The following is a 144,179-nucleotide window of genomic DNA, read 5'->3' as shown; positions in this document are numbered from 1 at the left end:
GTGGGTACCCCTCTGGTACTATGAGGTAAGTGTGGGTACCTCTCTGGTACTGTGTGGTAAGTGTGGGTACCCCTTTGGTACTGTGTGGTTTGTGTCGGTACTCTCTGGAACTGTGTTGCAAGTGTGGTTACCCCTTTGGTACTATGTGGTAAGTGTAAGTATGCTCTGGTTCTCTGTGGTAAGTGTGGGTACCCCTCTGGTACTATGTTGTAAGTGTTCTGTGTTGTAAGTGGCGCTCTGACGGAGCAGGGAACTGAGTAATATGTGTACTGGGAAATGACGCATGTGGAGGATATGTCCTCCCGAATCTCGCGAAGGGCGAGGAGTGCATAGAGCACTATGAGGAGACAGGCGGAGTGTTAGACGCCTGTGGGGACGAGAAAGGAATCGCCACGGCGGCGTTCCCGGTTGGTGCTGTGATGCCGAGGCAGTGCGAAGGGGACGGAGGGTGTGGATCTGATAGTGCTGACAAGGAGACGTCCGATAGCCTGGGAATCGATCAATTCTTCATGGGACCCGGAGAACGAGTGGAGGGCGAAGGCAGCCCGAATGGTGAGTTACAGGTGACCCTCACCAGTTCTCTAGGGGTAGGCCGCACTAGTCTTGGAGAGTTGCAGCAGATAGAGTTCCCCGAATTGATTCATGAGGCCGATGGAGGACGTGTTGGTCCCGAGAGGGTCACTCATTGTTACGTACAGGACGGCATGCTGATGAGAGTGTTCTGCACAGAGCAGGGAACTGAGTGGGATGAAGCAGTATGTCCTGCGTTGTTTGCCATGCGTAACGCAGTGGTAGGATCGTTAGGTTTCTCACCTTTCCAGCTGGTGTATGGACAAGAGGTGCAAATTCCTCTGTCCATGCTGAAGGAACAATGGACACCAGGAGTGACCGTGGGAACGGTCGACGGATACGTAAGGAGCGTTTCGCATTGGCGGCAGGAATACTGGTTGGAAATTAAACTCATCCGATGGGAAGACAACGTAGTAGCAGATGCCCTGTCCTGTATGCACTAACCAGACATGACTCTTATTTTAGGGGAGGGGTATGTGACAGTGTTCCCCCCCCTGATATTTCTCCCACGCCTGCAGTAAGAGTCATGTCCACTTTACCCGAGCGTTCTCTACGTCGCAGGCATCAGTTTGATATGTGTAGGAGAATGTAGTGTTCTCGAAGTGCCGAGAAATTGATAAAAGAAGAGTATTTTGGCCTGTGGTTTAGGCCCTTTAGGAAGCCAATATGGCGCTGGCTCTTCTGTTTTCCCGCCAAAACTGTGTGACGTCAGTGACACCAGATTGGTCACCGACAGCGACGTGGCACAGGGAGCCAATGAAAACCTCCCATGGCGAATATGACGTCACGAAGGAAGGGACGTCCGGTCAGCGCGCCGCGCTGGCGCCATCAGTCTAAGACAGCACGTCAAGGAGGTCGGACGTGCGCTGGGGGGTCCTGTCAGTTGGACAGTTTACCCCTTCTCCGGAGGACTTACGCATCACCCGTGGTCTGCCATCACCTGTGGGGTCTCCTTCGTTCATGTGTTGGACCAGAGAAGGAATTGACAGAATATTGAGCAACAAGTGCTCCAGGAACAGGTGTTGTGCAGGTGAAGTCTAGGCAGCGACGTATGCGACGGCTGATAGCTTCACAGTGATGACGTAGTTGCTGGGCCAATCCTCCGTGAGGGAATCAGTCTGACACGACACATCCAGGTGGTTGGACGTGCGAAGATTGGTCCTGTCAGTTTGACAGTTGTTTCCCGTTCCCGTGGATTTTACGCGTCACCCGAAGTCTGCCAGTACTCTGTGAGGTCTTCCTTCGTTCATGTGTTGGACCAAAGAGGGAATCGACGGGATATTGAGCAACAAGTGCTCCGGGACAGGTACTGTTCAAGAAGAAGTGAAGTCTGTGCAGTGACGTATACGACGTCTGAGGCAGTTCACCCGTTTGTGACGGCGTAGTGGCTGGACCGAGCCACCGGGAAGCAGTGGAAGAAGAAACTATTCGGGAATCCAAACGATTGCAGCCGAGACGTAGGCAAGCAGCCGTAGCTGGGAGGAGAAGTCGACGGCCGGGAGACCGAATCCAACCCTACAAGAAGTCGAGGAGGAGCACGGACCTGCAGTGAAAAGGCACGGAGACGACGCACTTATGGTGGGACGTTAATTGAGTTCCTGGAGGACACGACAGTGTGTGTGTGGGGGCGTTCCCTACACGAGGCAGGAGCCAGGACCAGGAGCTACAACTCAACTCTCACCGGAGGATAGGTGGAAGTAGGTGATTCTAGTTTCCCTCCCAATTCCCCTTTAGTCAGCTATATTATTTAGCCAGAGTAATTTGTATGTCGTGAGCAAGGCTCACCTATGTCACGGTAAGGCACCAGTGTGCAGAGTGGTACTACATTGAGTACCCACGGGATTTATTACTATTATTGGTGAGTGCAGGCACCCGGAGTAATTGATGAATTTACTGTGTTGATAATGTCTTTAATGAGACTTTAATACGATCATTTAGTGAGAGAATATATATATATGAATATGCCAGTATTTGGAGTTAGGCTATATGCCCAGTAACTATGTTATCACCATTATTGATGTCTATGACTCATCCACATATATATATATGTCTATGCTCGTGTATTGAATAATTATTCATGTGTGCAGTGATTAATTGTGTTATCGCCCACGGAAGGAATTACTGAGAACTCCAGTAACTCCGTATACTTGCATACGTTATCATTAAATGAAGGGCAGTATGTTATACCATGACAGTGAATTATTGTCACCTTTAATATAGAAATGTTTGATTGAGCACAAGATCAGTGTAGCTTAGTGTTTACGTGCTGTTGTCGCAAATATTGTGTGATCGAACTTCTAGTGCTCATCTTGTGAGCACTAGAAGTTCACACTGATCTTGTGCTCAATCAAACATTTCTATATTAAAGGTGACAATAATTCACTGTCATGGTATTACACACTGCCCTTCATTTAATGATAACGTATGCAAGTATATATCACTGGAGTTCTCAATAATTCCTTCCGTGGGCGATAACACAATTAATCACTGCACACATGAATGATTATTCAATACACGAGCATAGACATATATATATATATATATATATATATATATATATATATATATATATATATATATATATATATATATATATATATATATGGATGAGTCAGACATCAATAATGGTAATGACAGAGTTATTGGGCACATAGCCTAACTCCAAACACTGGCACACTTATATATATATTCTCTCACTAAATGATCTTATTAAAGTCTCATTAAAGACGTTTTCAACACAGTAAATTCATCAATTACTCCGGGTGCCTGTACACACCAATAATAATCATAAATATCGTGAGTACTCTTTATAGTCCCACTCTTCACTGGTGCCTTACTGTGACATAGGTGAGCCTTGCTCACGACATACAAAATACTCTGGCTAAATAATATAGCTGACTAAAGGGGAATTGGGAGGGAAACTAGAATCACCTACTTCCACCTATCCTCCGATGAGAGTTGAGTTGTAGCTCCTGGTCCTGGCTCCTGCCTCGTGTAGGGAACGCCCCCACACACACACTGTCGTGTCCTCCAGGAACTCAATCAACGTCCCACCGTAAGCGCGTCGTCTCCGTGCCTTTTCACTGCAGGTCCGTGCTCCTCCTCGACTTCTTGTAGGGTTGGAGTCGGTCTCCCGGCCGTCGACTTCTCCTCTCAGCTACGGCTGCCTGCCTACGTCTCGGCTGCAGTCGTTCGGATTCCCGAATAGTTTTCTTCTTCCACTGCTTCCCAGTGGCTCGGTTCAGCCACTACGCCGTCACAAACGGGTGAACCGCCTCAGACGTCGTACGTCACTGCACAGACTTTACGGCTGCCTGCCTACGTCTCGGCTGCAGTCGTTCGGATTCCCGAATAGTTTTCTTCTTCCACTGCTTCCCAGTGGCTCGGTTCAGCCACTACGCCGTCACAAACGGGTGAACCGCCTCAGACTCATACGTCACTGCACAGACTTTACTTCTTCTTGCACAGTACCTGTCCTGGAGCACTTGTTGCTCAAATCCCGTCGATTCCCTCTCTGGTCCAACACATGAACGAAGGAAGACCTCACAGAGTACTGGCAGACTTCGGGTGACGTGTAAAATCCACGGGAACGGGAAACAACTGTCAAACTGACAGGACCAATCTTCGCACGTCCAACCACCTTGACGTGTCGTGTCAGACTGCTTCCCTCACGGAGGATTGGCTCATCCACTACGTCATCACTGTGGAGCTATCAGCCGTCGCATACGTCGCTGCCTAGACTCCACTCTTGCACAACATCTGTTCCTGGAGCACTTGTTGCTCAATATCCCGTCAATTCCTTCTTCGGTTCAACACATGAACGAAGGAAGACCACACAGGTGTTGGCAGACCACGGGTGATGCGTAAGTCCTCCGGAGACGGGGTAAACTGTCCAACTGACAGGACCCCCCCCAGCGCACGTCCGACCTCCTTGACGTGCTGTCTTAGACTGATGGCGCCAGCGCGGCGCGCTGACCGGACGTCCCTTCCTTCGTGACGTCATATTCGCCACGGGAGGTTTTCATTGGCTCTCTGTGCCACGTCGCTGTCGGCGACCAATCTGGTGTCACTGACGTCACACAGTTTTGGCGGGAAAACAGAAGAGCCAGCGCCATATTGGCTTCCTAAAGGGCCTAAACCACAGGCAAATACTCTTCTTTGATAAATTTCTCGGCACTCCAAGAACACTACATCCTCCCACATATATCAAATTGATGCCTGCGACGTAGAGAACGCTCGGATAAAGTGGAAATTCGCGCGGGGGTAGTCGCCCAGCTGATGTGTACTGGGAAATGTCAGAGCTACATTACGAATCTCACTAGGATTCTGCCATTACTCTTGATTCTCATATTACTTTATTGTCTTGTTCTTTAATATAGCATCCAGTTGTATGATATAAGATTTTGTATGTTATGTATATATTATAGCATGCTGTAGTGTGCCTGAGTTACATTATATTGTGTGAGGCTTTTGGTGTTAATTTCTCATGTAGTTTCTCCGTTTGGGCGGTTGACCATATTTGGATATGGCCAGTGTGGGAACATTGTTGTCAATCGAGTGTTTATAGTTTTACCTTGATTTATTCCCATATTTGGTTTCCGTATTATTGTATGGAATGTTGTACCAGTGTTTACTACTCTTTAGTTTGACAATGTTTTGAATATTAGTGCTGCATTTTATTATTAGAATTTCCACAATGTTTGTGGGGACGTTTAGTTGATTTTTTGGTAGACGCTTGGCCTGCGGACCAAGGCGTGGGCAGAAGCGTGGCAGCTGTATTCGAGAGGAGTCATGTTTTAAGTTAAGTCATTGGTCACTTATTTTAGCCCATATAAATGTTAATTATCTGGTTAGATGATATGAGTATTACTATTGATTAATCCATGTTCTGGTGATATTGCTCATGTCTCAATAATTAATTTCATTCTATGATATTGCATGCTGAAGAATATTTCTGGCTATTATACATTTAAGTGTTATTAAGTTTGTCCCCCTTAGCATAAATATATTGTTCTCCATTTTATGCAGTGATGTATATTTACCCCTAGACAGTTGTTGGCAAGGCCGATTTATTATCCTTTTTATTTCACTGCGGGGAGAAGAACCTTATTTAGTCTCAAGGGTGATAACAAATGGGGGCCTGTGTCCGGGAGAATAAGCCTTAATTCCCTGTAATGTTTGTACAATTAACAGTGCTAATTATTAATAGCAATTGCCTTCCTAGGTACTCTGTGATTATCTAGTGATACCTAATCAAGCCTGTGAAATTATCTGTTCAATCTGAGCTGCTGTGGAAACTTCTCAACGCTTCACGATTTGAGGTAAGTGTTTAGCTTGTGCCAGGGGCCAAGCATAATTTTCAGTGTTGTTTCAAGTGTAAGTTGTGATTATTGAGCCAACCATTGAGGATCAGGTTGCTGCGCTGGTAGATCAGCCAAATTTTGGTAAAATTAAAGACTTAAAGAAGTCTGGTTTGTTATTGCTGGCTGATAAATTGAACCTAGCTATTTCCAGTAAAATGTTGAATGCTCAAGTGTTAAGAGTGATTGTCACACACTTGGTGGAGGAGGAGAGACTTGAAGAAGAGTGTTTGGGAGAGTTAGAAGAAGAGTCCAGTGACAAGGTGGCAATCTTAAAGTTGGAGTTGGAGACTCAATTAGAAATGGCTAGGCTGGCAGCAGACAAGCAGAGGTTAGAGTTGCAGAACCAGACAAAACACCTTGAGTTGGAGGCTCAGTTAAGAATAGCAGAGCAGCAGACTAGACAATTAGAAATTCAGCAGAGTATGGCTGAAAATAATAACAGGTTAGAACAGCAGAGAATTGCAGCAGGGCTAGGTAACACTAGTAATAATCCAGAGAGTACAAATAGTTCTTCCAAGTACAGTAAACATGTAGAATTACCTAAGTTTAATGAAGAAGATCCAGAAATATTTTTTTTGCATTTTAAGAAACTAGCAGTCAGCATGAACTGGCCTGTCGATCAATGGGTTAGCATATTACAAGGACAATTTAAGGGTAAAGCTCAAGAGGTATTTGCATCTTTGCCGGCTGAGAATTCTTTCGATTTTAAATTTGTTCAGCAAAGTATTTTGAATGCTTACCAGCAGATCCCAGAGGCACATAGAATAAAATTCAGAAGTTTAAAAAGAGCACATGACCAGACTATTTCTGACTTTGTAAGAGTAAAATTAAATCACTTTGACAGATGGATTAAAGCACTTAATATTACAGAGTTTGAGACTTTAAGAGACCTCATAGTAACTGAGGAAGTAGTGGGATGTCTACCAGAGAAATTAGCTTTATTTTTGGCTGAAAATAAACAAACCACTGATCTTATCAAATTAGCCAAGCTAGCTGATGAGCATGAACTACTTACTAAAGTACCTTTCAGAGCACCAATTAACCATTTTAATGCTAAAACTAATCATTATGCTCATAAAAATCATGTTTTCCAGACTCGACCAGCTACTTCACCTTCTCCCCTTAACCCTTCTCCTGTAAAGCCTAAATCTGAGAAACAGACAGGGTTGTCACCCTCAAGTAATGTAGTGATTAAGCTTGCAGTGGGTTCGGCTGTTCCGACCACTAGCAGGTATTGCACGCATTGCAGGAGAAGAGGTCATGTGGTAAATTCATGTTATGCTTTACACCCTGAGTTGAGACCAACTGGTCTAATTTTGAGTAGGGGTTTGCAAACCATTAATGCCAATGTTGCTCCAGTCATGCCCAAGTGGATGACTAATTTTGATCCATACCTACATTCGGGAACCCTACTATGTACTAATGGAACCTGGAAACCAGTCCAGTTGTTAAGGGACACTGGTGCTTCCCAGTCTTTAATTTCTCGCCGTGTTCTTACTGATGTTAGCACAGAAGACACTGGAGAGGTAGTGTTATTGCAGGGACTTTTAGGGCATATCCAGCGTGTACCATTAATTAAGGTTAACCTGAATTCTTCTATTACACCAGGTTGGTGCACTGTAGCAGTCAATGAGCAGTTGCCCATTCCTGGGATTGATATCATTGTAGGTAATGATTTTGACAAGTGTCAATTTAGTGGGACCGATTGTCCTGTTATGTATACTAAACCTAATGCAGTACTGGCTCAATCAGAGGCGGATGATGGTGTCATTTATCCAGCCTGTGTTGTGACCAGATCCATGGGTAAGCAGAATGTGGTAAGTCCTGCTACTACCAAGGTGGATGTTCTCGAGGCCAGGACCCCTTCAGACAGGGAGGTGGAGGTGGACCTTGAAGATACATTTTTAGCTCACATGGATGTCGAGAGTGAGGCCGGGGCCAAAGCCCTAATTTATTCTGACCCAGATGGTCTGGAAGATGTGGCCCAGGTACCAATTCCTTGCCCGCTCGCTCCAGTTGTAGAGTTCCAGACCTTGCGTAAGTTACAGAGTACTGATCCCAGTCTTGCTGAGTGTTATGCAGAAGCAGCCGACTCCATTGATACTTTGGAGGAGAGTACGGGTTGTTATTTCAAGGATCAATGTCTGATGAGAAGATGGAGACCATCAGGAACTCCCTCCTCAGATGATTGTGAGTCTAAAACCCAGCTCGTTGTGCCAACAGAGTATAGGGAGCAGGTATTGCAAGCTGCTCATGATGACCTGATGGGAGGCCATCAAGGCATTACCAGTATGTATCATAAGATCTGTAAACTTTTTTATTGGCCAAAACTTAAAAAAGATGTTGTCAGATATTGCCACAATTGTGTTGTGTGTCAAACTGTTGGTAAGCCTAATCAGACTGTGCCACGAGCACCATTATACCCTATTGTAGTGCCAGAGGAGCCTTTTACTCATGTGGTACTGGATTGTGTCGGACCTTTACCCCGTACCAAATCCGGAAATATGTATATGTTTACAATTTTATGTATGACCACCAGGTTCCCTGAAGCGTATGCTTTACGTAACATTAGAGCATCTACCATTATAAGGCAGTTGGAACGATTTTTCTCACTATTTGGTATGCCCCGTATAATTCAAACTGACAATGGGAGTAATTTTTGTTCCACCACCTTTCAACAATTTTGTAATACTTATTTTATAAAGCACAATTGTTCTAGTCCTTACCATCCTCAGAGTCAGGGGGGAATCGAGCGGTTCCACCAAACTCTCAAGCAGATGTTGAAGGCAACTGGGGAAGATTCACCCAGGCATTGGGATGATAATCTGCCATTTGTTCTATTTGCCGCAAGAGATGGATTGCACAGTGCACTAGGCTGTTCTCCATTCGAGCTGATTTTCGGACATAAGGTGAGAGGACCTTTAAAGTAAAGATGTTATATGAAAAATTGTTAGGAGATGTTACAGCCAGACAGAGTGAGCGTTATCTGACGGATGTCCAGAGCAAGCTGTCCAGAACGAGGGAGTTGGCCTTACGACATCTAAGTGAACAACAACAGGTAATGAAGCAGAAACATGACCAGAGGTTCAAGGCCAAACTCAGAGTTTTTGACCCAGGAGATTTGGTATTGGTCTTGAAGCCTCGTATGGGTACGTCTATGTCTAATAAATTTGCAGGACCGTATCAAGTATTGAAACGTCTTGGGGAAGTTACTTACAAGGTTTGCCATCCCAAGCAGAAACGACAGACCATGAGTGTACATGTAAACCGGTTGAAGGCTTATTGTGGGCCTAGTGTTGTGGCTTGTTGTGTTGCTGAGGAGGGAATTCCTGAAGAGTCAAGTGTTGCTGAGGAAGATAGTAATATTTGTTTGTCTAATTCCAGTAGTTCCGGGGAAGAATTGTTGAGTCATTTGCAGGATGAGGAGAGAGCAGAGTTCCAGGACCTTTTGGAGGTGTCTTCTAGCTTCTTTGGGGAGGTCCCCACTCAGACTTCTCTCATTACTCACGATATCACCCTGACAAATGTAACTCCAATTCGGCTGCACCCTTATCGACTGACACCCGAGAAACGTCGTATCATCCAGGAGGAGGTTGATTATCTTCTTCGACATGGGTTCATTAGACCCAGTCAGAGTTCCTGGAGTTCGCCATGTCTATTAGTACCAAAACCAGAAGATAAGTGGAGATTAGTAGTGGATTATAGAAAACTCAACCAGGTAACTGTAGTTGATGTTTATCCTTTACCATTATTGGAAGAATGTGTTGATACTATAGGTCATGCTAAATTTGTATCTAAATTGGACTTATCTAAGGGATATCATCAGATACCTCTTACAGATTTTGCAAGGGAAGTGACCGCATTTATCACTCCTGATGGAGCTTACGAGTTTAATGTCATGCCTTTTGGATTAAGGAATGCTCCAGCCACTTTTCAGAAATTAATGAATTCTTTGTTGAAGGATGTGCCAGACTGTAGGGCATAATTGGATGACATTGTGATTTTCAGTAAGAATTGGGTAGATCATATGTGCAGTTTAAAGAAATTGTTTAATGTGTTACAACATGCTAATTTGACTGTCAATATGAAGAAATGTAGTTGGGCTAAAGGAACTATAGTGTATTTAGGACATGAGGTCGGACAAGGAAGGATAGTCCCATTGCACGACAAGATTCAGGCAATTGTGGATTACCCAGTCGTAACAAATAAGAAGTCTGTGCAAAGATTTATTGGAATGTGTGCGTATTATAGGAGGTATTGTAAAAACTTTTCCATTGTTGCTGCACCCATAACAAATCTTTTAAGGAAACAGGTAAAATTTAAGTGGACGCAGGAGTGTCAGAACTCTTTTCAGAAGTTGAAAGGAATTCTCTCTACTTCACCTGTGCTAGCTAGTCCACAGTATGATAAACCTTTTATTCTTCACATAGACGCTTCAGATTTAGGAGCAGGTGCTGTTTTGTTCCAAGTAGGACCAGATGAGTTAGAATATCCTGTTTATTATTTCTCACGTAAGTTTGACAAGACACAAATTAATTACTCTGTAGTTGAGAAAGAAGCACTTTGTTTAATACTGGCAGTGAAGAAATTTGAGACATATTTGTCAGGAAATAAAGTGGTAGTATATACAGACCATAATCCATTGACATTTATCAACTCTATGAAGTGTAAAAACCAGAGAATACTTAGATGGTCATTGATTCTGCAAGAATTCAATATTGTAATTCGTCATATTCCTGGGAGGCAAAATGTTATTGCTGATGCCTTATCCAGGGGATTTCCTGTTGCAGTGCCATAATATGTAGTATTTTTATTCATAAGATGTATGAAATTTTTGTATTTTTTTTACTGTGTGAGATTTCATTGCTTTGCACTTTGATTTTAGTTGAAGCATTTTCATGTTTTATTTTCATGTTATATTACATGTTATATATCATGCAGTCAAAAAAAAAAATGAAATCAACCTTCAGTTAATTTCATTTTTTTCTTAGGGGACAGGAGGGATGTTACGAATCTCACTAGGTATCTGCCATTACTCTTGATTCTCATATTACTTTATTGTCTTGTTCTTTAATATAGCATCCAGTTGTATGATATAAGATTTTGTATGTTATATATATATTATAGCATGCTGTAGTGTGCCTGAGTTACATTATATTGTGTGAGGCTTTTGGTGTTAATTTCTCATGTAGTTTCTCCGTTTGGGCGGTTGACCATATTTGGATATGGCCAGTGTGGGAACATTGTTGTCAATCGAGTGTTTATAGTTTTACCTTGATTTATTCCCATATTTGGTTTCCGTATTATTGTATGGAATGTTGTACCAGTGTTTACTACTCTTTAGCTTGACAATGTTTTGAATATTAGTGCTGCATTTTATTATTAGAATTTCCACAATGTTTGTGGGGACGTTTAGTTGATTTTTTGGTAGACGCTTGGCCTGCGGACCAAGGCGTGGGCAGAAGCGTGGCAGCTGTATTCGAGAGGAGTCATGTTTTAAGTTAAGTCATTGGTCACTGTTATTTTAGCCCATATAAATGTTAATTATCTGGTTAGATGATATGAGTATTACTATTGATTAATCCATGTTCTGGTGATATTGCTCATGTCTCAATAATTAATTTCATTCTATGATATTGCATGCTGAAGAATATTTCTGGCTATTATACATTTAAGTGTTATTAAGTTTGTCCCCCTTAGCATAAATATATTGTTCTCCATTTTATGCAGTGATGTATATTTACCCCTAGACAGTTGTTGGCAAGGCCGATTTATTATCCTTTTTATTTCACTGCGGGGAGAAGAACCTTATTTAGTCTCAAGGGTGGTAACAGGGTACCCCTCTCTTTTACTGTGGTAAATGAAGGTACCCCTCTAGTACTGTGTTGTAAGTGTGAGTATCCTCTGGTTCTGGGTTGTAAGTAGAGGTACCCCTCTGGTACTGTGTGGTAAGTATGGGTACCCCTCTCTTTGACTGTGGTAAGTGTGGGTACCCCTCTGATACTGTGTGGTAAGTGTGGGTACCCCTCTGGTACTGTGTTGTAAGTGTGGGTACCCCTCTCTTTGACTGTGGTAAGTGTGGGTACCCCTCTGGAACTGTGTGGCAAGTGTTGGTGCCCCTCTGGTACTGTGTGGGTAAGTGGGGGTACCCCTTTGGTATTGTGTGGTAAGTGTGGGGTACCCCTATGGTCCTGTTCGGTAAGTGTTGGTACCCTCTGGTAATGTGTAGTAAGTGTGGTACCCATCTGGTACAGTGTGGATAGTGAGAGTACCACTTTGGAACTGTGTGGTAGTTGTGGGAATTCGTCTGGTAATCCTGTGGTAAGTGTGGGTACCCCTCTGGTACTCTGTTGTAAGTGTGGGTACCCCTCTGGTCCTGAGTGGTAAGTGTGGGTACCCCTCTGTTACTGTGTGGTATGTGTGGGTGACCCTTTGGTACTATAGTTTTAGTGTGGGTACCCCTCTGGTACTCTGTGATGTATGTGGGTACCCCTCTGGTACTCTGTGGTAAGTGTGGGTACCCCTCTGGTCCTGTGTGGGGTACCCGTCTGATGCTGTGTGGTAAGTGTGGGGTACCCCTCTGGTACTGTGTGGTAAGTGTGGGTACCCCTCTGATACTGTGTGGTAAGTGTGGGGTACCCCTCTGGTACTGTGTGGTAAGTGTGGGTACCCCTCTGATACTGTGTGGTAAGTGTGGGTGCCCCTCTAGTACTGTGTGGTAAGTATGGGTGCCCCTCTGGTACTCTGTGGTAAGTGTGGGTACCCCTCTGGTCCTGTGTGGTAAGTGTGGATTTCTTTCTGGTTCTGAGTTGTAAGTGTGGATTTCTTTCTGGTTCTGAGTTGTAAGTGTGGGTACCCCTCTGGTACTGTGGTAAGTGTGGGTACCCTTTGTGGAACTGTGCGGTAAGTGTGGGTACCCCTCTGGTTCTGTATGGTAAGTGTGGGTGCTCCTCTGGTACTGTGTGGCAAGTTTGGGTACCCCTCTGCTTCTGTGTGGTAAGTGTGGGTACCCCTTTGGTTCTGTATGGTAAGTGTGAGTGCTCCGGTGGTACTGTGTGGCAAGTGTGGGTGCTCCTCTGGTACTGTGTGGCAAGTGTGGGTACCCCTGTGGTTCTGGGTGGTAAGTGTTGGTACCCCTCTGGTACTGTGTGATAAGTGTGGGGTACCCCTCTGGTACTGTGTAGTAAGTGTAGGTTCCCCTCTATTACTGTGTGGTAAGTGTGGGTACCCCTCTGGTACTGTGTGGTAAGTGTGGGTACCCCTCTGGTTCTGTGTGGTAAGTGTGGGTACCCCTCTGGTTCTGTGTGGCAAGTGTGGTTACCCCTCTGGTTTTGTGTGGTAAGTGTGGGTACCCCTCTAGTACTGCGTGGTAAGTGGGGGTACCCCTCTGGTTCTGTGTGGTATGTATGGGAACCCCTCTGGTACTGTGTTGTTAGTGTGGGTACCCCTCTCTTTTACTGTGATAAGTGTGGGTAACTCTCTCTTTTACTGTGTTAAGTGTGGATACCCCTCTCTTTTAATATGGTAAGTGTGGGTACCCCCCTGTGTACTGTGGTAAGTGTGGGGTACCCCCTAATGGAACTGTGTGGTAAGTGTGGGTACCCCTCTGTTCCTATGCGGTAAGTCAACCCGCTCTCGCACAAGACAGCACATATATGACCTAATACTTGTAGTCAATATGTTACTTATCAATTAGTACATATGTGGTATATTCCCACTGATATTTTTTTCAAGGCACTAACTCTTCCTCACGTAACAATTTACATCTGATAGTTGTCAGGTCACTCATGGATTGTGAAATTGACCTACTATTGTCCATGCTCTTATAATATTACATATTCAGCTACATCTTATTGATGGCTCGTAGTCTTGTTTTTAGAAATTTTAGTTGTTCTTAGTAAATTATAATAAGCACTATATATTGATACATAGAATAGGACACGCGCCTGGCGTTCCGCGAGCGCTATGTCATGGGTTCGTATCCTGGCCGGGGAGGATTTACTGGGCGCAATTCCTTAACTGTAGCCTCTGTTTAACGCAACAGTAAAATGTGTACTTGGATGAAAAAACTATTCTTCGCGGCGGGGATCGTATTCCAGGGATCTGCCCGAAACGCTACGCGTACTAGTGGCTGTACAAGAATGTAACAACTCTTGTATATATCTAAAAAAAAAAAAAAAAAAATAGGAGTGTTTCAGCAATCAACATCATATACACTAGTTTGTGCTTTGAAAGTCTATAAAGAATGTATTGTAGGAACGACAACAGAAAACGATGTTACTTTTGAATGTCTATGGGATAAACTACTGCAAACAGGATATTATGGTGACTACAACCAACTGTAGGATGGGTATGCTGTTGTTCTTGATTTAGGGGCGACGATGATGTAGGATGGGTATACGGTCCAATACCACCTGTTAAGTGGGTAAGGGGTCCATACCATTTGTAGGATGGGTTTGGGCCCACAACTGCCCATAGGATGGGTATGGGGACCTCTATCATCCAAAGGATGGGTATGGGGTCCACTACTGCCTACTGGATGGGTATATGGTCCATTACCACCCACAGGATGAGTATGGCGTCCACTACCGCCTGCAGGATGGGTATGAGGTCCACTACTACCACACAGGAGGGGTTTGGGGTCCACAATCATCGACAGGATGAGTATAGGGTCCATTACTGCCCACTGGATGGGCATATGTTCCACTTTCTCCCACAGGATGTGTGTGGCGTCCACTATACCACCTACAGAATAGGTATGGGGTCCACAATCACCCACAGGATGAGAATTGTGTCAACTACCGCCCGCAGGATGGGTATGCCTCCATTGCCGCCCACAGGATGAGTATAGGGTCCAGTACCGCCACTGGATGGGTATATGGTTAACTACCGCCTACAAGATGGGTATATCGTCTTCTACCGCCCACAGGATGGGTATGGGGTTAACTACCACCCATAGGACGCGTATAGGGTCCACTACCGCCCACAGGATGGGTATGGCGTTCACTTCCGCCCACATATTAAGTATGATGTCCACTACCGCCCCACAGGATGGGTACGTTATGCTATCCTAAGCATTTTTATACAAATTTGACAGTTAATTTCAGTAACACGATCAACAACGTTCATTACTTTGTCATTAAAGTATTTATTTTGGAAACAGGTGTATTTTAGTTACCCTAATATAGAGCACAAATGTCATAGACTCATCCTGTGAGTGGAAGTTTATTGTGCACCCCATACTCATCCTCTGAGTCTTTGTTTACATGCACCCCTAACTCATCCTCTGTGTGGTAATGTACTGTGCAACTCATACTCATCATCTTACCAGTAGTTTGTGCAATCCATACTCATCCTGTGAGTCATAGTACATTGGAACCAAAGAGCGGGTTCCAAAAAAAAAACCAGGCGGGACCAAAGAGCTAGAGGTCAACCCCCGCAAACACCTAGGTGAATATATTGTGGAACCCTTTCCCATCGTGTCAATCTTTGTTTACTGTGCGAAACGAGTTGCTGTTACGAAACGCTGTAAATACTAGTGGCTTTACAAGAATGTAAACACATCATGCTATGAACTTTCATAAACCCAATGTAACTTCTTGTATATAAATAAATAAATAAACAGTTTCTTATACAACCCATACTCATCCTGTGAGTGGTAATTCATTGTGTTCCCTATACTCATCCTGTGAGTGGTAATTCATTGTGTTCCCTATACTCATCCTGTGAGTGGTAGTTCATTGTATTTCCTAAACTCATCTTGTGAATGGTAGTTCATTTAACACCCCATACTCATCAAGAAGTATATTTTACCGGCATTGTAATATACATTAAGAATAAAAGCTTAATTAATTATGGACCCCTAATCAAAATAAGAGCCATCACTAATTATCAGGAGAAATAGCCTAGGAGAAATAGCCACTAACCACGTGGGCTGGTCTGCACAACGACTACCTCGCTTCTTGCAGGTCGGAGATCGATCCTCAACAGTCGAAGGGGATTGGGCACCTTTCCTTCCGTCGTTCCTCACAATCCCAGCGTCTATCCCATATCCTTTCCTTGTGCTACATAATCATACTGGCTTAGCGCTTTCTCCTCATAATTATGTTATGAGGAGAAAGTGGCTGAGTGGACAATGGACGGGATTCGTAGTTTTAAGGTTCCGAGTTCTATCCCCGGTGGAGGTGGAAACAAATGGGCCAAGTTTCTTTCACCCTGATGCCCCTGTTACCTAGCAGTAAATAGGTACTTGGGAGTTAGACAGCTGGTACAGGCTGCTTCCTGGGTGGGTGTAACAAAATTGAGGCCTGGTCGAAGACTGGGCCGGGGACGCTAAACCCCGAAATCATCTCAAGAAAAAGAAGAAAAAGATCTCAAGATAGGCTCCACTTCCGCCTTCGACAAGCTGCCGCCGGAGGTGCATGGGAAGTTTATTGTGCACCCCCAGCCCTGTGAAGGGAGCATTGGAATTTGGACATGATAACCAATTCCCCCCCCCCCTCTCCTGTTAATAACAATAATAGTAAGTAATTATCAAAAGAAGGCACCAAACCGGGAAGGCTATGTAGCATCATCAAATGTGCGAAATAATCAGAGGGCGTCAAATATCACCAAGGATGCCAATACGAGAACAAAAACGCATAAGGCGAATCATATCAAAAGTATCACAGTCACCAAGAATTCTATTGAGGGACAGGTGACCGCGAGGGGGGGGGGTCAGAAAGCAAGACACACGCTCATCCTGGAAGTCAGGACATTCAAGAAGGACATGCACGACCATAAGAGGAACAATACAATTAGGACAATAAGGAGCATGGCGGCGCTCCATCAAGTGACCATGGGTTAAGTGAGTATGACCAATACGCAACCTCGCCAGAGCTGTTTCCCATCGCCGGTTATGGTGGTAGGAGGACGGCCACGAGGAAACACATCATTTAAGAGTATGTAGTTTGTTACCAGTAACAGATGACCAAGAAGCCTGCCAACGGGTAAGGATGGAGGAATGGATAACTGGGTAGGAGTCGGAATATGTAATACCTTTACGAGAGATGGGACAAGAGTGGACAGCTTCCTTGGCGGCAGCATCCACACGCTCATTTAAAGACACACCAATATGGCTGGGAACCCAACAAAACTCAACCGACTTAAATTTACTGTTAACAAGAAACAGCCAATGTTGGATCTCGACAACTACTGGATGAACCAGATTAAAGGACCCGAGAGCCATGAGGGCACTACGAGACTTAACAACAACTACAAAGGAAGACTGGCAACGAGAAAGCAGGAGACGAAGAGCATAGAGAATAGCATAAAGCTCCGCTGTGAAGATGATAGTCTCCGAAGATAAGCGACACATATAAGTGCGATCAGTAAAAACAACAAAGTAGCCAACACCGTCCACAGACTTAGACCCATTGGTGAAGACAGAAACAGAGCAGGAGTGAGAAGAAAAGTGCTCAAGGAAAAGGCGTTTTAGAACCGTAGGAGGGGTAAAAGCTTTAGTGTTGCGGGTCAAGAATGTACAAAACAGCAGAAGGGGGACTTTCCATGGGGGCAAAGAAGGAACAACACGAGGAGAAACATTAGAAATACGAACGGAAAAAGAATCCTGTAAGCGAGATAACCGGACAGAAAGAGGGAGGTGGTGAAGAGGAACAGGAACTGCAGGAAAGGTAAAAATTAAAGCACGACAGAGGCGAGAGGAAGGATGTTGTAAGGACCGCGCAAGATAGCAAAAACAGTAGCGATCACAGCGGTCCTGGAGAGACTGGAAGCCAGTGTCAGCATACAAGCTAAGGACGGGAGTCGAACGAAAGGCACCAGAACTGAGGCGCAACCCAGTATGGTGCAAAGCAACAAGACGGCGAAGAGTAGGAGATGTAGACGAGTAAGCAGGGCAACCATAATCGAGCTTAGACAGGACGAGAGAGAAATGTAAAGCAAGGAGAGTATGCCTATCCGCTCCCCAAGAAGTATGGGACAAAACCCGAAGGAGGGTAAAGGCCTTAGAGCACTCAACACGGAGGTAAGAGATATGGGGAGACCAAGACAAACGAGTGTCAAGGAATAACCCCAAAAGCTTCGCGGAATCTTTGTACTCAATGGGATGACCATAAAGTGACAAAGAGGGATGAAGAACGACCCGTTTCCGAGTAAACGTCATTGCACAAGTCTTAGAAGTAGAGAACTTGAAGCCATGATCGGTGGCCCAAGACGACACAGCATCAATCGCAAGTTGAAGCCGGCGCTGAAGGAGAGGCGAATTATCACCCTGACAGCAAAGGGTAAGATCATCGACATAGAGAGCGGAGAAGACACGTGAAGGAAGAGAGGAAAGAAGACCATTGAGGGCAACCAGAAAAAGAGTAGTGCTCAAAACACTACCCTGGGGCACACCTTCGTATTGCTGAAAAGAGGCAGAGAGAGTGGTACCAAGTCGCACCCGGAAGGAACGACGAGAGAGGAAGCTGCGGAGAAAGAGAGGGAGATGACCACGAAGTCCAAAAGAATGAAGCTGGGATAGAATATGATATCGCCAAGTGGTGCCGTAAGCCTTTTCCAAGTCAAAAACGACAGCAACAACGGAGGTCTTCACAGCAAAAGCAGTACGAATATAGACCTCCAAGTTCACCAGGACATCTGTCGTGCTGCGGCACTTGCGGAAACCAAATTGAGAAGGGGAGAGGTGGTGATTGTGTTCCAGGAACCACATCAGACGAACGTTAACCATACGTTCAAAGAGCTTGCAGACACAACTTGTGAGGGCAATAAGGCAAAAGTCCTTAGGGGATGTTCCCAGAGACCCTGGTTTGCGAACAGGGAGCACAACGGCATCGAGCCATTCCTCAGGGACTGACGACGACTCCCAGATCCGATTATACAGACTCAGTAAATACTGATACATGCACGGAGGGAGATGGCGAAGCATCTCATAACGAATACCATCGGAGCCCACCGCCCTAAAACCGCAGAGGGCCAGGGCAGAACGGAGATCAGAGAGAGAGAATAGATCGTTATAGGGAAGTCGAAGACGAGTGCATAAATCTAAAGGACGAGACTCAAGGACAGGTTTACGAAGAAGGAAAGATTGGGGAAGATGAAGACCAGAGCTAACAGAAGAAAAGTGGGAACCCAGTTCGGTAGTGACATGCAACGGGTCCGCTACAAAAGTACCATGGAGGTGAAGGACCGGTGAAACATCGGGAACGAACTTACCCGCTATCTTGCGGATACGCTTCCAGATCTGTGGCAGAGGAGTTTCGGACATAATGGTGGAGACATAAGATGTAACATTCACGTTTAGCCGTACGGATGGCCCTACGGGCCACCGCACTCGCTTTCCGAAAGAAAAGAAAAGAATCGGCCGTCTGCCGACGGCGGTGCCTCTTCCAGGCTGCACGCTTACAGCGGACAGCCCGAGCACAGTTTGCATTCCACCAGGGAACGCACTTCCGTGGACCCCGAGAGGAAGAGCGAGGATAGAGCGGAGGGCTACGTCGAAGACAGTGTCATGAAAAAGGAGAAGAGAACGAGGGAGAGGGAGAGGTCAGAGAGAGCAGCAGTGAGGGTAAATAGGTTCCAGTCCGCTTTAGCAAACTGCCACCTAGGGAAGGAGACGGAAGGGCGAAAAGAGAGAAAGGAAACAAGGATGGGGAAATGGACACTGCCATGGAGGTCATCAAGATCCTGCCACGTGAAATCTAAGTAAAGAGAAGAAGATCAAAGAGAAAGATCAAGACAGGAAAGGGTGCGAGTCCGAGAGTCCATATGAGTGGGCTTACCAGAATTCAGAAGAAACAGGGAAGAAGAGAGGATAAACGGCTCAAGAAGGCGACCTCGGGTATTCGTCAGAACATCACCCCAAAGAGAATGACGACAATTGAAATCACCCAGCAGGAGCACAGGCTCCGGCAAGGAGTCCAGTAGGTGTTTCAGATCAGGAAGAGAAAGCGGGACACTCGGGGGGAGATAAATGGAACAAACTGTGTACTATTTTCCCACAAAGATACAAGCAGCAGACTAATGGAGAGGTAAAGGAAAAAGTAAGGGGACAAGGGAACATCAGAGTGAATCAAGAGAGCAGATGAGGTAGGAGCCCCAGCAATGGCTGGGGGGGGGGGGAGAGAAAGGAATAGCCACGAAAGCGACCAGGACGAGCACCAAGCATCGGCTCCTGGAAACAGACACACAGGGGCGAAAACCGCGAAATCAGAAGTTGGAGTTCGAGGAAATTGGCGTAATAACCTCGAACGTTCCATTGAAGAATAGACAACAACAGAGAACAAGGAAGAAACAAAGTTCAAAGAGCAACATAGCACGTTAAAGAACATTAGGGTCGGGATCAGGGCCAGCAAAGTCAGGGTTAGGGGGCATGGGTAAACTGAGCAAAGACAGAGGGAAGGAAGTGGGAGAACAGACCAGAAGAAGGGCGGGCGTGGTCCGGAGGAGGAGGAAGAGGAGGAGACAACTGAGAGGAGCAGTCAAGGACAGCAGCAGGAAGAGGGGGAGTAGAAAGAGGGGAGCGCACCTCAGCAAGGGCAGCAACCGAGAGGGAAGCAGGGGCCAAAGAAACCTCCATAGCAGGAACAGGGGGTACAACCACTGAAATGGGAGGGGAAGGAGCAAGAGAGCGAGTAGTAGGGGCCGAGGAAGAAAGCAAAGCCTTCTTACCCACCGGGGAGGAAGAAGGAGAGGAGCCAGGTTTACGCTTCTGACTTAAAGAGACTGTTGTCCCAGCAACTACGTACCGGGCAACGGATTCCAGCATCTCAACAGGAGAAGCTGAACGAGAGCACACATGACGGCCGTTAGAAGAGCGATGGACATCCGCCCGCACCGACAGGCGGCGGGGAGTGTCAATAGATGGAGGAGAAGGATCGGAAGGAGACGAGGAAGAAGACACTGGAGACATGACAGGCCGGGTAGAAAGAAGGGGAACCCCAGACAGAGGACCAGAAGGGGGGCCCTTCGGGACAGAACTCAAAGGAACAGAGGAGGGGGCAGTGGGCGTATCAGGGTCCAAGGCCCGGAAACGGTTGTGAGTCTGAAGAAGGTGGGAAGGACGAGGAGAGGAAGAGCGCAAGACGCGAGCATAAGAGACGTTAGCATAAGGCGGGAGCTGGCGAACCTGGCGCCTCGCCTCAGGAAAAGATAAACGCTCCCGGTGCTTCAAGTTGAGGACGGCTGCCTCAAGCTTGTAATGGATACAAGCACGGAAGAAGATAGGATGGGCCTCACCGCAGTTGAGGCAGCGAGCCTGGGGAGAAGTGCACTCCAACTTAGAGTGTCCTTCGCCCCCACACAAAGGACAGAGAGAGACTGTCCCAGAGCAGCGGAGGGCACCATGCCCAAACCTCCAGCACTTGTTACAAAGCCGAGGAGAAGGAATATACTCCTGGACAGAGCACCTGGCACCAGCAAGAATGGAAGAGGATGGAAGGGTCCTACCATCAAAGGTGATCTTCACAACCCGAAGGGGTTGACAGCGACGACCACGAGGGGGACGAGTAAACGAGTCTACCTGGAGGACAGAATGGCCTTGGCCATCAAGGATATGCCGAATATCATCGTGGCAGTCCTGCAGATTCCGAACACTGGTCGCAACATGGGGCAGGAGGAGAATAGTGCCAACACTGGCATTCAACCGAGCGTTCTTTGAGACCCGAACAGGGATCTCGCCAAGGCAGGATAAGGCGGCCAAGTGGGAAGCTGCATCCTGAGAAGGAGCAGCAACGACACGTGTACTGAGACAAGTGGGGTTGAAGGTAACAGACGCATCCACGGAATTAACAAGATGCCGATGGAGGGAGAAATCGTCAGGAGGCGCAGAATCAAGAGGGAGGAGATCAAAGTATTTGGCCCATGAAGCGGACCAAACGAGGCCTGATTCGCATCAGTACGGGAAGGAATCGAGCGAGTGCGGCCGTGGTGCGCACGACATTGAGAACCCCCAGAGAGAGAGAGAGAGGGGTCAAAAGGCGCAGTAGTCACAACGAGAGACTTAGCCGCACCAGGGGACGAAGTGGCACCATTGGGGTCTTGAGGCTCGACCCAACCACAGAAGAGGAAGGGATCTGGGAGAAGAAGTCAGGAGAGTCAAAGAAGGAGCAAGGTCGGAGCCCAACGCAGCGGAGGCTATAGAGTCCGGTCTTCCAATACAGGCCGACTCGGGGGCTTGGTCGCCCACCCCACGAGCCCAAGAGGGTACAAGAGAAACATTCAACGACATACAGATGAAGAGTGATAAATTCATCCACGAATATGCCCCCATACCCACCATGGGGCCACAATTAGAGGCAGGACACCCAACAGGAAGCTATCGCTGATCATGCTGGGGCCCCCCTAGGGGTGCGTTGTGAGTATACACCCCACAAAACGCCACCTTAAGAACAGTCACTCCGTCGAGATCGGGTTCAGCGACGAAAGGGGGATTGACAATAAAAGGTTCCCCTCGCTCGAAACGTTGGATACAACAGTTCTATGGGTGCAAGAGCATGCCTCCTCAAGCACCCGGGCGTCAAAATAGAAGAAGTCCAAAGGAATAACCAAAACAAGCAAAGGGTCGGCAGGAAACGACAAGCAGATAGGAGAAGATGGGGGAGAAAAACGAAACAGAAGGAAAAGGAAAAGTCGTTCAGCATAATTAGAGAGGACGGCAGCAGGAGCACAAGGCCACAAAAGGACAGAGGACTCTCCCAAGGAGCATCACACTCCGGCAGCCACCCACTAAGTCCCCCGCATGGTGTCAACAGGCTGAACAGGGAGGGGGGGAATAATAATAATAGTAATCAAAATTATACTGTATAATGTAATAATAACTATTGTAATGCTGTAGTGCTTGAATGAAGGCGATGAAAAGACTCAATAAATGTGTGAGTGTATTATCAACAAAATTTTCAGATCTAACCTTCATTCTTTCTCAATGTGTTGTATACAATGATCTGATTACACATTGTTCTGTTGTGAACACTGTATACAGTGCCTCAGGATATATACATTCCAATAACAATTAACTAACTCCCGGGTACCTACTTAATGCTAGGTGAACAGCAGTTAACCTAGCAGTGAAATTATGATAATTAATTATGGTGCAGTATCACTATTAAGAACTTAATTATAAACCACAATATGTTCTATATCATCAGAAATTCGGAAACATACCATATATTTTTAAATATTTGTAATTAAAGTATTTATTTAGGAAACATATATATTAGTTACCCTAGTTAGCTCTGAAAATACAAATTCTTGCAGCAAGATTTTTTTCCCACCAATCTCAAGTGTTAATGAAACTAATCTCGACCCACTGCACAGGTCATGAACAACTAAAATTCAAATTCCATTTGTTTAGGTAAAAGTACATATACAGATGATGAGTTACAAACATAATGTGGGTTTATAGCTGGTACATACAATACATAAAGCCACAAATACGCATAGCGTTTCGGGCAAACTGTACTATAACACCATCTATGAACTATAACAACTGAACTATATCACCATCTATGCCAGAGAAAATTCAGAATGATGTGTATGCTTACTAGTAATGTGTTTCCAACAATTGTAATAAGGGAATGTGGATCTAGGAATTAGTAATAGAGGAAGTGAATAGAGTAGAACCAATAAACATACATGTACAATGTACAATGCCAGTACAATTTACACACTAGTGTGCTGTAGAATGCCAGTACAATTTACACACTTGCGTGCTGTAGAATGCCAGTACAATTTACACACTAGCGTGTTGTACAATGCCAGTACAATTCACACCCCTAGCGTGCTGTACAATGTCAGTACAATTTACACACTAGCGTGCTGTACAATGTCAGTACAATTTAAACCACTAGCGTGCTGTACAATGTCAGTACAAATTACACACTAGCGTGCTGTACAATGTCAGTACAATTTACACACTAGTATGCTGTACAATGTCAGTACAATTTACACACTAGCGTGCTGTACAATGTCAGTACAATTTACACACTAGCGTGCTGTACAATGTCAGTACAATTTACACCCCTAGCGTGCTGTACAATGTCAGTACAATTTACACCCCTAGCGTGCTGTACAATGTCAGTTCAATTTACACACTAGCGTGTTGTACAATGTCAGTACAATTTACACACTAGCGTGCTGTACAATGCCAGTACAATTTACACACTAGCCCATATTAACGTGCTGTACAATGCCAGTACAACTGATGCACTATAGTCCCTACTAGCGTGCTGTACAATGCCAGTACAATTTACAAGCAAGCGTGATGTACAATGCCAGTACAATTTACATGCAAGCGTGCTGTTCAATGCCAGTACGATTTACACACATGTCCCCACTAGCGTGGTGTACAATGACAGTACAATGAAATAATATCAATGTGTATTCATAGGTAGATTTAATAGTGGGAGGTAGGCAGGGAGGGAGGGAAATGTTGTTGGTGGACCTGTGGTCAGGGTAGCTTCAGAGGTAGGGTACGTGTCATATTTCAGTGTTTATGGCAGGGTAAGGGAATGGTCGTCGGAGATCTTGTGATTCAATATTTTCTGCTTGTCGCCATGTTACACTTTTTCAGGTCTATATACGGTACACCATCTGTCTCTGTTCTCCCAAGTTGCATAAGACCCTCACCTGTCTCTGTCCTCTTACATGCATGTATACACCCCCTGTCTCTGTCCTCCCACATGCATGTATACACCCCATGTCTCTGTTCTCCCACATGCATGTATACACCCCATGTCTCTGTCCTCCCACATCCATGTATACACAACATGTCTCGGTCCTCCCACATGCATGTATACACCCCATGTCTCTGTCCTCCCACATGCATGTATACACCCCATGTCTCTGTCCTCCCACATGCATGTATACACCCCATGTCTCTGTCCTCCCACATGCATGTATACACCCCATGTCTCTGTCCTCCCACATGCATGTATACACCCCCATGTCTCTGTCCTCCCACATGCATGAATACCCTCACCTGTCTCTGTCCTCCCACATGCATGTATACACCCCCTGTCTCTGTCCTTCCACATGCATGTATACACCCTATGTCTCTGTCCTCCCACATGAATGAATACTCTCACCTGTTTCTGTCCTCCCACATGCATGAATACCCTCACCTGTCTCTGTCCTCCCACATGCATGTATACACCCCCATGTCTCTGTCCTCCCGCATGCATGTATACACCCCCATGTCCCTGTCCTCCCACATGCATGTATACACCCCCTGTCTCTGTCTACTGACATGCATTTATACACCCCCTGTCTCTGTCTACTGACATGCATTTATACACCCACCTGTCTCTGTCTCTGTCCTCCCACCTGCATGTATAAACCCACTAATCTCTGTCCACCAACATGCATGTATACACCACAATTCTCTGTCCTCCCTCCTGCATGCATACAACCACCTGTCTCTGTCCTCCCACATGCATGTATACACCCCCTGTCTCTGTCCTTCCACATGCATGTATACACCCTATGTCTCTGTCCTCCCACATGCATGAATACTCTCACCTGTTTCTGTCCTCCCACATGCATGAATACCCTCACCTGTCTCTGTCCTCCCACATGCATATATACACCCCCTTGTCTCTGTCCTCCAACATGCATGTATACACCCCCTTGTCTCTGTCCTCGCACATGCATGTATACACCCCCTGTCTCTGCACTCCCAAGTGCATGCATACAATCACCTGTGTGTTCTATTTTATTGACTTTCTGTATTACTAATTCCTTGATCTACATTTCCCTATTACACTTGTTGGAAACACATTACTAGTAAGTACACACACATCATTTTGAATTTTCTCTGTCATAGTTGGTGCTATAGTTCATAGATGGTGTTATAGTTCAGTTTGCCCGAAACGCTATGCGTATTAGTGACTTTGGGTATTGTATGTACCAGCTCTATCTATAAATCCAACATTATGTTTGTAACTCGTCATCTGTGTATGTACTTTTACCTGAAAATTTTTTTTATTTGAATTTGAGTTGTTTATGACGTGTCCAGTGGGTCGAGACTGGTTTCATTAGCACCTGAGATGGGTGCAAAGAAATTCTTAGTATATAATTCTTGGTTGGTTTATAATTAAGTTCTTAATAGCGATCCTACATCATAATTAACCTACGTAAATTGGGCGGTATTGGACCCCATACCCATCCTGTGGGCAGTATTAGACCCCATACCCATCCTGAGGGTGGTATTGGACCCCAGTCCCATCCTGTGGGCGGTATTGGACCCCATACCCATCCTGTGGGCAGTATTGGACCCCATACCCATCCTGTGGGCGGTATTGGATCCCCATACCCATCCTGTGGGCGGTAGTGGACCCCATACCCATCCTGTGGGCGGTAGTGCACCCCATACCAATCCTGTGGGCAGTAGTGGTTCCCATGCCCATCTTGTGGGTGGTAGTGGACCCTGTACCCATCCTGCGGGCGGAGGTGGATCCCATACCAATGCTGTGGGTGGTAGTGACCCCATAGTCTTTGTGTAGGCAGTAGTGGACCCCATACCCATCCTGTGGGCGGTAGTGCACCCCATATCAATTCTGCGGGGTGTAGTGGACCCCCATGCCCATCTTGGAGGTGGTAGTGGACCCCGTACCCATCCTGTGGGCGGAAGTGGACCTCATACCAATCCTGTGGGTGGTAGTGACCCCATACTCATCCTGTGGGTGATAGTGACCCCATACCAGTCCTGTGGGCGGTAGTGGACCCCCATGCATATCCTGTGGGAAGTAGTGACCCCCCATACCCATCCTGTGAGTAGTTGTCGACCCAAAACCTATCCTGTAGGCGGTAGTGGACCTCATACAAATCCTGTAGGCGGTAGTGGACCCCATACTTATTTCGTGAGCGGTTGTAGCGCATATACCCATCCTGTGGATGGACATGACCCCCATACCCACCCTGTAGGCTGTAGTGGACCCACATACCCATCCTGTGGATGATAGTGGTCCCCAAAGCAATCCTGTCGGCGTTAGTTGACCTTCCTGTGGATGCCAGTGGTCTCCAAACCAATCCTGTGGGCGGTAGTGGACCCCCATACCTATCCTGTGGGCGGTACTTGGCCCCATAAGCATATTCTGATCGGTAATGGACCCATGCCCATCCCGTGGGCGGTACTGAACCCTATACTCATCCTGTATGCGGCAGTGGAGGCCATTCTTATCATTTGGGCAGTAATGGACACCAAACATATCATGTGGGCGGCAGTGGGTGTATTAATACTCACATTGTATGACGGTTAAAACATAACCAATCACAGGCGAGTAGGCCTCTGACGTCATGCCAAACAGAGCGGCACCAGCCGTGCTTCCAGCAGGCGTCAGTATTCTCACAGACCCAAAGCAGGTTGGACCTCGGCTGGTCAGTTATACACCTTGATGCCTCACTCAATAAAACTACTGAAGTGTCTACTGTGTATAACTACAACCAACATACATCCAAGAAGGCAACGAATTCTGGTAGCAGCGGTGTGATTCAGAATTAATTTTCTGAGCGACGAAATTTCAAGTGCACACATCACATGTGTCCAGCGCCTCCTGCCACCCGCCACCTACGCATCGATATCCAATGATATTGTACCAGTCCGGGGTCCTACCATCAACCACTACTCTAGGTTAACGTCTCAAAAGTAAGGCCAATATTTTCCTGTGAGAACGCTATTTCATCAGTGAGGAGAAAGGAAGATTCCCGCGCCAGCCATTTTGAATCTCGCGCCATCTGGGAACCTGCACCACCCACCACCACCACTGCCACCCAAGCCCACATCTACAAGCCTTGTGTGTTGCCTGTACCGTTCCAGCTATTGCAATCATCTTCTATAGCATCAACTGCTATGCAGCTGTGTTGTGCAATTTATTGAGAAACAATTGGTGGAAAAAAGACTACAACCGTCTGACTAGCATCGCCAGCTCCCAGTCACGATGCCGCAGTGCCACGTCGCCTCCTCTGTTACGGACCTGAGTTCAGCATCGTAGCACGGAGCAGTGACGACAATGCCATCTGTGAGTCAGCTCCTGAAACCCCCTCCAAATGGACGACGCCATCTAGTGAGGACGGGATATACCGGCCACAGGTGCTGGATTCTCGTCTTAATCAGCTCATAACACAGCCGCTGCTGACCTCTGGTGAGGTGGCGCTTAGACAGCAACGCCATCTATGGAGCAGAGAGGTGGACGTTTGTGTCTAAACCTGTAAGTGAGGTTCCCTAGTCCCAGTACTAATGACGTGTCTGATTACAGAGTCGACCTGGGACTGCTGTAATGGACGATGGATCAGTCTACCCAAGGCAGCCAAAGTCTCTCCACGAGTTAACTCTGAAGAAGCTGTGAGTCACCCCCAGACAAACACTGTTGAGAGTGTTAGCCTGCCTGTGACGTGGCAGTATCAGGAATCGTCTTATCCGGGGCTGGCTGGTGGAAGAGACTAGCCACTGTGGTGCGTAGTGAGGAGAGTGATCAGCAGGATCACACGAGGCTCCTGCCTAGGGCTCGCTACCCTAGTATCGGTCGTGGAGTGGCCTACACAGCGGAGCTGATCGGAACCTGCCAGCTACAGGCTGGATTGTGGTTGAAGGCCTCCACGACGGAGCACCCAGTGGGACTGTGATTTGGCTGGCCTGTGGCCAGGGTAGATTTGCCGAGAGAATCCAAGAGGATTCATCGTGGGCCGAAGAAGAGAACCAGGGCTACTCAAAGTGCACACCGTGGAGCATCCTGTGTCTTCAGAGGAAGACAACTCTGTACATTAAAGTGTGTTTATAACCCCGTGTGACTGTTTATATATTTTTTTATGGTGGTGGTTAAAATATATATATAAATCAGAGCATCTGTATCCCTCCCCTTTTAATTTAACTTGCGTTACGGAACACATCCCTTGAAAGCCTCTACTAGCTTGGGGCCAGATTCCCAAATTCTAATAACACCAGAAAAGAACCCGGTTACGCCCCAGTAGGATTGTAACACTATCACTATCGCTACAGCCTTCTGCTACACCATTCTACAGTGAACGTCTGTCTACACGCCTCCATAGCAACTAGCCTTCACTCGCCATTCGACGATATAATTATTGTCACGCCCTCAACATCACACACATTCCTAGTGTGGGGTCCCCTGAGCTTCGCGCCACTGTCTCCAGGAGCGCTGCCTGTCGCACCAGATGTAAACAAACCCTTGCATGTGCCTCTTCAGATCTTCACGACGTTCCTCCTATATTGGCTACTGGTGATTCTCATGAATTGCACCCCTGAGATAAGTAATTGATAGATGGGAACAATGTGCCAAGTTTTAAAAAGTGATATACATAATAATATCCATAATATCCTGTGAATTAACCATTCAGTGACTTGTTAAATATTGGAGCTGGTTCAGTACTCCATTTCCAGTTTCCCTGAGTCATTTCAATATTTCCTGGATTTCAGTGATTCCATTATTCATTAATTGTGTTACTAGTGTTATTAGTAAATTCAAAGGTGAGAGAAGTAAGAAATAATTGTTTCTAGCAGTTTATTTTGCACAATAGAAATTTGTTTTTGAGATTTCCACAGACAATAGAACATAGATTTTTTTTTATATTTCTCCAGACCTAACTTTGAAATTTATGCTTTCAGCATTTTATTTTAAACTTTACCACAGCATGTTACACATGTGCCTGTGTCCAGTTTGCTTTGCTAAACCCATTTTTCTTGCATTGCCACTTGTTGTGTTGAATCATTTTAATGAAATTTTGCAATTGCACTTTCCAGTTTTTCTTCTAAATTGCTGTGCTTAGTCTGGTTTAATTAATTTACATGCTTCTAATTCCAGTCATATTCATACCAGATTGCTAATTTAATCATTTTAATTCTGCCATTTCCTCACCTTAGCCAAGTTTGATATTTTTTTAGAGTGTCTTAATTTTTATTGTGTACTCTATTCCTTATGCCTAGTGTACTTAATTATAATTTGTGATCAACTGCCTCTTCCTCGGTAGTGACAATGCCTACCACTGTTGAAACCCGTTCAGACTCAATTGGAACAGTTGCTTGTCCCAATGTCCAGAGATTAGCTTAGGAAATGGTTATTCCACTCTTTGCTGGTGAATCCCGCTTAATTAATAGAGTCATGGTTTAGTAAGGTTGAAGCGAAAACAGTCGCTAGTGTTTCTGAGCCTACTGATGCAAAATCAGTAATTGGCAATTGCACGGTCAGCTGTTGACACAACCAAAGATGATGCACGTTTTGTTGTTGATGAGAAAGCCATTGTTAGCCTCCAGTCTTGGTCGTAATTTAAGGATTTCTTTCGCTGGCGCTTTGTTAACCATGGAGACCTTGACCCGTATAGGTTAGTCAAGAAAATTGCCAATGCCACCATGCAGCCTGGTGAATCGTTTAATGCGTTTACTAGGCGTCTTAATCAGTATCTGTATGCCTTAGTGTCTGCTATGATTAGTTTGTCTTGGGTTGATCAAGACAACAATCTGTCCCCTGAGGCTATGGCCAAAACTCTAGCATTTGGAACTTTAATGTATTTTGCCCCAGAGCATACTAAACCGATCATTGAGCAACAAAATTTTGGAGTTAAACATGAAATTGGTGAAGTGTTTGAGGCTATTAACAATGCCGCCGATAAACTTGCTCCGCGAAGTGCTCAACTGTTGCCACCCTCTGATACTGTGAAAGTAGTAACAACCTCTCAGCATCCTCCCACAAACTCTCAAAACTCTTGGTCGCAGAACCGTACCCATGCTCGTAGCCCCCAGTCAAATTCGCCTCCTCATAACTTGCCGAGTCGCCATAGTCCACAACCATCCACTCCCTCATGTTGGCATTGTGGTAAGAGTAACCACCTCGCAAGGGACTGTTGGTCCGCTCCTAGATCATCACCCCCTAGACAATTCTCTCGGTCCCCTCGTCAATCTAATCATTCTAGGCTCCCATATTGCAAGTTCCATAAACAAGTTGGTCACCACACTGCGGATTGTAGAGCTAGGCAAAGGACATCCCCACCTCATAACTCCCACAGTCAGTCTTGGCAAGGCGCACAGCGTCCAAGACATTATCAGAACTCGCGTAATTACAACTCCCAGCCCAGCTATAATGCAACTTCGAATTATAATACTCGGTCACAGAATGCTGGAGTTCAGAATGTTCACTTCATGTCGTCGGGAAACCCCCAAGGCCATCCGCTAACCAATTCAAGCTAGCAAGTCCTAGTGCCCTCCCTGTGTATTCAGTAGCTACCCAAAATAGATTTGGACATTTGATAGAGGAGGACACTGACTCTAGCCTAGTTGTAGATGTTGACGGAACCACAGTGAATTTGACCCATATGAGACGCAGATATCCCACACAACATAATTCACAAGTAGTAACTTGTCCAGTCTCAAGTGATGGTCCCCTTGTCTCAGCCATTGTACATGGTAGAGTTTTAAAAGTTTTTCTTGACTCAGGTGCAAAAATTAATATTGTCAAGCCTTCAGCTCTTAGAGACATTGCAAGTAAGCACCCTACTACAGTAAAACGGTCACTCATACCTTTCCTTAGTGGTGTTTCAGCAAATAAAGTAAAAGTTCAGGGTGAAATTGACCTCCCACTCAAGTTAGTTGATGTCACATTGTCTATAACATGTTTAGTTGTTGACAATATCCATTTTCCTGGAGACATTCTTCTAGGTCTGTACACCATGATTGATGAAAATATTGCATTGTTTCCCCATCTGTTGGCACATTAGTATCAAAGACCACGTCATACCCTTGTGTAGCATGTATCGACAGGGTCATGAGTTCAACCTTCAATCAGACTACGTTAATTTTGTCGACACCCGCCTTGCTAGTGTTGGTTTGTCAGATCCTTGTCGTGGTAGCAAACCCGAGAAAACAGGCACTCGATTGAAGCATTGTAGTTGTGCAGTTAAGGAGAGTGAGTATCGGGACTTTCTGGAAGGGGACGACATAACGGATTCTCGTTGTCTCGCTCGCCTGGCAGCTTCCATCTCTGAAGTCAGTGGTTCCACGGCCACTGACACTGTTGCACTCTCATTCTCTCACCAGATTAAGAGTTAAGGTTCAGGGAGTGCCTGAGTTGTCGGATGTGATTGCGGAAAGTTAAACACGTAAAGTGAATGGTCCGTTTGTTGAACCCTCCTGGCACACAGTGCAGGATGGTACCGTTACATTGTATATTGCAAACACTAGTAATGCCGACATCCATCTCCAGTCTGGCACCTATGTTGTAGATTTTGCCCATTACTCGTTACTGGTGCGAGTTGGGGATGATGTCTCCATGGATCATACTGTTTGTACTCTCACACCAGGAGAACAGGGATCTCAACCAGAGGTGCAAGTGCTACACCTCAGTCCTACTGATTTTCCTGACTCTGTGGCTCAGCTTTTGGAAATTTTGAACAGGAATAGAGCTGTTGTTGCTCTACCAGGAGAAAAGTTAGGTCTCACTCCTCTTATTACACATAAAATTCCCCTTGAACAAGGAACTACGTCTATTTATGTACCAGCTTACCGTCTTCCCCATTCTCAGAGAGCAGAAGCCGATATACTCATAGAGGAAATGTTACAGAGAGATGTAACTGAATCGGGTAATTTGCCATGGAACGCTCCATTGATTCTTGTACCAAAGAGAGATGGGACTTGGAGACCTGTAATCAATTATCGAAAGCTTAACAGAGTAACGGTACCTGATTGTTTCTCACTTCCAGTTCTAAATGATTTGTTGCAAAGTATTGGTCGAAACAAAGTATTCTCAACGTTAGATTTGTTGCAGGAATTCTGGCAAATCCTCCTTGATGAGGAAAGTAAACAATTGACATCCATTAGTACTCCCAATGGTCATTTTCATTTCAAAAGAATGCTGTTTGGTTTGTGGAGTAGTCCAAAAACCTTCTCACGGCTCATGACGAATCTATTTTGTAGGCTGATAGTAAGTACTCTTCTAGTTTACCTTGATGATCTCATAATCATGTTGCAAGATGTTCAGACTCATTTTCAGAACCTTGAGAAAGTACTTGTAAAGCTCACAGAAGCTAATTTAAAAAATAAAGCTTGCAAAATGTTAATTTTTAAAGGAGAAGATTAATTTCCTAGGTCATACAGTTACACCTTCAGGTATTACATTGAATGAATAAAAAATTATCGCTGCCCGTGATTTTCCAACGCCTCGCACCGCTGAAGCCATAAGACAGTTCACATGTCTTGTTGGATTTTATCGTTCATTTATTGCTGGATTCTCTATTATAGCCACTCCACTTTACAAGTTGCAAAGAAAAAATGAACCTTTGTATGGGGAAAGGCCCAGGATCAGTCATTCAAAATACTCAAGGCATCCATGATTTCGTCACCTGTCCTTAGGTACCCAGATTTTTCTAAACCTTTTACGTTGGTTACAGATGCTAGTGACATAGGTCTAGGTGCTGCATTACTTCAAAGAGAAGGTTACAGAGATCACGCAGTAGCTTATGCAAGCCGTACGTTATCTAAAGAAGATAAAAATTATAGTGTAGCAGAACGAGAAGCCTTGGCATTCGTCTGGGCACTTAAACATTTCAGGGATACAATTTATAATTACCCAGGTCATGTTCTTACAGATCACCAACCATTAATTCCCTTGTTCAAAAATAAGAATCCAGTTGGAAAGGTTGCTAGATATTTGCTCACAGTTCAAGAATTTAATCCCACATTTGGTTATATTCCAGGAAAGCAAAATGTTGTACCCGATGCGTTTTCTCGACACGTAGCTGCAATTCATTTAAATTACCCAGCATTAGATGCTACAGTAGTCGAGACGGAACAAAGACAAGACCCCATATGGGCACCCGTCATTAAATTTTTGACTAAGCAAGATATTCGCCCGATTCATAAACCTCCAGTACCATTGAAGGAGTTAGTGATGTTAGACAATTTACTGTGTAGAGTAGTAAAGTTAGGGACAGCCCCGAGAAAATGTTGTCAGTTAGTTGTTCCAGCTGTCTTGGTACCAACTGTGTTATAAATTATCCATGATGCTCCCGCAAGTGCACATCCAGGAAAGGATCGTACACTCCAACAAGCTCGATTGAAGTATTTTTGGCCAAAAATGGCTAAGGAGATTGCTCATTATGTTGAAAGATGTTTAACCTGCTTACAGCACAAGTGACATGTAGCAAGATCTAATCCAATTCAGGTGTACCCAGCAACTAAAGTTCCTTGGGAACGAGTATCGATGGATTTGTTGAAAAATTTTGCAGAAACAGAAAAAGGGAACAAACACTTGCTTGTAATGGTTGATAATTTTTAACATTATTGCAAACTAGTGCCTATCCCAAACAAAACAGCAGAAACTATAGCCAGTGCATTCCATGACCAAATAATTTGTAGATATAGTATGCCTAAAGTAATCCTTTCAGATAATGGTCCAGAATTCAGTAATAGTATTTTAACTAGCTTGTGTGATTTATATAACATTAAAAAATGTAGTATCATGCCTTACAGGCCAGCAAGTAATGGATTAGCAGAACGTACTAACAGAAAAGTGTTAGATGCCTAATTGAGAGTCACGTTGAATATTGATAGCAACAATTGGGATGAATTTATACCCTTAATTCAGTGTGCCATAAATTATTCAATTAATGTTTCTACAGGTGACACACCTCATGCTATTCTTTATGGTACAGATAAGATCCTCCCTAATGAATTGATTAACATACCTCCTACTCCCTTATATAATGTAGAGGATTTTGTTCAAGTGAAGTGTAGACAAATGCAACTAGTATTCAAGAAAATACGAGAACAACTGTCCAAGGCTACAGCCGAATTTACTATAGCAAGGAATGCACGAGCCAAACCCAGTAAAATAACAATCGGATCTGTAGTAATGGTACTTAACCCAAACATAGCAACAAGCAAGGTAGGGGTGCCTCTCGCTCTTTATCCATAACTGCAAGAGATCTGAATGAAACACTGGCAACTCTGCAATCCTCGCCGATGTTGTTAAACACAGCATCCGCTCCCCCTCATCTCTGCCAGTCCCCGCCTTCAACTCAACTCAAAACTCAAGCTTTAGAATTCATTCAATCTATGGCTCCCTGTTCAAACTTCAAACCATTGAGGAGTGACCCATGGCTGAAGAAACTCCACAACCTAGTGCTCCTGCAATCTGAAGCAATTTCGGCCCTCCAAGCCACAGTCACCCAACAACAACTATAGACCGCCTCCTTGAATCGTCGACGAACAACAACCAAGAAATTCTCAACTTACAAGCTGTTGCAGATGACGCAATGGATCAAATACATAAGATCCAGGCCGAGGAAACCCACTCAGCTCAAAGTGACTTCCTTCAAAAGCTGCAAAAACAAATAAATCTCCTTCAGGTTCACCAGGCGGTTTCCGAAAACAACCTAGAGCAGCAACAACTTCATGACTTCCTGATAATTAGCTCTACTGATCTACCTGATGAACAACAAGGTGAGAATTGTTGTAACGTAGCCCACACCCTAATAAATTCAAAGATCAAAGTCAATGTTGATATCAAATCAGCTGTCAGGATAGATAAAAACAGTTCCCGTAGCAGTAGGAGAATGCTCATCAAACTTGCAAATCCCGCTGTTAAGTTTGGCCTCATACTATCAGCTGCTAAACAAAAAACCAACCTCTACATAAATGAGTGCCATATAAAGCAGCATGGATCCCTCCTCTTCAGGCTGCTTAAAATTCGCAAACTAAACCCTGGTCTTATAGAGCAGTGCTACACTAGGAATGGAACGATCATTGTTAAGAAGGAAAATACAGGAAAAATATATGAAATAAAGTGTGACCAACAACTACTGGCCTTCTTTAGTGATTGTGGTATATCTGAAAACCTGAACCCGACCAATGCCAATACTGAAAATAACTCTTTGAGTGTCAGAACCTAACCTAACTTAATCTAACCTTGTCCACGGCGCTGTCTCTGCCTTACCGTTTAACTAATGTTCTCTCATCCAAATAAGTTCCTAAGTAATCAGTCAAGTCTCCATGCAGTTATGCAAGCATCTACCTCGGTATCATTGTAAAATTTTACTCTTAAATCTAATCTCACCCTATTCTTTTTAAATTGTAAATTTAATTGTACTGATTTAAGTCATTTATTGAAATTAATTATTGAAATGTGACGGTGCCCTCTCCAGTTTCTCACATATGCCAGCTGTAAGAGTCCCATCAGCTTACCTGCAGGTTCTCTGAGGTGCAGGGAATCTTTTGAGGTATGAGGCTTCCAGAATGGTTGCTTATTTGGGGAGAAATTTTCTTATGTAAAGTTGCAGGGAAGTGGAAAAGTCATGCCCTAGGTACAACAAAATGGCGCCCTCTAGCCTGCAAATCCACCATTTTGTGTGCGGCGCCCCGCCGGTCGGTGATTGGCGGGCTGAGGCCCCATAGCTTCATTGACCAATCAGAGCCCACCCCTGGGTCTGTGACGTCACCGAGAGACCTGGCCCGCCGCCTGCAGAGCGCCAGGCACTCAGAGATACTTGGCGCTTCGTTGAGAGCGGCTGTGCGCCGATTGAGCTCTCGAGTTCCGAGGTCTAGGAGCCTCCTTAAGTGGATACACACAGCCTGACGAGTATATAGTGGACAAGGACTTCAGTACTTCAGGGAAGTGCGAGGAAGCCTAATCCAGTGGTGTAAGGGTGCTGAGGACCGTGTGCTAAGAGTCTTGGAGAAGTCGAGCGTTACGACGGCTGGAGGAGTGAGTGACTCGCCGTTAGTGTAACTCCAAAGCATTCAGAGCTGTGGTGATTGGATCACGCCCACTAGGAACTCAGAAGGGAGAAGGTGCATCCTGATCCTTGAGTGTGATCTCAGTGAAGGAGTGCCTCAGGGTACGACGTATGCAGTGACGAATGGACGAGCCAACGCCCAGGAACTTCACTCAGGGAATGAGCACGGAAATGACGAAGATCTTCACGACGCCTATGGATTGATGATGCTTCTGGAACGCTGGGAACAACGCAAGGAACGGAGTACCCAGCGAACAGCGACTGGAGCCTAGGCGCCTGAGGACAGGATATGTTAAGGTAGATTATTTTCCCTCCCATATTTCCCTTGGTTGTTAGGCAAGATAGGCCTATTATTATGCTTTGGCATTTATTAGAGTGCATATAAGTCATAGTAGTATATTAGGCTGTGGGACAGCTCGTATATATCATTCTGCAGAGTGGTGAAGACAGCGTGTGGCCGGCCTGTGAAGGACTGAGGAGCGACGTGGATGAAGCCGCCCCAGTGAAGGGGGCAGTGATCCCTTTATTCATCAGCTGATGCAAGCTGCTGGCGGCCACCAGAGAAGCGCTGCCGTCACCATTATGATTATTATTTCCATAAATCCATACATGTATTTCGTGTGTTGTAATTTGCTTTGAGTAAACTTTTTATTATTTTATCACTGCTTTTGGTGTAACCTCCATCTCATTGAGCTTTGTGATTAATAACATGATTACACTGTACTGGTACTGGGATGGCATAGAGAGAAACCCTGTGCTGGCAACACATTAGAATTGAACACTGGTACTGGCATTCCCTAAAGAGTGACCCTGAGTTGGCAACACGACTGTACATTTGAGTTCTAGTACTGGCAGCGCATAGTACGATCCTAGGCTGCTGTAAATATATTATATTCGAATTAACAGCGTTGCTGGGACGCTGAGAGAATTACCCAGCTGGCGACCAGAAGGTAAGAGGTAGAAGTGAAGCTACGGCCGGAAGTCCGGCAAATTTTCTGCACGCATAGGTGGGCAGGCCCGGTGGGGGAGTAACATACTGCAGGATTGAGCTTAGTGGTGTGGGCTGGGCCTTCTTCTCTTCCCCTTGGGTCCAAGGTCAAGTGGTGACATGTCTTGAGGCATGACTAGGAGAGCTCTTTGGGGGTGATATTGGTGATCCCTAGTGGAGGGAGTGAAGTCCCACAGCGTGAGGTTATAGGATCAGTAGCACGATCCCCCGCTGTTTAACTGTAACCTCATGTTACACAAGGCCAAGGTGAGCAGCGCGTGACAGAGCTCAATTTGTTTTCTTGAGTTCATACTAATTATAGGTTTAAACTAAGCTAAATAAAATTAATTATCTTTAAGATTATTTTACTTTACAATCATCATTTGTCTCGTTATTTTTTTGTTATATATTAATTTAGACAGTCTCTACTGACTTTTTGTTTTCTCCACCAAACTTGTGTATCCTTTATGGCTATCTAGTGATCTTTATTCTACTTCTAATTGCTTCTATTTTTTGAGTACTTGCATTTATTGTTGTGTTTTGCTATAATAATTCTCTAATTACAGCAGATTTAGTATTTATGTAAGCATCTACCTCAGTGTCATAGTAAAATCCTACTCATAAATATAATCTTAGCCTGTTATTTTTTAAATTGTAAATTTATTTGTAATTTGATTTATACATCATTTATTGTAATTAATTATTGAGCTCATTTTGTTTTTCATACCAATTATAGGTTCACAACTAAGCTATATAAAATAATTTATCTTTAAGATTATTTTACTATACGATTATTATTTGTCTTATTATTTTTTTGCTATATTTAAATTTTTTCAGTCTACTGTATTTTTGTCTTCTCTCTTAACCTAACTTCTGTATCCTTCCTGGCTATCTATGGTGATCTTTACTCTACTTCTAATTGTTTCTATTTTTTTGTGTACTTACATTTATTGTTGTGTTTTGCTATAATTACTTTCTATTTACAGCAGATTTAGTATTTAACTGTTCCTGTAATTGCTTGTCTTATTGTATCGTGACATTTTTGCATCTATATGCATACGGATATTGATCCTGATGGAAATCTTCTGTCTCATATCTACAACAATAAGCATACTGAACATCATTATTGCAGGTATTACACAGCAAATCCTGCAAAAAAACAAACTCCTAAATAGCATCTGCTTATCAGTTTACAACCAAAATATTAGATCACTTGGTAAACATTTTGATGATATAAATGCACTACTCACAGCACTAGGTACTAAATTATCATTCATCATTTTAACAGAAACTTAGCTAAGTAAAGACTTTACCCAACTCTAGAACTTAGCTGGTTATAAAGCCATTCACAACTGCAGGCCTAATAAAAAAGGAAGTGGCACAGCAAAATATTACAAAGATACCTTCATCTGCAATAGTGTCATTAGTGATAGAGACAACTATTGTGAATATACCTTTGCCAAGTTCTCCAGTAAATCCCTTAAATCCTCCCTGACTATAGGTGCCATCTATAGATTTCCCAATACCAACATTGTTTCATTCTCAGACAACGTAAGGAATCTTATCATAAATAACAATCTCAACAAAAATCACATCATTCTAGGTGATTTCAATATTGACCTGGGTCTACAAAAAAACCTCAAGTTGACTATTTCCGTAACAGCATGAACTCCTGTATGCTAATCCCCACAATCACCAACCCACCCGAGTCAATCAAACATCAGCCACTATCCTGGATCACTTATGGACTAATATAACAGCTCCCCTTACATCTGGTGTAATCTATGACAGAACAACTGACCACTATCCTACCTTCCTCATAGCAAACATGGACATAACACCACCAGAAAGCAAGAAACTCTCATTCAAGCTACACAGTAAATGAGCTTTAGGCAATCTCTCAAATGCACTTTACAATATTAACTGGGAATCTGAATTCAATAATACTCACGATATAAATTCATTAGCTAACCTCTTTCTCTCCAGAACTCTAAGCCTCTACAACACTCACTGTCCCCTCCTTACCAAACAAGTAACTGACAAAAGAATAAACAATCCGTGGTTCACAAGTGGCATACTCAAATCAATCAACAAAAAACATGAATATGAAAAGACATTTAGGATTGGCCTAATTACAAAGGAAGTAATTAAAAGGTACTCATCAGTGCTTACCAGTATCATAAGAAAAGCTAAACTTTCATATTATGAGACTAGATTCAAAGAAGCTAAAGGCAACATGAAAAGCACATGGAATACCATCTCTAATATCCTAGGAACTAAACAACACTCCCACAACCAGATAACACTCTCTAAAGACAGCTTTACTCCGTCAACTGATTTAGAAATGGCAAATGAATTTAATAGCTTCTTTTCATCGGTTGGTGCTAATCTTGCCAGTAAAATCCCACAGACTCAGACACATATCTCTCAGGTAGCTATCGAAACTATCTTCTCCTTTCACCAGTCAGCCCGACAGATGTTGTGTCCATCATACACTCACTAAAAACCAAAGCTGGGAACATCAGTGAAATCCCATCCATTGTATACAAGAGCGCCTCCCATGCCCTTGCATCACCCATAGCTCTGCTGTTCAACAAATCCCTTGAGTGTCATACCTTCCCTGATATCCTTAAAAAAGCAAGAGTAACGCCAGTTCATAAAGGAGGTAATCCGGCAGATAAACAATTATAGATCAATATCAAACCTACCCATACTATCAAAAATATTTGAAACAATTATCTACAAACAGCTCTACCTCGTAAAATTTGACATGCTTAGCCTCTGTCAGTTTGGCTTCCGCTCCCAAAAGAGTACCAACGACGCAATTATTAGTCTCCATGATATAATTTACTCAGCCCTGACAAAAATGAGTTTTCGATTGGACTCTTCATTGACCTGAGAAAGGTCTTTGATACTGTTAATCACAACTGCCTCCTACATAAACTCCACCATTATGGAATCCGAGGCCATGCCCTGGACTATATCCAATCCTATCATAGTGATAGACACCAATGTGTAGCCATCAATGATATAACTTCTCCCACTCTACCATTAACCGTTGGAGTGCCACAGGGCAGCATCTTGGGACCTCTCCTATTTCTTATATACATTAATGATCTGCCTAATGTCTCTAACATTCTGAAACCTATATTGTTTGCTGATGATACTACCCTCATCTACTCTAACCCCAACCCACATACACTAAATAATGTTGTTAAGAATTAACTAAAAAAAGTCCACTTATGGATGTCAACCAACAAACTAACACTTAACATAGAAAATACCTACTACATCTTATTTGGAAGCAAATCAACTAATGCAATTCAGCTTCAGATAGACAATGTAAACATTAGTAATAAAAATGATGGAAAATTTCTTGGCCTATTCCTAGACAAGAGACTCAACTTCAGCACCCACATACAACACATAACTAAGAAAGTCTCAAAAGCAGTTTGTATACTCTCCAAAATCAGATATTGTGTACCTAACTCTGCTCTCATCTCACTATATTATGCACTAATCTATCCCTATCTTAATTATGGTATCTGTGCATGGGGTTCAACCTCTGCAAACCACCTCAAGTCCATCATCAATCAGCAAAAATCTTCTATCAGCATAATAACAAATTCTGCTTTCAGACAACACTCAGCACCTTTGTTTAACGTCCTAAACATGCTAAACATGATCTCACTCCACAAATTCTCTTGTGTCAACTACATTTACAAAACCCTGTTCTTAAATGCAAATCCTGCTCTGAAACTCTCCCTGGACAGATGTAATAGGACCCATTATCACCAAACCAGAAATAAATATCTCTTTGATATTCCCAGAGTCAAACTTAATCTTTGTAAACACTATGTAAATAAAGGGACACAGTCTATGGAACTCACTTCCTAATGAATTAGAAAGCTGTCTAACTTTTGCGTCATTCAAAAACAAAACTAAAAAGTTCCTAATTTCATCTTCATAGTTTTTACCTTGTTGCTTTAAAATTGCTCTGTATCTAGTGCTACCCAATTTCCCAATCTTAATAATACCCAATCCGAACAATTCTACCAATGTGATCATTGCTGTCTTCTTATATGTGCTATCAATTTGCTGTATAATGCCTATTAATCTTTATTTAAATTACCAACCGTGCTGTCAATGTAATCATTTTGAGCTTTAATATACCAATGTGCTTTAATATACTTACTAATCTCACCTCTTCTCATTTTTTTTTCTTGCAATGTATCTGTAATCATTTTATTAATTCTGCTGGAATTTGCCTACTTAAATTTATCTGTTAGATTAAGGGCCTGCCGGAAACGCTGTGCGTACTAGTGGCTTTACAAGATTGTAAATACCATGCTATGTATTCTCACAAACCCAATGTACCTTCTTGAGTATATATAAGTAAAAAAATAAATACCATCCTGTTTGCAGTAGTTTACCCCAAAGACATTCAAACGTAACATCGTTTTTTGTTGACGTTCCAACAATTCATTCTTTAAAGATTATTAAAACACTAACTAGTGTATATAATGTTGATTGGTGAAGCACTTGTATTCTATGTAATAAATTATAGTGCTTATTATAATTTACTAAGAACAACTAATATTTCTCAAAATAAAACTACGAGCCTTCAAAAGGATGTAGCTGATCTGTAATATTCTAAGACCATGGACAATAGTAGGTTAATTTCACAATCCATGAGGGACCTGACAATAACAATTTTCGTTAAAATTAAACCAATCACGACTATTGTGCAGGCTACGGCCATGGACGGGTACTGTCATACGTAAATTGGTACGTGAGGAGGAGTTAGTGACTTGAAAAAAATATCAATGGGAATATATCACGTATGTACTAATTGATAAGTAACATATTGACTACAAGTATTAAATCATATATGTACCCGCACTTACCACACAGTACGTTGCGCGTTGTTCAACGTGCGCGCGCGGTTGTGGAGCTTTGTTCAGCATGCACACACTGTTGTGGAGCGTTGTTCAGCGTGCACACACTGTTGTGGAGCGTTGTTCAGCGTGCACACACTGTTGTGGAGCGTTGTTCAGCGTGCTCACACTGTTGTGGAGCGTTGTTCAGCGTGCTCTCGCTGTTGGGGAACGTTGTTCAGCGTGCTCTCGCTGTTGTAGAGCGTTGTTCAGCGTGCACACGCTGATACCTGGTTGATGGGGTTCTGGGAGTTCTTCAACTCCCCAAGCCCGGCCCGAGGCCAGACTTGACTTGTGAGAGTTTGGTCCACCAGGCTGTTGCTTGGAGCGGCCCGCAGGCCCACATACCCACCACAGCCCGGTTGGTCCGGCACACCTTGAAGGAAACAATCTAGTTTCCTCTTGAAGATGTCCACGGTTGTTCCTGTAATATTTCTGATGCTCGCTGGTAGGACGTTGAACAACCGTGGACCTCTGATGTTCATACAGTGTTCTCTAATTGCGCCCATGGCACCTCTGCTCTTCACTAGTTCTATTCTGCATTTTCTTCCATGTCGTTCACTCCAATACGTTGCTATTTTACTGTGCAAATTTGGGACCTGTCCCTCCAGTATTTTCCATGTGTATATTATTTGGTATCTCTCTCGTCTCCTTTCTAGTGTGTACATTTGAAGAGCTTTGAGACGATCCCAATAATTTAGGTGCTTTATCTCGTCTATGCGTGCCGTATATGTTCTCTGTATTCCCTCAATTTCAGCAATCTCTCCTGCTCTGAAGGGGGAAGTGAGCACTGAGCAGTACTCAAGACGGGACAACACAAGTGATTTGAAGAGTACAACCATTGTGATGGGATCTCTGGAATTGAAGGTTCTCGTAATCCATCCTATCATTTTTCTGGCTGACGCAATACTTGCTTGGTTATGCTCCCTAAACGTTAGGTCGTCGGACATCATTATTCCCAAATCCTTGACATGCTGTTTTCCTACTATGGGCAGATTCGATTGTGTTTTGTACCCTGTATAATGTTTAAGATCCTCATTTTTGCCGTATCTGAGTACCTGGAATTTATCACCGTTAAACATCATGTTATTTTTGCTGCCCAATCGAAAACTTTGTTAATATCTGTTTTTAGTTTATCAATGTCTTCAGCAGAGGTAATTTTCATGCTGATTTTTGTATCATCTGCAAAGGATGACACGAGGCTGTGACTTGTGTTTTTGTCTATATCTGATATGAGAATAAGGAACAGCAGTGGTGCAAGGACTGTACCTTGAGGTACAGAGCTTTTAACTGCGCTCGGACTCGATTTTACTTGATTGACTGTTACTCTTTGTGTTCTGTTCGACAGGAAATTGAGTATCCAGCGTCCTACTTTACCAGTTATACCCAATGACCTCATTTTGTGTGCAATCACTCCATGGTCACATTTGTCGAAAGCCTTTGCATAATCTGTCTACACGACATCTGCATTATGTTTTTCCTCTAATGCCTCAGTGATTTTGTCATAGTGGTCAAGTAGCTGTGAGTGGCATGATCTTCCTGCTCTAAATCCATGTTGGCCTGGGTTGTGGAGGTCATTGGTTTCCATGAACCTAGTGACCTGACTCCTGATCACTCTTTCAAATACTTTTATTATGTGGGATGTTAGTGCAACTGGTCTATAATTCTTTGCCAATGCTTTGCTACCACCCTTGTGTAGAGGGGCAATGTCTGCTGCTTTAAGTGCATCTGGTATCTCTCTTGTGTCCAAGCTCTTCCTCCACACTATACTGAGTGCCTGTGCTACTGGCACTTTGCATTTCTTTATAAATATTGAATTCCATAAGTCTGAACCCGGGGCTGAGTGCATTTGCATATTGTCAATTTCTCTTTCAAAGTCTGCCACGCTCGTGTTGATATCAGTTATATTTACAGATGTTTGAGTATCATTCATAAAGAAATTGTTCGAATCTTTCACTTGCATGCCGAGTATCGGAGTGCTAAAAATTCCTCATACTGCTTTTTAAGGATTTCACTATTTTCTTTGTCATCCTCAGTGTATGACCCTTCACTAATACGAATAGGTCCAATACTGGCAGTGGTTTTTGCTTTTGATTTAGCATATGTGGAGAAATATTTTGGGTTTTTCTTTATTTCTTGAATTGCTTTCTGTTCTAGTTGCCTTTCTTCAGTCTGATAGGAATGCTTCAGTCTCTGTTCGATTCCTTCAATCTTCCTGTTTAAATTATTTCTTCTCTGTATGGAGAGTCGTGTCTGCTTAAGTATTTCCGTTAATTTCTCCCCCCTTTTGTAATGTCGTCTGCGTTCTCTTTCTACATTGGACCTCTTTCTGGCTTTCCTCAAAGGAACATGTTTCAGACAGACTTCATATGCTTCAGAAGTCAGTTTTTCTATTCCTTGTGTAGGATTTTTATTTCTTAGAACATTTCCCATTGAATGTTTGTAAGTTCCCTGTTTATTTTCTCCCAGTCTATCTTCTTATTATTATTATTTAATTTATTGAATAGCCCTTCTCGCTTGTTGTTTCTCTTGGGCTTACTACCGTTATTAATGTTAGTTTGCATTTCAATGAGCTTGTGGTCCGAGTACGTAGTGTCTGAGACAGTAATGTCTCTGATTAGCTCCTCATTGTTCGTGAATATCAGGTCCAGCGTGTTTTCGTTCCTAGTTGGTTCTGTAATCTGCTGACTGAGCGAGAATTTGTCACAGAATCTCAGTAGTTCTCTGACCTGTGGTTGGTTATTTCCAAGTTGACTTCCTGCTATGATGTTATTGTTTACTATTCTCCATTTTAAACTGGGTAGATTGAAGTCTCCAAGGAAGATGATATCTGGTACTGGGTTTGCTAGGTTATCAAGGATATTCTCTATTTTGTGGATCTGGTCAGTGAATTCCTCAACTGTTGCATCCGGCGGTTTGTATATTAAAATAATAAGTAGATTCATACTTTCTACCTTGATTCCAAGTACCTCTACCACCTCATTGGACCAGTTCAGGAGCTCTGTGCATGCCAGCTCCTCTTTAATATACAGACCTACTCCTCCACTTGACCTAATTACTCTGTCACATCTATATAGATTATAATTCGGAATCTAGTTTTCACTATCCATGTGGTCTTTCGTGTGGGTTTCTGTAAATGCACCAAATATTGAGTTCGATTCTATTAGGAGCCCATTCACGAACTTAACTTTATTTCTTAAATTTGGTTTCAAGCCTTGTGGTGCGTTGTTCAGTGTGCACACGCGGTTGTGGAGCGTTGTTCAGCGTGCACACACTGTTGTGGAGCGTTGTTCAGCGTGCACACGTTGTTGTGGAGCGATGTTCAGTGTGCACACGCTGTTGTGGAGCGTTGTTCAGTGTGCACACGCTGTTGTGGTGCGTTGTTCAGTGTGCACACGCTGTTGTGGAGCGTTGTTCAGCGTGCACACGCTGTTGTGGTGCGTTGTTCAGTGTGCACACGTTGTTGTGGAGCGTTGTTCAGCGTGCTCACACTGTTGTGGAGCGTTGTTCAGCGTGCACACACTGTTGTGGAGCGTTGTTCAGCGTGCACACACTGTTGTGGAGCGTTGTTCAGCGTGCTCACACTGTTGTGGAGCGTTGTTCAGCGTGCTCTCGCTGTTGGGGAACGTTGTTCAGCGTGCTCTCGTTGTTGTAGAGCGTTGTTCAGCGTGCACACGCTGATACCTGGTTGATGGGGTTCTGGGAGTTCTTCAACTCCCCAAGCCCGGCCCGAGGCCAGACTTGACTTGTGAGAGTTTGGTCCACCAGGCTGTTGCTTGGAGCGGCCCACAGGCCCACATACCCACCACAGCCCGGTTAGTTTGGCACTCCTTGAAGGAAACAATCTAGTTTCCTCTTGAAGATGTCCACGGTTGTTCCTGTAATATTTCTGATGCTCGCTGGTAGGACGTTGAACAACCGTGGACCTCTGATGTTCATACAGTGTTCTCTGATTGCGCCCATGGCACCTCTGCTCTTCACTAGTTCTATTCTGCATTTTCTTCCATGTCGTTCACTCCAATACGTTGTTATTTTACTGTGCAAATTTGGGACCTGTCCCTCCAGTATTTTCCATGTGTATATTATTTGGTATCTCTCTCGTCTCCTTTCTAGTGTGTACATTTGGAGAGCTTTGAGACGATCCCAATAATTTAGGTGCTTTATCTCGTCTATGCGTGCCGTATATGTTCTCTGTATTCCCTCAATTTCAGCAATCTCTCCTGCTCTGAAGGGGGAAGTGAGCACTGAGCAGTACTCAAGACGGGACAACACAAGTGATTTGAAGAGTACAACCATTGTGATGGGATCTCTGGAATTGAAGGTTCTCGTAATCCATCCTATCATTTTTCTGGCTGACGCAATACTTGCTTGGTTATGCTCCCTAAACGTTAGGTCGTCGGACATCATTATTCCCAAATCCTTGACATGCTGTTTTCCTACTATGGGCAGATTCGATTGTGTTTTGTACCCTGTATAATGTTTAAGATCCTCATTTTTGCCGTATCTGAGTACCTGGAATTTATCACCGTTAAACATCATGTTATTTTTGCTGCCCAATCGAAAACTTTGTTAATATCTGTTTTTAGTTTATCAATGTCTTCAGCAGAGGTAATTTTCATGCTGATTTTTGTATCATCTGCAAAGGATGACACGAAGCTGTGACTTGTGTTTTTGTCTATATCTGATATGAGAATAAGGAACAGCAGTGGTGCAAGTTCTGTACCTTGAGGTACAGAGCTTTTAACTGCGCTCGGACTCGATTTTACTTGATTGACTGTTACTCTTTGTGTTCTGTACGACAGGAAATTGAGTATCCAGCGTCCTACTTTACCAGTTATACCCAATGACCTCATTTTGTGTGCAATCACTCCATGGTCACATTTGTCGAATGCCTTTGCAAAATCTGTCTACACGACATCTGCATTATGTTTTTCCTCTAATGCCTCAGTGATTTTGTCATAGTGGTCAAGTAGCTGTGAGTGGCATGATCTTCCTGCTCTAAATCCATGTTGGCCTGGGTTGTGGAGGTCATTGGTTTCCATGAACCTAGTGACCTGACCCCTGATCACTCTTTCAAATACTTTTATTATGTGGGATGTTAGTGCAACTGGTCTATAATTCTTTGCCAATGCTTTGCTACCACCCTTGTGTAGAGGGGCAATGTCTGCTGCTTTAAGTGCATCTGGTATCTCTCTTGTGTCCAAGCTCTTCCTCCACACTATACTGAGTGCCTGTGCTACTGGCACTTTGCATTTCTTTATAAATATTGAATTCCATAAGTCTGAACCCGGGGCTGAGTGCATTTGCATATTGTCAATTTCTCTTTCAAAGTCTGCCACGCTCGTGTTGATATCAGTTATATTTACAGATGTTTGAGTATCATTCATAAAGAAATTGTTCGAATCTTTCACTTGCATGCCGAGTATCGGAGTGCTAAAAATTCCTCATACTGCTTTTTAAGGATTTCACTATTTTCTTTGTCATCCTCAGTGTATGACCCTTCACTAATACGAATAGGTCCAATACTGGCAGTGGTTTTTGCTTTTGATTTAGCATATGTGGAGAAATATTTTGGGTTTTTCTTTATTTCTTGAATTGCTTTCTGTTCTAGTTGCCTTTCTTCAGTCTGATAGGAATGCTTCAGTCTCTGTTCGATTTCTTCAATCTTCCTGTTTAAATTATTTCTTCTCTGTATGGAGAGTCGTGTCTGCTTAAGTATTTCCGTTAATTTCTTCCCCCTTTTGTAATGTCGTCTGCGTTCTCTTTCTACATTGGACCTCTTTCTGGCTTTCCTCAAAGGAACATGTTTCAGACAGACTTCATATGCTTCAGAAGTCAGTTTTTCTATTCCTTGTGTAGGATTTTTATTTCTTAGAACATTTCCCATTGAATGTTTGTAAGTTCCCTGTTTATTTTCTCCCAGTCTATCTTCTTATTATTATTATTTAATTTATTGAATAGCCCTTCTCGCCTGTTGTTTCTCTTGGGCTTACTACCGTTATTAATGTTAGTTTGCATTTCAATGAGCTTGTGGTCCGAGTACGTAGTGTCTGAGACAGTAATGTCTCTGATTAGCTCCTCATTGTTCGTGAATATCAGGTCCAGCGTGTTTTCGTTCCTAGTTGGTTCTGTAATCTGCTGACTGAGCGAGAATTTGTCACAGAATCTCAGTAGTTCTCTGACCTGTGGTTGGTTATTTCCAAGTTGACTTCCTGCTATGATGTTATTGTTTACTATTCTCCATTTTAAACTGGGTAGATTGAAGTCTCCAAGGAAGATGATATCTGGTACTGGGTTTGCTAGGTTATCAAGGATATTCTCTATTTTGTGGATCTGGTCAGTGAATTCCTCAACTGTTGCATCCGGCGGTTTGTATATTAAAATAATAAGTAGATTCATACTTTCTACCTTGATTCCAAGTACCTCTACCACCTCATTGGACCAGTTCAGGAGCTCTGTGCATGCCAGCTCCTCTTTAATATACAGACCTACTCCTCCACTTGACCTAATTACTCTGTCACATCTATATAGATTATAATTCGGAATCTAGTTTTCACTATCCATGTGGTCTTTCGTGTGGGTTTCTGTAAATGCACCAAATATTGAGTTCGATTCTATTAGGAGGCCATTCACGAACTTAACTTTATTTCTTGAATTTGGTTTCAAGCCTTGTGGTGCGTTGTTCAGTGTGCACACGCGGTTGTGGAGCGTTGTTCAGCGTGCACACACTGTTGTGGAGCGTTGTTCAGCGTGCACACGTTGTTGTGGAGCGATGTTCAGTGTGCACACGCTGTTGTGGAGCGTTGTTCAGTGTGCACACGCTGTTGTGGTGCGTTGTTCAGTGTGCACACGCTGTTGTGGAGCGTTGTTCAGCGTGCACACGCTGTTGTGGTGCGTTGTTCAGTGTGCACACGTTGTTGTGGAGCGTTGTTCAGCGTGCTCACACTGTTGTGGAGCGTTGTTCAGCGTGCACACACTGTTGTGGAGCGTTGTTCAGCGTGCACACACTGTTGTGGAGCGTTGTTCAGCGTGCTCACACTGTTGTGGAGCGTTGTTCAGCGTGCTCTCGCTGTTGGGGAACGTTGTTCAGCGTGCTCTCGCTGTTATTGAGCGTTGTTCAGCGTGCACACGCTGATACCTGGTTGATGGGGTTCTGGGAGTTCTTCAACTCCCCAAGCCCGGCCCGAGGCCAGACTTGACTTGTGAGAGTTTGGTCCACCAGGCTGTTGCTTGGAGCGGCCCACAGGCCCACATACCCACCACAGCCCGGTTAGTTTGGCACTCCTTGAAGGAAACAATCTAGTTTCCTCTTGAAGATGTCCACGGTTGTTCCTGTAATATTTCTGATGCTCGCTGGTAGGACGTTGAACAACCGTGGACCTCTGATGTTCATACAGTGTTCTCTGATTGCGCCCATGGCACCTCTGCTCTTCACTAGTTCTATTCTGCATTTTCTTCCATGTCGTTCACTCCAATACATTGTTATTTTACTGTGCAAATTTGGGACCTGTCCCTCCAGTATTTTCCATGTGTATATTATTTGGTATCTCTCTCGTCTCCTTTCTAGTGTGTACATTTGGAGAGCTTTGAGACGATCCCAATAATTTAGGTGCTTTATCTCGTCTATGCGTGCCGTATATGTTCTCTGTATTCCCTCAATTTCAGCAATCTCTCCTGCTCTGAAGGGGGAAGTGAGCACTGAGCAGTACTCAAGACGGGACAACACAAGTGATTTGAAGAGTACAACCATTGTGATGGGATCTCTGGAATTGAAGGTTCTCGTAATCCATCCTATCATTTTTCTGGCTGACGCAATACTTGCTTGGTTATGCTCCCTAAACGTTAGGTCGTCGGACATCATTATTCCCAAATCCTTGACATGCTGTTTTCCTACTATGGGCAGATTCGATTGTGTTTTGTACCCTGTATAATGTTTAAGATCCTCATTTTTGCCGTATCTGAGTACCTGGAATTTATCACCGTTAAACATCATGTTATTTTTGCTGCCCAATCGAAAACTTTGTTAATATCTGTTTTTAGTTTATCAATGTCTTCAGCAGAGGTAATTTTCATGCTGATTTTTGTATCATCTGCAAAGGATGACACGAGGCTGTGACTTGTGTTTTTGTCTATATCTGATATGAGAATAAGGAACAGCAGTGGTGCAAGTTCTGTACCTTGAGGTACAGAGCTTTTAACTGCGCTCGGACTCGATTTTACTTGATTGACTGTTACTCTTTGTGTTCTGTACGACAGGAAATTGAGTATCCAGCGTCCTACTTTACCAGTTATACCCAATGACCTCATTTTGTGTGCAATCACTCCATGGTCACATTTGTCGAATGCCTTTGCAAAATCTGTCTACACGACATCTGCATTATGTTTTTCCTCTAATGCCTCAGTGATTTTGTCATAGTGGTCAAGTAGCTGTGAGTGGCATGATCTTCCTGCTCTAAATCCATGTTGGCCTGGGTTGTGGAGGTCATTGGTTTCCATGAACCTAGTGACCTGACTCCTGATCACTCTTTCAAATACTTTTATTATGTGGGATGTTAGTGCAACTGGTCTATAATTCTTTGCCAATGCTTTGCTACCACCCTTGTGTAGAGGGGCAATGTCTGCTGCTTTAAGTGCATCTGGTATCTCTCTTGTGTCCAAGCTCTTCCTCCACACTATACTGAGTGCCTGTGCTACTGGCACTTTGCATTTCTTTATAAATATTGAATTCCATAAGTCTGAACCCGGGGCTGAGTGCATTTGCATATTGTCAATTTCTCTTTCAAAGTCTGCCACGCTCGTGTTGATATCAGTTATATTTACAGATGTTTGAGTATCATTCATAAAGAAATTGTTCGAATCTTTCACTTGCATGCCGAGTATCGGAGTGCTAAACATGTCCTCATACTGCTTTTTAAGGATTTCACTATTTTCTTTGTCATCCTCAGTGTATGACCCTTCACTAATACGAATAGGTCCAATACTGGCAGTGGTTTTTGCTTTTGATTTAGCATAGTATCAAGCCTGACGAGACCTATGCCCGCAGATAAACAATACCAGTAGAAATCTAAATTTGTCAGCTGATTATATTTCTCCAGTAGCATTATACTAAGGAGATTACAGCTGACTATACCAACAGAGGTTGATGTTAGTATCATCATTTAAAGCTGAAGAAGAGTTCATGAGGCCTCAGTGGCAAATCAGTGAACAGTAGCCTAAAACATCTACAAGTCACTGCGACCAATGTCACTGAACCCACTGCAGTCTCAGAACCATACTTTACTTTAATGATGAGCTATTCAATCTTCTGAAACAATTAACTAAATTAAACCCCAATAAATCTGATGACTGATTTGATACATTTATTATTTAATCAAGATGTATTCCTTGGGCCTCAGTGTTTATATATCAGTGACTAGTTACCTGAACAAACTTCAAGTTATATCTAATGTCACTGATCTCACTGCAGTCCCTGAATCATACTTGACTGTAGTACTTGATCACATTCAGTCTTCTGGGTTAAATAATATGTAATTAGGCTTGAATATTAGCCTTTCAAGAGTTAACAGGGAAATGAAATCGCATTAGACTTCTAACCCTTGCAACTCTAGTACGGGACATCCGTCCTGTACGAACAGACACGCAAATGTGTGATTACTAACTACTAACATCAAATTAATCTAATAATTCGAAGGAGGAGTATCGGTGTTCGTCTGTTCTAATTAGGACTTCGACCCGTGAGCAGCCCCTGGGGAATTATGTCGGAAAATCCGACACCATTTAATAATCATACAGATAATAGCTGTATTGTATAAACAAGTTACCCATAGAAAACGTAACTTGTAGTGGAATTACCGTCTAAAGAAAACGGGATATCATCACCACATACTATTATAATTCACCAGCTATTCTGCTGGGAATTATTCTTAAATACATTAGTCTTTGGACTTTACCATCATAAAAACATCTTATATAAATTAACTTAATTATCATATATTAAAGTAGAGTAAATGTGACCCTTCTATCACTTTCTGAAATCTGGACAATGTAGGCCAGGCATCAGTGAGGAAGGAGGGGCAGCCATTGTTTATACTAGACCAGAGGCACACAGGAGCAAATACGGCTCCTGTTAATTTTACTTGGACGTAGTGTTATGGAAACCAAAGGTGTACCATTTTCAACACGCTGTCAACAAATTCAAGTTAAGTGTTCTTTCCGAAACCCGTTTATTTTCATTTATGGCCATTAATGTCATTATATAGGGTGATCCAGTTAGAGCACGTGGTAGCCTCAAACTAAAGGTAATTAAGCTAGGTCTTCATGTTCCATGTACAGTTTTCTCTGAAATACTTGTCATATATAGAATCTGGCTTTACAGCTAGCGCCCTTTTGACAGGTCAAGACGAGGAAGCATATGCTTTGTGCACCAGTTACTGGGTGATGGAAGCTACCTCAAAGAGGATAATTTGGTGTCTACATCCTAGTTATACCTGGTGGACTAAAGCCTGCTGTACTATAAGATAAGGAACCTCTTCAATGTATGTAGTCTAATACTGTAGTTTGATTGGCTGCATATATATAAATAATATAAACCGCCCCTAATGTGTAGAGGATCGATTTGTGAGATTATGAGATTATTGCAGAAATACAGTCCACTTATCATTATACAAATTGCTATCGAAGTATATAAATTAACGTAAATATAAATTCATATAAATTAAATAAATATATATCTCACAGGTCGGTTCATACAATTCCCTCAATTTCAGCAATCTCTCCTGCTCTGAAGGGGGAAGTGAGCACTGAGCAGTACTCAAGACGGGACAACACAAGTGATTTGAAGAGTACAACCATTGTGATGGGATCTCTGGAATTGAAGGTTCTCGTAATCCATCCTATCATTTTTCTGGCTGACGCAATACTTGCTTGGTTATGCTCCCTAAACGTTAGGTCGTCGGACATCATTATTCCCAAATCCTTGACATGCTGTTTTCCTACTATGGGCAGATTCGATTGTGTTTTGTACCCTGTATAATGTTTAAGATCCTCATTTTTGCCGTATCTGAGTACCTGGAATTTATCACCGTTAAACATCATGTTATTTTTGCTGCCCAATCGAAAACTTTGTTAATATCTGTTTTTAGTTTATCAATGTCTTCAGCAGAGGTAATTTTCATGCTGATTTTTGTATCATCTGCAAAGGATGACACGAGGCTGTGACTTGTGTTTTTGTCTATATCTGATATGAGAATAAGGAACAGCAGTGGTGCAAGTTCTGTACCTTGAGGTACAGAGCTTTTAACTGCGCTCGGACTCGATTTTACTTGATTGACTGTTACTCTTTGTGTTCTGTACGACAGGAAATTGAGTATCCAGCGTCCTACTTTACCAGTTATACCCAATGACCTCATTTTGTGTGCAATCACTCCATGGTCACATTTGTCGAATGCCTTTGCAAAATCTGTCTACACGACATCTGCATTATGTTTTTCCTCTAATGCCTCAGTGATTTTGTCATAGTGGTCAAGTAGCTGTGAGTGGCATGATCTTCCTGCTCTAAATCCATGTTGGCCTGGGTTGTGGAGGTCATTGGTTTCCATGAACCTAGTGACCTGACTCCTGATCACTCTTTCAAATACTTTTATTATGTGGGATGTTAGTGCAACTGGTCTATAATTCTTTGCCAATGCTTTGCTACCACCCTTGTGTAGAGGGGCAATGTCTGCTGCTTTAAGTGCATCTGGTATCTCTCTTGTGTCCAAGCTCTTCCTCCACACTATACTGAGTGCCTGTGCTACTGGCACTTTGCATTTCTTTATAAATATTGAATTCCATAAGTCTGAACCCGGGGCTGAGTGCATTTGCATATTGTCAATTTCTCTTTCAAAGTCTGCCACGCTCGTGTTGATATCAGTTATATTTACAGATGTTTGAGTATCATTCATAAAGAAATTGTTCGAATCTTTCACTTGCATGCCGAGTATCGGAGTGCTAAACATGTCCTCATACTGCTTTTTAAGGATTTCACTATTTTCTTTGTCATCCTCAGTGTATGACCCTTCACTAATACGAATAGGTCCAATACTGGCAGTGGTTTTTGCTTTTGATTTAGCATATGTGGAGAAATATTTTGGGTTTTTCTTTATTTCTTGAATTGCTTTCTGTTCTAGTTGCCTTTCTTCAGTCTGATAGGAATGCTTCAGTCTCTGTTCGATTTCTTCAATCTTCCTGTTTAAATTATTTCTTCTCTGTATGGAGAGTCGTGTCTGCTTAAGTATTTCCGTTAATTTCTTCCCCCTTTTGTAATGTCGTCTGCGTTCTCTTTCTACATTGGACCTCTTTCTGGCTTTCCTCAAAGGAACATGTTTCAGACAGACTTCATATGCTTCAGAAGTCAGTTTTTCTATTCCTTGTGTAGGATTTTTATTTCTTAGAACATTTCCCATTGAATGTTTGTAAGTTCCCTGTTTATTTTCTCCCAGTCTATCTTCTTATTATTATTATTTAATTTATTGAATAGCCCTTCTCGCTTGTTGTTTCTCTTGGGCTTACTACCGTTATTAATTTTAGTTTGCATTTCAATGAGCTTGTGGTCCGAGTACGTAGTGTCTGAGACAGTAATGTCTCTGATTAGCTCCTCATTGTTCGTGAATATCAGGTCCAGCGTGTTTTCGTTCCTAGTTGGTTCTGTAATCTGCTGACTGAGCGAGAATTTGTCACAGAATCTCAGTAGTTCTCTGACCTGTGGTTGGTTATTTCCAAGTTGACTTCCTGCTATGATGTTATTGTTTACTATTCTCCATTTTAAACTGGGTAGATTGAAGTCTCCAAGGAAGATGATATCTGGTACTGGGTTTGCTAGGTTATCAAGGATATTCTCTATTTTGTGGATCTGGTCAGTGAATTCCTCAACTGTTGCATCCGGCGGTTTGTATATTAAAATAATAAGTAGATTCATACTTTCTACCTTGATTCCAAGTACCTCTACCACCTCATTGGACCAGTTCAGGAGCTCTGTGCATGCCAGCTCCTCTTTAATATACAGACCTACTCCTCTACTTGACCTAATTACTCTGTCACATCTATATAGATCATAATTCGGAATCTAGTTTTCACTATCCATGTGGTCTTTCGTGTGGGTTTCTGTAAATGCACCAAATATTGAGTTCGATTCTATTAGGAGGCCATTCACGAACTTAACTTTATTTCTTGATTTTGGTTTCAAGCCTTGTGGTGCGTTGTTCAGTGTGCACACGCTGTTGTGGAGCGTTGTTCGGCGTGCACACACTGTTGTGGAGCGTTGTTCAGCGTGCACACGTTGTTGTGGAGCGATGTTCAGTGTGCACACGCTGTTGTGGAGCGTTGTTCAGCGTGCACACACTGTTGTGGAGCGTTGTTCAGCGTGCACACGTTGTTGTGGAGCGTTGTTCAGCGTGCACACACTGTTGTGGAGCGTTGTTCAGCGTGCACACACTGTTGTGGAGCGTTGTTCAGCGTGCACACACTGTTGTGGAGCGTTGTTCAGCGTGCACACACTCTGGTGGAGCGTTGTTCAGCGTGCACACACTCTGGTGGAGCGTTGTTCAGCGTGCACACACTCTGGTGGAGCGTTGTTCAGCGTGCACACACTCTGGTGGAGCGTTGTTCAGCGTGCACACGCTGTTGTGGAGCGTTGTTCAGCGTGCACACACTCTGGTGGAGCGTTGTTCAGCGTGCACACACTCTGGTGGAGCGTTGTTCAGCCTGCACACGCTGTTGTGGAGCGTTGTTCAGCGTACACACACTGTTGTGGAGCGTTGTTCAGCGTGCACACGCTGTTGTGGAGCGTTGTTCAGCGTGCACACACTGTTGTGGAGCGTTGTTCAGCGTGCACACGCTGTTGTGGAGCGTTGTTCAGCGTGCTCTCGCTGTTGTGGAGCGTTGTTCAGCGAGCTCACACTGTTGTGGAGCGTTGTTCAGCGTGCTCACACTGTTGTGGAGCGTTGTTCAGCGTGCACACACTGTTGTGGAGCGTTGTTCAGCGTGCTCACATTGTTGTGGAGCGTTGTTCAGCGTGCTCACACTGTTGTGGAGCGTTGTTCAGCGTGCTCACACTGTTGTGGAGCGTTGTTCAGCGTGCACACACTCTTGTGGAGCGTTGTTCAGCGTGCACACGCTGTTGTGGAGCGTTGTTCAGCGTGCTCTCGCTGTTGTGGAGCGTTGTTCAGCGAGCTCACACTGTTGTGGAGCGTTGTTCAGCGTGCTCACACTGTTGTGGAGCGTTGTTCAGCGTGCACACACTCTGGTGGAGCGTTGTTCAGCGTGCACACACTCCGGTGGAGCGTTGTTCAGCGTGCACACGCTGTTGTGGAGCGTTGTTCAGCGTGCACACACTGTTGTGGAGCGTTGTTCAGCGTGCACACGCTGTTGTGGAGCGTTGTTCAGCGTGCACACACTCTGGTGAAGCGTTGTTCAGCGTGCACACACTCTGGTGGAGCGTTGTTCAGCCTGCACACGCTGTTGTGGAGCGTTGTTCAGCGTACGCACACTGTTGTGGAGCGTTGTTCAGCGTGCACACGCTGTTGTGGAGCGTTGTTCAGCGTGCACACACTGTTGTGGAGCGTTGTTCAGCGTGCACACGCTGTTGTGGAGCGTTGTTCAGCGTGCTCTCGCTGTTGTGGAGCGTTGTTCAGCGAGCTCACACTGTTGTGGAGCGTTGTTCAGCGTGCTCACACTGTTGTGGAGCGTTGTTCAGCGTGCACACACTTTTGTGGAGCGTTGTTCAGCGTGCTCACATTGTTGTGGAGCGTTGTTCAGCGTGCTCACACTGTTGTGGAGCGTTGTTCAGCGTGCTCACACTGTTGTGGAGCGTTGTTCAGCGTGCACACACTCTTGTGGAGCGTTGTTCAGCGTGCACACGCTGTTGTTGAGCGTTGTTCAGCGTGCTCTCGCTGTTGTGGAGCGTTGTTCAGCGAGCTCACACTGTTGTGGAGCGTTGTTCAGCGTGCTCACACTGTTGTGGAGCGTTGTTCAGCGTGCACACACTGTTGTGGAGCGTTGTTCAGCGTGCTCACATTGTTGTGGAGCGTTGTTCAGCGTGCTCACACTGTTGTGGAGCGTTGTTCAGCGTGCTCACACTGTTGTGGAGCGTTGTTCAGCGTGCACACACTCTTGTGGAGCGTTGTTCAGCGTGCTCACGCTGTTGTGGAGCGTTGTTCAGCGTGCTCACACTGTTGTGGAGCGTTGTTCAGCGTGCACACACTGTTGTGGAGCGTTGTTCAGCGTGCTCACAATGTTGTGGAGCGTTGTTCAGCGTGCTCACACTGTTGTGGAGCGTTGTTCAGCGTGCTCACACTGTTGTGGAGCGTTGGTCAGCGTGCACACACTCTTGTGGAGCGTTGTTCAGCGTGCACACGCTGTTGTGGAGCGTTGTTCAGCGTGCTCTCGCTGTTGTGGAGCGTTGTTCAGCGAGCTCACACTGTTGTGGAGCGTTGTTCAGCGTGCTCACACTGTTGTGGAGCGTTGTTCAGCGTGCACACACTGTTGTGGAGCGTTGTTCAGCGTGCTCACATTGTTGTGGAGCGTTGTTCAGCGTGCTCACACTGTTGTGGAGCGTTGTTCAGCGTGCTCACACTGTTGTGGAGCGTTGTTCAGCGTGCACACACTCTTGTGGAGCGTTGTTCAGCGTGCTCACGCTGTTGTGGAGCGTTGTTCAGCGTGCTCACACTGTTGTGGAGCGTTGTTCAGCGTGCACACACTCTTGTGGAGCGTTGTTCAGCGTGCTTACATCGTTGTGGAGCGTTGTTCAGCGTGCACACACTCATGTGGAGCGTTGTTCAGCGTGCTCACATTGTTGTGGAGCGTTGTTCAGCGTGCTCACACTGTTGTGGAGCGTTGTTCAGCGTGCTCACACTGTTGTGGAGCGTTGTTCAGCGTGCACACACTCTTGTGGAGCGTTGTTCAGCGTGCTTACATCGTTGTGGAGCGTTGTTCAGCGTGCACACACTCTTGTGGAGCTTTGCTCAGCGTGCTTACATTGTTGTGGAGCTGTATTTCGTACAACACGAACAATGGAATACACCTTTCGTGTAGATGCTGAGCAACAAGATGATTTCTTGTATGAGTCACAGCATCCATCACCTGTCAAATGTTGAATGTTGTGATTACGTTGGTTTCCCTTAAATCCCAACCAATTAGCGCCTGCAGGACACGCTAATTGGTTGGGATTTAAAGACGTCTCCACTTTACTATGCATCTTGACCGAAAGATTCTCCGATGCAAACTTGTCTTTGTGCGGGGCTGTAATGTTTCCAATTATTGAAAGCGAACAATAAATGCAAGTAGGATAAGTTTAGATTGAGTAGAGAGATGGGTAAATACGGGATTAGAAATATGATTTGATGATTAATGGAATACGTTGCCAAGAATTATAGAGATGCGAGGTGGGTAGGTTGTTTACAGAAGAGGTTAGACAAGCGAATGAGTGATTGTGGGATTGTAAAAATAGGATCTACCTTGCATGGGGACCCAATAGCCCTTCTGCAGTTTCCCCTAAAGGCGGAGTCCAAGAGCTAAGAGCTAGATTCTTTTTACACAGGTACTGAAGAGAGAATATCTCTCGGGGGTCGTAGTCATAAGGGTCTGGGTTCGATTCCTGGCCGAGATAGAAACCAATGGGCAATGTTTGTCACCTCATGTTCATGTTTACCTAGAGCAATTAAATAGGGGCCTGGGAGTAAGACAGCAGCTATGGGCTGCTTTCTGGGAAAATATGTATGTGTGTTTGTGTGTTCTCACCCATTCACCTATTTGTACTCACCTATTAGTGCTTGTGGGGGGTTGAGCTCTGGCTATTTGGGCCGACCTCTCAACTGTCAATCAACTGGTGTACAGATTCCTGAGCCTACTGGGCTCTATCATATCTACATATGAAACTGTGTATGGAGTCAGCCTCCACCACATCACTGCCTAATGCATTCCACCTGTTAACTACTCTGACACTGAAAAAGTTCTTTCTAACGTCCCTGTGGCTCATGTGGGTACTCAGTTTCCACCTGTGTCACCTTGTTCGCGTGCCGCCAGTGTTGAATAGTTTATCCTTGTCTACCCTGTCAATTCCCCAGAGGATTTTGTAGGTAGTGATCATGTCTCTCCTCACTCATCTGTCTTCCAGTGTCGTAAGGTGCATTTCCCGCAGTCTTTCCTCGTAACTCATGCCTCTTAGTTCTGGGACCAGTCTAGTGGCATACCTCTGAACTTTTTCCAGCTTCGTCTTGTGCTTGACAAGGTGCGGACTCCATGCTGGGGCCGCATACTCCAGGATTGGGCTTACGTATGTGGTGTACAAGATTCTAAACGATTCCTTACACAGGTTCCTGAAGGCTGTTATGATTTTAGCCAGCCTCGCATATGCCGTAGACGTTATTCTTTTTATGTGGCTTCAGGAGACAGGTTTGGTGTGATATCAATTCCTAGATCTTTCATTCGTTCCGTTTAATTACGTACTTCATCTCCTATTCTGTATCTTGTGTCTGGCCTCCTGTTTCCACCGTCTAGTTTCATTACTTTGCATTTACTCGGGTTAGACTTTAACAGCCATTTATTTGACCATTCACTCAGTCTGTCTAGGCCGTCCTGTAGCCCTCTACTATCATCCTCTGTTTCAATCCTCCACATAATTTTTGCATCATCAGCAAACATTGAGAGGAACGATTCTATACCCTCTGGGAGATCATTTACATATATCAGAAACAGTATTGGTCCAAGGACCGACTCCTGCGGGACTCCACTTGTGACGTCACGCTAATCCGAGACCTCACCCCTCACACTGACTTGTTGTCTTCTGTTACTTATGTACTCCCGTATCCAACTGAGTACCTTCCCTTTCACTCCAGCCTGCATCTCTAGCTTTCTCACTAGCCTCTTGTGTGGTACTGTATCAAAGGCTTTTTGAAAATCCAAAAATATGCAGTCCGCCCACCCCTCTCTTTCTTGCCTGATTTTTGTTGCCTGGTCGTAGAATTCAATTAGCCCTGTGAGGAAGGACTTGCCATCCCTGAACCCTTGTTAATGCTGTGTTACAAAGTTCTTTCGCTCCACATGTTCCACTAGCTTTCTTCGCACAATCTTCTCCATCAGCTTGCATGGTATGCACGCTCGGGACACTGGCCTGTAGTTCAGTGCCTCCTGCCTATTCCTTTTCTTGTATATTGGAACTACATTAGCTGCCTTCCAAATTTCTGGCAGTTCCCCTGTTTCCTATTTGTTATACACTATGGAGAGTGGCAGGCACAGTGCTTCTGCTCCTTCCCTTAGTATCCAAGGGGAGATTCCATCTAGGCCTATAGACTTTGTCACATCCAACTCTAGTTAACACTTCTTTACTTCCCCACTGGTAATCTCAAGCTCTTATAGTGGTTCCTGGTTAACTATTCCCTCTCTAATCTCTGGAATCTCTCCTTGCTCTAGGTGAAGTATGGTTACTGTTGTTCTTCTCCTGATGTGGCTATGCAACAATTTAGGCTGAGTCTTTGCCTTGCTTGCGATGTCATTTTCGTATTGACTTTCTGCCTCTCATCTCATCCTGACATATTCATTCCTGGCATTCTGGTATCTTTCTCTGTGTCCTGTTATTATTATAGTTTCTCCATGCCCTACTACTTTGCTGCTTAGCTAGCCTACATTGATTAAACCATGGGTTCTCATTTTCATTTCATTGGTTTCCTTTTGGACTGGGACAAACTTGTTCGCTGCATCCTTGCACTTATGCGTGATGAAGTCTATCATGTCCTGGGCCGTCTTTCTCCTGAGCTCTGTTTCCCATGTTATATCTGTTAGGAATTTTCTTAACTCCTCATAGTTTCCCTTCCGGAATGCCAGTTTTTTGTTTTCAGTACTCCTCCTCGAGTTCAATAACCCTTCCTCATCCAGATACTCAAACGCCAGTACACTGTGGTCGCTCATTCCTACTGGGGCCTCATAGCCGATTTCCCTTATGTCGGAGTCGTTCAGAGTGAAGACTAGGTCGAGTCTCGCTGGTTCATCGTTTCTTCTCATCCTAGTGGGTTCCCTGACATGTTGACTTAGAAAGTTTCTTGTCGCCATCTCCATTAGTTTGGCTCTCCATGTATCCTCTCCTCCATGCGGTTCCTTGTTCTCCCAGTCTATCTTTCCGTGATTGAAGTCCACCATGATGAGCAGGTGGGATCTATTTCTACAGGCAGCCGAGGCCGCCTTCTCAATTATAGTGTTAACTGCCATGTTGTTGTTGTCATACTCTTGCCTTGGTCTTCTGTCATTTGGTGGAGGGTTATATATCACTGCTACTACTACTTTTGTTCCTCCCAATGTTATGGTGCCTGTTATGTAGTCTCTGAAGCCCTCGCAGCATGGGATGACCATCTCCTTGAAGCTCCATTCCTTTCTCATGAGTAGGGCCACTCCACCTCCTCCTCGTCCTTCCCTCTCTTTCCTTATTACAGTGTAGTTCTGGGGAAACACTGCATTCGTTATGATACCTGAGAGTTTTGTTTCTGTGAGTACGATTACATCTGGGTTCACTTTTTGTGTTCTTTCCCATAGTTCACTTGCCTTGCTGGTGATCCCATCTATGTTCGAGTACATCACCCTGAAGATGACTCTCTTCTGTCCTTTCTCAAATCCTATTGCTTTCCCTGAAGCAGGGTAACAGGGAGGGACAGGGATGGAGGGCCTATGAAGGGGGACCTGGGGTATCTGGGGTGTGCGGGGGGTGGGAGGATCTGGTACGGGGAGGGTGGTGTAGGAGGGAGGGCTTGGGGGGGGGAGGAAAGAGGGCTTGGGGGGGGGGGGGAAGAAAGAGGGCTTGGGGGGTGGGTGAACAGGGGAAGCTTGGAGGGGGGGTGAGAGGGGAAGGCTTTGGAGAGTGTGGGAGAAAGCGAGGCTTGGAGGGGTTGGGGAGGAGGGAGGGCTTTGGGGAATGAGGGGGAGTGCGGGGCTTGGGGGGGGGGAATAAAAGGAAGGAGGGCTTAGGGGGGGTTGGGGGATAGGGAGTGCTGAGGGGGATGAGGAAAAAGGGATGGCTGAGGAGAGTGAGCGAGAAGGGAGGGCTCAGGAGGGGTGCAGGATACTGGAGGGTTTAAGGGGGGCCGGGGGAGAATGGAGGGCTTGGGGGGTGGGGGAGAAGGGAGGGCATGGAGGATTAGGGAGGGCTTGGGGGGGTGGGGGAGATGGGAGATTCTGGGAAGAGGGGGAGGTAGGGCATCTATTGGGTGGAGGCTGGGGGAGGTGCTTCTCTCACTGTGTCTGTTCAGTCGCTTGTGGAGGGTTCCCTGCTCCCTTCTGGGATTGTAGGGCTCGGGGTTGTGGCTCCCTTCTGGGATTGTAGGGCTCAGAGTTGTGGCTCCCTTCTGGGATTGTAGGGCTCAGAGTTGTGGCTCCCTTCTGGGATTGTAGGGCTCGGGGTTGTGGCTCCCTGATTCCTTTTTTTCTCCCTACGCTCCCTCCTCGCTTCTGCTGCCTCTCTCTCTCATCCCTTGTCAGATCCCTCTACAGGAATACCTTTTTGAACCTTTGTACATTTGCTAGTCCGCTCTTCCTTGCTATCAAGTTCTCTTTTGTTCTCGCGTTTTTGAACACCACCTTTATTTCCCGGTCTCTGTCCTTGTTGTACCATCCAACCCTGAAAACTATATCTTGGTCAGCCCTTTCCATCTTTATCCCTTTAAGGATTTCATTAACTTCATTTTTGTCTTTGTCTCTCCTTTCCACTCGTCCGGTCCCTGTTTGCTTCCTTATTCCTACTATTACTACTGCTCTTTTTCGCTCAATCATCTGGCTAATACATCTAACTGCTTCCTAAGAAGCCACTTCCATAGCAACTTCCCTAACTGCAGACCTAGCTTCAGGGCTCTTTTTAAGCATTTCTGAAAATGAGTGTTGTTGTGTAATCCCCTCAACAGTAGCATCACCAACTTCCTGAGGAATGGTCTGTGTTTGATAATGGGGTCTCCTTCAGGCTTCTTATCTCCTCTTTTGTTGCCCTCAGTTCATCCTGCAGGTTGGCTACTGTTTCCCTCATTACCCACAGTCCTTCATTGAACTCCTCCCACATGTGCTGTAATGTTCCCCTAATCCAGGCTTCCTGTCCCTCTCCATCCTCTGAGTATGCCCCTCCAATGTTTGTCTCCCTGCGATTGAAATTGAAATTGAAATTGAAATAAGTTTATTGAGGTAAAATACACACACAGGGATGAGGTAACTCAAGCTATTCTCACCCCATTCAGTACAACGTGTTAATACATACATAGACACACATCACAAATAAACATATTACCAAACATTCTGAGAGATAAACATATACATTTCCTCTTTCACAAGTAGTATGTTATCAGACGTACACACAAATACTTTTATGACCTAGGTATACTGTATAGACAATTTGCAAGAGACATGCAGATAATTCAACAAAATATTACAGTCCTGGTGCAAAATTCTTATATCTCTCAAGAATATCATCAACCTTTCCGTTGTGACACATCCAGGCTATTTGTTCAGGAACAGTCCTTATCTCAGTATTTCTATATACATTAATCAACGGACAATCAAGAAAATAATGGGCCAGGGTGTGAGACCTTAACATACCACATAGTTTACACTTCGTGTCATTATCATGAACATCTATCCCATATTCCCAGTAATATTTGTACCCAAGCCTGAGCCGCATGTACACAGAGTCACTGCAAGCATTTCTCCTTTTACCATAAGTGAAATGGGTGTTTTGACTCACATACATGTAGTGTTGCATGGTTTGACTTCTCTCATACATTATCTCTCTCCTCTCCACTCCTGCCTGTGCCTGAATATTTCTGATTTTGCTTCTTATTTGTCTCATTGTGAATTCACATTCAATGTCAACTTGTGGTTTTGATGTGGCACGTTTGGCCAAGTCATCCGCCACCTCGTTGAGCACTATTCCAACATGAGATAGAATCCACATGAATTTCACACAATAACCTTTCAGCTGTATCTCAGTTATTCTTCTCTTAGAGTCCTCAACTATAGACATATCTTATCTCTTGTCATGCTTTCTCCCTATGAGAGAGAGGGGAGGAGAGAGAGGGGGAAAGAAAAGTGTGAGTATGTGTGTGTGCGTGTGTGTGTGTGTACTCACCTATTTGTACTCACCTATTTGTGCGTACCGGGGTTGAGCTTTGGCTCTTTAGTCCCGCCTCTCAACTGTCAATCAACTGGTGTACAAATTCCTGAACCTACTGGGCTCTATCATATCTACATTTAAAACTGTGTATGAAGTCAGCCTCCACCACATCACTGCCTAATGCATTCCATCCGTTAACTACTCTGAAACTGAAAAAGTTCCTTCTAACGTCCCTGTGGCTCATGTGGGTACTCAGTTTCCACCTGTGTCACCTTGTTCGCGTCTCACCAGTGTTGAATAGTTTATCCTTGTTTACCCGGTCGATTCCCCTGAGGATTTTGTAGGTTGTGATCATGGCTCTCCTTACTCTTCTGTCTTCCAGTGTCGTAAGGTGCATTTCCCGCAGCCTTTCTTCGTAACTCATGCCTCTTAGTTCTGGGACTAGTCAAGTGGCATACCTTTGGACTGTTCCCAGCTTCGTCTTGTTCTTGACAAGGTACGGGCTCCATGCTGAGGTTGCATACTCCATGATTGGTCTTACATATGTGGTGTACAAGATTCTGAATGATTCTTACACAGGTTCCTGTGTAAGAATCTTACACAGGTTTCTGAATGCTGTTCTGATGTTAGCCAGCCTCGCATATACCGCAGACGTTATTCTTTTATGTGGGCTTCAGGAGACAGGTTTGGTGTGATATCAACTCCTAGATCTTTCTCTCTGTCCGTTTCATTAAGTACTTCGTCTCCTATTCTGTATCTTGTGTCTAGCCTCTTGTGTCCACCGCCTAGTGACATTACTTTGCATTTACTCGGGTTGAACTTCAACAGCCATTTGTTGGACCATTCACTCAGTCTGTCTAGGTCATCTTGTAGCCTCCTACTATATATCATCCTCAGTTTCAATTCTCCTCATAATTTTTGCATCATCGGCAAACATTCAGAGAAACGATTCTATATCCTCTGGGAGATCATTTACATATATCAAAAACATTATAGGTCCAAGGAATGACCCCTGCGGGACTCTACTCGTAACGTCTCGCCAATATGAGACCTCACCCCTCACACTGACTCGTTGTCTCCTGTTGCTTAGGTACTCCTTTATCCAATGGAGTACCTTCCCCGTCACTCCAGCCTGCATCTCCAGCTTTTTCACTAGCCTATTGTGTGGCACTGTATCAAAGGCTTTCTGACAATCCAAAAATATGCAGTCTGCCCACCCTTCTCTTTCTTGCCTTATTTTTGTTGTCTGGTCGTAGAATTCAAGTAACCCTGTGAGGCAGGACCTGCCATCCCTGAACCCATGTTGATGCTGTGTTACAAAGTTCTTTCGCTCCAGATGTTCCACTAGCTTTCTTCGCACTATCTTCTCCATCAGCTTGCATGATATGCAGGTTAGGGACACCGGCCTGTAATTCAGTGCCTCCTGTCTATCCCCCTTTCTTGTATATCGGGACTACGTTAGCTGCTGTCCAAATTTCTGGCAGTTCCCCTGTTGCCAGTGATTTGTTATACACTATGGAGAGTTTTTTTTATTATTTTCAACCACAAACGTGGCCACACACTTACAATGCTAACCAGCATATATACATTTTCTTCTGTCCTCCATGGACAGGGTTAGAGATGTGTTAAACACATAGTTCAAGGGTTTATTGAACAATCAACCACAGAAGGTGATTCGGTGCTTTTAAAATGCTAAGCTAACCTACATACGTAAATACATAGATACACAGATTTACGTATGCCCTACATAAAGTGTTCGGAGTGTCTTTTACATAGTGTCATTAATGTGCATTTACAAAGGTGAAATGTAATTCTGATCAGCTTCCATATGTACTTTATACACATACATATACATACACACACAGACATATATATGTACACATACATATATACATACATGTACACAAACATATATACATACATATACACATACATATATACACACACACATGCATTCACATACATTTGTCTCTTTTACTCTGACAGAGTGAGATAGCTGATAGAGAAACTAGTGTGCAATTAAGCACTTAATCACTGAAGGTGATGAAGGTGCTTTTTTCAAGCTCAAGTTATATAGTTACATCACATATATACATTATATAATTGATACATTACATGGTTAATCTTGGGTACAAGTCCAATATATCATCAAGTGTTCCAGTACTCATATAGTAATTACACAGTTAAGCATACCTTAGCCCAGGAGAGCGAAAGTCAGTCAATATGGGACATTCTACAATATAATGTTCAAGAGAGTGCATGTTTTCTCTTTCACAAAGTTGACACATTGTGTACTATGGAGAGTGGCAGGCACAGTTCTTCTGCTCCTTCCTTTAGTATCCAAGGGGAGATTCCATCTGGGCCTATAGCATTTGTCACATCCAACTCTAGTAAACACTTCCTTACTTCCCCGCTGGAAATCTCAAACTCTTCCAGTGGTTCCTGGTTTGTTATTCCCTCTCTTATCTCTGGAATTTCTCCTTGCTCTAAGGTGAAGAACTCCTGGAATTTCTTATTCAGTTCCTCACACACTTCCTTGTCGTTTGTAGTGAATCCTTCTGCCCCTATCCTTAATTTCATAACCTGTTCCTTTACTGTTATTTTTCTCCTGATGTGGATATGCAGCAATTTAGGCTGAGTCTTTGCCTTGCTTGCGATGTCATTTTCGTATTGTCTTTCTGCCTCTCTTCTCATCCTGACATATTCATTCCTGGCATTCTGGTATCTTTCTATGCTCTCCAGTGTCCTGTTATTCCTATAGTTTCTCCATGCCCTTTTACTCTGCTGCTTTACTTTGCTGTGCGTGTACGCGTGTGTGTGTGCGTGTGTGTGTGTGTACTTACCTAATTGTGTTTGCGGGGGTTGAGCTTTGGCTCTTTGGTCCTGCCTCTCAACTGTCAATCAACTGGTGTACAGATTCCTGAGCCTACTGGGCTCTATCATATCTATATTTGAAACTGTGTATGGAGTCAGCCTCCACCACATCACTGCCTAATGCATTCCATTTATTAACTACTCTGACATTGAAAAAATTCTTTCTAACGTCTCTGTGGCTCATCTGGGTACTAAGTTTCCACCTGTGTCCCCTTGTTCGTGTCCCACCCGTGCTGAAGAGTTTGTCTTTGTCCACCCTGTCAATTCCCCTGAGAAGTTTGTAGGTGGTTATCATGTCTCCCCTTACTCTTCTGTTTTCCAGGGATGTGAGGTTCAGCTCCTTTAGCCTTTCCTCGTAGCTCAATCCTCTCAGTTCCGGGACGAGCGTGGTGGCATACCGCTGAATCTTCTCTAACTTTGTCTTGTGCTTAACTAGGTATGGACTCCAGGCTGGAGCTGCATGCTCCAGGATTGGTCTTACATAAGTGGTATACAGGGTTCTGAAAGATTCCTTACACAAGTTTTTAAAGGCCGTTCTGATGTTAGCCAAACTGGCATATGCTGCTGATGTTATCCTCTTGATATGAGCTTCAGGGGACAGGTCTGGCGTGATATCAACCCCCAAGTCACAGGTAGGTGTGTGTGTGTGTGTGTGTGTGTGTGTGTGTGTGTGTGTGTGTGTGTGTGTGTGTGTGTGTGTGTGTGTACTCACCTAGTTGTGCTTGCGGGGGTTGAGCTCTGGCTCTTTGGTCCCGCCTCTCAACTGTCAATCAACAGGTGTACAGGTTCCTGAGCCTATTGGGCTCTATCATATCTACACTTGAAACTGTGTATGGAGTCAGCCTCCACCACATCACTTCCTAATGCATTCCATTTGTCAACCACTCTGACACTAAAAAAGTTCTTTCTAATATCTCTGTGGCTCATTGGGCACTCAGTTTCCACCTGTGTCTCCTACTGCGTATGCCCCTTGTGTTAAACAGCCTGTCTTTATCAACCCTGTGAATTCCCTTGAGGATCTTGAATGTGGTGATCATGTCCCCCCTAACTCTTCTGTCTTCCAACGAAGTGTGTGTGTGTGTGTGTGTGTGTGTGTGTGTGTGTGTGTGTGTGTGTGTGTGTGTGTGTGTGTGTGTGTGTGTGTGTGTGTGTGTGTGTGTGTGTGTGTGTGTGTGTGTGTGTGTGTGTGTGTGTGTGTGTGTGTGTGTGTGCATGTGAGCAGAGAGGTGGGGGAAGGAAGGAGAGTGGGAGAGAGGAGAGGAAGAGAGAGGGAGGAGAGTGGGAGAGAGGAGAGGAAGAGAGAGGGAGGAGAGGAGGAGAGAGAGAGAGGGAGAGAGAGAGAGAGAGAGAGAGAGAGAGAGAGAGAGAGAGAGAGAGAGAGAGAGAGAGAGAGAGAGAGAGAGAGAGAGAGAGAGAGAGAGAGAGAGAGAGAGAGAGAGAGAGAGAGAGAGAGAGAGAGAGAGAGAGAGAGAGAGAGAGAGAGAGAGAGAGAGAGAAAGAGAGAGAGAGAGAGAGAGAGAGAGAGAGAGAGAGAGAGAGAGAGAGAGAGAGAGAGAGAGAGAGAGAGAGAGAGAGAGAGAGAGAGAGAGAGAGAGAGAGAGAGAGAGAGAGAGAGTGAAAGAAAGAGTTGGAGAAGGAGAGGGAGAGAGTAGGGAGGGGTGAGAGAGAGAGGGGGAGAGTGTTTGTATGGGGGATGTGGGGGACTGGGGGATGGGAGGGGACGTAGATGGTGACCAGGTCAGGTGTGTGTGTGTGCTGTATTTGCGGTCAGTCGTGGGGGGTGAGGGAGTCGGAGAAGGGGGGGGAGTGTACTGGGTTTGTGATATGGGGGTAAGAGAGGGGGTGAAGTATAGTGTGGTCTTATTCCCTTTCCACAAAATGTTTAATCCTTTCTCCCCTGACTGAACGTTTGTGCGTGTGTGCATGTGTGTGTGTGTTTTTGCATGTGCATGCGTGTGTGCATGCATACGTACGTGGGCGTGCGTGTGTCACGAGTTCCCGTAAGTGTTAATCTCTACCTAAAATGAGTCACTTTGAGATTTTAAATATATATGATATCCTGAACAAGAATTTGATAATATTTTACCTCACTCTGTACACCTGATTAATTGACCAGAGAGGGGTACCTACCAGTCAGCCTCCCACTCACAATACTAGATGAATAATGACGATGTATGGATGACGATGGTGATCCGTCGTCGCCTCCCACGTGGTGATTCACTAAGTTCTAGTAGATTGATGATGGCGGTTCTTCTCTATCTAACACAAAGCTCTGGAGTCAGTCACTGTATCGTTGTGTTACAGTTCACTAATTTACTTTACCACTGATCACTGGAGCCCAAATGTTAACCCAAATGTAAACAAAGCCTCGTGGGCCCTCCCACGTGGCCTGTTTGGTGAATTCACTGTTTAACACAAAGCTCTAGTGATAGCACAATATTTTTCTTTCCTATTCGCGGCAGTTATACACTGTTGTTATACCCCATGATCTGTGATCCGTCACTGTAGCCTTAATTAACCCAAAAATATTGGCGTTTATCATAGCGCGCGACCCCGCGCTACTACTACTACTATTTTTTTCCCCACACCACACACACACACTCACACACACACACACACACACACACACACACACACACACACACACACACACACACACACACACACACACACACACACACACACACTAGGAAGCAACCTGTGACAGCTGACTAACTCCCAGGTGCCTATCTACCCAGGTATGTACTCACCTAATTGTACTCACCTAATTGTGCTTGCGGGGGTTGAGCTTTGGCTCTTTGGTCCCGCCTCTCAACTGTCAATCAACTGGTGTACAGATTCCTGTACAGTGTGTGAGTGTGTGTATGTGTACTCACCTAGTTGTGCTTGCGGGGGTTGAGCTCTGCTCTTTCGGCCCTCCTCTCAACTGTCAATCAACTGTTTCTACTACTACTACTGTTTTTTTTTACCACACACACACACATAGACTCCAGGAAGCAGCCCGTGACGGCTGACTAACTCCCAGGTACCTATTTTCTGCTTGGTAATAGGGTGAAAGAAACTCTGCCCATCGTTTCTCGCCAGCGCCCGGGATCGAACCCGGGACCACTGGATCACGTGCCCAGGGTGCTGTCCGCTCGGCCACCGGCTTCCCCAGGGAGTGTGTGTGTGTGTGTGTACTCACCTAACTGTGTGTGTGTGTACTTACCTAATTGTGCTTGCGAGGGTTGAGCTCTGGCTCTTTAGTCCCGCCTCTCAACTGTCAATCGACTAATGTACAGGTTCCTGAGCCTATTGGGCTCTATCATATCTACACTTGAAGCTGTCTATCGAGTCAGTCTCCACCACATCACTTCCTAATGCATTCCATTTGTCTACTACTCTGACACTGAAAAAAAATTCTAACGTCACTATGGCTCATTTGGGCACTCAATTTCCACCTGTATTCCCATGTGTGTTCCCCTTGTGGTAAATAGTCTGTCTTTATCTACGCTATCAATTCCTTTGAAAATCTTGTATGTGGTGATCATGTCCCCTCTAACTCTTCTGTCTCCCAGTGACGTGAGGGGTTAATTCCCGTAGTTTCTCCTCATAGCTCATACCCCTCAGTTTGGGTACTAGTCTGGTGGTAAACCTTTGAACCTTTTCCAGAGTAGTCTTATGCTTGATTAGATATGGACTCCATGCTGGAGTCGTATACTCCATGATTGGTCTGACATATGTGGTAAACAAAGTTCTGAAAGATTCCTTACACAAGTTTCTAAAGGCTGTTCTTATGTTAGCCATCCTGGCATACGCAGCTGATGTTATCCTATTGATTTTTTTTTGTTTTGCAGGGATATTCCTGCGATGCCTTAAGCCTCTGGCTGGCCCACTAAGTGTTGCTTGTTTCTGTTTTACTTGGGCGGAGTATGAGCATATACGACTCGTATTGTCGCTTCAGTAAGATTTTGCCATATGTGTTTAACAACTTCTTCTGCTCTGTTGAATCAAAGATGAAATCTTAATGGGTTTGTAACTGTGCACTGTGTTAGATAATGTTCCAGTGGTCTGTCGGGAATTTCTCCACAGTGCCTTATTGATATGACCTTCAGGGGACAGATCTGGCGTGATATCAACCCCCAGGTCTTTGTCTCTCTGACTCTTGAAGTACTTCATCTCCCAAATGATATCTTGTATCTGGTCTCCTGCTTCCGACACCTATCTTCATTACATTGCATTTGCTTGGGTCAAACTCTAACAACCATTTGTTCGACCATTTCTACAGCTTTTCCAGGTCTTCTTGAATCCTCAAGCTGTCCTCCTGTATCTTAATCCTTCTCATAATTTTGGCGTCGTCAACAAACATTGAGAGGAATGAGTTGATACCCTACATATACATTTACGCATATCAGAAACAGGATAGGTCCGAGAAAAAGAGCCGTGTTGGAGTCCACTGGTGACTTCGAGCCAATTTGATGTCTCACCCCTCACTGTATCTCTTTGCTTCCTATTGCTTAGGTACTCCCTAATCCACCAGAACGCCCTACCAGTTACTCCTGCCTGTTTCTTCAGCTTATGCATCAGTCTTTTATGGGGTACTGTGTCAAAGGCTTTCCGACAAAAAAATGCAAGGCAAGATTTACCTTCCCTGAACCCATGTTGATGGGTTGTCACGAAGTCCCTTCTCTCCAGAAGTTTTACTAGGTTTTTCTCACGATCTTCTCCATCACCTTGCATGGTACACAAGTTAAGGACACTGGGCTGTAGTTCATTGCCTCTTGTCTGTCACTCTTTTTGTATATTTTGACTACATTAGCCATTTTCCATATTTCTGGTAGGTCTCCCTTTTTCATTGATCTACTATACATACACTATGGAGAGTGGCAAGCAAAGCACTCCTGCACACTCTTTCAATACTCATGAGGAGATTCCATCTGGGCCAACAGCCTTTCTCACGTCCAGAACCAACAGGTGCCTCTTGACCTCATCTCTTGTAATTTCGAACCCTTCCAAGACTGCCTAACTTTACTTCCACCTCTCCTAGCGCAGTGACCTCTCTTTGTTCTATTATGAACCCCTCCTGGAGACTCTTGTTGAATTTTTCACACACCTCTTCCTCATTCTCTGTGTACCTGTCCTTATCCGTTCTAAGTTTCATCACCTGTTCCTTCACTGTTGTTTTCCTCCCAATGTAACTGTGGAATAGCTTAGGTTCGATCTTTGGCTTTGTTTGCTATATTATTTTCATACTTTTTCTCAGCTGCTCTTTTCACACTGACATACTCGTTCCTGGTTCTCTGGCATCTCTCTCTCTGCTTTCTGGTGTTCTGTTATTTCGGAAGTTCTCCGTTACATTTTGTTTAGTTCCTTTGCCCTATTAAACCACGGATTTTTGAATTTCAATTCTAGAAAACAAAAACCTTACTTTAAATATCAAGACCGCAGGTCAGATGTTGTGACCTTGTGTCAAGGAGAGAAGTGTCTTGCCTTGCTGCTGCCCCAAGCCACACTCACTGAAACTCTCCTCCAAAGCTGAGAGGCTGACCTTGCCTTAGTTGCTAACCTACTTTTCAATGACAATTAACCACATTAGATTCGTATTGACTGGTCACTTTAAGGAGATTGGATTCCTATCCAAAATGAATGGTAATTACACAGGTACTTGAACCCGATCAATTGTTGAGTACAATATTGAATAAAAACATTAATTTCTCTAATTTGAATGAATTAATTAATAAACAAGATGGTTGATGGCATTTCTTATCCCACCTGGTGAGACTGTAATGAGGCTAGTGTGTGTGTTACAAGGCTACCAAACTATAGTCCCCATTTCTACTATCCCCCGCGGAGGCTGTAGTGAGGCTAGTGTGTGTGTTCCAAGGCTACCAAACTCTTGTCCCCATTTCTACTAGTATTAATTGCCGTGACGTCACTCTAAGATGACTCACTGTACATCTTTGCCAGCTCTACATGTATCAATACTATGAATTATATTCCCAGGTCGGTACACCACATCCATGTTGTTATAATTCTTTATGAGTTATTTATAAATAGCTACAGTGAGGGTCTAGACTCTTTTTCTAAGGGAAAGTAATTCGTGGGGCTACACACATTATCTTCACTGTAAACATCTTCACTACACACACACACCATCTTCACTACACACACTATCTTCATTGTAATCATCTTCACTACACACACTATATCTTCACTGTAGCCATCTTCACTACACACACTATATCTTCACTGTAACCATCTTCACTACATACACTATATCTTCACTGTAACCATCTTCACTACACACACTATATCTTCACTGAAACCATCTTCACTACACACACTATATCTTCACTGTAGCCATCTTCACTACACACACTATATCTTCACTGTAACCATCTTCACTACACACACTATATCCTCACTGTAGCCATCTTCACTACACACACTATCTTCACTGCTACCATCTTCACTACACACATTATATCTTCACTGTTACCATCTTTACTACACACACTATATCTTCACTGTAACCATCTTCACTACTGTGACGGTGTCCCACCTTATGTCTTCCCTATGCCGGCATAAAGAGTCATATCTCTTCACCCTGCACGTTCTCTGATGCTCAGGGAACATTTCGATATATAGGAAGGTGTTGAGAGTTATCGTGGTGGCAGTGAATTTGCCGATTTAGTTTGGTTTTACAAGTGGCTTACGCCCTTTTGGTGTACAAAATGGCGCCGAGGCATTCCGCTTCCTGCCAAAGAAGCGTGACGCCTGCCGGCTGATGATTGGCCAGGTATGGTCACGTGACGAGATTGACCAATGTCGCGAGGAGCCCTCGGGCAGTGTGACGTCACAGGGCGGAGGGCTCTGAGTAGCCCGGTGTTCTGCGGTGGTCAGTGTGTCACGGCCCGTCATCTAGAACGGACACGCTCAAATGAGCTCCCAATTTGGAGGCTAGGAAGCCCCAACCAGTGAACCCAAGCAGCCGCATTGATAATGTAGACGTCGTGGGACTCCTGTAGAGTGCATGGAAGCAGAGCTTGGCTGGTGTTAGAGCGCCAAGAGCTCTTTTACTGATAGTCTGTGGCAGAGCTGAACGTTGGGCGGGGTCGCGAGGACGCCCGTGCTGGCCACGTTCAAACGCATCAGGCGACGTTACACACATAAATCACAATTGCGTGATGCATCAAATGAAGAAATGAACGATTAAGGCAGCGTCTGGGATGCTCTCGGACGCAGGTTCGAATCCCCGTCACGGCCATCCCCGTTGTGGATTTGCTCATCAGGCGAGCTGCTGGCGACCGGGTCAAGTCCACTGGAAAAGTTGAGAAGGGGACGCTAAACTGGACTGCAAGTTTGTCTACAGTTCCAGTGTGGGAGGAGGGAGACAACGCGCACGGGAACCTGTCTCCAGTACCTCAGGAGGAGGAGGAAGACCTGCCTACAGAGTGTGAGGACGGCGAGGACGCGCATCTACAAGTCGACTGAGGACCTTGTGTGTACAGGACCCTGATCAACGGAGGACCAAACGCCAGGACCGAGGGCCTCAGCGACCATCGTCAGAGGATATGTCGACTTTGTAGCAGAGAGAATTAAGATAGAAAATTCCCTCCCATTACCCCTTGGCCTAGGTGAGCTAGAGTATCATTCATGTCGTGAGCATTGTCTTTATTATCACTACTTGTGTGGTAGAATTAGGCTAGGAGCCAGGTTTCTCATGTATGCATGAAATAATATTTATATGTGTGTGGGCAGTGACATTTTGGGCAGCTAGAGGAAGTGACTGGTTTCAAGAGGCCAGGAGCGAACTTTTGAATCGTCCAGCTGACTGTGTTGCCAGAGGCGCGTGAGGAGTGTGACCGCCGTCTGACAGTTATACATATATTGTTTACCCTGCGGATGAAGTGTAGTTTTCTTCGGTAAACTTATCATTGATTTTAACACTATGTTTGAGTGATCCTTCCATCTTTTCTGTTTTGAGTCCTCTGGAAGGTTATAGGATAAGGGCACTTTAGTACGGCAGTTTCTTGACGTTGGGGAAACCTTAGGAGGACCGGCTACCAAGTGTGCACATTACACAAGCGTGGAGTTTATTCAATGTTGAATCAAGGTCTTCAACGTGGAAATTAACGTTGAATGACCAACGTTGGTGATGATTCAACGTTGAATTGACGTTGAACTTGGAAAGGGTGTTCACTGGATTGAACTTGCCTGATGAATGACGTTGCTGTCAGTAAATGGTGATAGTGTGTTTACGTCCCAACCTTAGGCTGGACGGTAGAGCGACGGTCTCGCTTCATGCAGGTCAGCCTTCAATCCCCGGCCGTCTAAGAGGTTGTGCACCATTCTTTACCCCCGTCCCATCCCAAATCCTTATATCCTGATCCTTTCCCAGTGCTCTATAGTGGTAATGATTTCGCGCTTTCCCCTGACAGATCCCCTTCCCTCGAGAAATGCAACTTCAGTAAAGTGAGTCAACTTTAAGTAAACTTAAGTCAACTTTAGTAAACTAGAGGGACGTTTACAAGGAAGCATAACAAGAGAAGGACTGGATGACACTGTTATTCTCCAGATGGCCAAACAATTTTACCATGCTGGAAACTCATTACACAAAGCTTCAATTTCTCCGCGTGTCGCCGAAAATCATTCCAACGGAGGCTTAGGAGTCACAGTGAGAGGGAAGAAGTCAGGTTAGGACAAATTATCCTCCATACTTCCCTGGAAATATAAAGCGATTAACTTTCCTTATTAAGACATTAGGCTGGGGTATTCTTGCCCTTGATGGGGTGGTTCTTCTCCGGCCACGTCCTCGGCGGTCTCCGGGGTTGGAGGTCCCTGTGCCCTTCTTCACCAACTTCGAGGTCATCCCCGGAACTCACAGTTCCTGCGACGGCACTGGAACCAATCGTATTGGCGTATGCCTTTCCATTGGAGACTTTCAGCGCCGTGGAGAGGGGGGACCTGCTGCCTGGGTAACAGCTTCTCCCCCGAATCAACCTACCCTGGCTTTGCGCCCTGGTGAGACCACTCCAGACCAGGCCGACACCAGAGTGCAACTCCATAGTCTCCTAAGACTGATGGATGCCTACTACTACTACTACTAGCTCGGTCGATAGAGCTTTGGCCTCACACAAGCGCGGGGCTCCCTGTTCGAGTCTCCTAGAGCTCAGACCAGGAAGATTGACCAGAATATAATGACTATAAGACCTCTCTCATACAATCAGCTCCTAACCTGAACAAAAAACAATCGACTCTGACTTGTCGTTGCTCGGGGAACGACCATTAACAATACTTACAAGTTAGTACAGTCCCCCCCCCCCCCATCCCCCAGCTCAATTCTCGTGATTTGCCACAACGTACAAGATACAGAGTACTAACATAACCAGAAGCGCACGACCCAACCCACTCTCCTAACCTAGCCTACCGACGCATATATATAACTTGGATATGTGAGTGAACCGCTGCTGTTCACAGTACTATGTAATTTGTACGTTGGTAACCATAAAGTACAAAATGCGACGTGCTGAGATAATGGCTACACCCCTTTGCCATCACCCTCAACCACAACAATAAGACGCCAGATGGATAACTTGAGTAACAGCTGAGTAAACCAACAGGACTCGACACAACCGAGCAGGTATAATATAACTGAGAATACAACTTGAGCTTGACATGAGATGGCTGAGTATAGGACTCCATAGGATCGGTACGGGCTGAGTATAGGACTCCACAGGATCGGTACGGGCTGAGTATAGGACTCCATGGGATTGGTACAGGCTGAATATAGTACTCCACGGGATTGGTACGGGCTGGGTATAGGACTCCACAGGATCGGTACGGGCTGAGTATAGGACTCCATAGGATCGGTACGGGCTGAATATAGGACTCCACAGGATTGGTACGGGTTTTGTATAGTACTTCACGGGATTGGTACGGGCTTAGTATAATGTTCCACGGGATTGGTACGGGTTTTGTATAGGACTCCACGGGATCGATAGGAGCTGAGTATAGGACTCCACAGGATCAGTACGGGCTGAGTATAGGACTCCACAGGATCGTTACGAGCTGAGTATAGCACAATTATTTATTATAATAAATTATATATACATTTATGGTTATAACTGGCCTGGTATCAATCTCTTATAATGGAAAAGCACAATTGTTCTTTGGTTCAGTCCTCGGAACAATGTTATAGTGTTTGCTGTAAGTTTTGTTTACTATTAGCAGAGCTTGAAAAAGTTAGGCAAGAAAAATATATAGCAGTGTCTTCCTGCTATAAACTGTTTAGCAGTGTCTTCCTGCTATAAACTGTTTAGCAGTGTCTTCCAGCTATAATAAATATATATGTAAATAGGATACTATTCATGATCCTGTATCTTGATTCAAAGGAACAAAATTATATGGGAAAATCCGAGCAGGCTTATTTCTTTTTATGAATATTTAAGTTTTTTAGTTAATTTTAATATTGTTGGGTCTGAGTTATTAATACGCTTCCTAGTAAGTCGACTGTATATTGATTCCGCCTGCTAAAATCTTAACTTACATTCTTAATTGTTCCCCCCCCCCCACACACATAATGAGGGGGACAATTTGTAGCTCATTCCACTTTGCAGTGGATACTGATGAACTATAAATTGTTTACCTAGTCTTTAATATAAATTGTACCACATATGGTGGTGTAATCTACTATTATTAAAGCTAATTTAAGGGTTCGTTATTCATAAAATATGCAAAAAATGAAAACTCGTTCAATTTCAATCAAACTTTTTTGACAAGTTGTATATGAAAAGGGTTTCATTTGGTCCAAGTCTCAGCATCGTAGCATAAATAGGAAGGATGAAAAAAAATATTAAATTATGTGTCAAAAAATTTCAAAAATGGTCAAAAAGATTATCAAACAAAAATGTCAACTGAAATCATGTCTATGGCTCACAGGTATCACAATAGCATATATTAAAAACAATTTATAATTAGTTTTATTAACAAAAAATTTAGTTAAAAAAAAAAAAGTCAAATTTCACTTTTATTTTTTTTAATTTTATCTCTCTCTCTTGTTTATGGGGCGATTTGCATGAAAGTTATACACCTGACTGCACGTAAGCCTATCTGTAAGGGTGCCAATTTTGGATGAAATTGGTTGATGTCAACTTCAGCCACAGAGGGCAACACCTTAGACTTTATTTTTTACTTACTTGAAAGTTTGTTACTTGAACGTGAATATCTTTTTCATTTTTTATGCAATTTACATGAAACTTACACATTATATATAAATTTTATGTCTCTAAAATCGTTTGCAAATGATTTTATCTTGAGTTCTTTATTGACTTTATAATAGCAATAAACATGATATATTTGCATAATTTTGGGGGGGAACTTAGACTATTTGTATTAGGAAAACTAAAGACGTTTTGGAAAATCTTTTGCTAGAGATCCTTTATTATATGTTAATGTGTCAGAAAAGTGTCATAGAATGATTATATCTGAAAGGTGTGGTTGTAAATTTACACTTGAAAATGTGTAAAATTCGTTGAAAAAAATAAAAAAATTAAAAATCTCCCTTACTATTTAGGCTACAGTGCTGAAACTTCGAACAACTGTAGCCCTTTTCATATACAATTAGACAAAAATAATGGTTGACACTAAACAACAACTTTATGATACCCGAATAACGCCCCCTTAATTATGAACACTACTACTCTATCTATAGTTTACAGAAATAAAGGCCTTAGCTGACACTGTAGGTGTGGCCTAATTAGGCTGGTACTGTAGTTCAATCTCAGATTAGGGTGTGGCCACATGTGCCTCAGAGTGCCACGTAATGGCGGCTATCTGGAGGTATGTAAGGTTGGTGTACAACAGGGTAGAAAAAATTCCACAATTATGTTGGGAGCCAGCTGCATCCTGGTAACTTCACATCACTAGTTCCTGCCGACGTATTTATTATAACTGGAAGCACATTGACATTTAAGGTACAGTGTGACATGGAACATTCGTATATGTAGTAAAGAGCTGAGTAAACGTATGTGTTTGGGAAATAAATCCCACAGTATAACCGCTTAACCTATTTAAGACATAAAATGGGCAAAATATGCAATACATACTTTGTAAGACGGATACTCCGGTGTTCCTGGTGTTGTAGAGAGGCTGCAGTGGCTGCGAGGATTGTTGACACGTAATCTGGGTGTCTATGATGAGTTTGCTGGCTCGTTAGGAGCCTCCACTCTCTCGTGTCTTTGTTATGATTCTCTAGCGCCTCCCCGGAGCAGAGTCCCAAACAACGTTTGTGTTGGTTCTATTATGTCTCAAGTAAATAGGGAGCCAAGCTAATTTTATGTTGTGTTTAATTATATTCAGTCCTAGTGAACACTATTTTATTAAGATTAAACACCAGACTGTTGTTTATAAGAAATAAGACAATACACACACACACACACACACACACAAAAGACTTGGGGGGTTGATATCACGCCAGACCTGTCTCCTGCAGCACATATCAAGCGGATAACATCAGCGGCATATGCCAGGCTGGCCAACATACGAACGGCATTCAGAAACTTGTGTAAAGAATCATTCAGAACTTTGTATACCACATATGTCAGGCCAATCCTGGAGTATGCAGCCCCAGCATGGAGTCCATATCTAGTCAAGGATAAGACTAAACTGGAAAAGGTTCAAAGGTTTGCCACCAGACTAGTACCCGAGCTGAGAGGTATGAGCTACGAGGAGAGACTACGGGAATTAAACCTCACTTCGCTGGAAGACAGAAGAGTTAGGGGGGACATGATCACCACATTCAAGATTCTGAAGGGGATTGATAGGGTAGATAAAGACAGTCTATTTAACACAAGGGGAACACGCACAAGGGGACACAGGTGGAAACTGAGTGCCCAAATGAGCCACAGAGATATTAGAAAGAACTTTTTTAGTGTCAGAGTGGTTGACAAATGGAATGCATTAGGGGGTGATGTGGTGGAGGCTGACTCCATACACAGTTTCAAGTGTAGATATGACAGAGCCCGATAGGCTCAGGAATCTGTACACCTGTTGATTGACGGTTGAGAGGCGGGACCAAAGAGCCAGAGCTCAACCCCTGCAAACACAACTAGGTGAGTACAACTAGGTGAGTACACACACACACACACACACATATATATATATATATATATATATATATATATATATATATATATATATATATATATATATATATATATATATATATATATATATATGTCGTACCTAGTAGCCAGAATGCACTTCTTGGCCTACTATGCAAGGCCCGATTTGCCTAATAAGCCAAGTTTTCATGAATTAATATTTTTTCGACTACCTAACCTACCTAACCTAACCTAACCTAACTTTTTCGGCTACCTAACCTAACCTAACCTATAAAGATAGGTTAGGTTAGGTTAGGTAGGGTTGGTTAGGTTCGGACATATATCTACGTTAATTTTAACTCCAATAAAAAAAAATTGACCTCATACATAATGAAATGGGTAGCTTTATCATTTGAGAAGAAAAAAATTAGAGAAAATATATTAATTCAGGAAAACTTGGCTTATTAGGCAAATCGGGCCCTGCATAGTAGGCCGAGAAGTGCGTTCTGGCTACTAGGTACGACATATATATATATATATATATATGTATATATATATATATATATATATATATATATATATATATATATATATATATATATATATATATATATATATATATATATATATATATATATATGTCGTACCTAGTAGCCAGAACTCACTTCTCAGCCTACTATGCAAGGCCCAATTTGCCTAATAAGCCTAGTTTTCCTGAATTAATAAATTTTCTCCAATTTTTTTCTTATGAAATGATAAAGCTACTCATTTCATTATGTAGGAGGTCAATTTTTGTTATTGGAGTTAAAATTAACGTAGCTATATGACCGAACCTAACCAACCCTACCTAACCTCACCTAACCTATCTTTATCAGTTAGGTTAGGTTAGATAGCCGAAAAAGTTAGGTTAGGTTAGGTTAGGTAGTCGAAAAACAATTAATTCAGGAAAATTTGGCTTATTAGGCAAATCGGGCCTTGCATAATAGGCTGAGAAGTGCGTTCTGGCTACTAGGTACGACATATATATAAATATATATATATATATATATATATATATATATATATGTCTATATATATATATGTGTCCCTGTATATATATATATATATATATATATATATATATATATATATATATATATATATATATATATATATATATATATATATATATATATGTCGTACCTAGTAGCCAGAACGCACTTCTCAGCCTACTATGCAAGGCCCGATTTGCCTAATAAGCCAAGTTTTCCTGAATTAATATATTTTCTCTAATTTTTTTCTTATGAAATGATAAAGCTACCCATTTCATTATGTATGAGGTCAATTTAGTTTTATTGTAGTTAAAATTAACGTAGATATATGACCGAACCTAACCAACCCTACCTAACCTAACCTAACCTATCTTTATAGGTTAGGTTGGGTTAGGTAACCGAAAAAGGTAGGTTAGGTTAGGTTAGGTAGGTTAGGTCGTCGAAAAAACAATAATTCATGAAAACTTGGCTTATTAGGCACATTGGGCCTTGCATAGTAGGCTGAGAAGTGCGTTCTGGCTACTAGGTACGACATATATATATATATATATATATATATATATATATATATATATATATATATATATATATATATATATATATATATATATATATATATATAGCTATATATATATATATATATATATATATATATATATATATATATATATATATGTCGTACCTAGTAGCCAGAACTCACTTCTCAGCCTACTATGCAAGGCCCAATTTGCCTAATAAGCCAAGTTTTCATGAATTAATTGTTTTTCGACTACCTAACCTAACTAACCTAATCTAACCTAACTTTTTCCGCTACCTAACCTAACCTAACCTATAAAGATTGGTTAGGTTAGGTTAGGTAGGGTTGGTTAGGTTCGATCATATATCTACGTTAATTTTAACTCCAATAAAAAAAATTGACCTCATACATAATGAAATGGGTAGCTATATCATTTCATAAGAAAAAAATTAGAGAAAATATATTAATTCAGGAAAATTTGGCTTATTAGGCAAATCGGGCCTTGCATATTAGGCTGAGAAAGGCGTTCTGGCTACTACTGGTAGCGTTCTGGCTACCTAGTAGCCAGAACTCACTTCTCAGCCTACTATTCAAGGCCCGATTTGCCTAATAAGCCAAGTTTTCCTGAATTAATATATTTACCATAATTTTTTTCTTATGAAATGATAAAGCAACCCTTTTCTCTATGTATGAGGTCAATTTTTTTTTATTGGAGTTAAAATTAACGTAGATATATGACCGAACCTAACCAACCCTACCTAACCTAACCTAACCTATATTTATAGGTAAGGTTAGGTTAGGTAGCCAAAAAAAGCTAGGTTAGGTTAGGTTAGGTAGGTTAGGTAGACGAAAAAACATTAATTCATGAAAACTTGGCTTATTAGGCAAATCGGGCCTTGAATAGTAGGCTGAGAAGTGCGTTCTGGCTATTAGGTACGACATATATATATATATATATATATATATATATATATATATATATATATATATATATATATATATATATATATATATATATATATATATATATATATATATATATATATATATAGCACACTACTCGGAGCACCTCTGGGCCACAATGCCATTGCTGCAGTCCTTGACGAAAAGTTTAGAGACCTAAAGAGGATGGAAGAGAGAATTGGGGACTTGGACTCCCACGATGCCCTCTACCTTCTCACAAAGTGCCTTACCCTGCCCAGGCTAACATACTTCTTAAGGTGTGCACCAACTTTTGGCAACCCACTTCTAAATCAATATGATGAGCTCCTCAGGTCAATATTCAGGAAGGCGCTCAACCTAGATTTAGATGACAGTCAGTGGGACCAAGCAACACTACCAGTGAGATTTGGAGGGATAGGCATACGAAAGGCAACTGAGGTAGCACTTCCAGCATTCTTATCCTCATGTACAGCAGCCAACGAATTGGTAGGGCAGATCCTACCAGAGCGTATGAGAGAGACAGCGGGAACTCATGATCAAACGTTCATCGAAGCAGCCAGACAATGGGACACCATTGCACACCCTCAACCCCGACCACAAGTCCCAAAAGACCACAAGCAGGCCCACTGGGATAGCCCCATAATGGAAAAGACTGTCACAGCAATGATTGACAACGCTGATGCTGAAAACAAAGCCCGCCTCCTAGCGGTAACAGCACCCCACGCCGGGGATTTTTTATTTGCTGTGCCCAATGCAGCCCTGGGAACTCGCCTCAGTCATGACGCTCTCCGCATTGGAGTTGCCCTTCGCCTTGCCGCCCCCATCCTCACCGAACATAGGTGCATCTGCGGAACTGCGATGGCAGACCAATATGGTCGTCATGGTCTGGTATGTCGTAAATCACAGGGTAAAATTGCAAGACATGAAGAAGTCAACGACATCATCAAGAGGAGCCTCGCCACAGCCCGCTGCCCGGCACAAAGAGAACCACACTTATCCAGACCTAACGACCCTCAGAAGCGCCCTGATGGGGTCACCTTGTTACCTTGGAAGGATGGTAAGCAAGTGGTATGGGACTACACGTGCGCTGCCACACTGGCCAGTACCTACCTCCACTACAGCACACGTGAAAGCGGTGGTGCTGCTTCTTTCAGGGAATCGCAGAAAATTATTAAATACAGAGGTCTAGCACACTGCTACAGCTTTGTTCCGATCGGCTCGGAGACCCTCGGTTCGTGGGGAAAATGTGCATTGAAGTTCATGAAGGAGTTGGGGGACAAATTGATCAGCGCTACAAAAGACCAGAGAGCAAAAAGTTTCTTGTTCCAGCGCCTCAGTGTTGCGATTCAGAGGGGAAATGCCTGTTGCGTCTTGGGAACTAGTCCAACTTCAGAGGAATTCGAAGAAGTGTTTGACTTGCAACAATGATCGAACCCGTCTGTGACATTCATCAATGTTTCCCATTGTTGTGTTCTTCAAGAGATCCATAACCTTTAAGCACCTTTTTGCATTATTATTTTTGTATCAACCCATGTATATCTTGTAACCATCAAATGCATAATAAAGCACAAAAAACATTCAAGGAAGGGGGTGGTAGGAGAAAAGCACACAGAAACTGTATTGGAGGGGATCTAAACATTCCCTCTAATGCGTTATGCGTGGTTTCCTCCGAGGCTATGGGTCCCCCTTCTTCCAGCTAGAGGTATATATATATATATATATATATATATATATATATATATATATATATATATATATATATATATATATATATTGGTGTATACTGGCAGCAGGTTTTCTTTCAAACATGTTTCATTGAATATGACCGCATATTCTGTATTTATTATTTTCTGGTTTAGGGCTTCTATCCCTCTAACTATTTTCTTAGCATCAGGGCTTAATTGAAATAGGAGTTCTCCAAAACTCATTTTCGTACTTTTAAGGTGAAGAAAAGAAGTGATTTACTATAGAGTGTATTACACTTATTTGTATAATTTGCACGACGTTTCGAACCTCCATGGTTCATTCTCAAGTGAACAGATCTTACAATACTAGTTGATTTTATACCCGCATTAGGTCAGGTGATAATACAATGAAGGTGAAAACATGGGGGGATACATAAGGGATAAACATAGGGGCTGCAGAAGGCTTATTGGCCCATACGAGGCATCTCCTATCTAAACACAAAGATTAATCCAGTGTAATTGGCCTGTTATGTTGGACATTGTCTTCTGTGTTGGCATCGATATGTTCTTGTCTTGTCCTTACTCTCATGGTGGGTAGAGTAAATAGTTCCGTGATTTGGGTGTTCATGGTAGGTCGCTCTATTCTTATGGAATAGAGCGACCTACCATGGTGGGTAGAGTAAATAGTTCCGTGATTTGGGTGTTCATGGTAGGTCGCTCTATTCTTATGGAATAGAGCGACCTACCATGGTGGGTAGAGTAAATAGTTCCGTGATTTGGGTGTTCATGGTAGGTCGCTCTATTCTTATGGAATAGAGCGACCTACCATGAACACCCAAATCACGGAACTATTTACTCTACCCACCATGAGAGTAAGGACAAGACAAGAACATATCGATGCCAACACAGAAGACAATGTCCAACATAACAGGCCAATTACACTGGATTAATCTCTGTGTTTAGATAGGAGATGCCTCGTATGGGCCAATAAGCCTTCTGCAGCCCCTATGTTTATCCCTTATGTATCCCCCCATGTTTTCACCTTCATTGTATTATCACCTGACCTAATGCGGGTATAAAATCAACTAGTATTGTAAGATCTGTTCACTTGAGAATGAACCATGGAGGTTCGAAACGTCGTGCAAATTATACAAATAAGTGTAATACACTCTATAGTAAATCACTTCTTTTCTTCACCTTAAAAGTACGAAAATGAGTTTTGGAGAACTCCTATTTCAATTAAGCCCTGATGCTAAGAAAATAGTTAGAGGGATAGAAGCCCTAAACCAGAAAATAATAAATACAGAATATGCGGTCATATTCAATGAAACATATATATATATATATATATATATATATATATATATATATATATATATATATATATATATATATATATATATATATATATGTCGTACCTAATAGCCAGAACGCACTTTTCAGCCTACTATGCAAGGCCCGATTTGCCTAATAAGCCAAGTTTTCATGAATTAATATATTTTCTCTAATTTTTTTCGTATGAAATGATAAAGCTACCCATTTCATTATGTATGAGGTCAATTTTTTTTATTGGAGTTAAAACTAACGTAGATATATGACCGAACCTAACCAACCCTACCTAACCTAACCTAACCTATCTTTATAGGTTAGGTTAGGTTGGGTAGCCGAAAAAGTTAGGTTAGTTTAGGTTAGGTAGGTTAGGTAGTCGAAAAACAATTAATTCATGAAAACTTGGCTTATTAGGCAAATCGGGCCTTGCATAGTAGGCTGAGAACTGCGTTCTGGCTACTAGGTACGACATATATATATATATATATATATATATATATATATATATATATATATATATATATATATATATATATATATATATATATATATATATATATATATATATATATATATATATATAAATATATATATATATATATATGTCGTACCTAGTAGCCAGAACGCAATTCTCAGCCTACTATGCAAGGCCCAATTTGCCTAATAAGCCAAGTTTTTATGAATTAATTGTTTTTCGACTACCTAACCTACCTAACCTAACCTAACCTAACTTTTTCGGCTACCTAACCTAACCTAACCTATAAAGATAGGTTAGGTTAGGTTAGGTAGGGTTGGTTAGGTTCGGTCATATATCTACGTTAATTTTATCTCCAATAAAAAACAATTGACCTCATACATAATGAAATGGGTAGCTTTATCATTTCATAAGAAAAAAATTAGAGAAAATATATTAATTCAGGAAAACTTGGCTTATTAGGCAAATCGGGCCTTGCATAGTAGGCTGAGAAGTGAGTTCTGGCTACTAGGTACGACATATATATATATATATATATATATATATATATATATATATATATATATATATATATATATATATATATATATCGTACCTAGTACCTTGCATAGTAGGCCGAGAAGTGCATTCTGGCTACTAGGTACGACATATATATATATATATATATATATATATATATATATATATATATATATATATATATATATATATATATATATGTCGTACCTAGTAGCCAGAACGCACTTCTCAGCCTACTATGCAAGACCCGATTTGCCTAATAAGCCAAGTTTTCATGAATTAATTGTTTTTCGACTACCTAACCTACCTAACCTAACCTAACATTTTCGGCTACCTAACCTAACCTAACCAATAAAGATAGGTTAGGTTGGTTAGGTTCGGTCATATATCTACGTTAATTTTAACGGCAATAAAAAAATTGACCTCATACATAATGAAATGGGTAGCTTTATCATTTCATCAGAAAAAAATTAGAGAAAATATATTAATTCTGGAAAACTTGGCTTATTAGGCAAATCGGGCCTTGCATAGTAGGCTGAGAAGTGCGTTCTGGCTAATAGGTACGACATATATATATATATATATATATATATATATATATATATCTTTAGAACACTTTCCCACCAGGAGACTCGAACCCTAGCCAGCACAGAAGCCTTCCAGCAACTGGCATAACAGGTACGCCTTAACCCTCTTCACCACCTGCTCAGACCCTTAAAAGAGATGGTAATTTCGGAGTATTTAAATACACCAAAGATCAACACCTCCCAAGAGCACTAGAGCAAGTGAGGGGTCATTTAGACGTTAATTTCATCAAGTCCCTGTTAATATGGGAAGACACAGTGTCTATGCTTAAGGCACAACTCTCCTAAACACGAGAGTGAAGTATACAACTTTAGAACACTTTCCCACCAGGAGACTCGAACCCTAGCCAGCACAGAAGCCTTCCAGCAACTGGCATAACAGGTACGCCTTAACCCTCTTCACCACCTGCTCAGACCCTTAAAAGAGATGGTAATTTCGGAGTATTTAAATACACCAAAGATCAACACCTCCCAAGAGCACTAGAGCAAGTGAGGGGTCATTTAGACGTTAATTTCATCAAGTCCCTGTTAATATGGGAAGACACAGTGTCTATGCTTAAGGCACAACTCTCCTAAACACGAGAGTGAAGTATACAACTTTAGAACACTTTCCCACCAGGAGACTCGAACCCTAGCCAGCACAGAAGCCTTCCAGCAACTGGCATAACAGGTACGCCTTAACCCTCTTCACCACCTGCTCAGACCCTTAAAAGAGATGGTAATTTCGGAGTATTTAAATACACCAAAGATCAACACCTCCCAAGAGCACTAGAGCAAGTGAGGGGTCATTTAGACGTTAATTTCATCAAGTCCCTGTTAATATGGGAAGACACAGTGTCTATGCTTAAGGCACAACTCTCCTAAACACGAGAGTGAAGTATACAACTTTAGAACACTTTCCCACCAGGAGACTCGAACCCTAGCCAGCACAGAAGCCTTCCAGCAACTGGCATAACAGGTACGCCTTAACCCTCTTCACCACCTGCTCAGACCCTTAAAAGAGATGGTAATTTCGGAGTATTTAAATACACCAAAGATCAACACCTCCCAAGAGCACTAGAGCAAGTGAGGGGTCATTTAGACGTTAATTTCATCAAGTCCCTGTTAATATGGGAAGACACAGTGTCTATGCTTAAGGCACAACTCTCCTAAACACGAGAGTGAAGTATACAACTTTAGAACACTTTCCCACCAGGAGACTCAAACCCTAGCCAGCACAGAAGCCTTCCAGCAACTGGCATAACAGGTACGCCTTAACCCTCTTCACCACCTGCTCAGACCCTTAAAAGAGATGGTAATTTCGGAGTATTTAAATACACCAAAGATCAACACCTCCCAAGAGCACTAGAGCAAGTGAGGGGTCATTTAGACGTTAATTTCATCAAGTCCCTGTTAATATGGGAAGACACAGTGTCTATGCTTAAGGCACAACTCTCCTAAACACGAGAGTGAAGTATACAACTTTAGAACACTTTCCCACCAGGAGACTCGAACCCTAGCCAGCACAGAAGCCTTCCAGCAACTGGCATAACAGGTACGCCTTAACCCTCTTCACCACCTGCTCAGACCCTTAAAAGAGATGGTAATTTCGGAGTATTTAAATACACCAAAGATCTTGATGAAATTAACGTCTAAATGACCCCTCACTTGCTCTAGTGCTCTTGGGAGGTGTTGATCTTTGGTGTATTTAAATACTCCGAAATTACCATCTCTTTTAAGGGTCTGAGCAGGTGGTGAAGAGGGTTAAGGCGTACCTGTTATGCCAGTTGCTGGAAGGCTTCTGTGCTGGCTAGGGTTCGAGTCTCCTGGTGGGAAAGTGTTCTAAAGTTGTATACTTCACTCTCGTGTTTAGGAGAGTTGTGCCTTAAGCATAGACACTGTGTCTTCCCATATTAACAGGGACTTGATGAAATTAACGTCTAAATGACCCCTCACTTGCTCTAGTGCTCTTGGGAGGTGTTGATCTTTGGTGTATTTAAATACTCCGAAATTACCATCTCTTTTAAGGGTCTGAGCAGGTGGTGAAGAGGGTTAAGGCGTACCTGTTATGCCAGTTGCTGGAAGGCTTCTGTGCTGGCTAGGGTTCGAGTCTCCTGGTGGGAAAGTGTTCTAAAGTTGTATACTTCACTCTCGTGTTTAGGAGAGTTGTGCCTTAAGCATAGACACTGTGTCTTCCCATATTAACAGGGACTTGATGAAATTAACGTCTAAATGACCCCTCACTTGCTCTAGTGCTCTTGGGAGGTGTTGATCTTTGGTGTATTTAAATACTCCGAAATTACCATCTCTTTTAAGGGTCTGAGCAGGTGGTGAAGAGGGTTAAGGCGTACCTGTTATGCCAGTTGCTGGAAGGCTTCTGTGCTGGCTAGGGTTCGAGTCTCCTGGTGGGAAAGTGTTCTAAAGTTGTATACTTCACTCTCGTGTTTAGGAGAGTTGTGCCTTAAGCATAGACACTGTGTCTTCCCATATTAACAGGGACTTGATGAAATTAACGTCTAAATGACCCCTCACTTGCTCTAGTGCTCTTGGGAGGTGTTGATCTTTGGTGTATTTAAATACTCCGAAATTACCATCTCTTTTAAGGGTCTGAGCAGGTGGTGAAGAGGGTTAAGGCGTACCTGTTATGCCAGTTGCTGGAAGGCTTCTGTGCTGGCTAGGGTTCGAGTCTCCTGGTGGGAAAGTGTTCTAAAGTTGTATACTTCACTCTCGTGTTTAGGAGAGTTGTGCCTTAAGCATAGACACTGTGTCTTCCCATATTAACAGGGACTTGATGAAATTAACGTCTAAATGACCCCTCACTTGCTCTAGTGCTCTTGGGAGGTGTTGATCTTTGGTGTATTTAAATACTCCGAAATTACCATCTCTTTTAAGGGTCTGAGCAGGTGGTGAAGAGGGTTAAGGCGTACCTGTTATGCCAGTTGCTGGAAGGCTTCTGTGCTGGCTAGGGTTCGAGTCTCCTGGTGGGAAAGTGTTCTAAAGTTGTATACTTCACTCTCGTGTTTAGGAGAGTTGTGCCTTAAGCATAGACACTGTGTCTTCCCATATTAACAGGGACTTGATGAAATTAACGTCTAAATGACCCCTCACTTGCTCTAGTGCTCTTGGGAGGTGTTGATCTTTGGTGTATTTAAATACTCCGAAATTACCATCTCTTTTAAGGGTCTGAGCAGGTGGTGAAGAGGGTTAAGGCGTACCTGTTATGCCAGTTGCTGGAAGGCTTCTGTGCTGGCTAGGGTTCGAGTCTCCTGGTGGGAAAGTGTTCTAAAGTTGTATACTTCACTCTCGTGTTTAGGAGATTTGTGCCTTAAGCATAGACACTGTGTCTTCCCATATTAACAGGGACTTGATGAAATTAACGTCTAAATGACCCCTCACTTGCTCTAGTGCTCTTGGGAGGTGTTGATCTTTGGTGTATTTAAATACTCCGAAATTACCATCTCTTTTAAGGGTCTGAGCAGGTGGTGAAGAGGGTTAAGGCGTACCTGTTATGCCAGTTGCTGGAAGGCTTCTGTGCTGGCTAGGGTTCGAGTCTCCTGGTGGGAAAGTGTTCTAAAGTTGTATACTTCACTCTCGTGTTTAGGAGAGTTGTGCCTTAAGCATAGACACTGTGTCTTCCCATATTAACAGGGACTTGATGAAATTAACGTCTAAATGACCCCTCACTTGCTCTAGTGCTCTTGGGAGGTGTTGATCTTTGGTGTATTTAAATACTCCGAAATTACCATCTCTTTTAAGGGTCTGAGCAGGTGGTGAAGAGGGTTAAGGCGTACCTGTTATGCCAGTTGCTGGAAGGCTTCTGTGCTGGCTAGGGTTCGAGTCTCCTGGTGGGAAAGTGTTCTAAAGTTGTATACTTCACTCTCGTGTTTAGGAGAGTTGTGCCTTATATATATATATATATATATATATATATATATATATATATATATATATATATATGTCGTACCTATTAGCCAGAATGCACTTCTCAGCCTACTATGCAAGGCCCGATTTGCCTAATAAGCCAAGTTTTCCAGAATTAATATATTTTCTCTAATTTTTTTCTGATGAAATGATAAAGCTACCCATTTCATTATGTATGAGGTCAATTTTTTTATTGCCGTTAAAATTAACGTAGATATATGACCGAACCTAACCAACCTAACCTAACCTATCTTTATTGGTTAGGTTAGGTTAGGTAGCCGAAAATGTTAGGTTAGGTTAGGTAGGTTAGGTAGTCGAAAAACAATTAATTCATGAAAACTTGGCTTATTAGGCAAATCGGGTCTTGCATAGTAGGCTGAGAAGTGCGTTCTGGCTACTAGGTACGACATATATATATATATATATATATATATATATATATATATATATATATATATATATATATATATATATATATATATATATAAGCCTATACTTGCATAAACCACAAGTGAAGATAAACAATCTTTGGACAACACCCACCAGTGGGACTCGAACCCAGAAAGCACAACTACCTTCCAGTAGCTGGCATAACTAGTATGCTTTAACCCACTACGCCATCAGACCTTAAAAAGAAGTAGATAGTTCGAGATATATATATCTCAAACATCTCTACCTCCCGAAGGCACCAGATGAGTGAGGGGTCAGTCTGCAATTTTCGTCAAGCCACTGTCAATGTGAGAGAACTCGTGTCCAGCTTATAAGCCTATACTTGCATAAACCACAAGTGAAGATAAACAATCTTTGGACAACACCCACCAGTGGGACTCGAACCCAGAAAGCACAACTACCTTCCAGTAGCTGGCATAACTAGTATGCTTTAACCCACTACGCCATCAGACCTTAAAAAGAAGTAGATAGTTCGAGATATATATATCTCAAACATCTCTACCTCCCGAAGGCACCAGATGAGTGAGGGGTCAGTCTGCAATTTTCGTCAAGCCACTGTCAATGTGAGAGAACTCGTGTCCAGCTTATAAGCCTATACTTGCATAAACCACAAGTGAAGATAAACAATCTTTGGACAACACCCACCAGTGGGACTCGAACCCAGAAAGCACAACTACCTTCCAGTAGCTGGCATAACTAGTATGCTTTAACCCACTACGCCATCAGACCTTAAAAAGAAGTAGATAGTTCGAGATATATATATCTCAAACATCTCTACCTCCCGAAGGCACCAGATGAGTGAGGGGTCAGTCTGCAATTTTCGTCAAGCCACTGTCAATGTGAGAGAACTCGTGTCCAGCTTATAAGCCTATACTTGCATAAACCACAAGTGAAGATAAACAATCTTTGGACAACACCCACCAGTGGGACTCGAACCCAGAAAGCACAACTACCTTCCAGTAGCTGGCATAACTAGTATGCTTTAACCCACTACGCCATCAGACCTTAAAAAGAAGTAGATAGTTCGAGATATATATATCTCAAACATCTCTACCTCCCGAAGGCACCAGATGAGTGAGGGGTCAGTCTGCAATTTTCGTCAAGCCACTGTCAATGTGAGAGAACTCGTGTCCAGCTTATAAGCCTATACTTGCATAAACCACAAGTGAAGATAAACAATCTTTGGACAACACCCACCAGTGGGACTCGAACCCAGAAAGCACAACTACCTTCCAGTAGCTGGCATAACTAGTATGCTTTAACCCACTACGCCATCAGACCTTAAAAAGAAGTAGATAGTTCGAGATATATATATCTCAAACATCTCTACCTCCCGAAGGCACCAGATGAGTGAGGGGTCAGTCTGCAATTTTCGTCAAGCCACTGTCAATGTGAGAGAACTCGTGTCCAGCTTATAAGCCTATACTTGCATAAACCACAAGTGAAGATAAACAATCTTTGGACAACACCCACCAGTGGGACTCGAACCCAGAAAGCACAACTACCTTCCAGTAGCTGGCATAACTAGTATGCTTTAACCCACTACGCCATCAGACCTTAAAAAGAAGTAGATAGTTCGAGATATATATATCTCAAACATCTCTACCTCCCGAAGGCACCAGATGAGTGAGGGGTCAGTCTGCAATTTTCGTCAAGCCACTGTCAATGTGAGAGAACTCGTGTCCAGCTTATAAGCCTATACTTGCATAAACCACAAGTGAAGATAAACAATCTTTGGACAACACCCACCAGTGGGACTCGAACCCAGAAAGCACAACTACCTTCCAGTAGCTGGCATAACTAGTATGCTTTAACCCACTACGCCATCAGACCTTAAAAAGAAGTAGATAGTTCGAGATATATATATCTCAAACATCTCTACCTCCCGAAGGCACCAGATGAGTGAGGGGTCAGTCTGCAATTTTCGTCAAGCCACTGTCAATGTGAGAGAACTCGTGTCCAGCTTATAAGCCTATACTTGCATAAACCACAAGTGAAGATAAACAATCTTTGGACAACACCCACCAGTGGGACTCGAACCCAGAAAGCACAACTACCTTCCAGTAGCTGGCATAACTAGTATGCTTTAACCCACTACGCCATCAGACCTTAAAAAGAAGTAGATAGTTCGAGATATATATATCTCAAACATCTCTACCTCCCGAAGGCACCAGATGAGTGAGGGGTCAGTCTGCAATTTTCGTCAAGCCACTGTCAATGTGAGAGAACTCGTGTCCAGCTTATAAGCCTATACTTGCATAAACCACAAGTGAAGATAAACAATCTTTGGACAACACCCACCAGTGGGACTCGAACCCAGAAAGCACAACTACCTTCCAGTAGGTGGCATAACTAGTATGCTTTAACCCACTACGCCATCAGACCTTAAAAAGAAGTAGATAGTTCGAGATATATATATCTCAAACATCTCTACCTCCCGAAGGCACCAGATGAGTGAGGGGTCAGTCTGCAATTTTCGTCAAGCCACTGTCAATGTGAGAGAACTCGTGTCCAGCTTATAAGCCTATACTTGCATAAACCACAAGTGAAGATAAACAATCTTTGGACAACACCCACCAGTGGGACTCGAACCCAGAAAGCACAACTACCTTCCAGTAGCTGGCATAACTAGTATGCTTTAACCCACTACGCCATCAGACCTTAAAAAGAAGTAGATAGTTCGAGATATATATATCTCAAACATCTCTACCTCCCGAAGGCACCAGATGAGTGAGGGGTCAGTCTGCAATTTTCGTCAAGCCACTGTCAATGTGAGAGAACTCGTGTCCAGCTTATAAGCCTATACTTGCATAAACCACAAGTGAAGATAAACAATCTTTGGACAACACCCACCAGTGGGACTCGAACCCAGAAAGCACAACTACCTTCCAGTAGCTGGCATAACTAGTATGCTTTAACCCACTACGCCATCAGACCTTAAAAAGAAGTAGATAGTTCGAGATATATATATCTCAAACATCTCTACCTCCCGAAGGCACCAGATGAGTGAGGGGTCAGTCTGCAATTTTCGTCAAGCCACTGTCAATGTGAGAGAACTCGTGTCCAGCTTATAAGCCTATACTTGCATAAACCACAAGTGAAGATAAACAATCTTTGGACAACACCCACCAGTGGGACTCGAACCCAGAAAGCACAACTACCTTCCAGTAGCTGGCATAACTAGTATGCTTTAACCCACTACGCCATCAGACCTTAAAAAGAAGTAGATAGTTCGAGATATATATATCTCAAACATCTCTACCTCCCGAAGGCACCAGATGAGTGAGGGGTCAGTCTGCAATTTTCGTCAAGCCACTGTCAATGTGAGAGAACTCGTGTCCAGCTTATAAGCCTATACTTGCATAAACCACAAGTGAAGATAAACAATCTTTGGACAACACCCACCAGTGGGACTCGAACCCAGAAAGCACAACTACCTTCCAGTAGCTGGCATAACTAGTATGCTTTAACCCACTACGCCATCAGACCTTAAAAAGAAGTAGATAGTTCGAGATATATATATCTCAAACATCTCTACCTCCCGAAGGCACCAGATGAGTGAGGGGTCAGTCTGCAATTTTCGTCAAGCCACTGTCAATGTGAGAGAACTCGTGTCCAGCTTATAAGCCTATACTTGCATAAACCACAAGTGAAGATAAACAATCTTTGGACAACACCCACCAGTGGGACTCGAACCCAGAAAGCACAACTACCTTCCAGTAGCTGGCATAACTAGTATGCTTTAACCCACTACGCCATCAGACCTTAAAAAGAAGTAGATAGTTCGAGATATATATATCTCAAACATCTCTACCTCCCGAAGGCACCAGATGAGTGAGGGGTCAGTCTGCAATTTTCGTCAAGCCACTGTCAATGTGAGAGAACTCGTGTCCAGCTTATAAGCCTATACTTGCATAAACCACAAGTGAAGATAAACAATCTTTGGACAACACCCACCAGTGGGACTCGAACCCAGAAAGCACAACTACCTTCCAGTAGCTGGCATAACTAGTATGCTTTAACCCACTACGCCATCAGACCTTAAAAAGAAGTAGATAGTTCGAGATATATATATCTCAAACATCTCTACCTCCCGAAGGCACCAGATGAGTGAGGGGTCAGTCTGCAATTTTCGTCAAGCCACTGTCAATGTGAGAGAACTCGTGTCCAGCTTATAAGCCTATACTTGCATAAACCACAAGTGAAGATAAACAATCTTTGGACAACACCCACCAGTGGGACTCGAACCCAGAAAGCACAACTACCTTCCAGTAGCTGGCATAACTAGTATGCTTTAACCCACTACGCCATCAGACCTTAAAAAGAAGTAGATAGTTCGAGATATATATATCTCAAACATCTCTAGCTCCCGAAGGCACCAGATGAGTGAGGGGTCAGTCTGCAATTTTCGTCAAGCCACTGTCAATGTGAGAGAACTCGTGTCCAGCTTATAAGCCTATACTTGCATAAACCACAAGTGAAGATAAACAATCTTTGGACAACACCACCAGTGGGACTCGAACCCAGAAAGCACAACTACCTTCCAGTAGCTGGCATAACTAGTATGCTTTAACCCACTACGCCATCAGACCTTAAAAAGAAGTAGATAGTTCGAGATATATATATCTCAAACATCTCTACCTCCCGAAGGCACCAGATGAGTGAGGGGTCAGTCTGCAATTTTCGTCAAGCCACTGTCAATGTGAGAGAACTCGTGTCCAGCTTATAAGCCTATACTTGCATAAACCACAAGTGAAGATAAACAATCTTTGGACAACACCCACCAGTGGGACTCGAACCCAGAAAGCACAACTACCTTCCAGTAGCTGGCATAACTAGTATGCTTTAACCCACTACGCCATCAGACCTTAAAAAGAAGTAGATAGTTCGAGATATATATATCTCAAACATCTCTACCTCCCGAAGGCACCAGATGAGTGAGGGGTCAGTCTGCAATTTTCGTCAAGCCACTGTCAATGTGAGAGAACTCGTGTCCAGCTTATAAGCCTATACTTGCATAAACCACAAGTGAAGATAAACAATCTTTGGACAACACCCACCAGTGGGACTCGAACCCAGAAAGCACAACTACCTTCCAGTAGCTGGCATAACTAGTATGCTTTAACCCACTACGCCATCAGACCTTAAAAAGAAGTAGATAGTTCGAGATATATATATCTCAAACATCTCTACCTCCCGAAGGCACCAGATGAGTGAGGGGTCAGTCTGCAATTTTCGTCAAGCCACTGTCAATGTGAGAGAACTCGTGTCCAGCTTATAAGCCTATACTTGCATAAACCACAAGTGAAGATAAACAATCTTTGGACAACACCCACCAGTGGGACTCGAACCCAGAAAGCACAACTACCTTCCAGTAGCTGGCATAACTAGTATGCTTTAACCCACTACGCCATCAGACCTTAAAAAGAAGTAGATAGTTCGAGATATATATATCTCAAACATCTCTACCTCCCGAAGGCACCAGATGAGTGAGGGGTCAGTCTGCAATTTTCGTCAACTACTGTCCAGCTACTGGAAGGTAGTTGTGCTTTCTGGGTTCGAGTCCCACTGGTGGGTGTTGTCCAAAGATTGTTTATCTTCACTTGTGGTTTATGCAAGTATAGGCTTATAAGCTGGACACGAGTTCTCTCACATTGACAGTGGCTTGACGAAAATTGCAGACTGACCCCTCACTCATCTGGTGCCTTTGGGAGGTAGAGATGTTTGAGATATATATATCTCGAACTATCTACTTCTTTTTAAGGTCTGATGGCGTAGTGGGTTAAAGCATACTAGTTATGCCAGCTACTGGAAGGTAGTTGTGCTTTCTGGGTTCGAGTCCCACTGGTGGGTGTTGTCCAAAGATTGTTTATCTTCACTTGTGGTTTATGCAAGTATAGGCTTATAAGCTGGACACAAGTTCTCTCACATTGACAGTGGCTTGACGAAAATTGCAGACTGACCCCTCACTCATCTGGTGCCTTCGGGAGGTAGAGATGTTTGAGATATATATATCTCGAACTATCTACTTCTTTTTAAGGTCTGATGGCGTAGTGGGTTAAAGCATACTAGTTATGCCAGCTACTGGAAGGTAGTTGTGCTTTCTGGGTTCGAGTCCCACTGGTGGGTGTTGTCCAAAGATTGTTTATCTTCACTTGTGGTTTATGCAAGTATAGGCTTATAAGCTGGACACGAGTTCTCTCACATTGACAGTGGCTTGACGAAAATTGCAGACTGACCCCTCACTCATCTGGTGCCTTCGGGAGGTAGAGATGTTTGAGATATATATATCTCGAACTATCTACTTCTTTTTAAGGTCTGATGGCGTAGTGGGTTAAAGCATACTAGTTATGCCAGCTACTGGAAGGTAGTTGTGCTTTCTGGGTTCGAGTCCCACTGGTGGGTGTTGTCCAAAGATTGTTTATCTTCACTTGTGGTTTATGCAAGTATAGGCTTATAAGCTGGACACGAGTTCTCTCACATTGACAGTGGCTTGACGAAAATTGCAGACTGACCCCTCACTCATCTGGTGCCTTCGGGAGGTAGAGATGTTTGAGATATATATATCTCGAACTATCTACTTCTTTTTAAGGTCTGATGGCGTAGTGGGTTAAAGCATACTAGTTATGCCAGCTACTGGAAGGTAGTTGTGCTTTCTGGGTTCGAGTCCCACTGGTGGGTGTTGTCCAAAGATTGTTTATCTTCACTTGTGGTTTATGCAAGTATAGGCTTATGAGCTGGACACGAGTTCTCTCACATTGACAGTGGCTTGACGAAAATTGCAGACTGACCCCTCACTCATCTGGTGCCTTCGGGAGGTAGAGATGTTTGAGATATATATATCTCGAACTATCTACTTCTTTTTAAGGTCTGATGGCGTAGTGGGTTAAAGCATACTAGTTATGCCAGCTACTGGAAGGTAGTTGTGCTTTCTGGGTTCGAGTCCCACTGGTGGGTGTTGTCCAAAGATTGTTTATCTTCACTTGTGGTTTATGCAAGTATAGGCTTATAAGCTGGACACGAGTTCTCTCACATTGACAGTGGCTTGACGAAAATTGCAGACTGACCCCTCACTCATCTGGTGCCTTCGGGAGGTAGAGATGTTTGAGATATATATATCTCGAACTATCTACTTCTTTTTAAGGTCTGATGGCGTAGTGGGTTAAAGCATACTAGTTATGCCAGCTACTGGAAGGTAGTTGTGCTTTCTGGGTTCGAGTCCCACTGGTGGGTGTTGTCCAAAGATTGTTTATCTTCACTTGTGGTTTATGCAAGTATAGGCTTATAAGCTGGACACGAGTTCTCTCACATTGACAGTGGCTTGACGAAAATTGCAGACTGACCCCTCACTCATCTGGTGCCTTCGGGAGGTAGAGATGTTTGAGATATATATATCTCGAACTATCTACTTCTTTTTAAGGTCTGATGGCGTAGTGGGTTAGAGCATACTAGTTATGCCAGCTACTGGAAGGTAGTTGTGCTTTCTGGGTTCGAGTCCCACTGGTGGGTGTTGTCCAAAGATTGTTTATCTTCACTTGTGGTTTATGCAAGTATAGGCTTATAAGCTGGACACGAGTTCTCTCACATTGACAGTGGCTTGACGAAAATTGCAGACTGACCCCTCACTCATCTGGTGCCTTCGGGAGGTAGAGATGTTTGAGATATATATATCTCGAACTATCTACTTCTTTTTAAGGTCTGATGGCGTAGTGGGTTAAAGCATACTAGTTATGCCAGCTACTGGAAGGTAGTTGTGCTTTCTGGGTTCGAGTCCCACTGGTGGGTGTTGTCCAAAGATTGTTTATCTTCACTTGTGGTTTATGCAAGTATAGGCTTATAAGCTGGACACGAGTTCTCTCACATTGACAGTGGCTTGACGAAAATTGCAGACTGACCCCTCACTCATCTGGTGCCTTCGGGAGGTAGAGATGTTTGAGATACATATATCTCGAACTATCTACTTCTTTTTAAGGTCTGATGGCGTAGTGGGTTAAAGCATACTAGTTATGCCAGCAACTGGAAGGTAGTTGTGCTTTCTGGGTTCGAGTCCCACTGGTGGGTGTTGTCCAAAGATTGTTTATCTTCACTTGTGGTTTATGCAAGTATAGGCTTATAAGCTGGACACGAGTTCTCTCACATTGACAGTGGCTTGACGAAAATTGCAGACTGACCCCTCACTCATCTGGTGCCTTCGGGAGGTAGAGATGTTTGAGATATATATATCTCGAACTATCTACTTCTTTTTAAGGTCTGATGGCGTAGTGGGTTAAAGCATACTAGTTATGCCAGCTACTGGAAGGTAGTTGTGCTTTCTGGGTTCGAGTCCCACTGGTGGGTGTTGTCCAAAGATTGTTTATCTTCACTTGTGGTTTATGCAAGTATAGGCTTATAAGCTGGACACGAGTTCTCTCACATTGACAGTGGCTTGACGAAAATTGCAGACTGACCCCTCACTCATCTGGTGCCTTCGGGAGGTAGAGATGTTTGAGATATATATATCTCGAACTATCTACTTCTTTTTAAGGTCTGATGGCGTAGTGGGTTAAAGCATACTAGTTATGCCAGCTACTGGAAGGTAGTTGTGCTTTCTGGGTTCGAGTCCCACTGGTGGGTGTTGTCCAAAGATTGTTTATCTTCACTTGTGGTTTATGCAAGTATAGGCTTATAAGCTGGACACGAGTTCTCTCACATTGACAGTGGCTTGACGAAAATTGCAGACTGACCCCTCACTCATCTGGTGCCTTCGGGAGGTAGAGATGTTTGAGATATATATATCTCGAACTATCTACTTCTTTTTAAGGTCTGATGGCGTAGTGGGTTAAAGCATACTAGTTATGCCAGCTACTGGAAGGTAGTTGTGCTTTCTGGGTTCGAGTCCCACTGGTGGGTGTTGTCCAAAGATTGTTTATCTTCACTTGTGGTTTATGCAAGTATAGGCTTATAAGCTGGACACGAGTTCTCTCACATTGACAGTGGCTTGACGAAAATTGCAGACTGACCCCTCACTCATCTGGTGCCTTCGGGAGGTAGAGATGTTTGAGATATATATATATCTCGAACTATCTACTTCTTTTTAAGGTCTGATGGCGTAGTGGGTTAAAGCATACTAGTTATGCCAGCTACTGGAAGGTAGTTGTGCTTTCTGGGTTCGAGTCCCACTGGTGGGTGTTGTCCAAAGATTGTTTATCTTCACTTGTGGTTTATGCAAGTATAGGCTTATAAGCTGGACACGAGTTCTCTCACATTGACAGTGGCTTGACGAAAATTGCAGACTGACCCCTCACTCATCTGGTGCCTTCGGGAGGTAGAGATGTTTGAGATATATATATCTCGAACTATCTACTTCTTTTTAAGGTCTGATGGCGTAGTGGGTTAAAGCATACTAGTTATGCCAGCTACTGGAAGGTAGTTGTGCTTTCTGGGTTCGAGTCCCACTGGTGGGTGTTGTCCAAAGATTGTTTATCTTCACTTGTGGTTTATGCAAGTATAGGCTTATAAGCTGGACACGAGTTCTCTCACATTGACAGTGGCTTGACGAAAATTGCAGACTGACCCCTCACTCATCTGGTGCCTTCGGGAGGTAGAGATGTTTGAGATATATATATCTCGAACTATCTACTTCTTTTTAAGGTCTGATGGCGTAGTGGGTTAAAGCATACTAGTTATGCCAGCTACTGGAAGGTAGTTGTGCTTTCTGGGTTCGAGTCCCACTGGTGGGTGTTGTCCAAAGATTGTTTATCTTCACTTGTGGTTTATGCAAGTATAGGCTTATAAGCTGGACACGAGTTCTCTCACATTGACAGTGGCTTGACGAAAATTGCAGACTGACCCCTCACTCATCTGGTGCCTTCGGGAGGTAGAGATGTTTGAGATATATATATCTCGAACTATCTACTTCTTTTTAAGGTCTGATGGCGTAGTGGGTTAAAGCATACTAGTTATGCCAGCTACTGGAAGGTAGTTGTGCTTTCTGGGTTCGAGTCCCACTGGTGGGTGTTGTCCAAAGATTGTATATATATATATATATATATATATATGTCGTACCTAGTAGCCAGAACGCACTTCTCAGCCTACTATGCAAGGCCCGATTTGCCTAATAAGCCAAGTTTTCATGAATTAATTGTTTTTCGACTACCTAACCTACCTAACCTAACCTAACCTAACCTAACTTTTTCGGCTACCTAACCTAACCTAACCTATAAAGATAGGTTAGGTTAGGTTAGGTAGGGTTGGTTAGGTTCGGTCAAATATCTACGTTAATTTTAACTCCAATAAAGAAAAATTGACCTCATACATAATGAAAAGGGTAGATTTATCATTTCATAAGAAAAAAATTAGAGAATATATATTAATTCAGGAAAACTTGGCTTATTAGGCAAATCGGGCCTTGAATAGTAGGCCAAAAAGTGCGTTCTGGCTACTAGGTACGACATATATATATATATATATATATATATATATATATATATATATATATATATATATATATATATATATATATATATATATATATATATATATATATATATATATACATATATATATATATATATATTGTGACAAGAAATGTAGGTGTTAAGGCAGTCTTCTCTATGGCTGGTGGAAATGCCAATCACATTAGAGAAAAAAGAGAAAAAAAATGTTGACTGCTTGGCGGTTGTCATCCTGTGGTAAAGTGAGAGGGAAAAACACGCAAAACAAATCTTATAAATAATGAAAATTTAATTTACTTTAAACAAACAGAAACAAAATAAAGATAATCCCTTGGCTATGTACAGTGCTGATCAAAACACAGACAAAAACACAATATAAAATAAAATAATGGTTACATTACTCCACAATTAGCAAGACAAAAAATTAGTAAATGGTGCTGATAATATTGGCTGGCTGAAACCTCCACTTAGTATACAGGATGTATGCTTAGATAGAAGCGTCAGCTCTAGAGCACAAAGAATATTCTGAGGAATATTCTATTCTAACTGCTTGTGCAAGACTATATATAGGCGAGCAGATGGCGCTGGAGTCGCGTGAAGTCGCTGATTCACCAATGGGGAGAGCGTCAGCTTGAAGTTTTTTTTTTTTTATTTTTTATATTTACTTGCAAAGCATGCAACTTAAATACAATAAAAGCAACACAGAATACAGAACAGAACAAAAGAAAACAATAGACCACCGGCCAGAAGGGCCGACAGCATTTCACAATAAACCACAAACATGATAAAGGCATAGAAAAATACAGCATACAACAAGGCACAAAGTAGAATACAATGGCAAACTAGCAAGCACAGTAACATCACAAAACAAAACCGTCATAAAACAAAACATACATCAAAGGCACAACAGGGAACATCACAGTACAATCACAATACATACCAAACAAAACATAAAGAACAAACACGTACAACAGGTAAGGCACGCCATAACAAACGGAAGGCAAAACAGAATGGCACAACCGAACAAAGAGCACTCGCCAACAGCCTGAAGGGCACACAATATGACATACAGAAGCGCATACGACATCCACAACCGAACACACAAATACACAGGAACCGCACACCCACCCACCAGCCATACAAAGAAAACCTACAACATACACCGGAGCACGCAGGAACCGGAAAACAAAACCCACCCCACCCACTCACACACACACACCCCATCCTCACCGCACACAACAGGAAACACAGAATACACAGAAATCATTTGCGAGGAAAAGCGTGAGAAATGTACTTCTCCGGGAAAACAGCGGAAGGATACTTCTTCTTGTAAGCCTCCCAGAAAAATCTTCAAGGTCGGTAGGGTTTTTTATCCCCCTCTCTCGAGGGGGTATCATAAACTCAGGAACATCGATATCGGGTGGCATCGGCCAACGCCCGAGGTCACTGACGCAAGTCGCATAACGAGGCCGGGGAGCGCCATCCACGCCCATCGAGGAAGCAGACGACACTGGAGAAGCGGACAAGGGCAGCCGCGACTTCCACGCCGACGCGCACATAGGAGCAGGGGCCGGACGACGAGACTGTAGCACCTCCATGGATACCGCAGGAGACACAGAAGAGACTGCTGGAGACGGAAGAGGCGGCAAGACCACTGCCGAGGAAACGGGTAATGAGGAAGGGGGCCACGAGTACTCTCAGAGCGGGCATCCTTTCTCAACACCATCACCAGGCCACCCCGCTCACCACCAACCACAGCAGGGGGAACCACCCCCCACGAAGAACCGGAGCCACCCCACGTAGGCAACGCACCTGAAGCAGGACCCTCATACACCAGACCAGGAGGGGAGGCCGAAACGCCGGCACCGGCATCCTCAGGCAAGTGTACCTCCGCCACCACCATAGTGTGCACCACATCCGGAGCCACCCCACCGTCAACGGAAGGACGACACTCGTCGAAGTCGCCAACTTCAGCCCACGCAGAAGAACGCCGGGAACGCTTAGGCTCGGGCCGCACATCATCAGACCCGGAGGCAGACTCAGCGACCCGCGCAGCACTAGCCGGGCGAACCGACGCACGCCGCAGTACGGCAGCCTCCTCAACCACACGGGGCACCAGGCCAGTCACAGGAGGGAATGCTGGATCCACCCCAGCTCCCAACACAGCCGGAACAGCCGGCGAGGGTGCAGGGACCGGGACAGACACAGCAGAGGAAGAACTGGAAGATGAGGGGTCCGAGCAAACGGCAGTCGGAAGAGGCTCAGGGACACCAGCCGGAGCAGGCGGAGCACTAGGCGAGGATACAACCTTCGGAGGAGATGCGGCAACAACAGGAGGCGCAACAGCTGATACAGAGGGCACCTCCTCAGCCGAAGAGACGTCCACACCCACCGAATCATCCCCCACAGGAAGGGGCGGAAAATCCTCCTCACTGAAGAGATTCACCGGTGCAACAGCAGGCGCAGAACAGGCAGCAGCCTGATGGCCCAAAAGACCACAACGATAACACGTCCGCGGCTGGCGGGCGTAAAACACTCGAACGTTGTACCCCATAAGGCGCACAGAGGACGAAATATCCGCCCGGAGTCTCATGCCCAGGGTGCGAATGTTAGACCTCACACCCTTAAGAGGACTAGAAGACACCACGTTCACCCTCACACTAACTACCGCGCCAAACCGGCCGAAATACCGCCGTAGCAGAGCCTCTGGAAACTCCAAGGGAGCCCCATGCACACTGATGTAAGTAAGTGCACCACTTCTATCCGAGAGGGTTACAGTGCCCGCACCATCCGGCAGGGGTAGTGTCCGCCCCTCGTATCGCCAGAGAAAATCGCGATACGCCACCTCCTCCGTGAACTTCACAATCGCCCTATGGGCCGTTACCAACTCGACCCCATAAATCGCAAACACAGGGACAGAGAGCATTTCACAAGCCAGGGCAATCTCTGGGTAACCAACCCGCACAGAGAACTCTAGTCCCACAGACTGAGCCCGGACAACAGGGGGTAGAGGGACCCCCATCGTAACGCCACGTCAGCACTGGCGAGCAGAGACACACCCGCCCCAAACCGGCCGAAACTGGCAAACAACACCAACTGCTGGAGCGCCGATGCAACACGTCTGTCCCCTACCGAAGCTAGGGCCAGACTCATTAGCATGAAGTGGTAGTTTGGTGATCGACGAGGGTGGTGCGGCGACAGCGAGGACAGGGGAGTGGAGTGAATGTACCTCCCTGTAGAGACGTCTGTTATTCCACTTCTATAATATTCTTGAATGTGGTATTTTGATGTTGCAGACTTAAAGAAGTAACGAGATGTAGGAAAGAGCAGGCTAAATCTCTCTTGAAAGAGATTACTGTCACAGCTCTCCCCCGAAGCCTGCTCTTACGGGTTAACTTACTTCATTAGACGGTAGAGTGATAGGAGTTGCTGCCTCTACCTCGTAGACTCTGAAGAGGGCGTCGGCTATGATGTTATCCGAGCCCTTAATGAAGAAGATCTCCAGGTTAAAGTTCTGCAGATACAGAGCCCAGCGTAGAAGACGTTGATTGCTGAATTGGGCTTGTTGCAGAAATCGTAGGGGATTGTGGTCTGAGTAGATGGTAATAGACCGATTACTCTATAGGTAAGGTTCGAAATGTTGCAGGTTCAGGACGATGGAGAGGAGTTCCTTTTCTATGGTGCTATAGTTCTTCTGATGAGCCTTGAACTTGTAGCTGTAGTAGCTGACAGGAAGAACCTCTTCGCCACGTTGTTGCATTAGAACGCCCCCGATGCCGGTGCCATTTGTGTCGACATTGATGATGAAGGGCTACGTAATATCTGGAGAGGCGAGAATGGGATTAGAACATAGCAGAGATTTGAGTTGTTCAAAGGCAACGATCTGTTGAATGGTCCAATGATACCATTGTTTGGGGCTGGTCAGATTAATCAGTGGTGTCGCTACCGTACTGAAAATTTTCACAAACCTACGATAGTAAGATGCAAGGCCAAGGAAGCGCAGGAGCTGCTTCCTGGTTGTAGGTTGTGGGTAATGCTGAATGGCTTGAGTGTGAATGGCTAAAGGAGCTAGGCTTCCACTTCCTATTACATGACCAAGATAACGCACTTTACCTTTAGCAAAGGTGGACTTGCCCAAGTTGATGGTAAGGCCAGCTGTCAGGAGCTTGGCGAACAATCGTTGCAGCTGGAGCAGATGTTCGTTCCAGGTGTTGGTTGCCACAACGATGTCATCCAAACAGGCGTAGGTGTGATCTAGGCCATGGATGATGCGGTTGACAGCTCGCTGGAAGGTGGCTGGGGCATTACACAGTCCAAAAGGAAGGCGTTCATATCTGTACAGGCCAAAAGGAGTGGTGAAGGCAGATATTTCCTTAGCCCGCTCTGTCAGACTAATCTGATGATAGCCCTTTAACAAGTCAATTTGGGAAAGATAAGTAGCAGTACCTACTGCGTCAAGGATATCATCTATACGAGGTAAAGGCTAAGCATCCTTGACGGTCACGAGATTCAGTTTCCTATAGTCTATACAAAATCGTACTTTACCGTGAGGTTTCGGCACCAAGATGCAGGGTGAGGCCCAAGGGGACTCACAAGGGGTGGCCAGCCCATGATCCAGAAGGTACTGTACCTCAGCATGCATAACTTCCTTTTTGTACGGGCTGATGCGGTAGAAGGGTTGACGAATCGGCCGGGTATCAGGATGTAGCTGGGTGTCGTGTTGAACCACATTACATTCCTGGGGATCATCGCTGAACAACTTCTGATGTTCTTGGAACACTGATGACAGGAGCACTGTTACAGTCCTGAAAATATTTAGGAAGATCTGCAAGAATTTCCGAGTTGGAAAGCACTGACTCAGAGTTAGTGTTGTCGGGAGGAGAAGCAGGGAAAGTCTCACTGTGGAGGTATGGATCTTTAAAGGTGGTGAGAGATACTAGCACAGTGGGGGGAATACCTTTATACTTCTTCAAAAGATTGACGTGGCACAACTGGGTCCTCCGCCGCCTATCAGGAGTCTCAAGAACGTAGTTGTGGTTATTTCTGCACTCCTTGATGCGGTAAGGTCCTGAAAACTTATTTTGCAATGGAGAACCAGGGATCGGAAAATATGCTAAAACGAAGTCTCCTACTTTAAATTTCCTGATTTTACTATGTTTGTCAAAATGATTCTTCATCCTATCTTGAGCTTTTAATAAATTATCATTGGCAAATTTATGTACTCTCTCTAGAAGGTGCTTTAAGTTTTGAAGAAACTGGGGCACATACAGAGGGTCACTGAAGGTGGCATTATGTAGAGAGTCTTTAAAAGCTTTAAGAGGAGTACGGCACTTACGTCCGTAGAACATCTCATAAGGAGACACTTCTAGAGACTCATTTGGGAGACTTCTGAAAATTCACATGATGATGTCAAGTTTTTTTTATCCCAGTCTTTCATAGTTTCATTGCAAAATTTCTTAAGGAGTGATTTTATCGTTTGGTGACTACGTTCAAGAGAACCCTGTGAAGCAGGATGATAGGGGCTGGACAATACCTGAGTGATGTTGAATTCTTCCAGTGTCTTCTTGAAGAGATCACTGGTGAGGTTGGTGCCACAGTCACTTTGAACCTCCCGTGGAAATCCATATTGTGTAAAGATCTTCAACAGTTGCTTCACCACAATAGCAGCCGTAATGTTCTTTACAGGAACTGCTATGGGGAATCTGGTGGTTGGACACAGGATGGTTAGTATATAAGCGTTGCCAGAACTGGTCCAGGGAAAAGGACCAACACAGTCTATAATGTGTCTCTGAAAGGGTTCCAAAGGCACCGGGATAGGAATTAAAGGAGCCTTGGGAATAGAGATGTTAGGTTTTCCTGCCATCTGACATGTATGACACTGCTGTACATAAGTTTTTACATCTTTAATCATACCTGGCCAGTAATAGTCTTGTCAGATGGCGTGATAGGTTTTATTAAAACCGTAGTGAGAAAGCGCTCCGTGGCCCAGATATAGAATATTGGGCCGTAGGCTGGTGGGAACTGCTAGTTGATCGACATTAGCCCAATCGTCATCCTCTGCTAGTTTACTAGGTCGGTACCTGCGGTAGAGCAACTGATTCTCTATAAAGATCCCAGGAATACTATCAGATTGAGTCTCGGCCTGGAAGAATAATGTGTTAATGAGGGATCCTCCCTCTGCAACTTACGGAACTCCAGCATAGTAAGATCCGGTGGTAGATTCTGATTGTCTTGAGGGACAGCTGTTGAAGCAGAGTCAGATGTTTGCGGGCGTGCAGCTTGTGCACGGGTTGTCACCAAAACCGGAGGAGAGACTTCATCACTTTCTTGGACCTCTGCTGGAATATACTTCAGGATGGGGTTTTCCACGACAGAGTCACATACCTGGAGTTTGTCCATGATGATCAAGTTGGAAGGCTGTAGATCTGCAGCCAAGTCGTTGCCCAGAAGTTGTACCCCTGACATGGGAAAAGGCTTTTCCCGAATGGCGACTTGGACTTCACCTTTCACGAAAGGACAATCCAGGTGGACTCTGCCGAGTGGATACGGAGTGGTAGCAGTGAGGTCAGTGATAAGGACCGTCTCCTCGGTGTAGGTGATGTTAGGCACAGTTCATTTTAAAATTATAGATTGAAGAGCAGTTGTGTCCCTCAAGATCTTCACTTTGAAACGTCCCTCCGAATCTGTACTGTTGGCAGAGACAGTTCCAGGGTATAGGTGTTTGCTGAAGAGAGAAAGATCATTAACAGGAACACTAATATTCATCACAGGCTTACCGGACTTAAGAGGAGTCGGTTTGGGTTTAGGAGTTTCACTATAGCCTTTGTATTGGCCTTTCCACATTTATCTATGTTATGTCCATAGAGCTTGCAATACTTACAATATAATTGAGAGTTTGCTTGATTGGTACTCACTTTGTCATAATCAGACCAAGACTTCTTACTGGAAGATGTGTCAACTGTTAATCTGTGTATCAGACTGTAGGTGTCAGCCGACATCGCACATCTGATGAGGTCGGTTTCCTCTCTGTCTGCTAAGTGAAGACGGATGGAAGCAGGAACACGCCGAAAGAATTCCTCGACTAGAATGAGGTTGAAGAATTCATAAAATGTAGAAACATGTGCTGCTTCCAGCCATTTCATGAAATATCTTTTCTTAGTATTGGCAAATTCTAAATAGGTGGTAACACTTGCCTTTATATAATCACGGAATTTTCATCTGTAGCTTTCGGTGGAGAGAAGGTAGGCGTCTAGAACGGCTTGCTTTAGGATCTGGTAGTCATTCTCAGACGCTAAGGTACTGAGAGTAACCGCAGTTCTACCTGTGAGATGCACTCAGAGAAGTATAGACCACTTATCTTCAGGCCAGCTAAGCTAGGGCCTCAAAAGTAGTAAAAAGCACATCTATCTCTGTCTCATTGAATGGTGGCATTAACTTACTTGCCTTGGAGATGCTAAAGCTTTCTGGAAGTTTAGCTTCAGCTTGTTGGCGCCGAGTGAGGTGTGTAGTTACCAAGTCGAGTTCTCTTCTACGGTATTCTAGAAATTCTTCTACGGTGTTCTCTTCACCCTATTCTAGGGTGAAAACCGACAAGCGGCCCGACAACTTTGCACCAAGCAATACCAAACCTAAGAAGAAAATATCAACTGCCCTAAAGCTGGGCACATGGAACGTCAGGACACTGACACCAGGTTTCTCTGACGACCTGCAAGAAATCAATGACGCCCGAAAAACAGCAATCATCGATAGGGAGCTGAGCAACCTGCAGATGGATATTGTTGCTCACCAAGAGACCAGGCTCCCAGGATCAGGATCTGTGAGATAGAGGACCCTCTCTTTCTTCTTGCAAGGCAAACCACCTGATGAGACCAGAGAACATGGTGTGGGATTTGCCGTCAGGAATGCACTGTTGGGACACATTATGCCAACAGTGGGGGAAACCGAACGAATTCTGTCTCTGCAACTGCACTCCCAAACAGGACCAGTCAATGTAATTAGTGCATATGCACCAACTCTGACTTCTTCAGCAGAGGCAAAGGAAAAATTCTACGATGACCTCAATAGAGTCATAGCGAGAATCCCTGTAAAGGAGCACTGTTCATCCTCGGCGACTTCAACGCCAGAATGGGTGCCGAGCACAACATTTGGCCCACTTGTCTGGGTCCATTCGGCATAGGGAGGATGAATGAGAATGGGCAACGTCTGCTAGAACTCTGCTGCCTTCATGGTCTCTGTGTCACAAACACGTTCTTCGGCACAAAGCCTCAACACCGAGTATCTTGGAGACACCCCAGATCCAAGCACTGGCACCAGCTTGGCCTGCTTCTTCCCAGGCGTGCAAGTCTACCCAGCGTCAAGATTACGCGTAGCTACCAGAGTGCTGTCTGTGACACCGACCTCTCCCTGGTATGTAGCAGGGTCAAGATGCAACCAAAGAAGATTCATCACTCGAAAAAGGCGGGCAGACCTCGCATCGACACCACCAAGACCTGCAACCAGGAACAGGTGGAAGATTTTGCATGCGTGCTCGAGAAAGCTCTCCCTGGCCCAGCCGGGGTCACTGCCTGTAAAAGATGGGAGCACTTCAGAGACGCTGTGTTCAACGCTGCCATTTCCACCTTTGGCAAGAAGACCAGCAGGTCGGCTGACTGGTTCGAGGCTCACTCGGAAGAGATGACACCTGTCATCGAAGAGAAGAGAAACGCCTTGGCAGCCTACAAAGCCTGCCCAAGTCAGCGCAACTTACAGATCCTTTGGGCCGTCCACTGCAAAGTACAGCAGAGTGCCAGGCGATGTGCCAACAACTATTGGCTCCAGCTCTGCTCCCAGATACAGACTGCAGCGGATACAAGCAATGTAAGGGGAATGTATGACTGCATCAAGCAGGCCCTCGGCCCAATCCAGAGGAAGACTGCTCCTCTGAAATCTGCCACTGGCGAAGTGATTCAGGACCAGACACTGCAGCTGAAGCGCTGGGTCGAGCACTACTCTGAGCTATACGCCAGGGACAAGAAGACGCCCGGTCACCGAAGACGCCCTGAGCGCCTGCCTGTGCTAATGGAGCTCGACAGCGAACATGAGGACATGAGGGATGCCAACATCATCATGCTGTATAAGAATAAAGGTGACAGGGGCGACTGCAACAATTACCGTGGAATCTCCCTCCTCAGTATTGTCGGAATGCTGTTTGCTTGAGTCGCATTGAAGAGGCTCCAAGTACTTGCAGAGAGAGTCTATCCAGAATCACAATGCGGATTCAGAGCTGGCAGGTCCACCATCGACATGGTCTTTTGCCTCAGACAACTGCAGGTGAAATGCAGGGAACAGAAGCAGCCACTCTTCGTAGCCTTCATAGATCTGACGAAGGCCTTTGACCTCGTCAGCAGGGATGGCCTGTTCAAGATCCTCCCCAAGATCGGATACCCACCCAGGCTCCTCAGCATCATCAGATCTTTCCATGAGAACATGAGGGGCACCGTGGTCTTTGATGGACTAACATCAGACGCCTTTGACATCCAAAGTGGAGTAAAGCAGGGCTGCGTACTGGCTCCAACCCTATTTGGGATTTTCTTCGCAGTTATGCTGCGGCACACCTTTGGATCTGTCACGGAAGGCATTTATCTCCGCACCAGGTCGGATGGAAAGCTCTTTAACGTCGCCAGGCTGAGAGCCAAGATGAAGGTTCGGCTGAGGTGTCTGCACGACTTCCTTTTTGCCGACGACGCAGCAGTCACTGCTCACTCAGCCGAAGACCTCCAACGGCTCATGACCCGCTTCAGCGAGGCCTCTCAGGCTTTCGGACTCACCATCAGCCTGAAGAAAATACAAGTCATGGGACAAGGAGTGGACTCCCCACCTGACATCGGCATCTCCGATTCCAGATTGGAAGTCGTTCACGACTTCGTGTACCTGGGCTCCACAATCTCTTACTCCCTCTCTCTTGATACGGAGCTAAACAAACGCATCTACTACCATGTGCAGACTGACAAAGAGAGTGTAGGCCAACAATAGGCTGACTGAGTATACTAAGATTCAGGTTTATAGAGCCTGTGTCCTGAGCACTCTCCTTTATGGCAGTGAGTCTTGGACACTGCGCTCGTCAGGAAAGACAGCTGAATGCCTACCACATGCGCTGCCTTCGACACATCTTGCACATCACCTGGCAGGACAAGGTGACAAACAACAACGTCTTGGGGAGAGCAAGAATCACCAGCATGTACACAATGCTGAAATAGAGACGAATGAGCTGGCTCGGGCACGTTGTGCGAATGGGCGACGGCAGGATCCCCAAGGATCTCCTCTGGGATCCAAGGAAATCCTTGGGCCTGAGTGTGAGCTGATGCAGGGAAAGCGTCCAACAGGCAAGCCCCAGCTACGGTACAAAGACGTATGCAAGAGGGACCTGTAAGCCATGGACGTCGATCATGCTATATGGGAGACACTGGCTGCAGATCGTTCAGCCTGGAGGCAGTCTGTTTAAAGAGGCCTCTCCAAGTTCGAGGAGTCACTTGCCAAGGAATCGGAGGCAAAGAGACAGAGAAGGAAAGTCGGTAGCCAGGAAGACAGACTGAAATTGGACTTCGTTTGTGCTCGGTGTGGAAAGGACTGCCACTCTCGGATTTGCCTTATCAGTCACACCAGATGCTGCACCAGGATTGACAACCAGAGCGCAATTACATAGTCTCCCGACACTGAAGGATGCCTACTATTGATCATTTTCCCAGAAGTAACACAATATGCAATGTAGAGAGTTCAATTGCCTCGACACAACAAATAGACCATCTACCGGTCAATCAACGTTTGAGGGATAATTGCTAACGTCTAACGTTAGTAATAGACGTCTAAACCGTTAGACGTCTAATGTTAGTAATAGACGTCTAACATTAGTAATAGACGACTAAACCGTTAGACGTCTAACGTTAGTAATATACGTCTAAACCGTTAGACGTCTAACGTAATTAATAGACGTCTAAACCGTTAGACTTCTAACATTAGTAATAGACGTCTAACGGTTTCTTGGCTTGTGTAAAGAAATCCGCAGGTCTGTTGTGATGTCACGAGTCATGTGACCGAGGGTAAAGATCTTATTGGAGGAGGCACTCCTTGGTCCTCCATGATGCTGTCGCATGATTGATCACCTTCAATAACAAGGCAGAAGTGCCGAGAGGAACCGCCAGAAGGTTTTCCGCCTAGAAAGTTATTATTAAAAAGGCTTTTGATCTGTGCAGACGTTATACACCGTAACGTCGACCAAAGTTACAGATATTACCTTCTGAACGCGTAGTCATTAAGCCTAGCATATATCAATCACGTCCAAGCGATACCGCTTGTCTGAACCCGGCACCGCAACGGCGCGAATATATATAACGGCGCGTATTATATATATATATTAATGAAGATAACGATATAAGAAGAAAAACTTCACACATTTTCAACCCTCAGCGAAACTAGAATGTATTGTATTGATCCATGTATATCTTTATAATCTCGAGTGATCCGTCAACATATCGCCTAGTAAACCATGTGAAGGGAATCTAGATACAATTCCCACTGGCTTTAGTCAATATCCGATTGAATGACAAAAAACTATGGACTGTTGAGACTTAGGTTACTTTCCATCCACTGTGCTGTTGACCCATGTGCTTAACATGGGGGCTAAATCTTGCTACACCACCACGTCACCAGCGGTGGGTCCTTGCCTCCTCTCGCATACGCGCACTTGCCTCCCAGCCACCTTGTGGCAAACAATTCTAGTCCTTGCAACTCAGAGGTTACATTTCCCGCTCGACCTCCCCAGCATCTTGTGAGCCATGCTACTCCATCTCTCCCCCACACATGTTTCTGTGCCAAGGAAATCAACCACATGCGGTCTGTGTTGGTGTTTGATTTTCAATCAACAGCAGAGGTCTACTGAGTGTGAGAGATAGAGATTGTTTGAATGTAAGCCGGTTATCAAAGTGAGTACTCCTTGCTTAATTATTGTATCATTATCAAGAGGTGCATATTCCTTGTGCTGAATTCAAGTCAGCCGTACTGCCTGTTGTTTCTCAGTAGCCCGCATCAAGAGAGTTACACAGATCGGGGAAGCATGTAAAAGTGAGGTAAGTACCATGTATCTGAGTGATCACCGTAGATTGGCCTGAGTGAGTGCATTTTACACCTTTACCACATTTAGATTATTATTATTAGATTTATATAATTGTGTATTTTGTGCGGTTTAATATACACCGTCACTCTGCCTATCCATTCCATATATGTGTTCTTTTTAATCTCGTTCCAGAGGAAAACTAGATTGTAAAGTAAGTGAGTGATTACCAAGTTATTTCTCTTTGTGATTATTGATTGTCATTTATTTAAAATGACAGTGTTATGTTATGTCATTAAGTGCTGACGTTAAGCACTGTATTGCTACTTTGTCTGTTTGTCTACGTGGCCCGGTGTTGTATTAATTTGTGAATTAATAATTAAATAGTCAGTGAATTGTAATCTGGTGTTACTAATTAATGTCATTAGTTAAGTGTAAAGTAATTAGCAATGTGTTGACTATTCCTTGGTTGTCAAGCGATCTAAGTGATCAGCTGAGTGTTAACGTAATTCTTTGTGAGTTGATTAACTGTCCGTTCGACAGTAATTAGTGCAGTCACTCACTGATTGCTAATTACCCAGTGTTTTGAAAAATTATCTTCGTTAAGCAGTGCTTGTTTGCCGGACTGTCTGTGTTGACAGATCTCGATTTATTGTAAATTACCCTGCTTTTGATTGACTGTCCAGAGAAGGTAATTAACGTAATTAGTGAACAAATTCACAAGGGCCGTGACGAGGATTCGAAACTACGTCCGAGAGCATCCCAGACGCTGCCTTAATCGACTGAGCTATGACATGGTCAAAAGAATTGCAACCAGAAGTTCTACTGAATTTATTTGGACCTTGCAGTCTCTCTGAGACACAACCCTGGAAACACAAACCGAAACTGTCTCTATATATTCCGCTTGTTACAACTTGTAATAAAGCTGCTAAATCTTGGTTTAACGTGTTTATGACGTATTAGAACGTTGTTACAACTTGCTATATAGGTTGTTATAACTGGTTAGGAGGTGTTAAAACTTGTTCGATCGTTGTACCAACGTCGTAGTTTCGGTATGTGTTTGGCGGGAAACCAGAGTTTTACACAATTTCCACATGCACTTGATATATGTCAATAGGCTGTTCTTCCTCTTCGCCCATACTTCATTACACACAGAAATCACAATAACATGGTGCATCAAAAGAAGAAATCTACAAGGGCCGTGACGAGGATTCAAACCTGCGTCCGAGAGCATCCAAGACGCTGCAATAATCGACTGAGCTACGACATGATCAAAAGAATTAAAACCAGAAGTTCTACTGAACTTACCTGGATTCTGCAGCCTCTCCGAGACACAAACCAAGGTTTTACACAATTCCCCCATGCAATCGTGCTATGTCAATAGGCCGTTCTACCTCTTTGCCCTTACTTCATTACACACAGAAATTACAATAGGGTGATGCATCAAATAAACAAATCCACAAGGGCCGTGACGAAAATTCGAACTTACGTCCTGGATTTGTTCATTTGATGCATCACGCTACTGTGATTTCTGTGTGTAACGTAATTAGTGTTGTGGGAACCAACCTGTGAGAATTATATTTATTTAATTTATATGAATTTATATAGATTTTATATATATGTCAATTTATATATTTCGATAGCAATTTGTATGATGTTAGCAGATTGTATTTCTGCAATATTCTCACAAATCGTCTTCTTACACATTAGGAGGAGGTTTATATTAAATTTACATATATGCAGTCAATCAAACTACAGTATTAAACTACATATATTAAATAAATTTTGGAGGTTTATCTTATTGTATGGTAGGCCTAGTCCACCAGGTATAACTAGGATGTAGACACCAAATAATCCTCGTGTGAGGCTAGCTTCCAACACCCAAGTAACAGGTGTACCAAGATTAATTCTTGCTTCCTCTTCCATAATTCCTGTCAGAGGGCACTAGCTGTAAAGCCGAAATCCTAATATATGACAGCTATATCAAATGAAACATTTGTTATATTATTAGATAAGGACTAAGGATTAATTACCTGGGATGAGTCATTGCCTCATATTCTAACCGGAATTAATCATATTTACCTAACATTACTGGGCAATAATGACTAAATAGGATTTCGGAAAGACTCTTCCCTTGTTTAGATGTTGACTGAGTGTGTTGATGATGGTAGAAGCTAATTTGATCTAATTAAACTAATTTGATCTCCATAACACTTCGTCCTTGAGAGAATTATAAGAGCTGAATTTGCCCCAGTGACTTGTCTTTAACAATGGCTGACCTCCCTCACCACTGACGCCTTGGCTCTCCTTGTCCAGATGTCAATATGTAGTAGAAGTGTCACATTTACTCTATTTTGATACTGATAACTAAGTTAATTCAAATGAGATGTTTTTATGATGTTATAAGTCCAAAGACTGCTGTATTAATAATTTCCAACAGAATAGCTGGTGAATTTATAGCGCTATGTGGCAATCATATCTCATTTTCTATTGACGGAAAATTCCACTACGCCACATCTGCTATGGAAGAATTTATATATATATATATACAACACCATCAATATTATCTGCTTATTGTTTTTATTATTATTATATGGTGTCGGGTTTTCTGACATAATTGCCCAAGGGTTGCACATGGGTCGAAGTCCTATCTAAAAAAGACGAGCACCGATACTCCTCCTTCGAATTATTAGATTAATTTGATGTTAATAATTAGTTATCACACATTTGTGTGTCTGTTCGTACAGGACGGATGTCCTGTAGTAGAGTTGCAGGGGTTAGAAGTCTAATGCGATTTCGTTTCTCCTGTTAACTCGTGAAAGGCTAAAATTATTGCCTAATTACATATTTTTTAATCCAGAGGACTTAATGTGATCAAGTACTACAGTCAAGTATGATCCAGGGACTGCAGTGAGATCAGTGACATTAGATATAACTTGAAGCTTATTCAGGTAACTGGTCACAGATATATAAACACTGAGGCCCATGGAATTCATCTTGATTAAATAATAAATGTATCAAAATCAGTTGTCGGATTAATTGGGGTTTAATTTAGTTGATTCAGAGGATTGAATAGTCCATCATTAAAGTCAAGTATGTTTCTGAGACTGCAGTGGGTTCAGTGACACTGGCCACAGTGACTTGTAGCTGTTTAGGCTACTGTTCACTGATTTGGCACTGAAGCCTCATGAACTCAACTTCAGCTTTAAATGGTGATATTAAGATCAACCTCTGTTGCTATAGTCAGCTGTAATCTCCTTAATATTATGCTACTGGAGATATACAATGAGCTGACAAGTTTAGATTTGTACTGGTATTACTTGTCTGCAGGCATAGATCTCCTCAAGCTTAATACTGGGCCTGAAAGTAATTTGCTTCCTGCAGAATTTATCATGGTTATGCCCTGATATTTATTAGGGCTACCGATGAATCGATGGTAGTAGTCTGTACCTACAAGGATACTGATGTTGGTGAGGTGATCAGACTTAATAGTGGACTAGGTTATCAATAAACACTAGTCAATGTAAATATACTACCCTATTGAGGGTTGGCAATTAGTAAATATTGTATTGTGAACAGTAGTGCAATTTATATTAAATAATTCTCTATTTAAGAGAACATACACAATTATAATAACAGCCTCTATGAAACTTCTTGTATTATCTAAAAGTATTAAATCTTATTAGTGACCTTGCAAAATTAACATAACAAAATTCTTGGATAATCTTTCTCGAAATTAACATCACAAAATTCGTGGATAATCTCTCGCGAAATTAACACCAAAAAAATCGTGGATAATCTTGCGAGGGCGCAGCCACCAATTTTTGGCTGGCTTCAAAATAAGCGCTGTCACTTCACGAAATAACACTCCACTAAATTGGCGAGCGACCATGAAACCGCTGATGAGGCTTGGCTGAGGGGCTCGTGAGGTTAGCACGAGGCAAATCGGCCGGTCTTTGACTAGCGATGTATTGTTATTGTATAAATTGCACTATACAAGTGTATTTAATGAATCCACTGGTTAACTCTGGTTCATCCGGTAAAAAGATGACTAAATAATCTGTCATCTGGTTCGAAGAGGACCATAATATGGGCAGATTCGAACCGGTTCTGTACTATCTTGGTTCAAAGGACCATGTGATATGGGAACCGACCTATGAGATTTGTATATATTTAATTTATATGAATTTATATAGATTTTTTATATACGTTAATTTATATATTTCGACAGCAATTTGTATGATGTTAGCAGACTGTATTTCTACAACATTCTCACAAATTGACTTCTTACACATTAGGAGGAGGGTTTATATTAAATTTATATATATGCAGTCAAACTACAGTATTAAACTTCATATATTAGTAACTAAATTTTGGAGGTCTTATCTTATTGTATGGTAGGCCTAGTCCACCAGGTATTACTAGGATGTAGACACCTAATAATCCTCATGCGACGCTAGCTTTCAACACCCAAGTAACTGATGTACCAAGATTAATTTGGGTTTCCTCTTCTATAATTCCTGCCAAAGGGCACTAACTGTAGACCCGGAATCCTAATATATGACAGCTATATCAGATGAAACATTTGTTATATTATTTAGATAAGAACCAAGGATTAATTACCTGGATTGAGTCGTTACCTCGTGTTCTAACCAGAATTAATCATATTTACCTAACATTACTGGCCAATAATGACTAAACAGATTTTGGAAAGACACTTCCCTTGTTTAATTGTTGACTGAGTGTGTTGATGATGGTAGAAGCTAATTTAATCTCCATAACACCTCGTCCAAAAGAAAATTATAGGAGCTGAATTTGCCCCAGTGACTCGATCTTTAACAATTGCTGACCTCCCTCACCATTGACGCCTTGGCTCTCCTTGTCCAGATGTCAGTATGTGGTAGAAGGGTCACATTTACTCTATTTTGATACTGATAATTAAGTTAATTCAAATGAGATGTTTTTATTATGTTATAAGTCCAAAGACTGCTGTATTAATAATTTCCAACAGAATAGCTGGTGAATTTGTAGCGCTATGTGGCAATCATATCTCGTTTTCTATTGACGGAAAATTCCACTATGCAACGTCTTGTATGGGAGAATTTATGTATATATATACGACATCAGCAATATTATCTGCTTATTGTATTTTATATTATTAAATGGTGTCGGGTTTTCCAACAAGTGTTGCTAATTATCTAATTGAGTTAAACTTGTTGTTTTTATTGAAAGTGATTAGATCAATTGTCTTGTGCTTGTCATAATACTGTAACATAATTGATTGCCTCTACTGCTATCCGGAGAGACGAGCGTTAACGTAATTAACATGTTGCACAGAAGACTGTCTCTGTGACAGGTCTGTCTGCTGTGTCTTTGTTGTTGTTGTTATTATATTGTTTCGCTGCAGTCGTTACGAACTGCTACTTGCGTCTGAGTGGTCACCCACTGTTTCAGTTAGTTCATGTTGAGCAGCCGCATGTGGTCTGGACTGGAAGTTCGACTATACTTGCGGATTGTAAAATGTTGGAGCATGCCAGTATGAACTTTAACATAACTTTAAACTGCAGACCAGAAGTCACAATAACGTGGCTGAAATATGTTGACCAAACCACACCCTAGAAAGTGAAGGAACGACGACGTTTCGGTCCGTCATTGAAATCATGGTCATGGTCAGCCATAGAATTAGTTAGGAGCAAGGGAGGAATCCCGATCATATGTGGCATTCTTCCAAGAAAGGGAGTGGGAAATGAATGGATGTCGAGGGCACTTGGTGTCAATTGCCGGCTGGAAAGATATTGCAAATCAAATGCAATATCTTTCATAGACAACTGGGAACACTTCTATGGAAGAAATGAAATGTATGCTCGTGATGGGGTGCATCTATCGAGGGCTGGGGTTGTTGCTGTTGCGAACTCGTTGGAACCAGTGGTTAGAGGTGTTTGTTTGGGTTTAAACTGTTAGTAGATAGTGGTATGGGAATTGATTTGGAGGAAGGAGGTAATAAAAGTATGTGTTCGTGGGAGAAAAGAATTGGCAAAATGAACAGGGAAAGAAAAGGGCCTCAAAATAACAATTCACTTAGGGTATATTACACTAACAGTAGAAGTCTAAGAAATAAAATTAACGAATTAAATGCTCTTGTCTGCACAGAAAAAATAGATATTTTGCACTTACCGAAATGTGGATGAATATAGAAAATAGAGAACTATTAGCTGAATATCAAATAAATGGATTTAAACTATTTCACACAGATAGATATATTAGACGAGGAGGTGGAGTAGCCATATATGTTAGGGACAATTTGAAATGTAGTCTCAAAGAGGGAATAAAAACTGAGCCACACACAGAAACTATTTGGATAGAATTAAACGAAAAAGCAAATATTATAATAGGAGTTATATATAGGCCACCAAATTTAGACAGAATGGAAGCAGAGCATCTATGGGATGAAATATCTAGAGCATCTAGATCTAACAGTATTTATGTAATGGGTGACTTTAATTTTAGTGGAATAAACTGGGTGAACAAAACAGGGAATAGTGAAGCAGAAGATTTTCTAGAATTAATTGACGATTGCTTTCTTACGCAACACATTAAGGAACCAACGCGGGAAAATAATATTTTAGATTTAGCGTTAACTAACAGGGAAACACAAATTAATGACATCGAAATAGGGAGTGAGCTAGGGAACAGTGATCACAAAGTAATCAGATTTAGCATAGAATGGAATAAACCTGTAGGAGAAAATTCTGTTAAAGTGCCAGATTTTCGAAAAGCTGATTTTAATAGCCTAAGAAATTTTTTGGGTCAAATAGATTGGAAAGTCTTGGGTATGGGGTGTGGGCCGGTCTTGGAGCGAGACATGAACCCAGCGATAGGTAATGTAAAAGGGGATTTCGATGTGGATGTTATATATAACTTATTTAAGAATATTCTAAACAAAGCACAGGAACGTACTACCTTGAGGTTACCTTGAGGTGCTTCCGGGTCTTAGCGTCCCAGCGGCCCGGTCGTCGACCAGGCCTCCTGGTTGCCGGACTGATCAACCAGGCCTCCTGGTTGCCGGACTGATCAACCAGGCCTCCTGGTTGCCGGACTGATCAACCAGGCCTCCTGGTTGCCGGACTGATCAACCAGGCTGTTGGACGCGGCTGCTCGCAGCCTGACGTGTGAGTCACAGCCTGGTTGATCAGGTATCCTTTGGAGGTGCTTATCCAGTTCTCTCTTGAACACTGTGAGGGGTCGGCCAGTTATGCCCCTTATGTGTAGTGGAAGCGTGTTGAACAGTCTCGGACCTCTGATGTTGATAGAGTTCTCTCTCAGAGTACCTGTTGCACCTCTGCTCTTCAACGGGGGTATTCTGCACATCCTGCCATGTCTTCTGGTCTCATGTAATGTTATTTCTGTGTGCAGGTTTGGGACCAGCTCCTCTAATATTTTCCACGTGTAAATTATTATGTACCTTTCCCGTCTGTGCTCAAGGGAGTACAGTTTTAGGCTCTTTAGTCGGTCCCAATAGTTTAGATGTTTTACTGAGTGGATTCTAGAAGTAAAGGATCTCTGCACGCTCTCCAGGTCAGCAATTTCTCCAGCTTTGAAAGGTGCTGTCATTGTGCAGCAGTACTCCACTCTAGAGAGCACAAGCGTTTTGAAAAGTATCATCATCGGTATAGCATCTCTAGTGTGAAAAGTTCTTGTTATCCAACCTGTCATTTTTCTTGCAGTTGTGACGGCTACTTTATTGTGTTCTTTAAAGGTAAGATCTTCCGACATGAGTACACCCAGATCCTTTACATTGCCTTTTCGTTCTATGTTATGATTTGCCTGAGTTTTGTACGTGGTTTCCGTTTTTATATTTTCATTTTTTCCATAGCGCATGAGCTGGAACTTATCTTCGTTAAACACCATATTATTTTCTGTAACCCATAGAAAGACCTGATCTACATCTGACTGGAGGTTCGCCGTGTCCTCTATGTTGCCTACTCTCATGAAGATCCTAGTGTCATCTGCAAAGGATGATACAGTGCTATAGGTTGCGTTCTTGTCTATGTTCGATATGAGGATGAGAAAAAGTACTGGAGCAAGCACAGTACTCTAGGGGACTGAGCTCTTTACAGTTGATGGGCTGGATTTTATTTTGTTGACTATTACACATTGGGTTCTGTTGGTCAGGAAATTGTAGATCCATTTGCCTATTTTTCCGGTAATTCATTTGGAACGCATTTTATGTGCAATAACACCATGGTCACATTTATGAAAAGCTTTTGCGAAATCTGTGTAAAATACATCAGCGTTTTGTTTGTCTTTCATAGCATCTAATGCCATATCATAGTGGTCCAGCAACTGCGACAGGCAAGAGCGCCCTGTTCTGAAACCATGTTGTCCGGGGTTATGGAGATGCTGTGATTCCATGTATTTTGTGATCTTACTTCTTAGCACTCTCTCAAAAATTTTTATGATGTGCGATGTTAGTGCTATCGGTCTGTAATTTTTTGCCTCTGCCTTATTTCCTCCTTTATGGAGTGGCGCTATCTCTGCTGTTTTTAGTATATCAGGAATAACGCCAGTATCTAGGTTTTGTCTCCACAGAATGTGGAGGGCCTGCGATAGTGGTTTTTTACAGTTCTTTATGAATATGGAGTTCCAAGAATCCGGGCCTGGTGCAGAGTGCATAGGCGTACTGTTTATGGCTTCTTCAAAATCCAGTGGGGATAGGGTGACGTCTGATATATGATTTGATGTTGGTATCATATCCATGAAAAATTCATTTGGGTTATCAATCTTTAGTGTGTTTAATGGCTCGTTGAAAACAGAGCCGTACTGCTTCCTCAGTAGCTCGCTCATTTCTTTGTTGTCATCGGTGAAAGTTCCATCTCCCTTTTGCAGGGGCCCGATACTAGATGTGGTTTTTGATCTTGATTTTGCATAGGAGAAAAAATATTTCGGATTTCTCTCTATTTCACTGATGGCCTTTTGCTCTCTTTGCCTCTCCTGGGTTTTGTATGATTTTTGTAGCTTCCGTTCAATTGTTTCTATTTCTCTACCTAACCTTCTTCGCCGTTCTTGAGATAGGGTGCGACTCTCAAGTTCTTCCGTGATTCGTTTTCTTCGCCTATATAGGGAACGACGTTCCCGTTCCAATCTGCATCTCTTCCTCTTTTTTCTTAGAGGTATGAGGTTTGAACATATTTCTAGTACTACTGAGCTTATTTTTTTCCAGGCACTGGTTCAGGTTTGCATTTTCTAGCTGTTCTTCCCAGTTTATTTCTGTGAAGTCCTGGTTTATTTGCTCCCAGTTTATCTGTTTGTTATTGAAGTTGAATTTGCTGAAATCTCCTCCACCGGGAATCTGGACTGGGGTGTGGGTTTTCATTCGCATATAGTCCTGGGGACCATTCAGGCTTTTTCACATTTGTATTCCTCACGTTGGCCCCAAAGAATGAGGTGATTTGGTGAAATGCTATGCCCAAGATTACCATCCGAGTTGCCGTCAGGGAAGTGGCTCAAATAGCCTCGGCTATCACTTCCTTTTGACGGCCGTGATGGTCAAGTGGATTAAGGCGCCCTGTAGTTACCAGTTGCGTTGCTCCTGGGAGTATGGGTTCGAGTCACTTCTGGGGTGTGAGTTTTCATTCGCATATAGTCCTGGGGACCATTCAGGCTTGTTCGCATATATATATATATATATATATATATATATATATATATATATATATATATATATATATATATATATATATACATATATATATATATATATATATATATATATATATATATATATAATATATATATATATACATATATATATATATATATATATATATATATATATATATATATATATATAATATATATATATATATACATATATATATATATATATATATATATATATATATATATATATATATATATATATATATATATATATATATATATATATATATATATATATATATATATATATATATATATTATTAAATATGACCGAAAAAGTAAGATTAATAATTCTAACACGAATTTTCTCAATCTTTCGTACATTTCTTTTCACTGTTGGAGGTAAATCAAAAATCAATTCTCCAAAATTCATTTATATTTCTAGTCTGACGCGACACGAGTGCGTTTCGTAAAACTTATTACATTTTCAAAGACTTTAGTTCACAAATACACAACTGAATAGAACTTACGCATCTCCGATTTTATATCTACATTTGAGTGAGGTGGAAGGGGTGATGTGGCATTAACACAAGACCGAACAAGATGTGGCATTAATAGGGTATTAATTTCATCAACACAAGACGGAACAAGAGTATTAATAGGGTATTAATTTCATCAACACAAGACAGAACACGAAACAATGGATATTGAATAGAAGTGTTTGTAGAAAGCCTATTGGTCCATATTTCTTGATGCTTCTATATTGGAGCGGAGTCTTGAGGTGGGTAGAATATAGATGTGCAATAATTGGCTGTTGATTGCTGGTGTTGACTTCTTGATGTGTAGTGCCTCGCAAACGTCAAGCCGCCTGCTATCGCTGTATCTATCGATGATTTCTGTGTTGTTTACTAGGATTTCTCTGGTGATGGTTTGGTTATGGGAAGAGATTATATGTTCCTTAATGGAGCCCTGTTGCTTATGCATCGTTAAACGCCTAGAAAGAAATGTTGTTGTCTTGCCTATATACTGGGTTTTTTGGAGCTTACAGTCCCCAAGAGGGCATTTGAAGGCATAGACGACGTTAGTCTCTTTTAAAGCGTTCTGTTTTGTGTCTGGAGAGTTTCTCATGAGTAGGCTGGCCGTTTTTCTGGTTTTATAGTAAATCGTCAGTTGTATCCTCTGATTTTTGTCTGTAGGGATAACGTTTCTATTAACAATATCTTTCAGGACCCTTTCCTCCGTTTTATGAGCTGTGGAAAAGAAGTTCCTGTAAAATAGTCTAATAGAGGGTATTGGTGTTGTGTTAGTTGTCTCTTCAGAGGTTGCATGGCTTTTCACTTTCCTTCTTATTATGTCTTCGACGAAACCATTGGAGAAGCCGTTATTGACTAGGACCTGCCTTACCCTACAGAGTTCTTCGTCGACTTGCTTCCATTCTGAGCTGTGGCTGAGAGCACGGTCGACATATGCGTTAACAACACTCCTCTTGTACCTGTCTGGGCAGTCGCTGTTGGCATTTAGGCACATTCCTATGTTTGTTTCCTTAGTGTAGACTGCAGTGTGGAAACCTCCGCCCTTTTCCATGACTGTTACATCTAGAAAGGGCAGCTTCCCATCCTTTTCCATCTCGTAAGTTAAACGCAGCACGGAACTCTGCTCAAATGCCTCCTTCAGCTCCTGCAGATGTCTGACATCAGGTACCTGTGTAAAAATGTCGTCAACATACCTGCAGTATATGGCCGGTTTCAAGTTCATGTCGACTAAGACTTTTTGCTCGATGGTACCCATGTAGAATTTTGCAAACAGGAGACCTAGGGGAGAACCCATGGCGACCCCATCTACTTGCTTATACATGTGCCCATCCGGGCTCAAGAAGGGTGCCTCTTTAGTACAAGCTTGGAGTAGTTTCCTCAGAATATTTTCTGGTATGTCAAGAGGAGTACAGGCTGGATCACGATACACTCTGTCGGCTATCATTCCGATTGTCTCGTCCACAGGTACATTGGTAAACAGCGATTCTACGTCCAACGAGGCTCTTATCCCTGTGGCCCGTGTGCCCCGCAGTAAGTCAACAAATTCCTTTGGAGACTTCAGGCTGAAGGCGCAAGGAACATAAGGAGTCAGCAGCCCGTTGAGTCGCTTCGCCAGTCTGTACGTGGGTGTGTGTATCTGGCTAATGATTGGCCGAAGTGGGTTTCCAGGCTTGCGTGTCTTGACATTTCCATACGCATATCCAGGTTTATATTCCCCAATGATCTTTGGCAGGTGGAGTCCGGATTTCTTGGCGTTCACAGTTTCGATCAGTTTGTTGACCTGGAAACACAAACCGAAACTGTCTATTTTCCGCTTGTTACAACTTGTAATAAAGTTGTTACATCTTGGCTTAACGTGTTTATGACGTATTAGAACGTTGTTACAAATTGCTATATTGGTTGTCATAACTGGTTAGGAAGTGTTAAAACTTGTTCGAACGTTGTACCAACGTCGTAGTTTCGGTGTGTGTTTGGCGGGTTAGGCCTGCTGTAGAAAACTTTTTTTTTCCTCTCGTCTGGAGGTCATCACTAGGGGACTTCTACTTCAAAAAAACACCAGGAGGACTGGCTATGCCCTGAGGGAGTGGCATTCCTTGGTGGGTGAATACACACTCACACTCACATACACACACACACTCACACTCACACACACACACACACACACACACACACACACACACACACACACACACACACACACACACACACACACACACACACACACACACACACACACACACACACACACAAGAAGTTAACCCAGATGTAATCGGACTCACTGAAACAAAACTCTCTGGAATCATAACGAATGCCGTGTTTCCCCTGGAGTATACAGTAATAAGGAAAGAGAGGGAAGGTAGGGGAGGAGGCGGAGTGGCCCTACTCATGAGAAGGGAATGGAGTTTTAAGGAGATGGCCATCCCGGGCTGTGAGGAGTTCAGAGACTACATAGCAGGCACCATAACAATGGGAGGACCAAGAATAGTAGTAGCAGTAATATACAACCCTCCACCAAATGACAGGAGACCCAGTCAAGAGTATGAAAACAACAACAAGGCAGTTAACACTATAATTGAGAGGGCAGCCTCTGCTGCCTGTAGAAATATATCCCACCTGCTCATCATGGGCGACTTGAATCACGGAAAGATTGACTGGGAGAACAAGGAACCGCATGGAGGCGAGGATACGTGGAGAGCCAAACTATTGGAGGTGGTGACAAGCAACTTTTTAACCCAGCATGTCGGAGAACCCACAAGGATGAGAGGCAATGACGAACCAGCGAGACTCGACCTAGTCTTCACTCTGAACGACTCCGACATAAGAGAAATCGGTTTTGAGGACCCAGTAGGAATGAGCGACCACAGTGTACTGGTGTTTGAGTACTTGATTGAAGAAGGGATTTGAACTCAAGGAGGAATACCGAAACCAAAAGGTTAGCATACCGAAAGGGAAACTATGAGGGGATCAGAAAATTCCTAACAGATATAGCATGGGAAACAGAGCTCAGGGGAAAGACGGCCCAAGATATGATGGATTACATCACGCAGAAGTGCAAGGGCGCAGCAAACAAGTTTGTCCCAGTCCAAAAGGAAAACAGAGAAATGAAGATGAGAAACCCATGGTTTAATCAAAGATGTAGGCTAGCTAAGCAGCAAAGTAAAAGGGCATGGAGAAACTATAGGAATAACAGGACACTGGAGAGCAAAGAAAGATACCAGAATGCCAGGAATGAATATGTCAGGATGAGAAGAGAGGCAGAAAGACAATACGAAAATGACATCGCAAGCAAGGCAAAGACTCAGCCTAAATTGTTGCATAGCCACATTAGGAGAAAAACAACAGTAAAGGAACAGGTAATGAGATTAAGAATAGGGGCGGAAGGATTCACTACAAATGACAAGGAAGTGTGTGAGGAATTGAATAAGAAATTCCAGGAGGTCTTCACCTTAGAGCAAGGAGAAATTCCAGAGGTAAGTGAGGGAATAGCTAACCAGGAACCACTGGAAGAGTTTGAGATTACCAGTGGGGAAGTAAGGAAGTGTTTACTAGAGTTGGACGTGACGAAGGCTATAGGCCCAGATGGAATCTCCCCTTGGGTTCTAAAGGAAGGAGCACTGAGAACTGAGCCTACCACTCTCCATGGTGTATAACAAATAACTGGCAACAGGGGAACTGCCAGATATTTGGAAAGCAGCTAACGTAGTCCCGATATACAAGAAAGGGGATAGACAGGATGCACTGAACTACAGGCCAGTGTCCTTAACCTGCATACCATGCAAACTGATGGAGAAGATTGTGCGAAAAAAACTAGTGGAGCATCTGGAGCGAAGGAACTTTGTAACACAGCATCAACATGGGTTCAGGGATGGCAGGTCCTGCCTCACAGGGTTACTTGAATTCTACGACCAGGCAACAAAAATAAGGCAAGAAAGAGAAGGGTGGGCAGACTGCATATTTTTGGATTGTCAGAAAGCCTTTGATACAGTGCCACACAAGAGGCTAGTGCGAAAGTTGGAGATGCAGGCTGGAGTGAGAGGGAAGGTACTCCGGTGGATAGAGGAGTACCTAAGCAACAGGAGACAACGAGTCTGTGTGAGGGGTGAGGTCTCAGATTGGCGAGACGTCACAAGTGGAGTCCCGCAGGGGTCAGTCCTTGGACCTATACTGTTTCTGGTATATGTAAATGATCTCCCTGAGGGTATAGATTCGTTCCTCTCAATGTTTGCCGACGATGCAAAAATTATGAGGAGGATTGAAACAGAGGATGATAGTAGGAGGCTACAAGATGACCTGGATAGACTGAGTGAATGGTCCAACAAATGGCTGTTGAAGTTCAACCCGAGTAAATGCAAAGTAATGAAACAAGGCAGTGGAAACAGGAGGCCAGGCACAGGATACAGAATAGGAGATGCAGTACTTAATGAAACAGACAGAGAGAAAGATCTAGGAGTTGATATCACACCAAACCTGTCTCCTGAAGCCCACATAAAGAGAATAACGTCTGCGGCATATGCGAGGCTGGCTAACATCAGAACGGCGTTCAGGAACCTGTGTAAGGAATCATTCAGAATCTTGTACACCACGTATGTAAGACCAATCCTGGAGTATGCGGCCCCAGCATGGAGCCCGTACCTTGTCAAGCACAAGACGAAGCTGGAAAAAGTCCAAAGGTATGCTACTAGACTAGTCCCAGAACTAAGAGGCATGAGTTATGAGGAAAGGCTGCGGGCAATGCACTTTACGACACTGGAAGACAGAAGAGTAAGGGGGGACATGATCACACCCTACAAAATCCTCAGGGGAATCGACCGGGTAAACAAGGATGAACTATTCAACACCGGTGGGACGCGAACAAGGGGACACAGGTGGAAGCTGAGTACCCAAATGAGCCACAGAGACGTTAGAAAGAACTTTTTCAGTGTCAGAGTAGTTAGTAATTGGAATGCATTAGGAAGTGATGTGGTGGAGGCTGACTCCATACACAGTTTCAAATGTAGATATGATAGAGCCCAATAGGCTCAGGAATCTGTACACCAGTTGATTGACGGTTGAGAGGCGGGACCAAAGAGCCAGAGCTCAACCCCCGCAAGCACAATTAGGTGAGTACATACACACTCGCTCTCACACACTCTTTCTCACTCCCATATATATATATATATATATATATATATATATATATATATATATATATATATATATATATATATATATATATATATATATATATATATAATATGAATATATAAGCGACCGCCCATAGGTAATTGAACCATTTATGGGGAAAATATGGAGGAGTGTACGTCTGTCACAGACGAGCAACTTAATATTTTCCACCACCCAGCAAGAATATTTGTAGCTGGATTCAGCAATTCTGGGAAAACGACCCTAGTGGGGAATTTATGTGTTAAATACCACGGAAAATTCTCAAAAATTTTAGTGTCATCTGCAAATAATACAGAACAACCTCTTTCAAACATTCCCTCTCTGCGAAACAAGGTTACTGTCTCCCAGGACCTGATTAACCCACTAGAGTATAAAGATCCTTTTTCAAATGAGTCAGTTTTGTATATAATTGACGACTTATACCTGGAAGCCATACAGAGTCCAATTATAGCCAATATCTTCACACGAGGGAGACACGGTAATATTTCCGTAATTCTAATTAGTCAAAATTTGTTTCCCCAGGGGAAATATGCTAGGACAATAACTCTGAATTGTAGTCATTATATATTAATGAAGCAGAGAGACATAACAAAACTTGAAATTTTAAGTGGGCAGTTATATGGGCGAAAAACTACTTGTAGTTTCGTAGAAATACACCGTCGGGCAATATCCCAGAACAGGTATGGTTACTTATTGGTCGATCTGACGGTTCCTGAGGCATTACAACTACGAACGAGCATCACCAACGAAGACCGGTGTGAAATTGTGTATCAAATGTAATCAACAACAACAAAAAAAAATGTCTCTAACGACACAGAAACGGACAATTCTCACCAACATCTATAATGACATTTCTAGCCTGGGTGGTTTCACAGGGTCAATTCAAAAATTGTATAAGGCTGCCAGACATAAAGACCATAACATTAGTGTTGCAGATGTGAAGGAATTTCTTCATGGAGAGCGATCTTACACGTTACATAGAGGAAATATAGTTAGGTTCCCCCGACGGAAAATATTAGCCCCTAAACCTCGTACCATAATTGCCTGTGACCTAGGGGACTTTTGTAGTTTACAAAAATACAATAATGGTGTTAAATATATTTTAATTTGTGTCGATGTTTATTCCCGCCTAATGCAGACTCAAACTTTAAAAACAAAAAATTCGAGTGATGTGTTAGTCGCTCTGAAGAAGATATTAGAGGAAACGTCTCAGTTTCTCAGTGTAAGGCGGATATTCACTGACCAAGGTAGAGCATTTTACAACAAGTCAGTTCAAAATATTTTAATAAGAAAAATATTAAATTATATAGTGTATTTTCGGAAATGAAATCTAGCATAGTGGAGCGAGCCATCAGAACTTTAAAACATAAACTGTATCATTATATGACTCAAGCTAATTCATTAAAATACATCCACATCCTCCCTAAAGTTGTGGACGTGTACAACCACACATTCCACAGGATACTAAAAAATACTCATCATGCCATTCATAAGTTGCAAAATATTGAAGATATACGAAGACAGTTTAAGGTCATGTATTTAAACAATGACTCCACCATAACTGCCATCAGTCCACGGCTGCACCTTGGACAGCATGTGCGATTGGCAAAGCGCAGGAATATTTTTCACAAAGGCTTTTGGCACCAAAATACAGAAGAAATATTTGTAGTGTCACATATTGACAGAACACATCCAATCCCGACATATAAAATCAAAGATTTAAACAACGAGCCAGTCAGTGGCATGTTTTATGAGCAAGAATTGATCCCAACATCCCTTCCAGACTATTTTCCTGTAACGGTATTACAGTCTAGGAAAAGATCAAAAGGACACAGAGAATATTTCGTCAAGTGGAGAGGGTACCCAGATTCTGCCAATAGCTGGATTAAAGCTCAAGACATCGTCAAATATAACAAAAAATGACAGTTCAACAGGACTCTCTCATAGAGAAACATCATCAGTTGTTATTTTTATTAAACAATTTATCACCCAAGAAGCGGAATAAACTAATCAAGGCTTTAAAACGGCAGGAAATTGAATCAATTTGTGAAATTTTTGCCAATTTTCTGAAACAAAACATTCCAGTTCAACCTCAGATAATTAATGGCTTACAGAGATATCAGAATGACATTCGTTCTGTAGCACGTAAGAAAACTCCTTTGTACAAAAAGAAGCTCATCCTGACCTCCAGACGTGGTGGGGCGATATTGGCAGCTCTGCTACCTTTGGCTGTATCGTTAATTTCCTCCCTAATAAGGTAATTACGTAAATAAGTAACGAGAGAAAAAAAATGGTGAAAGAATATTGCCTGGTACCACGATTCATAGCCGAAAAATATTTATTTAATAAAGACAAGAACACACCATCACCTCCTAATGCGGTGGGTCTGCCCTCCCCCGGCGGTGATGGTAGTGAAAGTATGTCCTTCTCTTTAAAAAACGAATCCAACTCAAGTAATAATGCTGGTGGAGCCTGTAACCTACCCACCTGTGACTCTGGTAGGGGTGATGGGGGAGTGGGGGAAGAGGACACCCCCTCCTCTCACCTGACAACAACGGGCTGTGGGCGGTGTTGCCGCAGTAGTCCCTCCAGACGGGCGGGGCTGGTCACACATCCATTAAATGACATTGGGGCCCCCGGCGACCGTCGCCCGCCACCGCCCTTTAAAAAAAAAACAACGCGGGCCGCCCGGCGCGACCATCGCCTTTAAAAAAAAAAAAAATAAATAAAAAAAGGGGACATTCCATCCTTCCACCCGAAATGCAAGTAATTGTTGCTGGGCACACTCCTCATAAAGCCACCATCACGCTCCAAAATCCAAGTTGGACAACTTAATAAATGTGAATTTTAAAAATGAGGAAATTCCACATGTCAAAGCATTATTGAACATGTTTGGGCAAAACAGCCAACAGGTGATGTGGGATAGTCGCTGAAATTTATTAAAGCCTGTACAAAATTTAAATATTTTAGATATAATTAAAACTCTAGCCTTTACTAAGGGACAATTTAGGGCAACTGACAAGGAGGATGTAAGGGTTTTACTGAGGATGGCTGGCATAGACCCAACTCTCATACGTAATTATCGCGCCAGACCACAGTTAAAAGGGGGGAGGGGCATCCATAGGAGACCCCATTGGGAGCCGTATTGAAGACCTATATGAAGGTCATCTTAAAGACCACCATATTCAGTTGCATATTCACCATGGAGCAAGCTTCTAGACCCACTCCACCCCCAGCTACACCTGCAGAAGACAAATCTCCCTTATTAAAGAAGTTGGTTGCTACTCAGCGGTACTACAAGTATGTCGAACATAAATGTAGATTGATATATGCATTGTGGGATTGTTATGACCGTCTTGTGTTGAGTGCCCCTCCAGAACGGTTTTTTAAGTCATTTGGAGAAACGGTGAAACGCTATGAAGAATATTCATCCCAGGAAATCTAGACGGAGATATGGCAAATGGAAAAATTAACCTTCCAACATCGAGACCAGATTACAGCCTTCGAGACTGGACGGAGTGTGTATGGACTTTTAAAAATTAAGGTGAGGAAGGCGGCCTCTACCCCACACCCCTACATTCCTCTCCCTCCAGGTGGGGACACAGGTGTATTTAAAGGCCCCCTCCATCACTCCTGGTCACTATAGTTGACGACGACACGCTCCTCTCAACCGCCCCTCCGCCATGGCTTTATCGTCCATTAAGTCAATAGACAACGACATCACCGACACCCACGCCTTTGGGGTTGGAGATGTAATAATGTATGACCTCCCTGCCGCCGTTGTGCATCCCTATGGGCTGGCAAGTGTAATATGGAAATGTTACAACTATGCCCATGTGGAACGTGAAGGACTGACTAATGTCAACAGGGCCACAATACGTTACCGGTCTACCCCAGGGGACATTGAAGTGAAGATAGCTCCACTGCCCTCCGACGGACAAGACATTGTCGAAGAGCCGGTGTTATTTTTCCGCCCCACCATTGTGGGGCTAATTTCTGCTTTCGGTGCAGGAGCACCTTTCGAGTCCAACCCTATAGCTCAGGAGCAAGTACAGTCTTCCGCCGACATCCACTACATCACCAATGTCACCCTGGATACTGCCAAAAATAGATTGTTTTGGCTGAAAACCGCCCTATCAAAGATTGGCAATCTTATGGTAAGAACCCCAACCATGTTTCGGTTGGTGGTACCCCATGGACTGGGGGCCTCCCGTGGTGGCATGGACAACTGGCACAAGGACGTCGGACCCATGCTCATTTCTCTCAATGGTGAGTTAGCCAAGCATAACAAGGAGCTGGTAATCCTCAAACGTCCCTCTACTGTTACCCCATCAATGGTACCCCTCCCGAATGATGATCCCAGAGGAGAGGGTGATAGTAAAACTATCACCCTAGATGCAGTGGTGGGGGAGGGTGCCACCACCCCAGGAAGCTCTTCTCGTTCTACACCACCAGCACCACCAGCTACCCCCAGGAAGAAGAGACATCTACAAGAGTACTCATCCACCTCCAGCGCCGCTCCACCCCCACCCTCAACATCTGCTACAGCCAAACGACGGATCGAAACCACTATTGACTTCGACCCCCACTCAAATCATCGTATTGACACCATCCTCGATGGGGAGTCACAGGAAATATTCCTGTTATCCTCCTCACCGAAAAAACAACGAAAGCTGTAACCATCCCCCCACAAAGAAGAGGTGGCAGCACCACCACCGTCAGTAACAGCAGCAGCAGCGACGACAGCAGCAGTACCACCATCTACAGCAGCTTCGGTGGTGGTAGCAGCAGCAACCGTAGCAGCAGCACCACCACCAACGACAGTGGCAGTGGTGTCAGCGGTACCAACAGCTCCAGTGGCGGTGGCGGCAGCGGCAGCAGTACCACCAACTACAGCGGCTGCAGCAGCAGCAGCAGCAGCAGTACCATCAACACTGGCAAGCGGTGTCAGCGGTAACCACAGCCCCAGTAGCGGAGGCGGTAGCGGCAGCAGTACCACCAACTACAGCAGCTCCAGCGGTGGCAGCAGCAGCAGCACCAGTACCATCATCGCTGGCAGCGGTGTCAGCGGTAACAACAGCTCCAGCAGCGGTGACGGTAGCGGCAGCAGTACCACCAACTACAACGGCTCCAGCGGTGGCAGCAGCAGCAGCAGTACCATCAACGGTGGCAGCGATGTCAGTGGTACCAACAACTCCAGCAGCGACAGCAGCGGGCGACAGCAGCACCAACAGCTGCTGCTCTTTATATGTAATTTGTTATGGGGAATAATCCCCCTGTTGTAGTTCTTTTAAAAAGTAATATTTCCTTAGTAGACTAATAAAATGAAATATAAGTAATGATGTTTTATTCCCACCCCAATCAGTACATAACTGAACAATGGACGTGGAACACTACATAAACCTTACTAGCCTCGACCAAGAAGATATATACAACAACACAAGTTCGGCATTTACAAACACAATCCCCTCTCTACATTTAAACCCTTCCATTAAACATGAAGTGGCCTTAGTCAACATACTCCTACCCAGACGAATTAACGCAATCATCAAAGATGAAGGGGAGTCTGGCATAGACGTCTATGCTACTTTTGAACGAGGAACTCTTTCTAAAAGCTCAGAACATCTCATTTACACCTTCCTCCCCAAATCCAACATATTATCCAGAAACATCGCATTCATCACGGGTGAGCTTAGCCGACAATTAATCACCAACATGAAACTTAGTTTCCGCGATGATTTCAAAATATACTTCTCAGAAAGAGAACCAGTCGTCACCTATGATCAATCCTTAGAGCGAGTATTACTAGCCTCCACCCTTAACAATGAAGGTACTGGTTCGTTATATTCTCTTAGCCTTCAATTTAAACACAGAATAGCTAATGTACTTGGTTTTGACAGCAGTCGCAAATACACCATTTATCAGGCAAAATCAGATGACATTACAACAGCCTCCAAGGTCGTGGCCTCATCCCCCCCAGACAATGACGGAGGTTGTGACTATTTACTCATTTATAGTGACGTCATCGAGCCGGATCGATACGGGGGGCAAATTGTAAATATCTTAGATGCAATCAATTATCATGACTCATATTCTAGAGGAGCTCATCCCCTAGTGTACAAGACATTAAATACTAACACGTTGGAGAAAGTAAGTATTAAAATAACAGATCAGTTTGGACGAATGGTTAGTTTTGAAGATGGGAGGTCGGTTACGGCGGTCTTACACCTCCACCCTAAGGTATAACAATAAAATCTATATAAATATATATATATATATATATATATATATATATATATATATATATATATATATATATATATATATATATATATATATATATATATATATATATATATATATATATATATATAGAAGTGTTTACCCGCATCATCGGTTATTATAGGAAGAGGAGTCGGGATGCGAGTACCTTTCTACACACCCTCCCAGAAGGACTACGGGGAGATCTTCTCCCCCCTCTCTAGGAGACATGGGATGAGAGGGGGAGCGATGAATGACATACGTACATTCTAAGCGCCTTATCTCAGATCTGGTGGTGTTTTTTTTGGAACCTTAGCTGGCTTGGCTCGGCGAGCCATACCATTTTTCATGAAAACTGTAACGCCGACTGCTATCGATTTTGGGAAAAATGTTCTTGGTGATTAAACCAGTGGTAAACGGGATGTAAAGAGCGCTCTGAGAACTCACGGTATTGATGCTCTTAAGACTGTGGGGAAGAAATTGGTAACAGGCGGGAAAATTAAAAGACTCTCTAGGAGAAGAAAAAATAAAAATAATAAATGTAAACGAGGCCTTGGGTATAAAAATGACGTATTTTCACTATAGTAAGCAGTCATACTTCACCTTTCGGAGGAGATCATGGCGGAGGCTAGTGGAGCTGGGCTGAAAATACCAGTAGAATATTATAGCTCCAGTGTTATTGACCAATTTCCTAGAAGTAACAGAATACGAAATGTGGAGAGTTCAATTGCCTCCACGCAGCAAATAGACATTCTACCTGTCAACCTCCCTATTAATCAACGTTTGCGGGATAATTACTTAGAATTCCGCATCCCTGGAACCCAGGGCGCCTTCTTAGATCTAACTAATATTGTTATAGATTTTAAGGTATCTTTAACGAAAGATGACGATACCACAAAATTGGAAGAGGATGACCATGTGGAATTTGTGAATGGGTTGGCAAATACCATGTTTAAAGGTGTTCAGGTGTTTTTAGGAGAGCAGGTATTTGAAACAAATTCTAATTTTAATTATTGGTCGTTTATTAAATTAATCACCTCCCTGCCTCCATCAAAAATGTCTTCCTTGGGGAGAATTGGAGCCTTTCGAAGGGACTGGAGTGATGATGGTGTAATCCCTAACGAATTTACTAATACATTTTTTACTGGGGCAACCGCCAAGGATAAAAAATTTATGACCGATTTAAAAGGTAAAGGATTGTCAATGTGTTTTCCCCTACTATTGGACGTAACAACCCTAGACCAATACATATTAGATAATATAGATGTGCGCCTAAGATTGGAGCTCTCCCCACATGCTTGGGTGCTAAATACAAGTGTGGACGATGGCTCTAAGTATCGGCTGCATATGGATTATGCTAAGTTGTGGGTAACACGAGTGTTCCCCTACCCAAGTGCTTACCTAGCCTTAAACAGCTCACTGTTAGCATCCCCCGACCCCATAAGCTATACTTTCAATAAAACCATTTCTAAAACATATGTCCTAGCAGGGAATCAAACTAGCCTCTTAATTGATCAGCCTTGGGTGCAAGTAATTCCTCACAAGATATTCATGGTAATTGTACCAATGAATTATTTCGCCGGCCTTCACCAAGGTAATGGATTATATTTTGAAAATGCAAAGCTGAAAAATAATGCTATGTATTTGAACAATAATGCAATTTACCGAATTGGCGGTGATTTCGACAATCATTATGCCCGCCTTTATTACGAAACTTTGAAGACATTAGGGTTAGAGCGTGATTCACTTCTAGCCTATGACACTTTTAATAAGGGAAGATCGATATTCGCCTTTGACTTAACCACCATTCAAACAAAGGATTCCCTCCCTGTGGAGAAATCTGGCAACTTGCGTATGGAGCTTGAATTTGGCGGTGGTGTTACATATAACAGACTGGTTATACTGTTTGGGGAAACGACTGGGGTACTATCCATCGACGGGCAGAGAACTGTTCTATGTGACGTGCGAGCTTAAAAACATAATGAATTGTTATGATATAAATATTAATTTAAAAAATAATCTAGGGGATCGAGCACTCTACCTAGGTTGTTATAATGCTGATGAGATAGAACATTTAAATATCACATCAAGAAAACCTATTGTTCTCATAACTAATATTTTACCACCACACAGCAGAATCACTATGGGACATTGGGTAGCTATTTATGTTGATAAAGTTAAACATCGAATGTTTTTTTTCGATAGTTATGCAATGTCGGCGGTTACTTATGGACATTATTTTCAAGGATTTATTAAAACTAACAAAATAACAAAGGTGTTTGGAATATGCTACAGACTCCAGAGTGATTTTACTCTCGCCTGTGGCCTATATTGTGTCATGTTTGTTCATAGGGTGAGTCACCTGGGGTTGCCTTCAACAGTACATTACTTACATAATGTATTTTCAAGCGTTAATTTAAAATTAAATGATAAACGTGCCCTCGCTTATGCCAGACGATATTTTCCTATGAAACATCACTGTGTTAGGACATTTTGTAGAGGAGTATGGGTTGGTTCTTATAGGTGGTGTAGAGAATATTTTTGTTAGCTAGGCAACCTACCTAACAAGGGGATTACCCCCATATAAAACCCCTCTCACCCCACAACCTCCCTAGAAGACCTCCAACCTCCTCATCCTACAAATGGAAGGCGTCTCTCCAAAAACACCCGCATGGAAGATTGAAGTCCTTGAAGGGCCTGGTTAGTATTACCCTCACTTTCTGGTAAAGATTTATTTTTTTCCCACAATAGAAAGTTTGTACAACCTCTATTTTACCTCTTCTTTTTTTTTCAGTGCAATTCTTAGGACCCGTCCACATTTGTAGAGTAGTAATTCTACGTGGGAGGTCTGCCCCAAACAAGATGCTGTTATGTAGCCTAATTGATGATACCTGCTGTAGAGGACACAAGGTCGCTCCTACAGGGGGAGAGGTATGTACTAGCAGTTCTTAGAGGAAATAGAATATTTTTCAAATAAAAGATATAATCCTATAAATTATTTCCCCCATCTCTTTCCAGAACACTTCAGATGAGGGCCAGAAGGAAACTCGTCCAAAGGGCAACCACCCAACTCACCGCACCCCCCCCCCAAGAGAGGGGGGAGGGGGCCAAGACCTCCCCCCACTCATCACGTCAGATACGTGAGACGTCAGAATTCTTCTCAGATGAGGAAGGGGAGGTGGAGGGGGGAGAGGGATAAGAGTGAGGAAAACCATAACTACAATTATTACCTATCATAATTAACTTCTTATACATCATTTGTGATTTTTACCTAATAAAGCATTAATAAATTCTTTGATTTTTTTTAACCCCTGGGGGAGATTTACAATTTAATACTCCTATATAAGTCCCACTCGACCCCCACTGGGTGTGGAACTCTGTTACGGTAAAGTCAAGGCCATTAGGTGCGAGGAAGGGTACGGGCGACCACCCATACCGAGAGGAACCTGTTTTACACCCGCCCCATAGAGGAAGGTGGGGGCGTAACTGGCACTCACCTGTGAGTGTTTATTATACAAATAAATTCATTTTTACTAAAATATACTGTCATACTTTACTGTATAAATGAACATGATCATAGTGGCGCATAATAGATACCTATCTTCACTGGTTTTCGACTGCTACCACTCACACCTTGGGTGACCTAATATGGAGTGGCACTATGTGGCTCCCCGCTTCTGATTTTCTTATCTGATTTCCATACACAGGTGGCTCTATGTGGCACGTTCTTCACTACTTATATATGTGTTAATTGTACCAATGACATATTATGTAGGTCTTCATCAGGGGAATGGGTTATATTTTGAAAATGCAAAGATGAGAAGTATTGCCATTTATTTGAATAATAACGCAATTTATCGAATTTTAAACGACTTCTACAATCATTATTCGCATCTTTATTACAAACTTTGAAATCATTAGGCTTAGAGCGTGACTCAATACTTGCTTATGACACCTTTAATAAGGAAAGATCGATATTTGCCTCTGACTTATCTTCCATTCAAAGAAAAGGCTCCCTTCCCGTGGAGATATCTGTCAACTTATGTATGAAGCTTGAATTTGACTGGCGTTATATATAAAAGGTTGGTTTTACTGTTTGCTGACAAAACTGGGGTTTTATCCATTGACGGACACAGAAACGTCCTATGTGATGTGCAAGCTAAAACATAATGAATAGTTGTGATAATAATATAAACTTAAAACAAACTATTTGCTCAGGTGCATTACCTAGGGTGTTCTAATGCGGAAGAGATTGTACATTTCAATATTTTAACAATGAGGCCTATAATCTTTATAAATAATATCCTACCAACTCACAGTAGGGAGTCTATGGGTCACTGTGTGTGTATATATATATTGATGTAGTTAAATATCGAATGTTTTTTTAACACTTATGCCATGACCCCGGATACATATGGTCATTATTTCATGGAGTTTATTAAAAAGAACAATATATCAGAAGTGTATAGCATGCGTCACAGACTCCAGAGTGCTTTTAGTCTCATATGCTGGCTATATTGCATCATGTTTGTTCACAGAATAAGCCACCTGGGCTTATCTTCTGCCTTGTATTATTTACATAATGTATTTTCTAGAGTAACTTTAAAATTAAATGATAAACGGGTCCTTGCCTATGAACGACGATATTTCTTTATGAAACAGCTTTGTATGAAGACATTTCGTAGAGGTCTGACTATTGGTTCTTATCTATGGTATAGGGAATATTTCTGTTACTTACTTAACCTGAATAACTGACTAAAAAGTGAATCAGGAGGGGTAGGGGAAGGGTGAATATCCTATAAAACCCCAGACAGGTACCAACCCTCTCCATTACTGCCCTATGTTACCTACAAAATGGAAGGTACCACTCAAAAACAATATCATAGATAGATGTCCATGAAGGACCGGGTGAGTATTGATTGTAGTTCTTGACATATATTATTTATATTTTTGTAATAATAGTTTTTTATTTGTTAATTTCGTTCTTTTCTTTAGAACAGTCAAGTCCACATTTGCCGAGTTATAATTCTACGAGGGAGTTCTATCGTGAACGAACTGCTGTTTCGTAGTCTAATTGATGACACATGTTGTAGAGGTCACAAGTCTGTGGTTTCAGGGGCTGAGACAAGTAGTATTTTTATTTTGTGAATTAGTATACTTATTATAATAACAGATATAAATAAATATATTTTTTATTTAATCATCATACATTTTAAATCGTACTTACAGATTATACATTCCGCCCCCCTCTCTGCCAAGGGCCCCCCAACATAGAAAAGGACCTACCCCCCCACAGATAAGCAGCCTCCACCTCCACCACTTGCCAGTGAGGAGGAAGAGAAGTCAGCTGCCGCTAAAAAAAACTAGGGTAGAGGACCATGAAGGACATCTGCTCATCATGGTGGAGACTCCAGCAACTGATATGGTGAGTGTAAAAGGCTTAGAATTCTACTCAGAGGAGGATGAGGAGGAAGAGGAGTGGAAAGGGAAAAACTACTTTTATTATCAATATATATATTTTTTGTAGCCTTTACCTAATAAATGAATTAATAACAAAAATGTTTTTTATTCCCAAAATGGGCCATATTTTAGACCGTATTCTTGGGTGATTGTGGTTCCCTTTAACTCTTTTAAAGAGAGAAAGGAATGGTCACTCGCCCTTGTATGGGAGGCAGGTGACGTAAGTGTTTTTTCCCCTGAGACACGACCGGTCGAGCAGGAAGAGATTGACCACACCTGAACAAATACTAGAATGAATTTATATAATATCCATCATGTCATTTTCTCACTACAGGCAGAGTCTTGGGGGTACATAAACCTATAATTGTTGGTTTAACCAACCATAAAAGCCTTCCTATATTTATAGGAAGAAAGACTTTACACCAATAATAGACTATTATTTCTGCTTTCTCCCCTATAATAGACTATTATTTTTTAAAAATTATAATGCGCCCCCTATTAAGGACTATTTTCACATAACTTCGACTGCGGCCATTAAGTGCTCACCCCAGGGTGCCGTTCTCCTTGGACGAGGACCCGCCGCCGATCACCTCCACTACATATTGGAGCCATTTGACGGTACATTTTCCTGGAAGCAACAGAAAAACCCATCTCCAAATGCTGGGTGATACCGGCTGACTTAACCTCCATTGTAGAGTCAATGACCCCTATCCCACTATTAACACACTTAACACCTAATTAACAGTTCATTTTGTTGGGGTCTACAGGTAGGACTCCCTCTACTAGCATTGCTTCACAATTATTAGTATTGTTACAATATTATCATAGTTTCTGTACTATTAGCAGTGTTTCAGCAATATTAGATCTATTTCTGAATAATGTGCATTGTTTCAGAATCATTCGCAGCTGTTAAAAAATATTTGTTCTCTTTCAGACTTATCAGCATTATTTCACAATTATCAGCATTGTTTGAGGCTTCAGAGTATTGTTACAGTAATATGTATTGTTTCAGAATTTCAGTATTATTTCCAACACTTTCATAATTATTTGTTTTGCTTCTGTATTTTCATCAATGTATCAAAATTATTTGCATTGCTTCAGCATTATTTCAGATTGATTAGCAATATTCCAGAATTATTCGCAATGTTTCCTTATTATTATATATATCTATCAGTATTATAAACATTTATTTAGAATTACTGGCATTGTTTCAGCATTATTAGCATACTTGAGAATTATTAGTATTGTTTCCATGCCATATGAACTGATTAAATACTATTAGCATTGCTTCAGAATTATTATAATTGCTTCATTAAAATAAGGATTGTTTCAGAATTATTAGCATTGTTTATGTATTGTTAGCATTCTCTCAGTAATATATGACGTGTGTACTTAACACCAGGCTGACTTCTGATACCGGACCTAACACCACATTGACTACTGGTGCCGGACCTAACGCCACATTGACAACTGGTACCGGACCTAACGTCACATTGACTACTGGTGCCGGTCCTAACGCCACATTGACTACTGGTGCCGGACCTAACGCCACACTGACTACTGGTACCGGACCTAACGCCACATTGACTACTGGTGCCGGACCTAACACCACATTGACTACTGGTGCCTGACCTAATGCCACATTGACTACTGGTGCCGGACCTAACACCACATTGACTACTGATGCCGGACCTAACACCACATTGACTACTGGTGCTGGACCTAACACCACATTGACTACTGGTGCAGGACCTAACACCACATTGACTACTGGTGCCTGACCTAACGCCACAATGACTACTGGTGCCGGACCTAACACCACATTGACTATTGGTGCAAGACCTAACACCACATTGACTACTGGTGCAGGACCTAACACCACATTGACTACTGGTGCCGGACCTAACACCACATTGACTACTGGTGCCGAACCTAACGCCACATTGACTACTGGTGCCGGACCTAACACCACATTGACTATTGGTGCCGGACCTAACGCCACATTGACTACAGGTGCTGGACCTAACGCCACAATGACTACTGGTGCCGGACCTAACACCACATTGACTACTAGTGCCGGACCTAACGCCACATTGACTACTGGTACCGGGCCTAACGCCACATTGACTACTGGTGTCGGACCTAACGCCACATTGACTACTGGTGCCGGACCTAACACCACATTGACTACTGGTGCCGGACCTAACACCACATTGAGTACTGGTGCCGGACCTAACGCCACATTGACTACTGGTGCCAGACCTAACACCACATTGACTACTGGTGCCGGACCTAACACCACATTAACTACTGGTGCAGGACCTAACACCACATTGACTACTGGTACCGGACCTAACGCCAAGGTGACAGGACGCCACGTGCGGCCAGTGTGAGGTGAAGCTAATGCCGCCAAGGCAAGGACGCCATGCATTAGACTGGTGGTGCATCAGCGATATTCCCATGACTGTCACACCACAGTTAACCAACTGTGAAAT

This window comes from Procambarus clarkii, chromosome 87 (genome assembly GCF_040958095.1).
Source record: "Procambarus clarkii isolate CNS0578487 chromosome 87, FALCON_Pclarkii_2.0, whole genome shotgun sequence".
Taxonomy (NCBI): domain Eukaryota; kingdom Metazoa; phylum Arthropoda; class Malacostraca; order Decapoda; family Cambaridae; genus Procambarus; species Procambarus clarkii.
This window is presented reverse-complemented; position numbering follows the sequence as displayed.